This window comes from Trachurus japonicus, chromosome 6 (genome assembly GCF_045865225.1).
Source record: "Trachurus japonicus isolate A0001 chromosome 6, Traja_1.0".
Classification (NCBI taxonomy): domain Eukaryota; kingdom Metazoa; phylum Chordata; class Actinopteri; order Carangiformes; family Carangidae; genus Trachurus; species Trachurus japonicus.
The window spans coordinates 17,928,599-18,050,494 of record NC_140912.1 but is presented as its reverse complement, the minus strand read 5'-3'; the positions used below and the strand labels follow the sequence as shown (position 1 = coordinate 18,050,494).

The following is a 121,896-nucleotide window of genomic DNA, read 5'->3' as shown; positions in this document are numbered from 1 at the left end:
AGTGGTTTAAGTAAAAGTACCTCAACTTTGTGATGATGTAAGCTACGTGTGTAAACGCAGCGGTTACATACCACCACTGACCGACAGTGTTTACGTCCCAAACTGATGCAGTAGTATAATGTGACAGGACAGGAGGGCGACTGGTTGGCTGGTGGTCTGAAGAAGAGACAGTAGTGGCACGGGCCGGGCGGCTGTTCGCTCTAACTAAGCTGACCGCTGGATGGAGAGAGACCCCGTGTTTCAGTCCCGTTTTATTCCCCCCTAATCTGATCTGCTCAGTTGTCACGCAATAGGAATCAACAAAGCACATCTCCGTGCTAGACGCCGAGCCCCCTAAAAACCGTAGGCCTCCAGACGGGCCATCTGGCGCGCTGTAGTAAAAGCGGCAGGCCCCGCCCCCCTGCTTACATTCTCCAATGTGCCATAGCAACCGCGGCCGAGCCCCCTGTTCCCGCGCAATGTTCCCATCCTTATAAGGGCAGCAGAATGCAGACGCACGGACACGTCATACGTCGTTTATGTAAATGGTTTGATTGAAGAAAAAGAAAAAACCCTCCTGCTCTACTCTGAAATGGAGGTGTGGATACGACGCATGCGCAGTGTGTTCACAACTATCCAGTCCCGTCCACAAGCGCAGACATCAACAAGAGAGAGCGGGGTTACTGATGCGGGTTGATTTTCATAATACTAGTCACATCGTAACGACGCGCTAAGGGGAACCTGTACTTTGACTCAGCTGATCCAGCAACTTGCAACAAGGTAAGGGAAGCAGTCGGGTTTAATTGCTTTGTTGCGACGCTTTAAGGGGGTTTAAAGTGTTTGCGGAGCTTCCTGATGTGTTACTGAGCCCAAGCTTCGACTTGTCTCAGAACAATTGCTCTCTTTAGGCCTGCTGCAAAACCGACTGGGTGGCCAGCATGGTGTGTAGGTAACTTTATAAACACTTATAGAAAGTGTAGGGCGTGCAATATAACAGAGCAGATGCGGGTAATAGTGTAAAAATGGCCTTCACGTGCAAAAAAAGACGAGCGAGGCTTAGCTGTTATTATTGGTTGCTTCAGTGCATTTGGCTCTTGGAGGAATTCAACGCGTCTCTCGCTGCTGAAATGGACCTAAAGTCGGTTTTTGTGTGTGAAACTTGCTCTGCTAAAAAGCAGCAGTGTCCCACATTGTGGCTGTAGAGCGCGTGTAGTCTACTACACAGTTACGCCTGCTAAATAAGCCAAGTTGAGTCTCTCACGCCCACCCCGGAGCAGAGATGCTGCTCAGCACGCGGGCGCCGCTGTCAACAAAACAGCAAAACACAAACTATTTATCAGCATTTTATGAAGCATTAGCTGGATAACACGTGTGGTTTAGCGTGAGAAGGTGGTTTAAACACCGACTTTCATGAAGCAGCCGTGTTGAACTTAGTGCACATGTAGTTGAAGGTGGACTGTTGCAGCGAGGCGGCTCTGGAATAACAAAGAGTAAAGATCAAATTACACGATTATCCGACAACAGCTTTCTCTTGAATCTGAATATATGTATTTTTTTCTTTCGAAAATGCGTTTGTCTCGGTTTCTTTCTCGCTGCGTAAAGTTGGTGTTGTGTAGGTTGGGAAAGTCTGGCTCCGTCGAGCAAGAGGACGGTCATCATAAAATGGGTGCGCATGAAGCAGGTCGTGTGGCATGCCATGCTTCCTCGCCGGAGTGGGCGGTGAAATCGGCGACTCGCACTTTTCTCTCGATAAAAACAAGTGCATTTCGCGGCGTCTTTTTTTATTTTAAGAAGCCGAGGGGCCTTTTTGCGCGAGGCCCGACCGCTTTCGAGAAGATTTTTTCAGTTTCCTTTATTTTTTACAGTTTTTTGGGAAAATCGCATCACACCCCCTTCTCCACACTGCCTCCGCCTTTGAAGTGTGTTGCCATGTTGAGTTGCGTCACGTACTGTATTCTGCTGCAGAGATCGTCTGCTGTTGACAGAGCACACACTCCAGACCGAAAATCCTAGACGCACACACCCCCAAACCCATGCACGAGCTGATACAAGGTTGTTTATATATACCACATTTATAAAATTATACATATAAATAAATTAAACATATTTAATTTATAATATAATTGGCCTTTGGGATGCATCTTTTCCAGTAATATTATTGATTATTCTTTTTTTTTTATTGTATCTAATTGTTTGAAAGTGTATTATGTTGTGTAACCTGTCGTTGTCAGGACAGTGATGTTAATGTTTAATCTCTTTCCTGGTTAAACAGAGCTGGAGTCGACCTCTGCATAATTGTAGGGCATTCACTTTATTTGCAGTTGTTTCTGTGCGGACTTACTGCAGGAGTAAAGTTTTTACATTGAAATGCAGATTTTGTCTTAAGTATGTTTCTGTTACGTGATGGGTTTTCAACACAATCTTATACGCTTCCCATGTGTTGCCAGTGCGTCTATTTACCACATTCCCCCCCTATATTTTCAGCCATAAGGCCACTTGTTTAGTTTCCTATTTGTCATCCACGTTTTCTGTAACCGTATCAAAGTATCTGATTTAAGCAGCAGAGTGAGAGGTTTTGGTTTAGCCTGCTCTCTGCCTGCTCTCTGTGGCACCGCACTGACAGTGGACCCCGAGGACTGATGGCAAGAAGGAAAAAAAACCCAGTCTGGGGGGCGCGGCTCGCAGTTTTGCCGCAGTTCAGGTCTACATGTGCTGTGGAGGATACATTTTGCCTAGCAACATAAATCATAATTCCCCTGCATAATCGGCTCGCTTATTATATTCGACTGATTTTTTCACCTCGGACACATATATTTTTTGCAGATCTCTGGCAACATACTTTTCCATTTTGTAGTTTTTAAAAAAATTATTATTATTATTTTTTTTTTTACCAAAACATATAATGTATCATCTGCAGCACGAAGGCGAAGTGCGTGCTTATGTTTATATTTTGAGTTGCCAAAATGAAGCGTGCATCCTGTGAGCGCAGCATGGTGACATGATCTGTCTGACACGCTGTCTGACTGTTGACCTACTTCCCCCCATGTGGGTCAGAGCGGAGAGATGCATTAACAAAAATTGCTCTGCGTGCATGTTTTAGTGCTCTCCGATCGTAACAGTATCACTCGATACATATCTAATAGTTTCTGTTTGAAACGGCGCAATAAAATACGATCTCTGATGTGAAGAGGAGGAAGGCTACGGCTGCCGAGGAGGGAGATGGAGGAGGATGAGGAGGAGGAGGGGGAGTGTAGTACTGCAGTTAAAGCATGATGCTCAGTGATGCGAGTCTGACATGTTAACATTTAAACCTTTTCTTTTTGCTTAGATGTTTGGCTTTCACAAGCCGAAAATGTACAGAAGTTTGGACGGCTGCTGCATCTGCCGTGCCAAGTCGTCCAGCTCTCGTTTCACGGACAGCAAGCGATATGAGAAGGAGTTCAGGAGCTGTTTCGGGTAGGTGGCACACCTGAGCACGTGGCTGCAGCAGAAATCATGTGTATGGTTTTAACATACCGATGGGTCAGGAAACATTTTCCCTCACAAAGTGTAATTGTCTTGCAGATTGAGTGAAACACGATCTGGAGAAATCTGCAATGCCTGTGTGCTCTTGGTGAAACGATGGAAAAAACTACCGGTGGGAACTAAGAAGAACTGGAACCACGTGAGTGAGATATGGTTGAACCTGATTAATTGCTTGAATCATGCAATTTCAGGACCAATGAAAAAAAATTCTCACTGCTTCTTTTCTCCTCTGCTCCAACACAGGTGGTGGACGCCAGGGGAGGTCCCAGCTTAAAGATAACATCCAGGCCCAAAAAAATAAAGTCCATCTCCAAGAAAGCACGGCCAAGTCAGATCAGCAGGCTGCAGAAAGAGCTTAAAAGACACAGTGAGCTTTGCATATTTGTCATTTGTCAGTAATACCAATGTTCACGGTGCTGGCATTTGGTCCACAAAAAGGAGAAGCACACATGTTAACACCTAATGATCCCTTCTGCCCGCCAGATTCAGATGCTCACAGCACCACCTCCAGTGCCTCTCCAGCTCAGTCCCCCAGCTACAGCAACCTGTCAGATGACGGCTCCGACACCGAGCTCAGCCCAGGATCAAGCCGCTCACCTGTCTTCTCCTTCCTGGATCTCACCTACTGGAAGAGGTAAGGTCGGACTAGTCAAGTGATAGATTTGTTATTCAGAAAGCAGAACCGCACATTTGCAGATTTGTTTTTGACTTGACATGTGAGGGGAAAAAAAATGTGTCATGTTTTGTGCAGGCAGAAAGTGTGCTGTGGGATAATCTACAAGGGGCGCTTTGGGGAGGTGCTCATCGACCCGCATTTGTTTAAACCGTGCTGCCGCAACAAACAACGACAGCAGCAGCGGCAGCAAGAGGAGGAGGAGGAGGAGGAGGAGGAGGAAGACGACGAGGAAGAAGTGGAGGTGGTGGAGGGCCAGGCTGGCATGGATGTCGGCGGGCAAAATTCCCAGACGGGCGAGGAAGTGAAGGAGATGACGGCGTGTGAGGAAAATGCCGAGCCTGCTCAGTTATGCGTTACCGTGACAACACCTCCTACTAGGAGCGTGGTGGTAGCGGCGGCGGCGGTGGCGGTGGCGGCAGAGGGAGGGTGGTAAAGTCAAAAACCTCCCTTGCACACATCTCTGAAGAAATCTTGGGGTGCTGTTTTCCTCCCGAGCACTTACAGAAAGTAGTCGCCTCAGATTGCCTTCAATCATAAAGCAGCTGAAAATCCCTTTGGTCTTCTCCAAAATAATGTTGGAGGTTTGTTTATTATGTTTAAACGGTAACTTATGGACTGTTTTGTGTTTCCTCTTTGTCATTTTTTTTTGTATTTAATATTCCAACCATCCTGACGGTGGGCCATCATCATCATCATCATCATCATCATCATCATCTGTGGTGTTTAATGATCTACTTTAGATGAAATGCTGGAGCTCTTAGTTTGCTGGTACATTTTAAAAAGACTTTATTCCAAAACGCAATAGATCCACTTACTCACAGAAAAAGGTGCTACTTGAAATTCATTACTCAACATTTCAAACATAAAGAAGAAACCATTCACAACATGGATATTTTATGAGCATATGTGACAAGATGGATAATATGGTGGGATTGGTTTAGCTTTCTTTGTTCAGAGTAGATGGCTCTTTTTTTTTTAAATGGTGGGTATCTCGTTTTGGAATGAATGACACTTTACATTAACAGAGCACAGACCTGTACAGTAGCCCTTGTGTTTGTGTCTTTTCACATTGACATCCACTCCTATCAAAGATTTTGTGTTCGTAGACTGGATTAGCGTCTCTGTGTGCAAATACGTATGTGGGTCCCATTTAAATAAGGCCTATTCACAGCTTCAACAGCAAATACACCAGCCTTAATTATGTGTTACAGACAGTGCTAGTGTTAATTCTGGATTGGTATTTAGGAACAAAAAGGGACAGTAGCTATATTTATCGTGGCCTCAGCAACACATAGTGCATTTTGCATGAATGGCAAGCCACTCATCCAAAAGACCTAATGATCTGATGCATGAGTCTACTAAAATTGCATGGCCTTATATGAACTGTAAATCTTACTTTTATTTTTTGGATCCATTTCTCTGAAGTTTTAACTTATTTTTATATGTAAAAAAAAAATGAAAAAGGAAAAATATGTCTTTGCATAATAATAACCACACAATACGACAGCAAAACACAATCGGTCTATAGTCATTCAACAATATCAATCTCAATATCAGTAATTTCCCTCATTCCTGGTCAGTATACGGTAAAAAACTTTATACAAGCTGAAATTCTATGCCATTGCCTCTTATATACCACAAATGTGTTGTGATATATAGCCTAATATTACTTTATTTATCAAATGAAAGCCAAAGCACATTGAAATTCACCCAATGTCAAATCAATGCAGGTTTTCTATGGACACTTGTGCTTGTCCGAGGTCATTTGTATGTATGTTTATGGTATTCTAAAAACAAACACTAATATGAAATTTCATACATGTGATGTTGTAGTTGGGAGCGGGGGGTGTGTTATGTACATAAGGGGTTGGGTGAGCTATTTGGCTCTTATAAGGGTTTCATTATTTATTTATTTCATATTTATTTATATCACTGCATCCCCACTTAGAAGTGTAATACTCAGAACTCTTCTCATCTTTAGCTTATGCCTAGCATGGTTTTTTGTACATCAGAAATCGAATGTAATTCTCACACAAGCTTTGTTTAACGTTGTGTTGAATTACCGGTTGTCAATATTTGTGAAATGATGTTAAGTATTTATTTACTCACCAGTTGAGTTGCGTGCAACCTAACTTATTCTGTATCATCATTTTGAATCTGTATCATGTAGAGTGAAAGAAATGATAGTTTGCAACCAAACTGTACTTTTCCCCTGTTTAGCCTGTAGCTTAAAATGTTACAGAACAGTAGGATATCTAACTCTAGACTTGCATGTATTGTTGCTATGCATTTACTTAGCTTACAAGTTAGACAAAGCGGTTTTGTATTTTTTATACATCATGTACTTTTTTTACTTGTCCCTCAATAAAAGTAATTTTGTGAGTTTTTCTGGAAGTATGGAGTTACTAATTTTATTAGTATAAGATGGGTAAGTGGGTAAACATGAACTCAGTGGCAAAGATCCTATTTCTGTTAACCATAAAGTTATATTAGGAATTATTGACTATTTTTCCTAAAATATTAACTTTAATTGCAGTGACATCATATACATCACATCTGATTTAAGGTTTCAAGTAACCAGTGAAAAGTAAAAATACACATTAAATATGTCAGAGAGATTTTCAGTAATGATAGATAATCATTATCTATAGTTATGTTATTTTGAAATATACATTTTGGTAGAAAGGAAAAAAATCTTTGCATTTGCTGTGATATGACATGTGTATTGTAGCATTTGTAGAATAAAAAATAGTTTTACTTTTTGAAATCTGATATTGCTTTACATATTATGTAGCTTTGAAGTGTGTTACACATTGATTTTTGATGTTATAATATAATCCCTATATAATCATCAGCTCTACAAATCAGCTCCTAAAGAACTACTGCATCACGTCTTTTAATGGTGCACATTTGTAATTTACACAGTTTTAAATAAAGAAATGAAGAAAAAAAGAAAAACAAAACCCGCCGGAAACGATGGTCCTATGACCGGAAGTTAAAAAAATAAGGAAGTGCTGTGTTTTTGTTTTATAGCCAGCTGTCAGGTGTAGCTTTAGGCTGCAGATGTAGTTTAAAATCTGTTATTTAATCAGATAGAGGTCGAAAAACAACATCGCGGGACTTGTGGTAGGTAACGTAGATGCTGCAGCTCCGGTTGTTGGTTTAGCCTGTGAGGTAACGGGGTAATTTCGTGAAAAGTTACACACTGCTACAAGCTCTTGTGTCGAAAATATCTCGGAGAAAAATAACTAGCTGGAGTTTAATCTGGAGAAAACTGAATGCGATTGAATATAACCAGCTGTTAATACAGATTTCAGCACTAAATAGCTTTCGCTGTGGTTCAGTGCTCTTATAAATACTGTCTGTATCTTTGTGATGCTGTGATACTTTACTGGTCGCACATTTCTGAATCAAAGTTTGTTTTCCCAGGTTTTTCGTGGTGGTCCTCGTCATGGCGGAGCCCACAGCATCCGGCGTGTTCTGCGGCAGGATGCTGAGCATGGTCAACTCTGAGGATGTCAACGCCATCATCCAGGCTCAGAGACACATGTGAGTACTATGCTCTGATTACCTACATGTGGCTTCCGTGTTTATTGATGCAGCTAAGTATGAAATTGTGTGTTGTGTTGTGCTGTGCTGTGTGGTGAAGGTTAGTTCACTTGAATATATGACTGTGATATTGCCATGTATTACCTTGCTCTTTGCAAACCGATTGATTGTTGTTGCTTTTGCTGACTTATTGTCGAAACAGGCTGGACCGCTTTGAGAAAACTAACGAAATGCTGATCAACTTCAATGGGCTTTCTAACGTGCGGCTGCAGCAAATGAACGAACACTTTATGCTCCACACCCGCACCCTTGTGGAGATGAAGAAAGATCTGGACAGCATCTTCAGGAGGATCAGGTAAACACTGACTACCCCAGCAGTGCAAACATCCAAACACAAATACACAAACTTGATTTTTGATTATTAATTACTTCTCTGGTCTCCTCTGCGTCTCCAGGACGTTAAAAGGGAAGATAGCTAAGCAGTATCCAGATGCTTTCAGCAGTGAGTAAGCTTTTTCTTCCCATTCATTATTTCATACACACAAAAATCAGCTCATTTAAATGTCTTTTCTTTTCTTTTTTTTGACAGATATTCAGTCACCAATTCTGGAGGATGACGACGATGAGTTTGGCCCTGTTCCCCCCAGTGTTGCCACAACAATTGCAACAGCCACTTCGGAGCAGAGCACAGAGTCATGTGACACAAGTCCAGATGTGATCTCACCCACTGTGAGCAGATGCTCAGAAGATCTCTCCCAAGAGCCGCCTGACACGCCCACCTCCGACGTGCCGGTCGCCTCCATGCTACGTGACGAAGGTCCTGATTCTGTACCTGCAGAATAGAGCATAGAGACATTTTCTGAAGGAATTATTTCAGTCGTTTGAAACTGAGCTTCATTCATAAAACTATTTTTGCAGGAGGTCATGTGGCATATTTCAGTTTGTGTTGGCCTCTGCAATATTTGCTGACTTTTCCAGTCATTAACCTGTCTGTTGGAAAATGCATCATAACCTTGATGTTATAGATGGCTATGAACTGACACTGGATACATGTTGGCATGCTTATTGTCCTACACCTGCACCGCACTAAAATAATGCAGATAATACTTGAAGATGTATAGTATATATATATATGCAACTATACATACTATAAATACACCTGTCTTGTTGACAGTCAACCAGTAAACCCTCACTCGTGTTTTACAAGTACATTTCATGTGTTTTGGGGTTTTGAAGGGAGTGAAGAGGTTTCACAATGTCTCATGATTGATGTTACTTGAAAGCCAAAAGTTGGTGTTCTCAATCTGAAAAAAAAAAGCTAATTAGGGTTTGTTAGCAGCTAGTATTGTATTGTGGTACAGATAATTGTTGTACTGTGCATCACTGTTATCACTCTAGTAGAGACAGGTTGTGTGACTGAATGTTTTGACCACTCCTCAATACTGCTACCCATTAAAGATACAGTTTTGATTTAAAGAGGGAGATCCAACATAGACTTGACCTCCTTTGTTATCTTTGGCATATTGTTGCATCTAATTTTTAATCTGTGGATTTGAAAAATCTCACTGAAAGCAGAGAGAGTGTAGTGATGACGTGATGAACCATTGAAGCTGAAGAATGAGATGTTTACATTTGGCAAACTGCAATGCCCAAAATGTAAGCTACTGTTTCCAAAGCCCAAGGTTCATTGTGTAGCAATTCATTGTAACTTTATTTTGGTAATATGAAAATATTCAGAATAGTCTCACCCGCAAATAGTCTAAAAATATTTACTTTGAGGTTGTTTTTAGATTATGCTTATGCTTAGTATTGATATTGCGTAATATGGTATCTGTGGATATGTTAAAAGAATAATACTAATACAGTCATAATTCATCCATGGAGCCATGTGATATTCCAGCAGAGAAATACTGTACTGTACACAAAGCACAAGATTTACAGGTCAGACAGCTCCTTTTGCCCTAAACATTGGGAAGGAGCCACTCCTTATATGTAATTGTATGTTAGGGTTAACATTTCACACAGGGTCCATGGCCCTGCTAGTGGAGCCTGCTTTGCCCAGGTTGTAATCCAGTCTTGACTAACTTCACATATGATAATATGCCTTAACAAGGTATTGAATCACTCTCATTAGGAACACAATAACCCAATAACTGTGTTGAAGTAAATCGTGATTAAGATTACTTGTTCTGAGGATGAGGTGTTCACAAAAAAAAAAAAAGTAAGACGTGGTTAATTCAGGTTAATCAGGTTATTCCGGCCTGGCCCAGGTTATACCGGAAAAGTAAACGCAACGAAGAGAAAACAGATTTCACCATGGTGTTTTTGTTTGTTTTGCTGTCGCTGGTGTTGAAAATATGGTATTAAATGTATTTTATAAGCTCATGGTCACAGTCTCTTGGATTCCCCCCTGTTGTCTCACAATGTTTCAATCTGTTTTAAAACATTTATAGAAATACGTGTACCACCGGCAGAGGGCGCTAAGTCCGAGCCGGGGCAGTTTTTGTCTGCAGACAATGGGGTCAAACCACCAAACACACACTGCTATCTAGCTGCTATCTTTGCCTCCACCACCACCCATAGCCACCACCACAACACTCACCGGAAACATCACCGGGTTTGAGTGTTTCTTTCTGGGGTTTTTCCTGCTTTGAGGAAAGAGAGCCACTACACCGTTGTGTTCCGCCGTTGAAGCCGACGGTTGTGTTTTAAATGCGCTAACTAACGACGTACGTAGGCAGTTGACGTTATAACGGTTAGCCCGGTTGTTAACGTTACAGTAACATGGTCGACGTCAGCGCCGAGCGGACGGACGTATGACGGACTGAGTGACAGCTGCTAAGCAACGTCCGCTGTATGAAGGTGCTGCTGCCGCTGCTGCTGCTGCTCCGGGTCAGGTAACACCGCTCCGACGATGAGGAGGCTCACCAGGAAGAAGGCTCTGACTCTGGTCAAGGAGCTGGACGCCTTCCCCAAAGTCCCCGAGAGCTACGTGGAGTCCACGGCCAGCGGTGGGACAGGTAGGTCACACACACACACCACTACACCACACCACTACACAGCTGTGAAACAACCGCAGCTGTATCGTTCATTCAGCTTTTTTCTTTCTTTCTTTCTTTTAATGGCGATTCTGTCCCCACCAGTGTCTCTGATCGCCTTCACCCTCATGGCCATACTTGCCTTTCTGGAGTTCTTCGTGTACAGAAACACATGGATGATGTATGAGTATGAGGTGGACAAAGACTTCAGCAGGTGAGAAACATTATTATTATTGCACTATTTGCTAGTTTATTAGGGCCAATCAGGTAAAACTAACAGCACTGCAAGAGATCCTCACTTCATGATTATTATAAAATGTCAAGTTTTTGTTTCAATTGTGTAAGAGGTACAGAGGTGTGTCTGTTAAGCTCATGTATATTAAATGAATGAGGTGGGCCAAACACATGTATGACAGACACACCTCTGTACCTCTTACACAATTGAAACAAAAACTTGACATTTTATAATAATCACAATCTTGCAGTGCTGTTTTTATATATTAGTTTTACCTCATGCAATTTGATTCAACAGCACCATGTACAACATCAACTTAAACGATCACACAGCGTAATAAACACCTGTTTAAGTCACTTTGAACAACACTGAGCATTGTGATAAAGTTGGACTTTATTACAGGGGTGTTGGGGTTAGGATTAATGAACTGACCAGTGTCCTGCATCTGCTCTTTCACTTACAGTAAACTCAGGATAAATGTTGACATTACAGTTGCGATGAGATGCCAATGTAAGTACAAAACATTTACATTTCATTTGTATCTTACTTTTATTAAAATAATGTATTAAAATTTGGTAGAGATAGGTATTGTGAAATGTTTTTGATTTGTGTGTGTCCATAAATATAGATTTAGGTGCCGATGTTCTGGATCTGGCAGAGACCATGATTGCATCTGATGGCTTAAAATATGAACCAGTGAGTATGAGCTCCTATGATTTACTGAATAATGAATGAGGAGCTTTACAATTGTGTGACAATTTTATTTTCCACATTTTAGGTCAACTTTGAACTCTCCCCTGAGCAAAGACTATGGCACATGTAAGATTCAAAGTAACTTTTTGGACGTTTAACATGTTGGGTACTCTCTAATAGGATCTAGTGATTTTTAACTATGCTTATGTTATTTACACTCTGAGAGGAGGTGTCTTTTAGTGGCAGATAATACAGTCCGTGATCTCTCTCACTCTCATTGAAAGTAGAACTACATTAAGTTAGTAAATAAGCTGTAGCAGTAATTAAAACAAACATCAGAAGTTATTTGCTACCTATACTAACCAGTAAACCCAGTAGGGCAATATGTTTTTTTTTCTTTCTAATTTGTAAAGATTTTAAACTTTTAATACTGTATTATCTGATCAATAGTTTTTTAGTGAGTCCTTGTTTTCCTAACTTTTCTGTCTCACTGTCAGGACCCTTTTGGTAATTCAGGAGCGCCTGAGAGTGGAGCACTCTCTGCAGGATGTGCTCTTCAAGAGTGCACTAAAAGGAAATCGTCCTGGTCAACAGCAAAGGTACAGGTTCTTAAAGATAAGATGTGTGGAGTTGAGAGATGTTCGAAAAACGGATTACAGTGAAATATTCAACCCTCCATATATTATAATAACAAAATGATCCGGTTCATATTGTGTTTCTCTCTTTCCCGCGCAGTGAGGACGGCGCCACTTCCCTCACTGCCTGCAGGATACATGGACATATGTATGTCAACAAGGTGGCAGGAAATTTCCATATTACTGTTGGAAAGTATGTATACATTTGTTTATGAATATATTATTATTATTATTATTATTGTTATTATTTTACCAATTGTTCTAACTCTTTGGTATTCAAACAGAGACAAACAGACAAAACATGGTTTTATCCCTCCACAGGTCCATCCCTCACCCCAGAGGCCACGCCCACCTAGCTGCTCTAGTCAGCCATGATTGTGAGTGTATTTTCTCTTTAACGTAACGATAGCACATATCTACTTAATGCTCTCATACTTTTACAGATTATGTTTACACTCTGTACAAAGTTTTGGTCGCACTGACACATGAAATGCAGAGGGTAACTGTTTTGTTTCGGTGCTGTGCTGCAGCTTATAACTTCTCTCACCGGATCGACCACCTGTCCTTTGGAGAAGAGATACCTGGGATCATCAACCCACTGGACGGCACAGAGAAAGTCACCCCAGATGGTGCGTCTGTGCTGCCAAACACACATTTGTTACATGCTTTATTTACATGTATTTATATTTGGTTTGCTTTTGTTTCCACTGATTCTCTCCAGCCAATCACATGTTTCAATACTTCGTCACCATTGTGCCAACCAAGCTGAATACCTACAAGATCTCTGCTGACACACATCAGTACTCAGTCACTGAACGGGTAGGTTTTCTTTTTTTTTTTATGTCTGTATAATGTCTGTATATGAAGTGTATTATGTCAGTGTGGTTAATGTGTTTGTATTCCACCTCAGGATCGAGCAATAAACCATGCTGCAGGCAGCCATGGTGTCTCAGGGATCTTTATGAAGTATGATATCAACTCACTAATGGTCAAAGTCACCGAGCAGCACATGCCCCTCTGGCAGTTCCTCGTCAGACTCTGTGGCATCGTTGGAGGAATTTTCTCCACCACAGGTGAGAGAAACTCTTTAAGCTGCTAAAACATCTCATTGAGAACCAGATACACATTTTGTTCACAGACCTCAGTGCAGCTTTATCGTGTCTTACCCCACAATCTTAAGTGCTGACCACTGAAACTGAAGGAAACTTTATATTGCTTTCCTGACTGTAAACTTGATAATCAACTTACAGAGATGTAAAACATGTTAAAGATGAATAATCCATGGCAGTGAACATTTATTTCACCTTTATTTATTTTCTAGTCAAAAGTGATGCTATTGTTGCTAGATAATACAGTGGACATTTAAAAAATAAATAAATAAATTATTTATCTTTATTTAACCAGGAGAAGGCTCATTGAGATTAAAAAAAAAAAATCTCTTTTCTTCTTCTTCAATGCAGCTAGTGTACAGACACCAGTGTATTAAAAACAGATAACTACCAGTTCACATTAACAGCTGCCATGTTTGTGTATTATTGTATGTAGTATAGTGCACAAATAGAAGCCAACACTGAGGATGATGAGAGGTGATGAGTTGAGAACCACTCGGCTTGCGAGGGTCGACATTTAGTCTTGATTAAATTGTGTTAAACAGCTTGGAAGGAGAGAAGGCATGCTTGTGTTTTATTTATGGATTTCTGTCAAATACAGACGTGTTCTTGGACTTGACATCCCCGCCTATAAAAGCCGCAGCCAACACACTTCACAGCTTCAGCCGAGCTAATTTCACCTCGTCTGAGCTGTCACGAACTTCAGCGTCTAAATGTTAGATCTCTGTCTCTCGCTTGCAGGTATGCTCCACAGTATGGTCGGCTTCTTGGTTGATGTAGTTTGCTGTCGTTTCCAAATGGGAGTCTACAGACATCTCAAGGTAAGCAAATCCATGACCGTGAACCTCGCAGACAAGACGAGTAATTACCTTTTAATTAAAACCCATTTGCAAAAAGACAAGAGCAGTTGAACCCTTTTTTGGAGTTGTCATTATTAATCTCTCTGGTCTCTCTTCTCAGGAGGCTCCTCCCAATGTGCAAGAAAACGGCGAAACCTCAGCTCCTACAGAAAATTACCCACAACAATGAGAGACCAGCTGCAGCCGAATGACAGCTCACCGTCTTGGCCTAATCCACTAATCAGCAATGACATGCTGGGAAAATGTTTACAAGTTGTTGTTTTTTTTATCAGAAAATGTGTCCCTGTGTAAATATTTTTTATCTTAAAAAAAAAAAAATCTTTATAGACATAACTGTTCACCCACCTGGACAGTATTGTAATCAATACCTCCAATTTAATTTTCTGTCACTTTCACTGGAAGCCCGCACCAGACAGCATTAAGTATTCACATCCTAACAATTGTACGTCTCATGTCATTAAAGGAACGGTACCTGGTATTAAATCTCCCATCATACTCACTCAGGGGTTTTCATTTATTCTGACCTTTTTTTTTCTGGGTTATATTTTTTGTGTCCACTCCTCATTGACAGATTTGGTTTTTACCCGTGAAGAAAACAGATTCTTCATTCAGTTGGGTGACCTCAGAGAACTCTCCATTTCGGATCTGCACAACCCGAAGCTGAAAAGAGCTCTAATCAGCTACAGTGAAGGAAGAAGCTGTGTGGGTGTGCAGGGCTAATAAAGAGGAATTGTGCAAAAAGACTAAAAGGGTTCTGAAGTTGTTCCATAATAGTGTACCTGTATTGCACTCTGTTTAAATTATGAGGCTGATTTGTTAAATAAATTCCACTTCCGATTTGTTATGAATTGATTATTAGTATTTATGTTCTGGTATAATCCCACCCAGAGCTGCAAATATTACTTTTCATAAACGCTTAACATGCCAATCGGTGTTTAGTCTATAGGACAAATGCTCTTATTTGGTCTGATAAATAGTCTTAATCCTGAAAATATTCAATTTTATATATATGAGACAACAAAGCAGTAAATATTAACATCTTAAAACCTGGAACTGGATAAACAATAACAACCATTAATCGATCGTCAGCACTGCTGGCCATTCATTTTCTCTCAATTGATTAATTGATGAATCATTTCAGCTCTAAACTCATCACTGTGATTATTAGTAAAACAATCTCTAGAAAAGAATATTTTACACCATGTCAAGAGTTTATTTGACAGTATTTCAGAATATCTTTCAGTAAACAAGTTTTTTGTTTTTTAGCAAAATGTAATATATCAGTACTGTCGCATTTCATAAAAATAGTTGTTCACGTCTTTGAAACTACAGTATCAATGATACAGTAAACCATATTTGTAGGAATACAGCTGTACAAGGTGAATAGTACACAATTAACACTACACAGTTATACTTGATCTTAATGGGGATTTATGAACGTGCCATCCTTCACAGGTTCCAATAACGCAGTTTTTTTTTGTTTCTGTATACAAAATCACTCACAGCAGGCAGGGGGACGGCCTGGATGAAGACAGAGGGCTGGATGACGGATTCTTTCACCTACATACAGTAAACACATTTCTACAGCCTAGCGGCATGTTCTCATGCTCCTCACTAACATGTTAAACAGTTTATCAATGTTCAACTTTTCAAGTCAGCTCAGAAGCATCCAGACCACATGTTTTACCCAGAAACCAGTGCAAGTCAAGTCCAGTCCTGATGATGCTGTATGCACAAAGGTCTCACTAGTCCCAGTCTGCAGGTGTCTCGCTAAAAGCAGCTTAACCACGTCAGTCTGCACCAGTTTACAACTTAGCTCTGCCATCGTGCTGCATTCGGTCACATTGTCACAGTCCATCATGATTATTTATCTTAACTCATGTGATGCTCTCGTACTCAGAAGTTCTGGTGGTTTCTTTTAAATGAGAGTGAATATCTTATTGAGAGCAATGGTTGGATCATATCAAACTGGAGAAATGCAGAGGGACAGTGACTTCATCTGTGTTGTCTTGGTTTAATAGCAGCAAGCCTCGACGCTGCCGGCGGCGACAGAACTTTGTGATTGAATTGATGTTTCACAGATCTTCATCTTCAGATAACGGGTTCAAATTCAGAGCATTGTCACTGCCTGTGAATGTGTGGAATAGACGAATAAAGCTGAAATAACACTCATCTGACACAACAGAAACCATGTTCCACTTCGATAATAACCCTGTCTGGATAAACGTTCACAGCTCGACTCTCCCCGATGACTCTCTAAGAGGAGGATGTAATGCTACAGGCTACATTTTATCTCCTCCTCGACACTAGGGGACAATGGCAATCATTGACATTGATAAGCTATACAGCTGAGAGTGCATCAAATAACTGTATATATACTGCTTGGTATTAAGTCTGAAGAAAACAGGCTCCACAACTCAACAGTTTGCTGATATGTGTGCATGGTCACAAACATCTGTTTTGCATTCAGTTCCCAAAACGAATCACAAACGGCAACAGCTCTGCATTAGTTTGAGTAAGGCACTCTGCCCCACCTCATAACCATCGGCCTCCTCTTCCCACCGCACCGATGCCCCTCTCCCACAGTGATGTGGTACACGTAGCACAGTAAAAGGCATAGAAATGGGAAATATAGACTGGACAAAAAAAATTTCCGTTGAGCATCAAATGAATACAGCACAGCTTATAAATCTGCACAATGATTGCATGGTTGACTCGTGATCGCGTCGTCGTGTACATAACTCAGAACAGTATTATTATTCTTACTAAGCCAACTGTTGTCAGTCACTCAAAAAGTTCAATTTTGATGAAAAAACAAAACGATCTTCTTTGTCTCACTTGAGTACCGACCAGGCAGCTCCACAGAGGATGTCCTCTCTATACTCTACCTCTAAAAAGACATGTGAGTCCCTGTTTAATGACATGGTGGTTTACATCCATGCACACGACTGCTGCCTCTCTCAGCAGTGTGGGTTTGGTGACTTGCACAGTCTTTGATATGTAGTCATAGACGAGGCCATGGAAATAGTGATCCTAAAATACTGTCCTGGTGTTTGTTTTTTTCTCTTTTCTTTACAATGTTTCTAACTACAACACGGCCTCAAAAAAAAACACCCACAGGTATGTTTTTTGAGTTTACCAAATGTACATATTTTTCACATCTTTACATTTACAGTATATGATATATTGGTAGGCGTGTGAGATCTTAACATATGTCACGTTAACCAGGCTGTTGCTCGGGTCACTGCCATGTCCTCCAGGAGTTTCAGCGTCACTTCTTCCATCTGACAGATTTCTAGTCTCATTCTTCCCACTGTGCAGAGAAAATGGAGCAAAAGTAAACCTCTCGGATGTACATATGTCTCTCCTGTGAGGAACCTTGTTCCATCTGAGGTCATGTTACACTAACCAATCTGTGCCAGACACGGATGAGCAGTTTAAAAGTACGCATCAAAAGCACAGCTCCACTCAGGATCGGACATCTGGGGTTTCATTAGTGATCAGAACATCAGCTTTCATGACCGAGGGTCCAAAATGCCTCCATCTGGGTTTATTACAGTATGTTACAATAGCTGTGAAAGTTCCTCTGCGTTTTAAGGTGGTGGGTGTAATAATCATCTCATAAGAACAAATGAAACAAAAATATGATTTCAGAAGTAGATGGAGAAGAAAACAGGACAGAAAGAGAGAGAAAGAGCGAGGGAGATTCACTGCTCATCCAACGGCGGACTGAATGAGGAGCCAGAAAGTGTGATCCAGTCAAAACCAGCTAGATCCATTCTACCTGCTTACTGTGGAGGTCCAGGACCTCAGGGTGCCAGGCAGTTTATCAGACCCAGGGACGTTCCAGGGCCCAGGGGAGGCAGCTGCACTCCTCGCAGGAGGGTCTTCCATAGTTTTAGTGGGGCAGCAGAGCCCACCGTGGCCGCTGGCCCTCTCCTCTTCTCTGGCAAACAGACCTCTGGACACCAGCCTCTCCTGGAGGCTGACGTGTCCATCTCCACCGGCCAGAGAGGCTCCGTTTGAATTCACACTCACATATGTGTCCCAGGGCCAGACAGAGCTCACCGCCTGTGTGTGCAGACCCTTTCTCTCGCAGCAGGGGGAGCAAGCCTCCCTCTGCCTCTCTCGTCTTTCAACAGACCTCCCCTGGACAGCTTTAGTAGGCAAAGCCCGAGGCTGTCTGTCGCCTGGTCCACAGTCCACCTCTCCAGACCCCTGAGGGGTTCCCTGCCCCCTGATGATGCACTTCTGCTGGGTGGACCTGCCACCTGTAGCCCCTCTAATGGAGCCGTGGTCTGTCAGCTGTGGAGCTTTGTCTGCCATGCACACTGTGGCCTCTAGAGGGAGCTGATGAGGGGAGTCTGGGGCTGAGGCTGGATGGGATGAGAGCAATGGATTTGCGTGGGGTTCAAGGGTCACTTCCTGCAGGGCAGAGTGGGCTGTAGAAAGGGGATCCCAGGGGCCGCCACAGTCTGTACGGGAGGAACAAAGCGCACTCAGGTGGACTGAGATGAAAAAACAGGCACAACCGGCATGCACATGCACACAGAGAGAGAGAAAGACAGAGAGCAGAGGAAAAGGCAGAGAGAGAGAGAGAGAGAGATGTCCACATCAACACGGCGACACACAAACTTGCATGCAAATTTGTGAGAGCAGCAAACACCCGATTCCACACGTTTCTGGGACGATATTTTATAAGTCTAATCTACACTTCTACAGACAGACAGCTCTGAAAACACCTCATATCTCTGTAGTTGTGAGATGTCGTCCACTTCACAGCCCTCTTCACGACACAATTTCATCTGAAGGGTCACTTCAAACAATATTGCTCCACCACACACCACACACGGCTGCTACTTTCTCATGCATAAACTCATGAGCATGCACACATGACTGCATGCCCAGAGCACACAGATTAATCAGTATGGAGATAAAGACGTGCAGTTTTTCACAAACCGTGTCTTTAGAGTGGCCCATTAGGAAGAAATAGGGGGAGCTTAGTGTGTCACCTTTCATGCACATGGAGAGGTTGGAAGGTACCATTCCTAAGGGAAGGCAAGTAAAAGCCTATACCAATCATTAGACTTAAAGCAGAGGGGTTACAACACAGGGAGGCCAGAGAGCAAGTTGTTATTCTACTGTTTAAAATTGTTTTTCACATAGAGACCTGTTTAGATTCAGATACCAGAGTAAAAGAATAGAGAGGAGTAAAATGCAGAGAGATATTAATGCATGTTAATATGTTCTTGAGTAAAACATACAGCATTTGCAGAAAGAAGCCAGTCTGGTTAAAACACAGTAATGTTGAACCTCACACAGCGAATCTCGAGTATGACAGTGAGAAAGAGATCAGGCAAAGAGACTAATGAGAGAGACAGATTTGGACAATTAGAGACATCAGCGTGTGTGAGGGAAACCCACCATATTCTGGCACCTGTCCCGTGCCTCTCTTTAGCAGCAGCCTCACCCGCCTGCCTCCCGCCTTGATGAGTTCAATGGCACGGGCATGAGTCATGTCACGAGTGCTGTCCCCGTTAATCTCGATGATCTGATCCCCTACCTGGAGGAGGCACACAGAGTGGACACAGTCGATTCCTGTCAAACTGTGTGTGTATATCCATGTAAAGTTGACTTTTGCTGCACAACCACTGTCTCCACTGGAGCAACTGGGGAATAAAGTGCCACTAAGTGCCGTGTTCAAATGCACTTTGAACAGAAGTTACTGTGGGTGAGGTGAGCAGAGGGTCACTCAGTCAATGAATTCATACACTTACTTACTTTCCTCCTCTCCTCCTAACCTGTGAGCTATATCTGCTCATGAAGAAGATGGGATGGATATTAAAAATAAATATCTGAATATCAAAGGAGTAAGTGTCATATAATATGCATAGCAGAGGAACAGAGGCAGAAACTATCATCTTTAAATCCAGTGAACTATAGGACTCATGAACAAGGTCAAACATTTTATTCCTTTTGCGCATCTGACTGGATTAATCACTGACACTGACTGACTAATTCCAATCATCTCCAAAAGGGCATTTTATCTTCATAGTTTTTATCATCTCGTCCGTGGCATCTCACCCTCATCCTTCCATTACGTATGGCGGGGCCATCCTCGGCAAGACGCAGCACAAATAGGTCCATCTTGTACTCTCTGCCTCCGCGGATGCTGAAGCCAAAACCTTTAGCGCTTTTCTCCAGCTCCACGGTGAAGTAATCGAAATCCTGCAGAACAAAAATGCACAGAACTTGCAACAAACCGACAGCAAATATATATACAGATAAATATGTTGACTCAATGCTCCGGGCAGCATCAGCTTAGGCAGACAATCTTTGGTCTGACTGTACCTGTGGTCTGAAGTCAGCAGGGATCCCCAGTGGAAACTGTGCAGCCGCAGGATGCTGTCTGAAGTCCAGCAGGCCAGGCGGGTGTCTGTAGTCCAGCGTCGGTGGCTGTCGATAATCGGTAACCGGTGGGTGGCGGTAGTCTACCGGAGGTTGCCTGTAATCAGTGAATGGAGGATGGCGGAAGTCAGGTTTGACGTCCTGTCTGGCTTTTACCTCTGACCTGTGAGGATCAAGAAACAGAACGAGATCAGAGGGGGAGGTTCGTGCCGTGATGGAGGCTGTGCTGTGTGCAAAGGAGTCCTATAGCAAAATGTAGATGTAACGTTTGAGCGTAACACGGCATGTGAGGGCCGAGAGTGTACGGATCGCCGTGTGTGTGCAGCCAAGGAGGCTCACCAGCAAAAGGATGGAAATATCACTGCGTGTTTTGAAACTTTTATCAAGCTCCCACTTGTAAAATGGGCACAAATCCACAGCTCTGGGAGTGCTTCTCTCAGTGTCTTGATCTGAGTCTCACATGCATGCACACACACACACACACACACACACACACACACACAGCCACACACGCACCCACACTTTTATAATCTTGATACAGGGTCTGATCGCTGAGTTCCTGCATTATAGAAGCGAGACCTTGAGGTAAATTATTCACTGGCACAGTAAGAGCTAAGTGGTGTTATGCAACAAGAAGAAACCAGCCTGAGACTGAGAGTCTGAGCGGGACACAAGTTGTCAGCAGTCACAGGTTTTCTCTCCCAAACTCACTTGGCGTGCAAGGAGAGGACGACACACTCTCGTCTATTCACACAGTTTGATGTGTGTCACCTTTGACTCCCGCTCCTTCCTCCAGTCTCAGAGATTCTGTTTTTAGGGAATCTCACAAAATGTTCCTGCTGAGTCCAAGCAGGAACGTCCCTCTTAGCACGCCTCTTACCTGCCATCGTGGAGGTAGAGCTGAGGAGGGGGCCCGGGGGGCTGGGTCACTGGGCTCTGCTGGCTCCCAGCGGCTGCGGGCTGGGAGGCTGCTGGTGCAGGAGGTCCAGTCACTGTTTGGCTTGTCTGAGCTGGTGTCTGACCGGGCTGGGCAGGCGCTTGGCCGGGCTGAGTGGCCATCTGGCCCGGCTGAGGGGCTGTTTGGCCGGGCTGGATGCCTCCTTGGCTCGGCTGGGCTACAGGGCTGGGCTGGGTCTGGGGGCTGTGTTTCTGGGTCATGGGGCTCTGCTTCTCTGAGCTGGGCCCAGAATGTGAACCTGTGGGGGCAGAAGGTGAGACGAAAGTTCACCTGGGTGAAAAATGTTGAAACTCTAGAGGATTAAAATGAACTGGAAAATTGAAATTTGCTGGGGATGTTGTAAATGTAATGTACTGCATTATCTGCTGAATAGCGCAGCCTTGTTTTAAAACACATACAGGTGCATCTCAATAAATCAGAATATCATGGAAAAGTTTATTCATGTCAGTAATTCAATTCAAAAAGTCAAACTAATACATTATATAGATTAATTACACACAGAATGAAACATTTCATGTCTTTAGTAATGATTATGGCTTACATTTAATGAAGACCTAAAATTAAATATGTCAAAAAATTTGAAGACCAATTTTTAAAAAAAAGCATTCATGGAAATGTTGTCCTTCTGAAAAGTATGTCCATCTGTACTCTTGGTTGAGGCTATTTGACCTGCACTACTGGAAATGGACTTTTCCGTGATATGCTAATTTATTGAGATGCACCTGTATTGAGAAAACTGTGTCATTGTCATAAGACATGGATGTAAAGTGCCACCACAGACAAAACATTGCAGCTGCATCACTCTTCATCACCCTCTGTCCTTATTTTGACTTATTTACTTCAGAATACTGCAGATAATACATTTTGTGCCTATGTTTCCCCCCTAGACAAGTAAAATATATTCATAGAACAAGAGGAAATGATTTTGTGGAGTTGTCTTCATCAAGTACAAAGAGAAAACTTAACAAGAAGCGTGACACTCACCCTCCTCTGGTATGATGTGCAGTGTGACTGTTAGTCCAGCATCTTTAATGAGCTTGACGATGTCTGCATGCGGCATGCTGATGATGGACTGTCCGTTCACAGCCAGGATCCGGTCGCCCACCTTCAGCTTCCCACATCTGTCTGCAGGGCTGCCCTCAATGATACGTCCGATTTTATGAGGCACAGCTGGAAACAGGCAATAACACGGTGGTTGACAACCCCAGTTCTGAAGAGAGATCTCTAAAGGCACTGATAAAGGTCACACTTTAAGTGGAGGAATTGTTTTGCCATATGAGATCTGTGGGACTGTGCAGCCGCTTTAAAATTACAGTTACAAATGCCTTAAGTGGCACTGTCAATGCACAAAGGTACACTGCTACGATGTCTGTTTTTATTTTAAACTTTATTTGCACTTTTTGTGCAAATAAATCCAGAAAAACAGAGGAATGTAACTTCAATGTAAAACATTTCTCAACACCATCAAACCACCATTGTTTTTGGAGTTCAATAGATGTTTCTTTGACTGCATGGCTATTTGTTTGACACATATTATACTTCTGACCTTGTTTTGTCTTTGAAGTGACAGAGCAAAGGGAAGTTGTCTTGCAAAAAGATCTGATCAGATATCTTAATACGTAGTTGATATTAATAATACATTTAAATCACTAGAACTGCCTATTACTAAAAGTTTTGCTACAAATACCACATAGCACCAGAAAATATAACACAAAAACACACAAACAACCACTTGAAGACAGTCATCACATCCTTGAGCATCCTGTGCTCATAAGGATTCAGTTTGAGCTCAGTGACAACCTTCAGGCCTCAGACAGAAGCAACTCACTGATGACAGTGGCGTTCTCTGGTCTGTTCAGGGAGCTGATGATGACGAAGCCGAAGCCTTCGTTCTCCTTGCGGTGAATGACCACATCACTGGTTTGCAGGGCAGTTCCCTCTGCTGGAGACGTGGCAGGGATAGCGACAGCCGGAGGGCCCAAAGCTGAGGCAGCATCGCTGCGTGGAGAGCTGTGTTGTGTCGACACTGAGCCAGGGCTGCGCCCATTCACAGGACACGGTTCACCTGGAGGAAAGGAAGCAAGGAGACAGGATGAGTCAAAGCAGCAGCTCAGCTACTTAAAACACAAGTTGTCCAAGTTGTCTTTTTTAACTTTGATGATATGTGCAACAGTTTTGTCAGTCTAAGTGTGAGGAAACAAATGACAGGAGGACCAAGAAAAACACAAAAACAGAGTGAGTCCTCACCAGGCATTTGCACCCTCCTCCTCACAGTCAAGCTGACTTGACCGTTGCGAGCAGCTGCATGCATCAAGTCTATTACGTATTTGTGCGGTTTCCCAGCAACCACATTTTTATCCACAGAAATGAGCTCATCCCCAGGTCGAAGTCGCCCATCACGCTCAGCAGGAGTGTTCTCTATTATAGCGCCAATAACAATCTGTTCAAAGAAAATCAATATTAGCAGCATAGATGATGGTGAAGAGGATGAGACAGGCGCACGGTGGAATCACACACTGTTGCTTTATCTCGCTTGCAAACTAGTTTTGGGTCATGGTTGCATTTTTTCAGTCTTTATGATTGTTCTTCTGCCACATTCTCACAGTTTGCATGCTGTTGTACACTTGCACAAATTAGCAAGGCATTACTTCAGTATGGGAGGTACTGAGCAGTTAAGTGGGTCAGGACAGCGTGAGAAAGACAAAGTGTGTGTGTGTGTGGAAGGTAAGTTGGTTAGGTGTGTGAACTGTAACTGGATGAGGAGTGTGAAATAAGTTTAGGTGCAGGTCAGACGAGGTTGGTGTGCATGGAGTTAAAAGTGTTTGTGGTCCAGCCCGTCCCATACGAGCCTTGTCACGGGCGTCCGGACTCACAGCCTGCACGGCCTCGTCTCCCCCCAGGATGCGGAAGCCAAACCCGGTCTTCTCTCTCAGCAGGTGCACCTCCACCTCCTCATACTCTGGACCTGACCCACAGACAAAAAAAGGTTGACTCTCATTTCAGATTTTCACATGTTCATGTGTTTAAAGTGACATAATTCTCCGTTTGTTGTGTGACTCTGTACTCACGTCGGCTCTCGTAAATGGCTCTCGACTTCTCATACAAGTCGTAAGGGTCGGGCTTGTTAAGATCGAAGCCTTCATTGGAGTCAGGCACAGATGTGCGGTGCTGCGGCTGGTTTGGGAAGGGAGTGCCAGGTGGCAAGACCGGACCAGACAAGGTGGCCTGGGGGCTGCCATGCGGGTCCCACTGGTCAGTCAGCTACAAGGAAAACACAGGCAACAGATGTTTAATTGAAAGTAGGGACCCTATTTTAAAGCTGTAGGTCTTTGACACATGGACTGTGTCTCCAAGCACACCTGCTATTTCGGGTCATGTAGGTGCAGCAATGCAAAGTGCTCAGGGGCTGGGTGATGTGATGCATGAAGTCACCGTTAGCCTGTCACGTCGCTGGTCTGAAACAGCTGTGTCCATCACAGTGATGCGTGACGACAACAGCTCGACAACGGAAAGAGGTTTTTCTAGGAAGTTGTCTTGATGCTGCAGAGTGACACAACCTGAACACACAGCAGCTCAAATCTGCAGCCAGCGGAAGATGGCGGGTGTTTTTATTTTATAGAAAATAAATAATAAAACATATTGATGGGGCTGTTTATATGACCACATCAACCCGACACTGTTTCAATTTTATTTCCACCCCTTCTCACGTTAAAATGTGACACAGCAGCACCTGCAGTGTGATGCATTTCGTGACAAAAAATATGAAATTTACAAACATTTATTTGTAAGGAAGAAAGTTGAGAATACAGAGTCAAAATGAACCAGTCTGGGGTGTGTGAAGGACTGTTTTTAAGAGCCTGGTATCATTTGCATGAAATTTGATGAAGGTAAACACAATGGACAGCTGTGTGTAATGGCACTGTGCTCTGACAGAAGCTGCCAATTCATCAACACGTGTCCTCCTGCATTCAGATGGTTACAGGGATTTAATGCACTGTAAGAGAACAATTTCATACAGTGCGTGAGAAATGTTGTGATTTAGTAACACAAAGCAAAAAAAAGAAATTTTTTGGCAGAAGTGAAAATGACACAATTTGAGCTTAAAAGAGATTCGTCATTTGCGAATCTTCTGACTAGTATCATGAATGAGTGCTGATTGTAGGAGCAGTAACAGGTGCAGTTAAAGTATAAATCTGAAGAGGTGTTGAGCAGCTGGTGAGGTGAGAGATCCGATGTGATCAAACCAATAAGCAGGACAGGACGGGCCACAGCCAATCACCTCTGAGGCGACGCAGCCTCAGCGACAAACTCCTGCCCAATGTGCTGCTATCTTACCCTCTCTGCTTCAACAAACAAATCTGGTTCCCAGATGCACATTTTCTCTCTCTCTGCCCCTCTCTCTTTCGCTCTGTCACACACGAACACACACCAGCAGAAACACATTTGGTTCAATCATCGTACCTGCTTGGACGCCTTCCACGGAGAGATGTGGCCTGAGGAGGAAAAGAGAGAAAACACAGTTGGCAGAGAGCAGACTCAGACAATCTGTCAGATCTTTATCAAATGGCAAAATACAGACAATTACAACCACAAAACAAAAACAAATCTGACAGAACCTACATGGTGTTTGTATAAATGAGATATTGGATCCGAGTATTAAAATCGTCCTTCCCAATGTGTGAGAGAGGTTCTCCTTCTCAGTTTGCTGATTTCATATTCCTCTGTTTTGACTTTGTTTGTGTAACTCTTCTTAAACGGGTTTGGTTGTTGCGTTTGTTTTCAACATAATTACATCATTAGCTGCGGGCAAAAACAGAGACCCCCCCCAACCCCCCTCCTCCAAACACACACACGCACTCACACACACACACACAAAGCAAGTCACAGCAAGTCATATTTTATCTGCATGTAGGAAGCAGGGAGCACTCTACATCGCAAAAACAATCTCATCAACACAGCTCCCCTGTGACTCCACTGAATCAAAGACACACGCTACATTTATGCTGCAGAGACCCAAATACATACAGTTAGACAAGAGGGGGGGGGGGCATGCAATGGCTGCTTCATGTAAACATTCATACTGAACCTTCACACATGTTGGTTGAAACACATGAAGACGCTCATCGAGCACGAATGACTACTGCAGCATCGCTGATGAGTCCTTCAGCAGATGTAGGTGCTTGTAAAAATATTCCTGAGATATTTAATATTTATTCAGTTTATGAGATTTTCTGAAAAATGTCAGAGAGCACTAGATGGAATATATTTATGGAATTACTCTCCATCTACAGTACATCTGCCTGCTTTTTAGATGTGCGAGATGAAAGACAGGGCACTTGGCAACAACGGAGCAAAATCAGTGAGGGAGGGGAGGAGAGGGGGGCTGTTGAGGAAAACAAAAAAAACAATAGATCCCTTGTGAAGACAAAATGAAAATTGGAAATTCTTTTTGCCTTTAATCTTTTAATATTTCCCTATTTCTCATCCAAGCCCTTCTCTGCTCTCTCATTTAAATACCTGGAGGTCTTCTGCTCTTGTAACTAAATGTCCTCCGTCCCCGCTGTGAGCACGGAGGAACAACAACAAGATACCAGAACAAGATGAGGAACAAATAAAATCCCTCCCGTCCATGATTGCAGGAAGGAGGGGGGTTTGAGAAGAGCTCTCCGTGGTGCTGAAATGATTCAGGACCGTGGCGGCAGCAGCAGCAGGGGGAGGGCTCTGTGGGAGGTTGGGACTAATAAGCACATTCTGCAGGGACTCGGGGGTCTTCAGGGACGCCTTAAAGGAAGTCTAATAACTCATCCTCATGAAACTTCCCTTAATGACCCACTGAAGGAAATGAGCACAAGCTACAATTGTCCACTCACATTAAACAGAGGCGTCACCCTCACAGATGCATTAAGCTTAATTTAAATGCTAATACTGTACACTTCACTGGCATATGTGCCGGATGTGCGACACACACTCGTACGCATGCTGATGAATTACAAATGAATGACTGCTAGAGAGGCTTCATGTGGCTTCTCTCACGAGTCAGTGGTCAGGCAGTCTGGCAGGCCGGCCTCACAGACTAGCCTGCTGCGCTCTGGAAGGCCTTCAGATCGGCCTGATTGGCTCGTGCAGCCTGACACCCCCTTTCCTTCACAGCCATGATCTGCGTCCTCATTGGTGCCGCAAAATGTCTCTAGTCTCTGGTTGGCTCCGCTTCAAACTGGGATGTCGGGACGGAGCTGTGAACACGACCAGAGCTCAGCGGCGCTCTGGCAGAGTGCCCACACTACAGCGGAGCATTCAGACACACACACACATAGACACACACACACACAGAAGTCTAACACCCTGTCTGTATTACACACAGAGCACCAAGGCTCTCAGTCACACATCGGAAATCATGTGTACAACCTGAATTCCACTGTGAGATGTGGGATTTCTGTGCTCTGCAAAACAAATCCCACATCTCTAAACACAAACATGCTTAAACATTCCTGACATTCTGCACATCTGAGTCACAGTAAAGGACCTTGTCCCTTTTTTCACCCCACAGAGAGGAGAGAGAGGCACACAGAGAGCCACAGAGGCTCTCGCTGTGTCAGGATGATCGTCCCCACGGGGCCGTTGTCTTGAGCTGTTTGATAGAAACGGCTGATTTTGAAGGAGATGGTATCTTTGGGGGGAAGGGAGGTCATTTGTCACGTTGAGCTCAACATTTAGAGGGATATCCATTTCAAGCTGTGTGTGCGTGTGTGTGTATCTATGTATGCGTGTGTGCCTATATTTGAAGACAGATTTGTGTTGTGTTGCATTAATGCGTGCAGCGCAATCTCACATTTGTATTGCATTTCAGCAGCCTCTTTAAATGGCACATCTGACAGGGCAACATGACCGTGTTTCTTTGCAAAGGTTAACCACCAGGTGGCAGATGTCGGCTCTGCATGGTCATAAGATGCTTCAGGGCTCAGCACCACAACATTTGATCTCAGCTGCATGCATACTGAAGTGCACACACACACACACACACACACACACACACACACACACACACACACACACACACACACACACACACACACAGTTTTTTCTATTACCACTGAAAACACTTGAGTCATTTGCGCTCATCACTGACTCAATAGACTTTAAGTGACTGAATAAGTTCACCTACATACCTAACATACAGAGCATAATCAATTCACTTTGATCATGCAACCGTTTTCCAATACATCTCCAATATTTGTCGATAATGTAGTATAATCTTGGGTCAATAAGACCACTGTCAGCGAACCAGCCAGCAGCTCCTCCATTCGATATTCTGATGTATCACCAAGAGCTTATGTCTTTGATTGCTTTTCAGGTCTGTGATAATAATTCCTGTCACATTTCAATTAATTAAACCTGAGATGCATATAAGACTGATTACCTCCATCCCTGATTAAACATAACCCGTGAAAAAGAGAGCGTATCTACAATTTTCCCTTCATTGTTCTGTTATCGTCTCAGAAACAATGCAAATCAACTCTTCACTCCTGGCCAATTTCTCTCCAGAAAAAACTACAGACCTGACGACGAAATGAGCGTGAAAATGTGAACCGCGCAGCTGCAGGGTGGCACATCAAACGCAAACGGTGAACTTGTGAACATTGTAATTTTACATGGCCAAAGGATAGGAAGTCTCTGAACTCTCTGAACCTTCATCCAGGTGCTGCTGGATGCTAAATCACTGCAGTGCCGACTGTGTATGTCTGTCAGGTGGTCATGGACTCATTAGTATATTATGTAGCTGCTACATGTAATTATTATTAAGTCTAATTTTGACTCTGTGACCAGAGCACTTCTTACAGAATGAGTGTAAGAGCACATGTCAAACAAATACAGCTTTCACCGTGCAATTTAATTTCCTCGCAGGTGGCCAATCTTGCAGGAAATAGGAGAGGAGGGAAAATGGCCACACTCCATGTTGTTCTGGCAATATTACAAGAACTCTGCACTTCAAACTTCCCCACTGTGAAATTTTCTCTCATTCCTCTTTTGGGGCTACTTTATTACTCCATTTTGATTTATTTTTCTCAGACTGAGGGCATGTGGTCGTCTCCTCCTTTCACTTCAAGAGGGAAGGTAAAACGCCGAACGTGTGCAGAAAACTAAAGGTGGTGAGGTGCAGCTCATTACAATGCAGAGCTTGTTACAGGGGATTTGACATGTGGCAAGTATTGTGGAACAACACTCGCCCTGAATTGTGTGGCTAAACACACAGGCGCCTAACAGTGAAATCTATCAAGAATATTTTTAAATGTTTGCTTAAAATTCATGTGGGTGTAGGAGGAAGCATTGTGCAACTGTGAGACAGATCCAGGAAAACACACAGACTCAGGCAGGGTGGTGGTGGGTAGCCTGTCATTCACGAAAACAAATCGAGATACGGACAATAATTTCCAAATCGTAAAAGAACACATTTAATAATAGGGAGTATTTTGGGTTATAGTCAACTGCTTCTCATTAAAATTGAACATCTATGTGCTAAAAAGTGTGAGAATGCTGTTTCATCATCATTTCAGAGCTGTCAGACAGCACAGGTAGCCAAACGCCATCATGCCAGCCAGCCAGTGCACCTTGTTTGCCAGCTAGATAACACTCTCCACACTCATTTCTGTCAGAAAACAAATTACAGTAAAATAACCGTATTTATTTTGAACACGAGTGGCCCCAGTGAGAATGAAGCTGCTTTCACCTCCCCGGTGGCGTCGGTGCCATCTCAACCCACAGCTGCACTAGACCTAACAGTGAGATTACCGCTGCTTCTCATCCCAACTCTGCGCCGCGTGTTGTTACGTTTGAACAGCTTTTTGAGTTGTTGTGGCTGAAAACACTTTTCTGTGTTAAATCCCCTCCTGCTTCTCTGCTCCGTTTCAGTGGAAAACATCGAAGGCATGTTGGTGATAAGGCTGCATTACTTCTGATGGCATCTGCTTACTTTCTTTTTTGATATGTAGTACTGTAATGAGTCAACCGATTAAATACATGAAACAGCTCATTTCTATTTAATAATGTGTCCTGTGGTTGTCAAATCATCAAATGATCTAATATCACTGAGGAAACATTTAAGTTTGTAATTCTTAAAAAAAAAGTCATAAGTAATTTTTTCTCAGTTGTGGATTTGTGAAATAATCCTGAATTATTACATTTTAATATTTTTATACACTTTTGTTAGGAAAACAATTTGTCATACCAAAATATATATATATATAAATGTGATAATTTACTCAGTTTTATCAGGCAGCATGATTCTTTCATCCTCTTTACCAGTGGTTCCCAACATTTTCCACCTCAGGGTCACTAGAAAATTGAAATTCTTCCAAATCTGACGACACACACAAAGAAATGGACTCTCAGAGCAAGTTTTCATGCTGGAGTTTTTGCCATGGATATAATCATCTGGCGTGGAATCAATATAATATACACTGAGTTACATCTATATAGGTATTTTGATGGCCAACCAGTGGGCCCGGGCCCAGAGGTTGAGAACAACTGCTCGAAAATATTAAATATTCAAAAATAAAATCTCATCTTGAGACTTGAATAAAATCATTTTAAAGTGTTCAGAAATACAACGGGTCTCAAAATGACCATAATCAAAATCTCATTTGCTCTCTCAGCTCTCACTATCAACTCCTACTACTTGACTCATCTCTTGTGAAGTTGCAGCTGGGGCTGAAGATGCAGCAACTCCACAGTTCTGCATTTCAATCAGAAGTCATGTTAGTGAGTCAGCTGGGAACTCGCTGTTGAACTGAACCCTCCTTCGTTTTTTTGGGGCTAAAATTAGGTTAGTCTTTGAAAGATGCCAGAACTGCAACTTGTGATTTGACACTTATTGTGCTGTAAAGCTTTTGGCCACAGCTAATGACATAAATAGATCAAGGGGGAACAGCAGGTGGTTAAGAGTTTGACTATTTTAGGAAAGTAAATCACATTTATAACCATCAAAACTAAAAATGTTGTTACACAGACATTACAAAAATAAAGCATTTTTTATCCATCAATCAAATTTAATATAAATCTGGTTTATTTGGCACTGGTTTAATTAGGTGTCATTTACAAGCTGACACTGTATTAGCAGACGGACGGGAACAAGGAAACAGTTTCTCTCTCTCACCTGCTGCTCTCTGTATGAGCAGTGTTGCCTCCGCTCCCACAGGACACTCTTTAAGCATCTCCACCACGCGTCCATGTCCGGCTGCGGCCACCGGCTGCTGGTTCACCTCCAGGATCAGGTCTCCCTCGATCAGCCCCAGCGCCCCCTGTGAGCCCGGCTCCAGCACCTGCACCATGGCAACATGACAGCATCCATCAGTCAATCTGACCCACTCCAACTCGATTTTAGGACACCTTCCTACTTCACTGACAGAAATCTTCTATTGTCGACCATAGTTAATAAAAATAGAAATTGTTATATGCTATATACTTTATTTTTGTTATGCAGGGCCGTGATTCTTCATTTCACATTTTGAACTATTTCAACACACATAGACTAGAAGACAAGGCACTAACATATTAGTTTTTATATAGATATTATAAAGACAAGGTGCCAAGATATTGCGGAAACCTGTGGTGCAATTATTTTACTCAACAGGCGTTTTTTTTTTTTTGTTGATTGAACATGAAACTAATCCTCATTTAGATGATTTGTAGTGCAGATGTTTTTTGACATAAATACAACACGGATGAGAAAAAGCATCTGTTACACTGCAGCTCATCCTGTCTGTTTATCTATCGGCTCTTTACTGCCTGAATCCTGAATACACAGGCTGGGGTGCAGCTTCATTCATTCATAACCATGGTATTAGATAGCCGAACTGACTTCCTTCTTTTCATGTCAGTCTCTTTCTCCTACATTGCACTGACTTAATTAATTGACCTGCTGTTTTAACTCTGCCTCGAGTTTACTGCTGAGTTTGGCTGAAGACTGAGATTACACTCTTTAAAGAGGAAACCAACTTCCTGAAACATGGACACTACTGTATAATTTAAATATCAAACAGCTCCGAAGCCTTTTGTTCCAGGACTTATCGCTGCCTGAGTGAAGAGATGTGCAGATGATGATCACCTGTTTAACTCGCTGACCAGTGGGACTGTCGGCAATAGTGAACCCAAATCCTTCCGCCCCTTTCACCATCGTCACCGTCAGCAGCTCCGCCCCTTGCGCTGTTGCCCCAGCGACCCCGGCAGTCCCCGAAGAGGCCATGGACACGTTGTCCTCGTGAGGCGTGAGCGCAGAAGCCGAGCCGGGCGTGGTGGGCGGCAGGGACGAGCCGTCCAGATGCGTGTCCCCGGGGTGCGGCGCCCCGGCCCCGGCCAGCGCCTGAGCCGGCAGCTGGGAGCTCAGCGACAGGTACTCGAGGTACGGGTCGTAGCTGCCGCGGCCGTTCACCACCAGGGGGCGGTGCTCCAGGCCGATGGGGGTCAGCGAGGTGCTGGCTGCGCTGTTGGGGTCCTCGGGGTCGAAAGGCAGAGGGTATCCCCGACAAAGCACGAGGGTGACGCTCTGACCGATCGGCACCGACTGGAACAGCTTGACGACGTCGGCGTGCGTGGTGCCGAGCACGCAGATGTCGTTAATGTAGACGATGACGTCACCTGGAGAGGAACGAGACACAACGCACACAACGGCTTCAGCCACAGTCTGACTGTATAGACAATACGATTCAGCAAAAATACAACTTTACTGCCACCGTCTGCTGCACGATGAAGGTCAAAACAGTGCCTCTCTCAGTCGTCATATAGTCTAATTATCGCTGTTCACTGCCACCACAGGTAATCTACAGATGTGAGAACGAGGCAGGGTCAGTGTCTCTGTGAATATAATAATACAATAATAATATAACAATTAGTATGTCTGACACCACCTTTCATCTCCTTTAATTGCTTGTTGCATGTTGTTGGGTTTGCGTGTTGCTTGGGCTTTAATGGGTTTTTATGTTGCTGTTATTTTGGGTTTTCTATCATTGTTCTTTTGTGTTTTTGCTGCTTTTATGTCAAAGCACTTTGTAATCCCTTGTTTTTTTGTTTTTTTTTACATAAAATAAATTAAATTTGGCTTGATGATGCAGCGACAAAGCACTGATGCCTCCTGGTAAAAAAAAAGAAAAAGTGCTGGATTCGATTTGATCTCCACCCACAGTCCAAAGACATGGACACTAGGTTGACTAGATAGCCCTGCATTGCCCAGAGGTGTGAATGTGTGTGTTGTTCATCTCTACGTGTCTGCCCTGTGACTTGACTGAGATTGGCTTCAGCAACAGTGTAGCCATTGGATGAACAGATTATTATAAATACGTCATTTTAAGTCTCAGCTCCGATGATACACTTTCATGACACTTTACAAGTCTAATAACTAGAAATTAACAGGTGTATGTTTCTTCCTGTGTGTGCCGTATTTATCACACCACACCTGGCTGGTGTGCTGATGTTGTCAATTAACTAAATTTTTTGTGTTCACTTAACCTGATTGGTGGTTGACATTTTTCCTGCATATGTTTAACAACAAGGCGAAACAACTTCACCAAATGTGACACTAGATGCTCTGTCATCTCTGCTGTAGTTTGAACGTGTGGAAAGTTATGGATTTAAAGTCACAGCCCCATGACAAATGCATCTGCCTCAAATCCTCTATTTCACACTTATGGAGGCACTCTCTGTTACACATGCAGACACACACACACACACACACACACACACACACACACACACACACACACACACACACACACACACCCTGCATGTCACATACACAATCGTACACAATCCCTAAGAGCAATGCCACACAGCTCAAATAGGCCAGCTAATCCCAGCCAGGGAGCGCCTGTATGTGACTGTGCGAGTGTGAATGTGTGTGCGCATGCATGTGCATGAGCAGTTCTGGCAATGTCACAGAGCAGAGAGGAGCAAGGAGTTAGAGACAGAGAGAGAGAGAGAGAGAGAGATGGGGGAGAAATCAGAACAGAGAGAGAGAGAAAGGCTGACGGACGAGGATAGAGGGATGAAGAGTGAAAAACTAGGGAGGTAGAAAGAGACGAGAGATGAAAATATACTGAGGCTGAAAGCAGGGGAGAAGTGTCAGATGACATGGTTGGATAAGAAAGCATAATAAAGGGTAAGTCAGAGAGACAAAAAGAGAGATGGAGATAAAATAGAAAGAGATGGGTTCCAGATAAAGAAGAAACTGATAGGCAGAAGGAGGGACATTAAGGCAGAAAGAAGCTGGGAGCAGGAAGGAGGATCCCCTGCTCTGAAACCAGCAGTTTAGGCACCAATCACGCAGCGTGGGGCCAGCTGACAGGTTCAGAGCAGAGCACACATACAGTAAAGCCCTGTACACTAATTCCTTCCCTGAACCTCAGGCTACAGCCCACTGTGACTTCTACTAACATCAGCTCTTTGAGATAGAGCCTAAATATTTTGTTCTATCTATGAGAACAGGTAGGAAGGTGATGTGTTTCTCCAGGATGTTTCGCTAATGGAGACATGCTGGTTGTTGCAAGGATTCACTGTGAACCTCCTACATACAGCAGGGTCTCTCTCTAACAGCTAAGTAAGTCATGTGTGACTGTACACTGCACTCCTGCTTCTGTGGATTACAGATCTTTGGTTTTATGAATCAAAGCACAGGTATGAGGTTATTTCATTCGTGTGTGACTGATTTCTAATAACACTCTGACCACTGGTGCCGGTGTAATGATGCAGCACCTGCAGTGCATCTGTAAAAGCAGAGACGTTTCTCCTAAGGAAGTAGGTGTTGCGTGGGCTGGTGTCAGTTATGGCCGATCAAATCTGTTCCTCCCATTAAAAGCAGAGCAGTGTTAGTGCTCTGACAGAGGACTGGGAGAGTGCGGAGAGGAAACTTGAAGTCCTTGTCTGGGACACACAGTGCTACAGGCACAAATATAGGGCAGCCCAAATACGCCACCACCGGCCACTGATGTCCCCTTTTAAGATGAATTGATATTTCTGCAGACACTGAAACCTCCACCGCTGAAAGTTGTTCATTTTTTAAGATGTGCCTCCACCATTCTTGCAGGATTACTGCAATTTGGTTAATACAGTGGCAGCTTGTGCTTCGTTTGAATCCCAGTTCATTTTTCAACCTGCCGTCAGAATTCAGGAAAATATTTATCACCTGTGTCCATCTTTCCGTCCTGGGCAGCCGGTCCATCTGGTATTACACTCTTCACTTGGAGGAACTCGTCCGGCTCATCACCCCCTATGATTGTAAAGCCAAATCCCATGTTGCTCTTTTGCAGGGCTGTGGACAGGAAGTTGCCCTTCAGCTGGGTGGGGTCCCTCGTAAACAATGGCTTCTCTGCAGGGAGACAAGTAACATGATACCATCATATATTTGATATTTAGAAAATGTGTACTTTTGGTTTGTCAAATTATTTGTGTGTGAAATCATGAGTGGATCTATTGTATATAATCAACCTATAAGAAGCTGCAGTTAAAACTCAGACTTCTTTGTGCGCAATCTACCAAGTGAGCTATCGGGGCCCACACTTCAACAGTTTGTAACGAGAGGCAATGCTCACACACAACACAATAGTTTAGTAAGCTGTGCAAAGCATCACCAATTTAAGTACATGCTCAACGGTCCCGTAAAAAACAATGAAAACTGGACATATTCACTTATATTAGGGTTAGACTTGGCACTGCTGCATAGTCTTTAGTGGTATTTATTTAGTATTTATTCACTTGTATCATGCTTTTGTGGTATTTAATCATGTCCTTCTATTTTTCAATTATGTCCTACTTTAAGATCATGTTATTGTGTTTGTTGTGCATCTAGTGTTGTGTTGATGTTGTCTGTTGTCTCTGTGCTGTTTGTCGGCTGTATGTTTTTTTTGACCTGGATCAATAAAGCTTCCCTAACCTAACAGGATGTGAAAAGTGGACATTTCCAGGAAAAAGAGGATGTTTGTTCACCCTACGTTACTTAGTTCCTGATAAGCTGACTCACTGGACATATGTATTTTTTCCCTCAGATGAAGCGGTACATGATGTACTGGTCTAGGATGACCTCGTGCGTGTGTGTGTGTCTGGATTAACCCACGAGGGCCCTGAGGGCGAGCATGTTCTCTGTGCCCCGTACTGCCACGGATCTCCATTCGACCCTATACATTGTGACATTGTGTATCTGCCCCTATGAAATACTCATGAAGCTGCTCATTCTACGACATGAGTTTGAAAAATAATCATAAATGTGTAATGTTCAAAGTGAAGAAAAAATAATGTGTAGAAAATCTCTGCAGCAGATTAACAATCATTTAAAGAAAATCAGTGAGCGCATGAGTTTTCAGGGCTCTGTGCATGTTCTTTCTGCGGTCCTGGCGTTTTCTTATTAGTGCAACTACTGTAGAGTGAGTATGTCAGCATGTTTTTAGCACTACGCTCTATTTTATTCCATATGTACCTCTGTATATAGTGGGCAGTGGGAGAGCGGACAGACCCTGGCTCTGCATCTGCCGTTGCTGCTCCAGGCGTCTCTTGGCTTCCAGGACTGGGTTCTCAAACTGGGTCCTTCGATTGATGTGACTGAAAATACATCGAAGTCATTAAAAATAATGGAAAAGGGGTAATTCAGAGCCCCAAGACAAAAATAGCAACACAACTACGCAGTTCTGTGCTCTAAACTTTACAATAAAATGCACTGAAGAGTCAAAGGTGAAAGTGCTTATTCGGAACAATGTTGCAATGTTGTTCAGTGTATTGAATCATTGTTACATTTAAAGATCCTGCACACATATTTGGTTGACACTGCCATGAATCACGTGTTTACTGCACCTGGTTGGGTGAGAAAAAAAAAAACTTGCATCGTTTCACCAGTACACTGAGTCCTCATGTTATTTCCAGCATTTAGGCACCAGAGCAGAGGGCTCAAGTTAAAAGAGCTGAAAACAATCCTCAATTTTTTAAGTTGACATTGAATTAAATGACTCAGACTTAGAGGAAATTGTTCCTAGCCCTATTTTATCTCAAAATATTGAACTAGCATTTGACACAGGCATTTCTGCTGCATGTAAAATCAGAGTTCGTCTCGGGTTGGACTGAGAAAAAAAACAAACACAAATATACATTAAATACTTGACGAGATGAACAGAATTTATCAGCAGCTTAGCTTTTCTCTGTGGACGAGCATTTCACTGTCAAAGTTTAGTCAAATGAGCAGAAAGATATAAAAAAGAGATGAGAAGTTTTGTCATTTATAATTCATAATAAGATGTTGTAAACCATGGAAATGGATTTCCTGTTCTACTACAGAGCAGCCGAGTTAACCAAGTCAACAGGGAGACTTACTCTACATAGTAGCTGCCGTAGATGGGATCATCTATCTTCTCCCAGCCATAGGGCAGCTCTGAGAGGAAGGGGAAAACAAGAGGAGGGAAATTAAGTCAGTTTACGCTCAGAGCAGAAGAAGGAAAGCAGACACTAAATTGAACCACTGAGGGGAGGCGACATGAATCTCAGGGCTCACAGCTAGACGCTCCCAAAGTGCTCCTTTAATAGACAGACAACACTTCGATCTGCAGCACTGAATAAGCTCATCAATACAAAGCTGGGCAAAGAGAAAAAGAACATTTAAAATTGTCTGACACATCACATCCCGCTGCCCTCTCCTCCTGTCATCCTCGTCCCTTTGACGTGTGCACAAATCTGTCATGGCCAAAACACTTTCAGCCGACTACTTTGTGTTGGTCTCTCTTGTTTCTTCTCCCCACCCACTCCTTTTTTCCTCTATGGCCAGTGTGTCAATTGTCTCACCCTCTCTCTAGTACTCTGCTCCCTCCTCACTTCCTCCATCCCTTTGCTGATAAACTGTACCTCTCCACAGCTAAAGAACTGGGTCAAGGCAATGCAAAAATTCCCCTCCTTTATACCTTTTTCTTTTATTTATACAAACTCTCTTACACACAATGTACAGCCCTGTAATGAGCTCCCTCTGTCGGCATATGCAGAATTCAGGATGTTTTGGTTTTTGGCTTCACTAAGGAACAAGGAAACCAACAAGAGGATCGACACACACAGAGTAACATCTAACATTAATCAGTGTTACTGAAACACTGAAAACAAAATGTGTCTGTAGCACTATGTATGTATATGTGTGTATGGTTCAAAAATTGTCTAGTACCAAATGTTGTCATCTAACACAGGGCCTAATTTTTCATTTTTCTTCATGTTTTCTTATGGTTCGATGAGATTAAATCAGGAGCACGCATCATTTTAGGCATAATTGTTGTTGTGGCGAAACAACTTCATAAGACTTTTTCTGCTTTTGCCAAATGAAAAAATGGTTTTGGACAAAGTATGATGGGAAGAATAATAATAATATTGTGGTAATAAATTGCTACACTCGGGATATTTTTTCTAATCATTCATTTGTCGTAGGAAACATGAATCGTGTCCTTGTCCTCAGATGAAATGAAAGCATGTTACAGTTAGTTGCTGTGCAGTCTGCTCTAACTCTGGATGACGCTAGCATTTCATTTCAATGTAGATGTTGCTTGTCGAAGGTTGAATGTTGAAAAATTTAACTATAATTATTAGGAAATCTCAGTTATTTCCAGGAAGCTTGCAAAGTGGATTTCAAATTACAGATCCGAAAATGTTTCTACTTCTCTAAGCAAAGTGTTGTCTTGGCAAAAGAGCAAATGACCCAGCACAAAAACTGTACCCAGCCCTGTCAAGTGGTTTCAGATTAATTTACTCACCGACTTGCACACACACTAATCTAAAACTTTTTTTTTTTAATTTAACAATTATTCAGTCTGTGTGACGCCAATGCTGTGGCATCATCCCCTCATGCTGTAATGTAATTATGAACAGATTTGTGATCTTGATATTAATAATCTGTATGTACTGTGTGTGTGTGTGTGTGTGTGTGTGTGTGTGTGTGTCCTGGCTGCTGAGCATGCTGACTGTGCAGCCCAAGGTGAAAGGGGTGGATGCTGCAATTATCTTTTCTCTGCTTTACTGTTTCCTCAAAACGCCGGCTCTGCACCGTCATTACCTAAAACGAACCCTCTCATCCCCGAGGTGGAAAAGTCGGACGGATTCACACTTCAAAACCACCTTAAATTCCCTCCCACCTTTTCCACGAGCCACCTTAAATGTCGGCCTAACTCATCCACTAGTCGCTTGCCCTCCCCCTAAAGTGAAAAGGGAGACAGTTTCCATGGAAACCACCAGTGGAAGTGTTTTTTTTTTTTTTTCCTCGCCTGGGCTGAGGGCTCTGTCTTGTCTCTATTTCCTGCCACTGAAATACAGAGAGCGAATCTGTGTGTGTGTGTGTTTTATGCACTGGTATGAGTCTATATTTGCAGTGTGTGTGTATTAGACGTCTCTGTGAGTGAGAGCGTCATCTTCTGTGACAGTAAATCAGACACCTCATCATGTGTCCGTGTATGAAGAGAGCACCGAGGGGCTCGCCTGGGTGTTCGGCTGCTTGTTTGTGGGAATCAGTATTTGTTTCTCTCTTGACATAAAGTCTAATTGTGATTCCTCTGCATTAGATGACTCATCTCCCCTCTCACACAAAGTCTCCCTGACCAACAGGCAGCCCAGAACAGATACAATGAACTCATATGACTCAGAGGGGGAAAAAAACAACAACATACCAACCATAAACTCAAGACGCCGAAAAACTCAGACCAAAAATCAACCTCTAAAACTTCAGATAATATCTGAAGGGATGCAGTTAGCAACTATTTTCATCATCACTTCCTCTGCATATTGTTTCTCAATTAACTGATGAAACGTCTGGTGTAAAATGCTCATCCCAATTTCCCAAACCCCAACTACATTTGGTTTTAATATCACAGACTAATGAAAGCAGGAAATATTCACACATGAGGAGATGGAAACAATGCCAACACAGCAGTTATAATGTTCATAATGTTCAGTTCAATTGTAAATTACCACTTAACACCGGCACCGAGGCGGACGGGAACTCATTTGATTTGATTTCTGTTATTGAGTCTGAAACCTGACGATCGCCAAACCAACATGGAGCAGCAACGGCTAAATGCTAAATGTGATTTATAACGTCAAGACTGAGGTTAATTAAGTACGTAATTGTTGCAGCTTTAATCACAAGACCACCACTCAGTGTTGTTATTTGTGTTTATACCACCACACTACATGAGTCAAGATGCAGGGAGGGACATTAAATAAATAAGAGCTGTCAACGCTGTAACAAAGAGACAGAGGCAACAAGAAAATGAGATTAAAAGAGTGAGAGAAATATAGGCAGAGAAATGGTCCCAGTCCAGACATGACGGAGTGTTTTAACAGTGATGTAACTCAGAGGTAACATTTTAGCACATAACTCCTTCACTCAAAGTCCCAGTCAACTCTCCTCACACACAAACCTCCCTCAATCTCCATTTGTCTCTTTCTTACTCATTTTCACGGAGGGGCTCTCACAGGGCGTCATCGTATGCACATCATTGCCACTTCCTCTATCTTCATCGTTTCTCATATTTCTTGTTTTCACCACCTCTGTCTGGTCGTGTTTCCGACTTCACACTGTCTCTGCTGGTTACAGACAGGGATTCAACGCTGTGACATTGGCCTCAGGGAGGATTTCAGCCTCTAAATGAGCATGTGCTGCATATTTTCATCAACGGCACTAAGACGACTTTGGGATTCAGTGTGGAGGCAAAGACAGAACTGAAACCAACACTTGCCCATTATTTGAAGCTTGTCCGGCTCTTTTCTCTCCTCCTCTAAGCGAGAGAGAGGAGATATGGGTTTGCGTTATGTAACAAAAGACTTGCCTGACAAAAAGACTGCAAGCGAACCAGATCTGTGGTGACAAGCCATTGAACTCTGAGAGTCAGTCTCAGCATATAGATACAACACAATGCACATAGAAGTTGCACATTCGTGCAAACACATGAACACAAACAAGCATCTCCTCCTTATATTCACCAAAAACGCAGCAAGGGAGCAAAGCAAGCCTGAGAGGTTGAGTGAGGGGAAAGGGAATAGTGAATGAGGATGTCAAATGCTAAAGGAAAGTGGAGCAAAAAGACCAGACATGCATGAGATGGAAGCAACGGAAAGGGAATAACAAGAGGGAAGCTGCAAAACCAGCATTGATGAAAGTATGTCTGAGTGTTTGTCTGCTTCCTGCCTAAGGCGCTGAGACTCTGGGAGAAGCTTCAGGCAGATGGGCAGTTAAAAGCAGCACCACCCCTTTCTGCTGTTCCCTCCCTGCATTTATTGTGTTATTCACTCTCTTTGCAAAATGTGACATCTTCACTTCCATGCATTTTTCATCACTCAAAAACTACATGTCCATTAATGTGGAGAAAAAAAAAGGAAAATAGTCTGTAAATAGTAACTTCGTGCACTGAAAGCGTGCAAAGAGTGTAATATCAGCGAGAGTACAGCATGCAACTAGCGGCTACAAGGAGATCATTAAAATAAAACAATAACATGATGAATGAAGTGCAGAGCAGCACCGCGCTGGATTAAACTACTGTATATCCTCCTGACATCCATGTGGCCGCTGAGCTGTTTGTACTGGAAAAGAACATTTTCTGGCAACTAAACCTGTTTTCTGGAAGGCATCAACTCAAAGGTGCTGCGAGAGGATGTGATGTGTCATCCAAGACCTTCACAAACGTTCTGCTAACAGCCTTTGATTCAAAATCCTCTGCCAGTGATCACTCAAGCATTAACTTCCTTTAACCACTGCTTCCCCCCAAAGACAGAAACTGGCAGACCAAAAAAGAGGGAGCCCAGATCAACTTTGCACAGTAGATAAACTGCAGACAAATGAAAATAAAGAGCGAGAAAGACAGACAAGGGAGGAGATGGAGGGAAGGTAAATGGATATATTACCACTTTCAAACATGACTGATTTATTGACTTTTTACTTCTGAGAGAAAATGGCTGCATTAGTCAGGCAAAATGAAAAAAGTACACAGTCTCAACATATTGTACATTTTAATCAATCTGTGCAGTTAAAATGTTGTCAGTAACTTTCCTAGTTATATAGGTCCCTGGGTTGTTAGCTGCCGTGACCTTTCATCTACATATTTTTAATAGATAAAGAGCTGAAGTGAAGTTTCAACTGTTCCAGATGTACAGTAAGATGTCCATGTCATTTCAGATGTACATTCATTTTCTCCAGAGGATAAATCGTGCCACCACGAGACAGTTTTGGTTGTTGTGTCGTGAGATATGCTGCTGACCACCGTTGGATCAATTGCCATGAAATTTGGTGGACGTTCAGTCACCTCCATGAACTGTAACGTCACTTAATTTATTAACTATTAACATTACAAGGTCAAAATTTCTATGTACTGTATGTAATATTTTGGTTTATTATTATTATTTACTGCTTGTATTTGGTGCTAGTAGCATCGTGCTAACAAGAAAAACTATGATGGTTAGTGTGGTGTGCAACGCCTGCTTCACATGTTGCATTGTCACTGTGAGCGTATTAAACAGTTTAGATCAATTGTAAAGTCTCACAGAGCTGCGAGAACGACTGCAGACTCTTAGTCTGGTTTGTGTGCAAAACAAATTTGTCTTTTTCTTTTTTTTTTACTTTGTTAAATTCACAGTAGATTCAAATTCTAATATTGTGCTGAGGTAGACCCAAACAGAGCCAGAAGCAAATGCAAGTTGTTGCACTAACAACACAAAATAAGTGATCACAGAGCCGTGCAGCTGACAGAGACTTGGCTTCTGAACATCGCTGGCGTTGGTGAAAACTGATCTTTGCTCTGCCAAGACGAAGCTAAAGTACGTCGGCCATGTTTGTGAATTGACAACAGTGGTGTGTGTGTGTGTGTGTGTGTGTGTGTGTGTGTGTGTGTGTAGGGAGTGAGAACCAGTTTGTGCAGAGCTGAGCAGTGATATTAGGATTCCTGTCACAGACTGGCCCTTTACTGGGCAGAGGGAGAGAGGGAGAGAGGAAAAAAGAGAGGGAGATTGGAAAGGGAGAGGGACAGAGGCGTGAGGTGAAGGAGTGCAGAGGGGAGAATAGAAGGAGGAGAAAATTGAGGAGTTGGAGAAAAGAGGACAGAAGGTACAGGAGGTATTGATTCAGATCTCACTCTGGAGAATCCCATCACAACCTAATTCGCTGACCGACGGCTGTGACAGGAGCAGAAGTGTAAGATCACCGATTGATACGATCTGATCACACCGCACCACCACAGGAACTCTCTCTCCCTTGCGTGACTGACGTCGGTGTCGAACCTTTGTTGTATTCAACTCTTGTTCTGAAATTTTAGTCTGAAATTTCACTTTCTAGTTTAGATTTTTTCCTTCCTCCACACACCTTCAACAACAACAACCTTATCCTTAAGTCGTTCGCTCCCCACCAACCTGCCAGGTTGCAGTTGCTTCTGTTCTGTTACAGCAATAAATAACGGCCATTATGACGTCACAGTGAAGTTGACCTTCGGCCAGTTTGATACAAAATGTCATCACCTCATCATTTTTTCTTATTAGACATTAGCGTTGAGTCCCTGATATATCACATTCACGAGAGACTGAGGTCACCGTTACCTTTTGGACTTGTATTTTTAACCTTTAAACACCAAAGTCAGAATCATAATTAATCCATCCTTGAGTCCAAATGAACCTTCCTGCCAGATCTGGAGAAACTCCCTATAGGGATGTCACGATTACTTGTTTTCACAATTAATCGTGGTATTAAACGCCACAATTAATCAATTGTAAAGATTGCTAAATACCGTTACTTTCCAAAAAAGATGATGTTGGAACCATATCAGCAGATGTGCGCCAAAATAAGGGAAAATGCACATTGTGACGTAAGTTAACGTAACATTGAATTGGTAGGAATTTAAATGTTAGCGGGTCATTTTTAATTAAAAAACAACAACAAAACAAAACAAAAAACTATTAAAATAAACATAAACATTGATATAGATGACAATTTATGACCTGAATATTTCAAACATTTCCCCTGGGGATTAATAATTGGTTATATTAATAGATACTTGAAATATTTTGTGTAAACAACGAGTAATCTAATTATATTTTGATTATATTTGATTTTACACATTCATAGTGTTGTGAAATTAATTAATGCATAATAATCGTGATAATCGTAGTACCGTGATTATTTCTCTGACAATAATCATACCAGGAAAATTTATAACCGTGACATCCCTATCTCAAAGTGTAACAGACATATTGCAGTCACAACAATGGGATGGACAGAGAGACCTGAGACCATGATGCCTCCACCCTCGGCTGATGACGCACCATATTTACTCTTCAACAAATCCCGTGAAAAGACAAAGCAAACAAAGAATCGGTCCCACTCTAAGTGTTTGTGTTGCCAAATCTGGATACGGCCGATTCCTCTGTGCCACAGACCACTTTGTTCTTAAAAACTATTAAAACAACACAACGACTCTCAATCCAACATACATCTCCCTGCTGCTGTAAATAGTCACGATAAACAACAATTTGGGAACCTGTTAGAGAGCCAGGGGATGAATCTGAAAGGCCAGGAGATGATGAACAGGTGGAGAGGAGAAAAGGTTAGAAGAGGATTAGAACAATTTCTGCTTCACCAAACAACATATTTATCAGACTAGAGTACTAGTCTTTGTTTCTTTTCCTTGGATAGATTTTCTCTTCAGGCCCATAAAATAATTCAAGTAAAATAAATATAAGAGAGGAGAATCCTTCTTTGTTTTTTCAGCTCATATTAACTCATTAACAGGAAAAAAGTAATGAGGTGTCATATGTAGGCACTGTAGGGGTCAGATGTTGAAATGTCTGGGCTCCACTGCACTGAAGCACCAATCATGTATTAAACTGCACTTTTTGCTGTGTTTGCTAAAAACTACAGTCATCTTTTATGAAATAATTTAGCCCTTTTTTTAAGTGAGTGTATACCTGCGACTCATTTTCATAAGGTAAGTTTTCCATCCTCAGTAGAATAAAGTCAAAACTCACTGACGCACATGTAGTTGGCCTTTCTGCTGGATTTGTACCAGAACTGTCTTTGAACACAACAATCAAGGTTTTATTCTGCTGAAGTCTGGAGAACAGGTTAAGAGTCAGAGCTTTATAATAAGGTGTAACCACTAACTTCTTGACACACAGCACTTTTGATTTTAATGAAAGCGAATACTGAATGACCCTGATTGCATTCCCTTCTGCATATGTATCAAGGCCATTCAATGCTAATGAACACTTCCCAACAACAAACCTGGAATGGCCAAATTTACTTGTCAAGTCTATTCTCTTTGTATTTCCCTGTGACGAACAGAAGCAGACCGACAAACAAAGGCTCTTTTTCTCAAGCAGGAAGAACACGCTGGAACGGTGAGCCAAGGAACTGACAACACAGGTGCACAAATACTGGGAAATGAAGAGACGACACATTGTCATGAATGCCGCAACATGAGCTTGACTCTGGTTAACACATACCAGAGTTAACAAAAGAAGAAAACAGGTAAACAAGAGGTCTTTCAGACTCACCGTCTTCCCTGCATTCTTCTGGAGGTTTGGCTTTCTTTGCAAGTCTAGGATCCAGCCATGATGTAGTTTTGGTGTTGTGACTAAAGGGGAAGAAAAAAGAGACGTTTAGACGAAGGCATTAGGGAGAGAAAGGGCCACAGAGAAGTTAGACAGAGACTGACTGTGTGGGTAAGAGAAAGAGATGAGGGCAAAGTAACATTAATGACCTCAACATAAAAGTGTGTGTGTGTGTGCAGGGGCAAAGCGAAACAAGGGGATTTATAAGGTAAACTAAATGGCCATTAATTCACTAATTAGCCCTCAGCGACTAATTAGTAAAGGTTAGAGGAGAGGGCAAAAGTTTGCAGCATGTCTGTTTGTGTATGTATATACATCCTGTGTGTCTGATTAGCAGCATTAAGTTACATCAATTATTCAGCACAGAGACCAAGTTTACTCAGCCAGCTACAGATACAACATGTATTTTAAAGAAGCTGCACTTTGGGAGGTTTATTATTTTAGACATAATGTGTTTCACCATTTCACAAATCAAGTCTTAACACATACAGACAAAAGGAAACATTATGCTTTTGGGGATATATTCATAGATTCATACAGCATTTATTTTCTCTTACTCTATGAAGTAGACCTCCCCCTTCTCGGTGTAGGCCATCTCCCAGTTGTCGGGCAGAGGACCGAGCTCTTCCTCATCTGCATCTGGGACTTTGGCGGGGGATTTACAGGGAGATTTTGGGACCTCCTCTCCTTCAGCAGGGGGCTCAGTGGAGGCTGGGGCCTGGCTGGATACTTCAACAGCAACCTCCCCAGAGGCGTCTGTGCTCTTGTCCTCATGTTCACTGGACTCTGTGGAGTGCACACACACACACACACGCGCGCGCGCACGCACAAACACACAGTTATTCTCAAATTCACGCCACACACACATGCAGACCTTGATGCACACGACACACGCCATGCATGATGAGTCATAGCCAAGCCACTGCAGAGCTATGAACCCCCAGGAGAGAGTGAGAGAAAGGGAAAGAGGAGAGGGAGAGAGAGAGAGATGGGGTCTGAGGACAATGAGCATGAGGAGAAAACAACATGGAGAAACAGTGAAAGACAGTGACTTTAGGGTTCAGAGAGTGAGTCAGAAACACAAGGAGAGGGTTTTTGAGTGAGGAGAAGAGCTGGTGGCATCTAAGTCACCGGATGATGAGCGTGCGGTTGAAGAGGGTGAATAACAAAAAATGTCAGTCTTTGCCTGCAACAACAAAATTTACAGGAAAAGTAACATGGTAGAAAGTCCGTGCATTTCAGTATCCATATCTTTACACAGTCTTAGTTATTGATTAAACTTTTTTTTTAATTAGTTTGTTCACAAATCTTCTTTAAGTTTTTCCCAGGTGAAGTAAGGAAGTTATTTTATTCAGGCACTGTTTAAAACCAGGGATCTTATTCCCTGTGACCATCCAAAAACTCTCATTTTTGATGTTAATCTGTCAAGAGCCTGTCAAGATTTGTTGGTATCAAATTACCTTCTAGTTTTGCTGTAATATCTGATATAAAAAATGTTTTGATACAGTCAAAAGTAGAAAGGAGTCAGTAAATACTGCACAACAGATGACAGTAAGAGAGGAAAGGGGAAAATGTGCCATGCCACAACAACAAGACAGAGAGATGGGGGAAGGAGAGGGAAGAAGAGAGGGCAGAAAGGACAGGACCGCAGAGACGAGGAAGAAGCTAGAGAGCTCAGAAGGAAGAGGATGGTAGAGGAGAGGAGGAGAGGAGGAGAGAGGGGAGAGTTGGGGTATTAATAGAAACAGGGACAAAGGCCAGTGGCAGGAAAGCAAAGACAGCAGGAGAGATGGAGAAAAGAGAGGACAGAAAGATGGCAGCTGAAGCCAAAATGAGACTCCGGACAGTGATAATGGTGGAGACATGAAGGTGCCCCGGTGCATTCTGTTACATAAGGTTATCGACGACCTCTGCAGTTCACGCCGATGCAGGCGGAGTCTGTTAATGTCTGTAATGACCGGTCAGGGTACAGTTTGTTGTCTGATTTGTAGCCGTCTGTGCTGCACTGAACTATATAAACCGCAGACATGAAACTGACTAAAGGAGGAAATAGACCCTTGATTTATCCTGAAGGGACAATAAAGGGGAAAGCTGGAAATTGCTATGACAACTGACTTTTTTTCTGGTTTTATTCAATCATACCAGCGAGACGGCAATAAATAACTCATGGGGCACTCGAGGCCTTCAAACCAGATTCTCTCCTCACTTTAATATGATGCTATACCATGTCTTCATGGTCATGGCACTTGTGAAACAGAGTTGGAATTTAATCCCAGTCAGGAGGAGATGGAGGATTTGGTGTAAATAAATCGTCCTTTTCCTCTCTCATCCGACTGACAGTACCTGGTGTGATGGCCACCCCATTGCCGTTGACAACCGGACTCTCTTCTTCCTCCTCCTCGGGCGGCTCGAGGCTGGCACGCTGCTCCATGTTGCTGACTGATTGGTTCCTCTTCCTCTTGCCCTGGGCGCTGGGCCGGGCTCCAGGCAACAGGGCCTCACTCACATTCAGAGGAGGGGCTGCAGGGGACGGCTCCGCTGGAGGTTTCGGTGTGCCGTAGAAGTTATCTGAGGGCAGAGAGGCGGAGGGCAGCGTTCGTGTTAGAGGCCACACGTAGCAGGACTATCTCAGGTGATGTAACACACCGTCTGTCCACCACTCATGGGGAAACCGAGGCTTTGAACAGATGATTTCCCTTTAAAATATATGACTCATCTGTCTGGACAGAGTGCAGCAGAGGCATCTTTACCTCTCTTTCACTGGGAACTAATCATCCCCAATAAATCAGAGTAATTTTGTGCATTTGCAAACTGGCTGATGTTTCAGGTCTGTAACCCTATAAATATGAACTGGCATCCACAGGATAAAGACTTTCAATTTTTATGTGCGATTTTTATTTTAAAATCAATCAGATGCTAATGCTATAAATTAGAAAATAAAGAAAGACATATCCTGTTTCCATACTGACAGCTCCTTCATTCCCCATCCACACACAAAACAACAAGAATCTTTCTCATAAAAGAAACAAAACAGAACAGAGGGCGAGCAACACAGCCAAACCCCGACATGGAAGTGAATACGTTGTGTTTCTATCTCATCCCACTGCATACAACTGTGTTTCTGCCCTATCGTATACTATATGGCGTTCTTTTATAAGCAGCAACCTTCCCTTCAAAGGAGAAACTCCAGGTGTCTTCTAGTTAATTTAGTGTTTGCTCGCTCCTGCTGTCTGGACCCAATCCTTCAATGACAACAGATAACACCGTACAGTTTTCTACAATATGACATTTTAGACAAGACACAAATTGCAAAACCTGTGACATCTGCAATACAACAGTGACTCTTGATCCAGTATTACCTCATTTTGCAGCAAACTCTCACCTCCCCTTCATATATTTACATTCCAGCAGACGACACAGTCTTTAAAGTCTACAGAATATAAACCTGCATCCAGGCTTTCTATTCCGCAGGTTTCAGTGTTTTGTCATCATGTGTTTAGGGCAAACACTGAATATCAACTGCAATTGCACTGTAGTTCCCCCTGTTGTTGTCGACATTCATATAGTTTGTGCTCTCAAACAATGTTACTCTGTGTGAATTAGATTTTTTTTTTTTTTTTTTCAAATCACTGTGTGGAATAAAAACAAATTAGCAACAAGTGTTTCTGGCATCAATGGACAAACATTCCTTAATCACTTTGAGCATATTGTTATTTAAGTGGTCTGAGTCCAAATGAGACATCTGCACCTCCTCTTGGCTTCGCTCTGTTCTCAGCCTCGAACAAATGTAACTCTTGACGGGAAACTTTGGACAATAACGGATCTTTTCAGAGAGTTAGTGTGTTCCTGTTGGCTTTTCTACAAATACAGACGTGTGTGCGTGTCCTTTCACATGGTTGTGTGTCAGTATCAATTAAGTGTTTCCGACATAGCTGTACTTCTCCGGGACACATAACAGGCTGCCAACTTCATTCACCTAATATCTAAATGTGTTGTAGTGGTTATTTGTGTACGTAGATTTACCATAAACACATTCATGTTGAGTGTTACTGACCACAGCCAAGGCTCACAGATGTGTTGCTGCTTGTGTTGTGTGTGCATGAATGAATGAGTTTCCTTAAAGGCCTTTCGTTTCATTCAAAAAGCCAAAACTTTGTTTCTGCCAAAATTTAATCAGTTCATCCATGGGTCCTGGTCTATGCCAAATATGATGAAGTTCTGTCAAGGCGTTACAGTATGAGTCCACACGTTGAGTCATCATGTCCACGAGAATGGGACAGATGGATGGACAGACTGACGATCCAGAAACAATATGCCTTCAGCTCTGAGTCCTAAGATCCTAAAGTACTGAAATGGACGTATTTTAGAACATAATGATCGCTGCGCAGTCAGGATACCACAACAGTGTCTGAGCAACAATCGCCAGTATTATTCATGTGTTATCTATAGTATTTTTTCTATTATTAATTTATTTTGTTCAAAGGTGTCATATTTGGGTACATTTACACTACATGTCTACAAAACAGGTGCTATAATATCATCACAGTGAGAGCAACACAAGGCTTTTCTTACAGAATCCCTTCAATATTACACTTCAGCAAAGGAGAATGTGATAGTGTTTTCTCAAAAAAAAAAGAAAAAAGAATGTACTGTAGACAATTTCTCCATCTCGAGTTTCCAAATGACTGTACAGAGCCACTTGGTTTGTACAAGCTCAACCTTAGCCGCACCGTTCCTCCCATTGTTGGTGCAAGCAGCTCTGTTTGGAGGCACAAATAGACATCGCAACACACTCCAATCAAAGAAGAGGTCAAAAAGTAGCTTTGAGTGTCTATCGTTCCTCACCTACAGTAAAGGAACTGCTGGTAAGGAAGGTGCAGGACCATGAAGAAAAAAAGGGCAGCACATAGTATATGCATATATTTGACTGAGCACATTCCTTTCCTTGTGTCGTTTTCTTTTCATCCACAAAACAGCTCTACTTTTATTTGAAATTTGACTGTAAGGGAAATATATTGTGTGATTAAATATTGAATGTGAGTGAGAAGCAAAGATGTCTTAGTTTATATATAAAGTGGAGAGAAATGGGGTTTCACAGAGACGAAACAGAGAGAGGACAGGGGCAACGGGAGGAGAACAACAAACCGAGCAAAAGAGAAGGGACGGAGGCAGCAAGAAAAGGACAAAAGGAGGCTCAGCAGCAGAGACCACTTTACTTTTATCTGTGGAGTGTGGACAGATATAAGAGGAGTGTATACAGTCATCTCCTCCTCAAAAAGGTGCACTTACACTATAGATTTTTTGAACAGAAACATAAATGTGTCCACCCTAGCACATGTAAACAAAGAGTATGAAACTGCATAGACAGCAGGGACCAATGTGAGAAAGCTTAAGGACGACCTGGAGAGATCATCAACAACATGAAAGCATACTGAGATAGATTTAAGCCCTGGTTCCTCCTGAAACATCACTGAACACTTCTGGTTTTTGCCCAAAACCGTTTTTTGGCTTAATGCATAGTTCAATATCCACCCTCAGCTGTGACTCATCACATATGTAAGCTATTTCATGCACCGAGCCTTGTGCGCACTTGAGCACACACACTACAATTACCTTGAAGAGTTTCCTGATGATACTTGATGTCTGATTTCAGCCTCCATCACTGCCGTCTACCTCTTTTTTTCTATTTTTTGGGTTCTTGCCTCCTCCTGTCTATCATTCCCTCTTCTCTTCTCCACTCTCTTATTTTAATGTGCATTACAAAATTCAGTCACCCAGAAAGAGACAGATCCCTCGCGGGCATTAGCAAAGTCTGTGAAAAAGGGAAACATGCACTGTAAATACACAAAGACACACAAGGGGAGGAAAGCACACACTGGCAAACATGTGACCACATCCCCAAGACACACACATGAATTAAAAACACACAAGCACACACACACACACACATGCGCGCGCTCACAAAATTGCAACTGGGCAAATGAACCAGCAAATCCCCAATCTGTAGATATATCCCTGACACTGTAGCAAAGCAGATGCACAGACTTGACATGACTTGGATATGGCAATCATCCAGCTCACACAAACACACACCGACGCAGTCAACCAGCCGTTCAGAAACCACCAGAGGAAACTGTGATACATGAGTTGGTCCAAACACTCATTTTGTTTACTTAAGCTGCGTGTGTGTGTAACGCACCTCAACTCACCTGATCCACCGGGCTACGACGTCTCCACTGTAGCACAAGATGGCAGATTAAATCTAAACATAGTTAAACAGCCCAACTGAAACATATGTTCCCATTTCTGTTCCCCCGAGCACCTGGACTTGTCTCGTAGATGCAGAGCGTTTGCTGCACAACACAACACAACACAACACAACACAACACAACACAACACACAGCACCGCTCACCTTCATAGGTTCCACTCTCTAACAGGGCGCCACTTTGCTCCAGTTCCATAAAACGCTCCACGCTCACAAAGTTGTAGTCCACCCCAGGCACCTCCCCCTCCTTAGGCTGCCTGGTGGTACCTGCAGAAAGAGAGAGAGGAAGAGAGGAAGAGAGAGAGAGAGAGAGGGAAGTGAAAGGGAGGGAAGGGAGAGGTCATCAGAGCCAAATAGGGCACTTGAGAAGAAAGGGCAGGAAGGCAGAGAAAGAGCCTTGAAAAAAAAAAGGCTGGACAGAAAAAGACGGCAGATTTGAGGGTACAAAGTGTATGAGAGGAAATGGGAGGGGAGAGGAAATGGAACAGAGGAGGCTGAGTGAAGAGACATCTTGTGATAGCCAAATCCATTCACACAATTGTGTGTGAATGACAGACACAGAGATACAACTAGGAGAGGAGATGGCACGCTCAAACGGCGGAGCGCCATTGTTCAGTCCCCTACTCCAAGCCAATCCGGCTGCTGTATTAGGAACGAGCGATTCAATATGACACTTTTACCATGAAGCGTAACTCGAACCTCCTCCTCACACACACACACACACACACACACACACACACACACAATACTGGGCTGGCTGGATTATTGTCGAAACAGCAGGAATGAGAGAGGCACCACATTAGCATGCAGCAATTACAGCCTTCCTACATCAACGCTCTAGAGATCTCCATCAGTGCTGCAGCGTCAAGGCTCGCCTCTGTGATGGCAGCGATGGGAGTGTCGGGTTTAATGAGGTGCCGTGTTTGTGTCTCTGCCAAGTGGACTTTCAGCTGAAGCTCAGTCAAGTTTACTGGTGTTGTCGATCCCTCCACTCCACTGAGGAAGACCACTCTGTCGATTGATCTGGAAAAGCCAGATCGGACCGAAGCGCAATGGTCCAAGTGTCTGAAAAGGGGATGAGCAGCTCTGACGAGGGCGTGAAGAGTAAAAAGGAAACGTGTACGTACTCAGGTATGAATGGAGGGCGTGAAAAAATACTTACTAGTATCATAATTGGAGTGTGAGCTGTGGGAAATTAAAACAGCAGGTGGTGGATGTGCTGTAGACACACGTACTGCTTGCACACGCACGTGAACAAGAGCGCACACACTGACTGACAATGTGTGTGTGTGTGTGTGTGTGTGTGTGTGTGTGTGTGTGGGTTGTTAGTCATCTTATGGAGCGCTGGAACCTCGAACTCTCCCCAGAGTGTGATATCTTAATCATTAGATCTCTATTGATCATCTGTCGCCACTTTGCTCCTGTAGTGCATCTACTGAACATTTGCTACTGTATTTACTTCCCTAGTGGGAGCGGAGACGGGAGCTTAGCAACACATAATGAGCGGAGATGCGATTGCAGACCATCAGGCATCTATAGTCTCTATCGCTACGGCTCGTCCAACGCCGCCCGCCATAGTGTGTGTACATAGGGGTTGTTTGTTTGTACTCATCTCGGCCTGTGCGTCTACGTGTGTTCTCCACTGTGTGTGATGACTGTAAATGATGGTAAAGTGCCCACTGTGCCAACAGTAATCCCATCTCCAAGCTGATCACAGCTCAGTGGGACAGCGCAAATCCACAACACCACAGGTATAAGTGAGTGACTGAGTGTGTTTGTGTCACATTCACATTGTTTGATGAACTCTGACTTTGATCAAACCAGTGTCTGTCATGCGTCCAGCTTTGCACTGCTGATATGAGGTACAGATGTCAACATGTCAATAATCAAAGATGTCATATTGTATATATTTCTCATGACCCGTTGTTTGGCATATCTGACACTCACATGTGTGTTTGTGTGTGAATAGAGGTTTGAAGCTGAGATACAGACTTTGTTTTTCACTTTAATCCATCTTTTCTTACCATTCACTGGGAGCAAACATCACTGAATTACCACAGCTACCATGCTATGTCTACAAACTGAACCAGATCAATTGAAAACTAGACTGCTGCCTAAAAAACTACTGCGAAAGACAACACTTCAACACTTCGTGCAGTGCCGCAATGAATACAGTCAGTGGGTATTGGTGCTGTACTGCCACCTCCCAACCCCCCACCCAATTTCATTAGTATGGATTTACCTCCGGGTCATTTTTGATGCTGCACTTTAGTTGCTTATACAGTATATAGGGTTGCATTATATCATGAGGTAAAACAAATATCATCCCCACCCCCATGAGTTGACTCATTCTCCCTCTGACTCAGGCTGTACAACAATTAAACATAGCATAAGCATATTAGCCAAAATAATTCAGGCACGAAGGATGCACCTCCTGCTGCTCAGGAGCTCTGAATCAAATCAATAACAAAAGATGACACTAGGTGACGTCATGAAATAACATGGGATCATGGGAGTTGTTGTTTTCATCATTACAAAAAGCTTCTCGCGCTTTAGTTTTAATTGGAAATCAAACAGACACAGTCATTATGACCATTAAAAACACAGAGTTTCACGTTTAAACTCAGCGTTGTGCAGAGGTGGTGCGGTGGACAGTACGAGACGTCAGGACAGGGTTTCGACATAAAAATGTTGAAGTATTGATTGTGAGGACGACAGCACACCGACCGTTCCTGGCGGTGCAGCTGGTAACTGTGGTACAGTGGCAGAGGATACTCTCCATGGTGCTCTTGTGCAAGTTAGCCAGGAGCTGAGAGGGAGGGAGAGGAGCTGTAGGAGGTGTTAAAGGACTCGGGAACGTGATGTAGTTGACACCATCCACCTCCCCATTTATGTGGAGAGTGGGGTGTGTGGTCCGAAAGCCCACAACCATCTCATTGGTTTTTCTGGTATTTTGGACTAAAGGCAAGGCAAGGAAATTTTATTTGTATAGCCCGTTTTTACAAACAGTTTGTCTCAAAGGGCTTTACATGGCATCACAACAACAACCTCTGCCCTTAGACCCTCACTAAACTGCTGTGCCAGATGTTGGACCTCATCTCTGTAGTGGGGTCTCCTGCTTGATGGATTTGATCCCATTATTGACATTTGCAAAAGCATCTTACAAGTGACAAGTGGCCTGTATCATTTTGAAGCTTCTGTATGCAGAGGGGTGGGTGGGAGAGCAGTCATGGGATGAAGGGGGCGATGCCCTCGGAGCGTTTATGCATTTATGGATCATGATGACAAAAGAATCTTCTTGTCAGATGTGATTGGACGCTCGAGATGAGACCTGGCTGCATGAAGTACAACTGAGAGACGACGTCCTCCTCTTTGCTTGGTCAGGAAATTAAACAGAAACTAACTCAGTTCTCTCATACTGTTCTCATCCTTCACAAACTTGTTGCGAACAATTGTCCCGGATCATTGCTCCTGTTACTAGCTGTCAGAATGGATGTATATACTTTACATTTATTTTTATTTTATTTTTTGCAATGTCTACATTTTGCTGTTGGACTTGTGCAAATCCGTGATGCTTTTTATGCGTACATGTATTTTCTTTGTTATTATTGTTGTCTCTGGCCCTGGTCGTTATTACAAATGAGAACTGGTTCTCAACTGACTTACCTGGGTAAATAAAGGTTAGATAAATAATTGGTTGGTGTCCAGATCATGAGTAATGACGGCCTTGAGATAGTAGTAACTGAGCAGTTGTCATTGGGACCTTTAGGTGTCTTTTTGGTAACAGAGTTGGGGACAACAGCCTCGTGTAGCGAGAGGTTAAAGATACCATTGGTTGGCACTGATCTGGGGTACGAATCCTTTAGCACAACATAACACACACACCTCTCAACATGCTACTGGGCTGTTGTTTTTAAAATGCCCTTCAACCTCCTCGTTGTACCTGTGCTTAGCCTCTCTCTAATGCCCTTCTGCAGTTCTTTATAGACACTGTTGTAGCCCGGCCAACATGTCCAACATGCTGAAGGCAGCAGTTTGTTCCCTTACCAAGGACTGCATATTTCTGTCCAACCACAGTCCCTGGTTTGGGAACACATTGATCGCTTCGGTGGTTAATACTGTCCTCATGCAGAAGTCTATGGAGGCTAAGACAGATGAGGTGTGTTCTTCTAGGTCAGCCCCCAGTGTGAACACTTTCAGTCTGTGTTTTCAAAGCAGCCCTGTAGAAGTGAGGCGATTCCTCACTCCAGACTATGTAAAGAAGACGCCGATATATAAAGAAGCTTCTCACATGAGTTAAGTGAGACCCACACTATATGCAAAAATAAAATATATTATCTATAAAAAAAAAACATCCTGAAGTGGACCATCTATTGTGTGTGTGCAGTGTTACTAATACTGCAGCAGCTCAGTCAGGCCGGCCGGGCCGGTCGCCTTCCACTGGGTACAGCTATTGATCTGTTAGATCAGAGTGAAATTATTCTGCTGCCCACACCAGAGTAGGCAGAGCCAGCTGGAATACTGATGACCCGCTGATGGCCTTCTCCCACAGCTTCCTTCACTGGACACACCGATCGAGCCGAGAGAGAGAGGGAGAGAGAGAGGGAGAGAGAGCCTTGTAGGATCTGAGCTGGGAATATTGATCAACTATCTGGCCTTGAGATAGGCAGATAGTGCCGACTGTTTGTTTTTTTTAACTTCCTTTTCACACGTCTCTACTCAGAGCGGTTCAGCAGCACATTACCTGTTTTCCCTCCTCTCCTCTTCCTCCTCCTCCGTGCCCCTTAGCAATTCCCACTAAATAACTGTGAAGTAGACCTTTTTATTAAAACAAACACTGTCCCCAACAAAATCCATACCCTGTTTCCTCTGCCCTTTTGCTGCCTTTCTCTGTCTTTGTCTATATTTAATCACAACCAACTTCCTTTTTCTTATCCTCGAAAAACTCCCAGGTAGAAGCTAAAACTGATAAAAATTCAATCCATAATTGATGCAGCCTTGTGGATGAGGTATGAAATGTCTTTCAGCTCAGTTCAGTTCAGATTTTCTGTACACAGGCCACACAAACTCCTGAGCAGAGCAGAGCTTTAATAAATGAGCTGAACAAAGCAGGACAATCTGCACAGGTGCTCAAATTAAAAAATAGCAGCAGACTGTACAGAGGGGAGGCAGCGAGCGACGCTTCCCCTGAGCCAAAAGCACTGCCGCTGCCGACTATTGATTGGATGTCGTGCTCTTACTAATAAAGGATAAAGTTGGCCGTGAGCCAAAAATGGTCTTTGCATTGCAATCAGCCAGTGTAGCCAAACCTTTGAGAGGTGACACTGTGAGAGTCGGGGTATGAGCGCCGCCATAGAGATTTGTGGCTTAAATGACTTAAATCAATAATAGCACAGAAAAGATTCGGAGCTGCCACTTTAGGGGGTGAAGACATCCTCTGCCTCAAACCATGACGACCGAGCACCACAGAATATTTTCACATTAGTGGGAGTGTGAGAGAGAGAGAGAAAGAGAGAGAGAGAGAGAGATTACGTAGAAAACATAACAAGGAAAGTCCATTTGGAGCTAAAGCTAAAATAGCTGATATACTGAAATAACTCTGCTGGGTGTCAGACGATAAGAGGACAAAGACCTTTGCTAAATAATAGAGCGGCAGAAGAGTGGCAAGCAGCGAAAAACAGCGAAAGACAGTGAGAGGAGAAGGAGAATGATTGGTTAACCTATACTGTGCATCCACAGCAGCCTGTGAGCCCATGAGTTTGATACTGTGCACGACACGTGTATGCATACGCATGTTTGTATAATTAGACAGGAAGTCACCGAGAGGCAGAAGCAGAGCGGGGAGACTGGGAGCTAAAAATAGACTATCGATGGACTGATTATTATAATAAAGAGTGGGGGAAGGTGGTCACTTGATACCGTCTGATCTTCAGCTTGCGTAGGAAGGAGGTAGCTACTCAAGGTGGGAGGGAGTTTCATATTACCATTCAATCTATAGCCAACAATCAATAGATATATTATAACATCCACCAGAGGTTTAAGACTCATTGTTAAAAAAAAAATAAAAAAGGCTCCAACAGTGTTTGTAGTTGTAATACATGCAACAACTGTACAGTAATTGGCTTCAGCAACAAACCCAGATGAGAGAAACTGGATCCACATGGTCCCAACTGAGCCTGCAGCTCTGTGTCCTTCTGTGCACATTCACGCATCGTGTTTGCATCACAAACCCCTCTTGAATTCAGCATCATCATCCATCAGAGCCATCAGGTTGCTCTGGGAGTTGGAGTGAATTTGTTCGCGATAACACCAAATCTAACAGGAACTAAAAATATTCTCTAAAAAGGTGAGCAGGCGTGATGCTCCTTCACAATAATCCCCAGGTGGATTATTGTGAAAGAGCGTGAAAGAGAGGATTCAAGCTCGCAGGTACAGATTTGTTAGCACACTTATCCTCTGAGCTTAATGTAAGTCAAACCTAATGTAATAATGCTGCAGGAAGTGGAAAGAGACACATTTCTTCTCTGAATGTATATGCATGTCATGCACCTGAGCACAAGTGAAGATCCCATGGGTAATAAGTTAACTATTTCTGATATTTCATGAAAAAGTCTTAAAATGAAGCATTCAAATGTTGTTGTTTTTTCAATATAATTGTACAGCCATAAAAAATAAAAAAAACATCCAATTTTGCTGCTACCTGAGTGGGAATTTAATAGGAAAACTGGATTTCAAGACACAAACTTGCAACTGTACCAAACAAAAAGTACCAAGACGCTGTCCTCAAAATCCTGAACTTGTTTACCCAGAATCCTTTTCATCACAGTGCAAAGCAAAACACCACCACAGCATGAGAGCAGAGGACTGTCTGTGTTTGTTTTCTCACACTAACACACACACACACACAGCTTTCCTCATTTACTACATCTATCTGTCTACTCATCTATCTACCTGTCGGGCTTCTTGTGTTTTCAAATTGCACTACACCATAATAATCCTCTCTCTGTCTTTTCTCCTCTCCCTCGTCCTCTCATTATTCTCCTCTTTTCTTTTGTCTCTCATTCGAGCTCCGTCTCGCACTTTGGTCTCTCACGTCTCATTCACGCTCACTGCCCCCCCCCCCCTCCCTCAGTCTTCCTGGTTTGGCAGATGTGAAATGTGACAGCAGGTCTAAAGAGGAAGGTCTATAGACAACACACACACACACACGCATCCCTATTTACACTACAAAGCCCAGGCTACAGATGCAGCAACGCAACATGGCAACACTCTGACAGGAGCGTCTGCTACCACGACAACACGTCAGCGCCTGGCAACACAGTCTTGCCATGGTAACAAGCTGCAACATCTACATTAGCTTTACAAAAATAATATTTATGTCTGATGTGGCACTCTGCCGTTCGGCATGATGCGTTTTACTTGTTTCGGTCTCCGAGGTCTTCGGCTCAAGCCCCTTTTTGCTCCGCTCTGCTGAGCTGCAGGTCCGCACTCCTCGCCGCCTCACACCTCATCAATCAATTACTGTCGCAGCCTGGCCACTGAGAGCTCACACCTGGTTTCTCAGAGTAATGCAGCTGGCGTTTCAGCGGGTAGGTTTGAAACCAATGGAGGCTGCAGGCTGGAGGAACGGAGGGACTTAGCTGTCCGGTGTAAATCCCTCTCCTCCCGGGGCCGGAGGAAACTCGGCCTTCACGGGTTCGATCTGACTTCAGATGGTGGAGGCCCCCTCCCTCCTGTGGACAAAAGAACTCACTTACCCACATTTCTTCACTCTTCACACCTGAGGGTGACCTTCCTCTTCCCCAGGAACCTGACTGACCAGTGACCAGTGCTGTGGTCAAGACCACCGAACCCCAGACCGAGTCAAGACCGACAAAACCAATGAGCGACCGGTTTCAAGACCATTACTGTATTCAGTACCAGTACTCATAATAATCGTGTGGCTTGGTATTTACATTATTTCTCAGCTAAAAAGAAAAGTTACACAGCACAGAACCTGCTCAAGTCTTTCCCACTTCTGACTCTGGTGCAACCAAGTTTTTCAGATGGTTACAAAAGCAGATACTTTTGTAGAAAAATGTCAAGTATCTTAAAGTTATTATATTGATAAACCAAAGTGAGCGAGTGACAGAGAGAGACATTTGTGGTCAAAAGAAAAGATCTCACTGCAGCTGAAGACTTGAGAAAAAATCCGGCACCGAGACCGAGACAAGACCGGGTAAAAAAGTGTTCGATTCTGAAACAAGACCAAGACCTTGAAAATGTGGTCTCAAGACTGGTCTCAACTCAAGTACCACAACACTAATGTGACCGTGACCATAAGGCCATGATCACACAGTGAGCCTCAGAGATCCAGATGTTTAATTTCAGTGTGAACGGCAGAAACCATGTGGTATCTCATCCTTTCACATCAGATTTGGGCCATTTTCACATCTGGTTCTAAATCGAATCGTCATAATTGTGCTCAGGTTGAACTCACACAGAAACAAACGTCACAATCCCACCAGTCCTGGCTCCAACTCTGAATCCACACACACACACACACCTGTGCACAGAAGAAACAGTCCTTTCTCCACAAAAAGCCACATTAACACTAACGTTCTCCTTCTCTTTATTCTTCTCTGCTTCCACGTCCACACAGCACTGCTCACAGCAGAGCTCCTGCTCAGGATTAACTAAGAGTGAACAGGTTTATTCACGCTCCAGTGGCGACAGCACAATTTCAGCCAGGTGGTTTTCCAAGCAACAGGAACCACAATGAAGTTACTGTGGACTGAGAATAACTTCAGCTCATTTTAAAGTGATTATATAATATTAATATTTTTATATCTGAATTTTTTCACAGCTAATAACTGAACTTACCAATGCCCAGACAATTGTGACGATTGGGCGGCTCCCCTTGTAAAACAAAGTGGAAGAGAGAAACCTTGCAGCAGCGAGGTCCTGGGTAACGCAGGTCAAGTCAAGTGGTAACTCTAAATTGCCTGTGAATGGGAAAGTGAATGGTTATGTGGCTACAAGTCGGACCTGTGATCGACTGGCAACCCACTTAACGGATGCAGCCCCCACCTTCAAGGATCAGCTAGTATAACTAATGGATGTACAGATGGATGGATGATGTAAGGCACACTGTCGCCCACTGCACTCACAGGAAGACAGTTTCAAAGCTCTTAAGGCTTAACGGGGCTCAGCGGAAGATCAGGTACAACAATCAGCATCCGGTTATCTAGTTCTGGGCTATATTAGTGTAATTTATGTTTGATTGATAAAGTTAACCTCCACCATTTGATAAGCTTATAGCACTTATATTATCTTATTGATCTTATCTTATTGATATTATCTTAGCTTGTTAGGGTTAGGGCTTGGCTTAAGCCTTAGAGTTAGGGTAAGGGTTAGCTTAGCTTGTCTTATCTTATCTTATCTTGATATTATCTTATCTTATCTTGATATTATCTCATTTATATTATCTTATTGACTTATATTAGCATACTAGAAACACGGGGGAGACAGCTGGTCTGGCTCTGTCCAAAGGAAACAAAATCTGCAAAAAGTTTTCTTACTCATGTTTTGTGGATTCCTAACTTTATGAGAAAAAAAGTTTGTATTGAATGTAATGTTGTAAAAGATGGTGTGGTATCAGCACTATAACTTTTACCATGGTGGCAGCCATGGGCGTGGTAGTGGGGGGAAAAGTGGACCTGACTACCCAGGGCCCGAGTAGAGAGAGGGGCCCATGAAAATCCTGATTTTTTTTTTTTTGTGATGTTTTTATTTCGAATGAATTGGGCCCTCCAATTAATTGGTGTCATAATTTATTTCAAATATATTGATAACATCAAATGAATTTAATGTCACAGTTCTCCCAACATATTAGACATTCTGGGGCCCCCCTCTTGGAGATGCAAAATGGTTTAGTCCGCCCAACAGCGACCGGCAACAAGTGTAAGGTCAGACAGTGCGCCCAGATCAGAGACCTGTGTGCAGGACATCATGCTGCCCAAAAAACATAAATCGGGCTATCAGAAAAAGAAAGAGAGGAAACAAAAAGAAAGACGGCAGAACGAGGGGAGGCAGCTGCTGACTGCTTTCTTTCCCAAAGGTGAACCAAGTTAGCTTGTCATGCAAAGTCCAATTAAAGTTAACATAGTCCACTCCAGACAGCTGCTGCTTATATTTGTATGCTCACGTGAAGTCTTTAGCTTAGCTAGCTGCCAACCAGGCTGCTTGCGGCTGTAAGTATAAAGAATTACAGGCCAGCTAACGTTAGTTGTCAATATTAACCAGTTTCAGAAACAGAGAGTGGCGCAGCCGCAGCAGCTGGAGCAGCAGAAGCAGCAGTGGTCAGTCCTGGCAGCTCTTCTGAAGATGAGATTAGAGATGAGCAAAGACAAGGTGAGATCGTTGTTCAAGTATTCAAAGGCGAGCTCCCCCCTCCGACCCCCCTTACGTTGGTATATTGGTTCGCGAGGTGGAGAGAGAGAAAGAGAGAGAGAGTGGTGCTGACTGGTAGAATTGCTGTCTAAATATGAGTTGTTTACCTGAAGTTTAAAGTAAGTTAGCCTTTTGGTTCAGTGTGTGTGCTATAGCATTTTGTCTACGAACACAGCAGAGCTGAAAGTGAAACTCCGTGCTGAGATTTAATGAATGATCCATCTAGCAATATTGCTGCTGCATATCAACATGTAAATAACATACCAATATCACTGTAGGCTCAAGTGCACACTAGTAATATATTAATTGAGCAATAACGCAATTTATTATTTTTGTCTGGTAAAAAGCCTTAGCATTGCGGTGCAGTGCTGTGCTTAAAAAGCTATTGTCAATGTTCAATAAATTCATGATGTTACCAAAGCCAATGAATAATCATGTTAAATAACTGTGATCTCACTATCAATCAAAAATGATTGTGATTCTGATTTTTGCCACAGATAGATAGATAGAGAGAGAAAGAGATAGGTCTGGGTGGTGAGAACATAGAAAAACAATTAGCTATTCTTCTCAATCTGGCTGAAAAATGGCTTAAAACATTTTTTTTGCCTCTGCAACTTATTGAGCATGATGAATACTGTGTGTGATAGCAAATAATTATTGATTTGATTCTGAGTGTACAGTTGTCTCTTGTTCTCCTGTTCAAGAATGAATGTTTTACATCAAAATTTGCACGAGTGTCATGGATCAAAATGTTAGTACACAAACCAGATGTAGCCTAATGTTTTAGGTATTTGAGCACAAGTAGGCCAAATGCATCAATTCAGAACCACTCATCAATATAATCTGATCTGATTGTAGTTGATTGTAGTAGATTGTATAAATACACCCCCACCCCCCCCCCCCCCCCCCCTTTTTTTTTTTTCTCTCACGCGCCTCGCGGGCATGGATAGGGGCCCACTGACATTGAGAGTGTACAGGGCCCAGAATTTGGTGCTACACCCCTGGTGGCAGCGGTATCAAACGTATTGAGAATGGACATTTTGCATATAAAAGTAAAAAAAATAACGTGTTCATGCTCAGCTATGTGAGTAAAAATTTAATGAGGGAAGGCAATGATGGTCAAATAAAACTTCTTGATGGGAATGAAAGCTGGTTAACTACAGAGGTAATACCAGTTGTTGAAAAAAAAATGAAAAAAAGAAGCCACATCTTGTTCTTGTATGGATTTTCACCCATTAAGTATCGGCCTGTCACGTCCACTAGCGGTAGCAAAGATATCTGTGTTGCTCAGTGATCAGCGTTTGGCGAAGCTGGTGCCTGGGTGACATTGAGAAATTACCCCTGTACCGAGGTGTTTACTGTGGTGATGGAAATCAGCCCTGATAGGCTGAAAAGCACCTTTATTAGTCTGCAGCGCTGACTGACACAGGACGACAGTGTGGGTCATGATGATGCACACACACACACACACACACACACTGAGCTGGTATGTGGTGTGTGTTGTGCTGTGTGTGTATGTGTGAGATGTTAAGGCTGACCAGAGTAAACAGTGGAGCTCTCTGAGGTGTCAGTGCTCACTGACCATCACAGGATGAACTGTTCAGCGAGCACCTGGCTCATCACCGCACATTACCCCGATCTTAGAAGTAGCACAGACAGAGACATGAGGGGGTGAGGAAGGTGAGGAGGAGGAGGAGGAGGAAGAGGAGGAGGGTGAGTTGATGCAGAGGCAAAACTAGAGACAGATGCATAAATACAGAGGGGGCTTCAGAAGAACCTGGTTTTGTGATTTAACTGCAGAGTGAGAGGATCACACTGAGGAGAGGGGAGAAAAAGAGACAAGATGACACCTGTCCGCAGCTTAACACGGAAAGCACTTAGCAAACACAACCAATTCATTAATCACGTTCAATATTTGCTATTTTCATTTCATAAAATTCATATCATTCCCTCACAGTTTCTTTCATCTGTGGAACAACATTAATCCAGCGTGCCAATCAAACTGCAGGGAGCACAGAACCACATCAAAGCATGTCAGCCAGCCCTTTAACAAGAGCAAGCCAGCAGGCAAATCACCCCTTTAAGGAGAGAGTCCCTGGGGGATGATGTATTTCTCTCTCACATATATCGAGGCAAGCACACAACCTCACTCCCATTATTCATTTATCAGCTGAGCCTATTAAATCACGACACAAACAGAATAATCAATGCAACTGTATTAAAAAAAACACACTGGTTCATGTACATTAATACAGAGTTTGTGTGCATACACGCCGATATACAGTATATTCAATCCTCCACTGAAACACACACACACCAGAGATTAAATTAATCTTCCTCACCTCATCCAACTTCACCATTATCATCATAGCAAATATCCTCAAATAACTCATCACTCCTCTTCCTTGCTCTTTGCCTCATCATGAAAAGTCACAGTGGCAAATTACAGTTAAAGCTCCCTCGTATCCATGTCAGCAGCCGTGGAGATGATTCAGCGGGCATCATCTAGAAACTGAATTCAAGCATTGATAACTAAAACAAACATGTTCCAACTATGAAAACATCCCAAAAAAAAAAACTGAACCTATATTCTTGGTTCAATTTCAGAACAAATTTCTGGATGCAACAATCACATATTTTTCTCTTCAAAAATATCAAACACAGATGGAAGTGGGAGATTTTGGTAGCTCGCTGCTGACGATCATTCATCACAGAGGAAGAGACTGAATGTCCCTTTGTATGTCTACACTGTCACAAAGAAGCCCAATGTGACCAAAAGGATATCTCATATAAATAATGTTTAAAAAAAACAAATTTATTATAAACTTAATACAAAAAAACTTAAAACGTAATAAAATGACCATATCTCACTACGTAGGTGTGCCGGGAATGTATGCAGAGTTATGAGCAGTGCAAACTTAAACACAACGCCAGGAAGATAAACCAACCTCACAAGCAGCTCCTTTTAACTATTGAGAGAAACTCACACAATCCATGACGGAAAAAAAAACGTAAATACTGAATTTTGAATTTCCTCTTTCAGATCTCCTCACACACAACTGCACTCTAGTCTATCATGAATTATTTCATTCAGTTCCTGAACAACAAATACACTTACTACACAAATGTTTTGAAATTGTTCAATTCATTTTAATTAGTTGAGTCAATAAGTTGAGTGACCAGCAGCCGCGCCATCTGTACTCTTCCTGCAAGGCTAATATTCAAATTTGTACATACTAAAATCTGATAAATTTATATTTCATTTGTTAATATTTTTTTAATTCCGGTGAACAACACTTTGGTAAGTTACCATGTTTGATCGATGAAGACATTTAAAATGCCGGTCCTTTTCAGACACTGATAACAGTCTGACCACTCACAGCAACTTCCAAATGAAAGAATTTCCAGGTGTAAGGGGGTCTTTCATTTTCTTAACTATAAATTAAAAAGGAGATCACTTTGTTGAAGATGGACCCAGCAGGAAATTGAGTTTTTAATATACATCTGGCAGGAAAAGTGAATATCTGCTGGAAAAAGATGACGTGCATGATGCTGATTAAACTTGAGGTAAATCAAAGTACATATGAATATATTTAGTGTGAATGTATTTTTTTCATAATTTATAATTGCTAAATGTACCGCAGGATTTTCTACCATTACATACACAGCGTGTGCTTCCTTATTTATGTTGCTTGTCAAGGCCTCTCATGTTGAAATATTTAACTTTTCCACTTTTGTGTGTTTGTTCCGATGTGTTTTTGATGAGTTTAACTCTACAAATATTTCACACCAGTGATTCTCAAATTCCTTCAAAAGCCAAAAAAGTTCACATATACCCTCAACCAACAATTTTTTCAATTATTAACACTTGACAGGAGAGGCAACCGACCCCTATATAAATATAAACAAAAATACATTGGATTGTAATGAAATAAAAGGTCAGCACAATTGCATCAAAAAACTCACATTTGTCCATTTTCCTTACATAAACCTATTCATTCACACCGTATTTTTCCCCGAGTCATCCACTGCAGCGGCTAGAAGCCCTTCTCAGTTTGAGACCCACTAACATTTTTTTAAAGCAGGTGCTTTTTGATCATTTGGAGCATGAAATGAGCTGTTGTGTTGAGCTGCATGTGGTATGAGGCATTTTGTCCAGAAACTTGGCGCAGAAAAACGCTTGTTAGCAGATGCATATAAATTCTGCATCGAGGACTCTACATTAAAATCTCTGGCATGCGTCGGGGGTTAAGAGGTGTCATCACATCGTCTCCGTAGCCATCTCCATTACTGCTGTCATTATCAGCAGCGTCCATCACTCAACCCTATACCAGCAGCAGCAGCAGCAGCAGCAGCAGCAGCAGCAGCAGCAGCAGCAGCAGCAGCCTGAACATCTTGGCCTCGGCCCCTCGACAGCTTCTCTACCTCCTCCTCCTGTGCCGGCTCCAGAAGAGCAGGATTCCCTGTTGGAGGCCACCGAGCTTCGGGGGCAGCAGCGCAGACAGAGCAGAGGATGTGAAGTGACAGAAGCTGCATGTATTTATAGGCTATCTGAGCGGAGAAACGTGCTGCTCACTGTTGAAGCTATTTATAGAGCCTTTTACTGATGCCTCTGAGTAGAGTGGAGGAGAGGAGATGGTTCTCTGGGGAATGACTTACGAGGCTCCCTTATATCTTCTTCTCCCCCCCTCTACCCCAATTCAGTGCACGTTCGCCCTTGGACTCCCTACCATGTCTTTGCTCAGCTCATCTCTCCATCCTTTCTCCCTCCTCTTCCATTGACTCTCGCCTTCTCAATTTCCATCCTCTGTCGTCCACCCTCTTCTTCCCTCCACATCATCTCCCTGATGATCTCCTCTTTACCACCTCTCCTCCCGCCTTCCCTCCTTTTTTCCTTCTTCTTGAAGAGGCTCTTTGCTCATGTCCACATCCACCATCTCCCTCCCTCCCTGCCCCCCTTTCTCCCTCCCTTTAGCACCTCTTTATACAGTATATTCCCCTGATTTTCCAACACATTTATCTTGGTTCCATTCACACCAAAAAGAGTAAATCTGAAGCTCTTCTCTAGATTTCTCAAACAGCAGATGCTCTGGCAGAAGCAAAGATTCATTTTCTGAGGTGGTCAAGTCAAGTGATCCCTATTAATGAAGTGAAATGTCGGTGTAAATCTTTAATCTAAAAGCCTTAAGAAGTTTGTGTTTCAAACAGCGACAGACTCAACCTGAAAACTGTGACGGCTATCCCAATATTCCCTCTACAAATTCCCTGTCTTCTGGTTTTCTTCTGCTTGACACTTTTTGCAGCTATTGATTCATTCTTGCACAATCTGCTTTATCTCTTTTTTTTTTTTTCATCAGTCTGCAGCAGCGAGCATCGGCCCCTCTAGTGAAAATGTGTGTATGTGAGTTAGTATTCTTAAAGTGGCAGTCTTGCTAGTTTTGTGTCGCGGCATGTGTGCTTGTCGAAGTGTGAATTAAAACCACAAATAAGTCAACATGCAAATACAAACACAGTGGCAAAACACAAAGACACACATGGCAGACCGCCTGGAGACGACAATACAACATGTGAATAAAGTTATTAATATCAGATGGCAAATTATCACATTGAATTCATTATTTTTTGAGGGGAGAGCAGCCAATCCTTCAGCTGAATGATGTAACAGGATGCAGGAGTTGATGTCAGCATGTAAGCCTTCTAGCTGTATGAACACACACTCACACACACATACACGTACACACACACTCTCACACACCTCCTCCCACGTTCCTTGGTGTGTGACAGCATGTAGTGATGCAGAGTGGCGTCTGCTTGTCAAGCTGACAGACTCGCACTGACAGCATGGTCAGACTGCTGCAGACACGAGAGAAAAACACTGATTTTATAACGCTCCAAACCACAACAACAAACAGCCTGCCGGGCATGAGCAGCGCGGCGCTCAGGACCATCATCCCTGCTTTTTTAGCCGTCTGATGCTGTGTCACTCTCATGGTGGATTGTGGAGCGGCGCCCGACTCTGTGTCTCTCAAACTGCCAGGAAGCCGAGCTCGAATGTATATGAAACACCCTCGTGAGCAGTACAGATGACCTGCTGACCACAGACAAATTAAATCAGGTCGGTGAGATTAAGGCGAATTCGGGAAAACGCTGTAATATCACATGGGGTGTTTGAATGAAATTTAAATATCAAGCACATGATTGAAAGCCGCTGTGCAGGAGGTCCGCAAGTTGGAACTTCTATAATCTTCATTACACTGCATCAGCTTTGTTAAGTGATAGGCTGTTAATTATGGGGATGTCATTACCACTCACACATCACTGAGAATAACTGTCTTTCTGTTCTCATAAAAGGGCTGGAAGGCAGCTGTAATTGAAAAGTGGTGACAAAACTATTGTTAATGCTGCCAATCGGGGCTTGTGTCGTCCTTCTTGGCCCTCCTCAACGGGGCTGAAGTGAAGTGTGTGAGGACCTGCAGTGTTGATCCTCAGCCAGCCTCCATCACCTGGGCCATCGCCCTGTCACAATCGCACAGCCAACAGGCTGAGAAAGGTAGAAACCAGGAGAGGCAGAGGGGAAAATGAAGAGAGGGGTGGGCTGTCTGGAGTTAAATTAAAGGAGAGGGGAAAAGAGTGAGGTGGTGACCAAACAAAATCAACGAGGCAGAGCGGGAGGGAGAGACAGAGGGAACGTGAAGTGGAGCAAAGAGTGAAGGCAAAAGGATAAAGTCAACAGGAGAGCAGGAGAAGGGAGGAGAGGAACTAGACGGAGAGAGAGAGAGAGAGAGAGAGAAGCTCAGGAACTGTGCAGCTGTGGGAGCGTATTAAACAATCACTTCTGTGTCATCAGCTCGACACACAGGCAGAGGACATCCGGTATAGTAGAAGTGCTCAGCCAGTAGCGAAAAACCAACTATCCCTGACGTCAAGTTTCAGCTCGCTCGCGGTTCTGTCTGTTCGCAAACAGCCACGAGTCTGATTAAACACAAACCACCTTTTACCCGCTGAACACCCAGACACAGCACGACCGAGGTTATTAACAGGATGCTGAAACATGTCAGATGAGTACAAAGCGCTTCAACAAACATCAAATCAAAGTGCACTGATCCACACGCTCGCATGAAAAGGAATAACGTGCAGTCTGCAGAGTCGAGCGTCAGAGTGGCTTCGGTCTCCAGAGAAGCCGATTCACAAGCTGCTCTGGTGTATTGACGGCAGACGGTGCTGTGCTGCCGGGGCCGGCATCCCCTCAATGTCAATCACGGCAATGACATCGTCCGCCAACAGGCAACAGACACACACACTGATAACGCAATTTAAGCAACAGACACGTCTATATATCCACACGTCTCGGAGGATTTGTGCGTCCAGTCAGTGTGTCGTTTTCCTCACACGTAGATAAATAAAACATTTTCCGCACATATCCAACAGAGTAATGTCTTATTATCTCCGTGCATATGTGTGTGTGTGTGTGTGTTGTGCATCTCGAGCGTGTGCTGAAGGGGGTAGGGCGTCACGGCAACGCAAGCCTCGAGACAAGAGGGGTGGTTGCCGTGGAAACCTCAGGCTGAGAGCTCGGCAGCCGGACGATTGAAGGAAGGGAGAGAAGGAGCGGTAGACGGTGAGAGACGGAGGAGAGAAAGAGCATGTGTGTGATGAAAAAATACGAGGGCAACGTCCCGAGGGCAGGGAAGGAAAACTAAAACAGAGAGAGAGAAGAGAAGGATATAAAGCTGTAGGAGAGGAGGGGGAGGAGGAGGAAAGTGATATCTAAGAAAGAGAGGGAAGACGATGAAAATGACAATTACAGACACACGGAGAGATGGAGGAGAGTGAAAGAGCGGCATGAAGGAACGATGGAGGACAAAAGGACAGAGGGAGGGGGGACTCACAGGGAACGGTGCGGAGGTAGAGGTTGTCTCTGATGATCTGCTGGTGGTCGTGGTCCACAGAGCCCTTGGAGAAGCGCAGGTTGAGGTAGTGCCGCAAATCCTTGTCAACCACTCCCCCTAAAACAACAAACAAACACAGGAAGGAGGAGGGAGGTTACAGCTGGTCTTTTATTTTGGAGGGGTGGTCTTCTGTTTGAAGACTCACAGACAGATGATTGGGGCGATGGAAACAACCAGAAGGATTTTTATCTCCCTTTATTGAGCTGCAGCCTTCACACAACAATACAACAACACACGCTGTGCAGCCAGACATTACTCTGAACTTTTACATTCTGCTAGAGGAGGTACCAAAGTTTTTAAAGATACCAAATACCAAATATCTAGAACATTTTTCATATATTCATATAATATTAATAACAAATATATTTCACAGTGCACATTGCCTTTAACAACAAAGTCAAACAAGCTGATACAGAAAATATCTCAGCGATCAGATGGTGAAGTGCAACAACCTGAAATTTGCTTTCTGGGGTTGAAAGCTCACACTGATTCTAACACGGAAATGAAACAGCAATGACACACACACACACACACACACACACATATCATGGTAATTGTGTAAGCCAGTGATTCCCTTGGGGCCAAATGTGTGGTGTCAGCAGGTTGCGTGACAAAGGCCCAGAGAAGACACAAGCTCACACCATCACCTTGTCTCTCTCTCTCTCTTTCCTTCTCTTGATTATCTGCTGTACGAAGCCGCCTTCCTTCTCATTAAGTCACTCAACTGAAACACTGTCAAATAAATGACAAGCACAAGAGAAGGCAGAAGACTAAGAGCAGGCCAACACATCTGTGCTGCACACACACACACACACACACACAGTATGATAATGTCCATGAATAGTTTCTCCTCCCTTCATCCCAAACCAAAGAAGCCCAGGAGGACGAGAGGAGGAGAACTTATTCTCCACACAACATTCAGTATGCAAGACGATCTCATCCAGCAGCAGGAAGGATGAGGTTACATGCCTTTGCATTTACAAATGACAAACATGTCTCCTCGCTCATGCATACTCTAGTGACCTCATGCCAAACCGACTTGACAGCGTTCGGCCTATACCGGTCGAGATCAACGCAGCGCCTACCCGTCATGGAGAACATACATGCATGCATGCATACGCCGCCGCCGTCAGAGCAGATCCTTCCCATGGGTGCAGAATCAGATACATGCATGTGTGTGTTGCTGACACAGGTGACTCGGTGCTGCAATAATGAATCCTGGTAGAATAACATCTTATGTAAACTGACACCATTTTAGTGAGGCTGTGAAGCACTGTGAATTGCTTCACAAACAGCAAGAGGAGAGGAGAGGAGAGGAGAGGAGAGGAGAGGAGAGGAGAGGAGAGGAGAGGAGAGGAGAGGAGACGGCAAGAAAACAAAGAAAGACAGGATGAAATCTTATAATTCGGATTGTCGCAGTTTTCAGATGGGTAAACATCACATCTCTCAGTTGTGTAGCAGACATGGGCACAGACACCAATACACACATATTTATACATGCACACCAACACACAAAGACGCGTCCAGACAGAGATGGAGAGAGAGAGACAGACACACACACACACACACACACACACAGTGAAGAAGAAAACGGCTGTGCAAAATATCCAGGCACCTCATTAGCAGCTGGCCCAGATGTTGCTAAAGGCAGTCCTCCTCTCTCCACAGGTATACATCCACAGACAGCCTGTCCTCTCAGGCGTCCTCTAGCCTCGCAAACCAACCACTGCACATCTTCTGCCGCCTCGGTTGAAACCTCACCGCCGCCGTCCCCCCCCCACCCCCCTCTCTCTGCCTCTGCTTCTTCTCAGCCGCGGCTCCGACGCTCACACAGCAGCAGCAGCAGCAGCAGCAGCAGCAGCAGCAGCACACGGCGGCCGCAGCCAATTTTAATCCCAGGAAAAGACGACGAGGGCGAGGGGGAAGAGAGAGATGGGTGAGAGGCGTGTAGAGATGGAGAAAGATGACGGTTGACGTTGGAGGAAAAAGAGAGGAGAAGGAGATGTGCCAGTGGGAAGCCGGGCTACAAACAACCTGCCCACGGATTGGTCAGACAGCTCTCGCAGTCCTGCAGCAGCCCCTATCTGCTGCTGCCGCTACTGCACTGGAGCGTTTGTGTGTGTCTGCCTCTGCCCCTGTGTGTGTGTGTGTGTGCATGAGACTAAGGGAGGGATGCATAGACAGAGCACAGGAAATAAATGTTTATGTGTGTGAGATAATCTTAGATCGGTGTCTATCTATCCGAGTGTGTACATGTGTGTGTGCGTTCACCCAGATGCTCCCTGACATTCCTGAAACACTCGACATCTCAGCCACCAGATGCTCTCCCTGTTTGACCTTGTGTAAACGTCACCAACTAGAGTGAAATACTGTGAAACGCAGCGGCAGCAGATGTCACACTGAGGTTACACACACACACTCGTACGCACATGGAGGGCTGATGAGCTCACAGCTGCAGACGCCAGCGAAGACGCCTTCAGCGCCGTCTTGGACAAGGTTTGGTCTAAACAAACACCAACACATGATATGAGAACTTAGCTCAGGGTGGAACTGAGTGTGATGGAGGAGGATATTCAAATATATATATATCTAATATATATATATAATCTTGTATTCTGTAGCTATTAAGGATCTTAGTCATTGACTGTCTCAAGGTAAGATGTTAAAGAAAGAAGCCAGGTGATCATTGGTAGCAGCTCAGGCGGCCCTGAGAGATCGACACACTGCAAATTAAGATACAGACACAAAGATGTTGTAAATTCAGAAAATATCTTCATCCATTTGACAACACACGACGTAGGTGTTTCTGAGGACAGAAAAAAAGAGTGTGCTCTTGTTCAAGTTATGAAGACGACTACCTCTTAGTGGTGTGATAAGGTGAGGTCAATATCACATGACTATGATGACTAAATACTGATAGCTAGCCTCAGTCTTTCTCCATCTTTTCTCTGTGTCCCTTCTCTGTTTTGCAGTGCATGAATCGTCAAATTGATTAAGTTTGATTCTGCATATGTTTTCTTTAGTTGAAGCGTGTGTGTGTGTGATCTCAGGCGCATCATACGCACCCACTCCCTCCGTGATATCTGTGTCCATCATCCTGCAGTGAAACAGTCTGAATGTGAGGCTGCCTTACTCCAGGTTTGATCTGGGTTTGATCGCCCGGTCTGTTTGCTTTGGACGGGAGGCGGTGATTCAGCTCATCCTGAATGATTGACATTGAAGGGATCCTAACAAGGAGAAGCCGAGTGCCATGACAGCATCAGTGTCTTTTGTTATTGTTTTGATTGACAGGCCCTGGTGTCAGAAGTTAAATACGCTTCAAACTGCGCATTTTAAGTATATTTTAAGAAGTGTTGTTGGTGTAACAAACTGAACAGATTTAGCACCCACTAAAAAGATTACGATGTTAACACAACGGTCACCTTGTTTTTGTGACGGCTGCTTCTTCAACAAAGCTGAAAAAGTCTGTGAGATTCTGCAGAAGACAGTTTTATAGATTTCCCCAAAAATTGTAGCACATCAAGGGGAGAAAAGATGACAGCAGCGATCAATCACAAACTCATCAAGGCAAACGGCAATCAGTTCGGCTTCTGCTCAGAGAAGCGGCACATTAGTCCATGCAGGTCACACAATCTCCTGCTGATCAACTGACCATCAACTGATCAGAAAAAGAACAAGACCCACAAAAACCCACCGACTGTGCAGCGATACAGCAGCAAGGTGGCCCATTTAAGCTGCCGACGGCGCCACATCCCTCCCTACAGCACACACACTGCTGCCACTGCTCCCTCTCCCTCTCTCTCCCTCGACCAGCAGCCTCCAGCTTATTAATCAGCGCACGGCGACGCTACAGTGGCTCTCTATGGACTCTGGTCTGTTGCATTTATATGTTGAATAGCTCAATATCTTGTAGTGTGCGGCTGCTGCTCTGTTACTGCTGGGTGAGTTAACCGTGCACCCGCTGACTGTTTAGCATGCGGCTTGAATCCAAACATGGAGAGGAGCTGCCCAGTCTGTGCAACAACAACACAAACAACAACAACTCAACTATGTGAGCATTTGGGCACTGGGTGGTTTCTGCTGCGTGACCAGAGCGAGCATCAGGCCACATCTGGTTAGTAAATATAACCTGGTACAGCTTTTTTTTTTCTTTTTCATTTCCAGAAGGAACCGCACAGAGAAATCAGTTTTAAAAAGAGGATAGTGGCACAGATAACATAATCTAATGCCTCTGTTGCTTAGCAACGCAAAAGAAGCAGGTTTGTTTACACAGCTGTTGATTTACCTAACAACACACCATCGCTACACCAGTGAGAAACACTGCTTCTTTGTTTCTTAGTAAACCATTTCACCATGAATCCACTCTTACTGAATTGAGTGTATTCACATGGGAGGAAATCAACAATAATGTTAATTTCACACACAAGTGCCGATACATTAAAGGTGTACAGAAAAGAAAAATTAATTTGATTCCACTATGGGTCATAAAATTAGTGTAATCACTCATCTATCAGACGATGTAGCCCAAACTTTGTGCAAAATTCTATATTCGAGTAAATCCGGGATGAAAGTGTGGTATTTTTTTTCCGCATTGGATAATGCAGGCACACGAATTATGCGTCACGATTCATCAGCCACTGATATTGGATCCGTCATCCGTCAATCAAACGTCTGAGACACACACACACACACTGAACTCGGTCTCGCCCCAAACATTGAAAATCCCGCCCGCTCGATAACAACCAATCAAATTTGTTTTCCTTACTCGGGTAAACTCGTGCGGCAACTCGTGGAAACTCGTAGAAGGAGGCGCCACAAACAGGACAAACGGCCATTTCTGAACACCTTTAAAATCAGTTTATTTGTTGGGGCATGTTATATTAGACAATGTGGAGAGACGTGAAGTGTGGAAATGCACGAGAGGTCGCAGGACAGACTTGAAAGGTGACACTGCTGTTTATATGATGTGATATGTTACAGTCCCTTTTGTCACCACAATGACCCTGAATAAGCAGATTTTTGAGCCTGGTGTTGATGATGGGCATTTTTGTCCTACACTGCAATGTGCAGCAATGAGGCAAAAGAGATTCATACACAAAGCTTTCCTGACGAAAGCAACTCTGCCATGCACAACACAGCAAAAACAAGAATCAGACAGAAATTCATGTACGACAAAATAGTGGAGTTTGTTAATTTTTTGGCGACAAACACTGAAACGACACTAGGTTAAAACCTTCCTACGTGGCAAAACTGCTTTAAAATCCTGACATACAAACCATGATGCTGCCAGTGTTTTCAGTTGCTTCAAATATACTTAACAATCTAACTCTTTTATTGTTTTACACTGCAGCTGCGTGAATTAGGAAGTGTCAACTACAGGACGCCCAGTGAGCAGGCTTAAGTACGTGGGAATAAAGTAACTCAACAGCTGGAAAAATGTAGTGCCAAATGAAAGTGCCATTTGGGCAGGAAGAATGCACCAAGCTGGTAACACAGCAGAGTCAGACTGTAAACCTGTTTGCACCAGAAACCCACATGGCATCTGACTAACCAGTGGTCCATCAGGGACTTTCCAGATACAGATTACAGTTAAAGAGTGCATTATTAAGATACTGGACATTTTATGGCTGGGACATCTTAGGTGTCGTTTGCAACTTTGGATACAATTATTTATCTAGCCTAATTATATGTTAACTATAATCAAGTATTCATTTAAATTCCTCAGCAGGACCAAAACCAGCATCTTTTCTTGAATTGAGTTTTATTGGTACCAGAACAACCAAACTCGACGCCCATGGGCTTGTTCTGGTACTCGTAACACTTCAGTTAGAGCCGCTGGTTGATTTCAATTATGGCTGTAAACAACAAGTAGATCTGTCATGAACTCCATCTCTGTGACTGCTGCTGTTGTTTTTAGACTCTCTGAGCAGCCAAGCCACCAGTATGTCTACACCCACTGAGCATTTGGATTTTCTCCTCCTAATTACCAAGGGGAATTTTAGGATTAACTTTTCTCTTTATGCATTTTTCAGATAATTTAGGTTTTGTAAATATAAAAGGTAAATACAGCTGGCACTGTATCTGTTACATAGCAAAAAACATATTCACATTTTCCTTTAATTTGGTCCTTATTTTCATTTTTATAACATTTTTGTCTTCTTTTTATGTATGTACTGTTATGTTGATGTGCAGTTTTAAGAGGTTGTATGTGGATATTTAAAGTCGTATTGCCAAATTTGTGATGAATACAAATCATTACTGCTTAATTTGCCTTCACTCTCTGATCAAAATGACTCTTACATCCTTAAATACAAACGATAAAAACAAGTCAAAACCTAGTATGTGCCCCTCCACTTCCCTGCAGTTCCTGAGTAGCTGGAAGTAGCATGGTCCACAGTGGCATACTCCACTTATCTTAATCTTTATCGATAAAAAAAAAACCCTAACTTCAATTTTAAAATCCACTAATCTTGCTAATGACCTCTTAGGGTGAGGATCAAATACTTTCCTTTTTGCATGTCTTTTTGCTCGCCCTTTAATCACCTTTAGTCTTTTGGTAGTGTTGGGCCAGTGTTGTTCCTTTCCTTGTTTAAACAATGAGCAGCTTTGTGGGATGTTGATAACCATCTTTGTAAAGACATTTATATGGGTAAACCCAGCGCACAAGAACATTAAAGCTGCAGCATAGCAGGTCTGATAATGATACAAGTTTTCTCCAGGAGGCAGCTAACTGAATTGTTCATCTTGCCCTCAACGCCCTCAGCAGGTCAAGATCGCACTCCAACACCTGTCACTTTTCTTGATAAGCCGTCTTCCTCGAAACAGCATCAAGCCTGAGGCCGAGCTAACCAGCATGCAAACTACACACTCATAGGAAAAAAAGAGGGGGCAGATATTATTCAATCAAATCAGCAGTGCAGGGTTCACCAGAGCATAATCTGCTCTGCTCTTCATACTAATCTCATCTCATATTAGTTCTCTCGCCCTTTGCTCGTTACTTTTATTCCATTTGCTCTAGGTAGGCATCATATTTAATTGTAACATTTAGACATACACAACTGTACTTTACCAGACCCTTGTATTTGACTGCATCTTTAGCTTGGGTCTCAATCTGCTACTTGAATCTTATCAGCAGTGTTTGGCTTGATCTACTATTTTTATATACGTAATCTTGCTTATTATTTAAATTTCATATTGATCAATATGTATAATTGTGGCTGGTTGCAAGACATTTTCCTTTCGTAAAGTCTTAAAACTCTCTCTTCAGGCTTCTGCAACAGCTTTTCTAGGTTTTCTTTTGTGTTTTTCCACAGACCTTGCACTGAATAAATACTGTAATGTCGACCCATTGATATCACAAAACAGTAATAAAGGTAGCACTGCTGACAAGGTAACAAAGCTGTTGTTGTGGTGCTCTCGTAGATGTTTGTTCATTTGCATTAAATTCATGACAACTGGATTTACACGCGTTCCTTTTCGTTGATTCCAAAGCAGATGTGTGCTGTTAATCTTGAATGCTGGGGTGTCTCGAGATCATTATCTTTAAAATAGTCTTCCCATGCTCAGTTAAGTTTTGCAGTCTCTTTTCTGCTTCTTTGAATTTCTTATATGCAGTCCAGCAAAGTCAGATGAGCGCAGGTGGATTTCAATTAATCTTGTTTACTTTACTTCACGACTCCATCGTCCAGGTGTTAGTGGTCTCTAATTAGTCTAATTAGTGTTTCAGAAACCATTTATTAAACCATGACAAACTATTCTAAATTCAGGCCTACTCTCCACCTTATATAAACCCCTTCTGGGAAACCGCCCCTATACGCTTAGTTTGACTCAGAACATATTCCTAGATACAGCTCTTTTCTAAAAAGGCGGGGGTGAGCACACTGCATTGTTTGTATGTGCACCGACATGAAACTTGAGGGAGGAGCAGATACATGGAGAAACCAACAGGGGCCGTTTTGTTTGATTTAGCGAAGGTTTAATCACGTCTGACATGCCCACTCTCCCAGGAGACCCTCCCTTCGTACCACATCACTTGTCTAAATCCATCTCTTTTCAAATTTTAACCACTCTACTCTGAACTACAAACATCCTTGCAGTAACACTTTAGTAACAGATGCCAGCATGCAAATTGTGCCTGCATGCACACACAAACCTCATAATCACAAGAGCAGAAGAGAAACAGCAAGACATAAACGTGGTCCAACACCGTGTCAAAGTGGAGTAGACGCTCAGTACTTTAATGTCAAAACCACTTGATATACAACTGCTATGCACGCGATCCGTCACACATTTACGCTCCCTCTTTCACCCTGATGAACAAAGCACAGATACACCTGACATTCACCACAAAAAAACACATTACTGATCGAACCCCAGCACCCAGACACACAGACGTTACCACGCTGAGCCAACTGAGCGGCCATCTGGCCGGTTAAAGGCTGAGATCTGAGCTGATGGTCGGGGGCGTCTGAGGAGAGCTGAGGTGAAGTGGTGCTGTTGCCCGAGCGGTTGTCATGGAGAACAAAACTCGAAGAGAGACTTGGTGATCAATAGTTCGCCCGCACTCCCACAAGAGGCCACACAGGCTACAGAGGAATACAAAACTGCACGGTGGGAGTCAACATACATACAGCTGCACCTCGGGAACACACAAGTAAAAAGTAGAATAAAACTGTGTGAGAAAATGCCTCTGTATAAGTGTGGCAGCAATTACTTCCGAGCGTTGGGGGTCAGGACACCACTTAGTGTTCAGGTATATGGACAAAGCAGAAGCAGAGTCCTGGACTGGTCTAGTTTTATCTGGTGGTTAAGATGTGTGTGGTTGTAAAACAACAGGAAACAAGCTGACTAACATCAAGCATTAGCAGAGAGGTGAGCCTAGATATAGGTATAATAATACCATGAATGTCTGAGGGCTCTGTGATAAGCTAACAAGTAGCACTTAAATATTGAATGAGCACTTACGCTCCATAACATATGACTTGCAGTCACGGTACAGTCACTACTAAACAATGATTCAGTGTGACCACATTGCACAAAAAATGTAGCTAGCAGAATACAGAAACACACTCTCACGAACTGGCTGCTATCGCGTCATGAATGAAACAAAGATTTACTCAGAAAAATAACCATGTATAGCTTATCGTCCAACGAGCAGCAGCCAAGCGCTCTTGAAGTTGAGTCGTGCCGTTCTTCAGAGCAGCAACAAGGTGCTTGTTACTTATGCAACACTGTATGATGATTCAGTATATCCTGCTCCCACAGGAAGCTGCTCATCACCTGAGCCTTCAAAGGGACGCAGAAGAACAAGAGGTCTACTGTACACCATCAATGGAGCCGAAGCTGAAGAACAAGAGGTCTACACCGTCGATGGAGCTGAAGCTGAAGAACAAGAGGTCTACACCGTCGATGGAGCTGAAGCTGAAGAACAAGAGGTCTACACCGTCAAAGGAGCCGAAGCTGAAGAACAAGAGGTCTACACCGTCAAAGGAGCCGAAGCTTAAGAACAAGAGGTCTACACCGTCAAAGGAGCCGAAGCTGAAGAACAAGAGGTCTACATCGTCAAAGGAGCCGAAGCTGAAGAACAAGAGGTCTACACCGTCGATGGAGCCGAAGCTGAAGAACAAGAGGTCTACACCGTCAAAGGAGCCGAAGCTGAAGAACAAGAGGTCTACACCGTCAAAGGAGCCGAAGCTTAAGAACAAGAGGTCTACACCGTCAAAGGAGCCGAAGCTGAAGAACAAGAGGTCTACATCGTCAAAGGAGCCGAAGCTGAAGAACAAGAGGTCTACACCGTCGATGGAGCCGAAGCTGAAGAACAAGAGGTCTACACCGTCGATGGAGCCGAAGCTGAAGAACAAGAGGTCTACATCGTCGAAAGAGCTGAAGCTGAAGAACAAGAGGTCTACACCGTCGATGGAGCCGAAGCTGAAGAACAAGAGGTCGAAGCTGAAGAACAAGAGGTCTACACCGTCGATGGAGCCGAAGCTGAAGAACAAGAGGTCTACACCGTCGATGGAGCCGAAGCTGAAGAACAAGAGGTCTACACCGTCGAAGGAGTTGAAGCTGAAGAACAAGAGGTCTACACCGTCGAAAGAGCTGAAGCTGAAGAACAAGAGGTCTACACCGTCGATGGAGCCGAAGCTGAAGAACAAGAGGTCGAAGCTGAAGAACAAGAGGTCTACACCGTCGATGGAGCCGAAGCTGAAGAACAAGAGGTTTACACCGTCGAAGGAGCCGAAGCTGAAGAACAAGAGGTCTACACCGTCGATGGAGCCGAAGCTGAAGAACAAGAGGTCGAAGCTGAAGAACAAGAGGTCTACACCGTCGATGGAGCCGAAGCTGAAGAACAAGAGGTCTACACCGTCGATGGAGCCGAAGCTGAAGAACAAGAGGTTTACACCGTCGAAGGAGCCGAAGCTGAAGAACAAGAGGTCTACACCGTCGATGGAGCCGAAGCTGAAGAACAAGAGGTTTACACCGTCGAAGGAGCCGAAGCTGAAGAACAAGAGGTCTACACCGTCGATGGAGCCGAAGCTGAAGAACAAGAGGTTTACACCGTCGATGGAGCCGAAGCTGAAGGACAAGAGGTCTACACCGTCGATGGAGCCGAAGCTGAAGAACAAGAGGTCTACACCGTCGATGGAGCCGAAGCTGAAGAACAAGAGGTCTACACCGTCGAAGGAGTCGAAGCTGAAGAACAAGAGGTTTACACCGTCCAAGGAGCCGAAGCTGAAGAACAAGAGGTTTACACCGTCCAAGGAGCCGAAGCTGAAGGACAAGAGGTCTACACCGTCGATGGAGCCGAAGCTGAAGAACATGAGGTTTACACCGTCGAAGGAGCCGAAGCTGAAGAACAAGAGGTCTACACCGTCGATGGAGCCGAAGCTGAAGAACAAGAGGTTTACACCGTCGAAGGAGTCGAAGCTGAAGAACAAGAGGTCTACACCGTCGATGGAGCCGAAGCTGAAGAACAAGAGGTCTATACCGTCGATGGAGCCGAAGCTGAAGAACAAGAGGTCTACACCGTCGATGGAGCCGAAGCTGAAGAACAAGAGGTTGAAGCTGAAGAACAAGAGGTTTACACCGTCGATGGAGCCGAAGCTAAAGAACAAGAGGTTTACACCGTCGAAGGAGCCGAAGCTGAAGAACAAGAGGTCTACACCGTCGATGGAGCCGAAGCTGAAGAACAAGAGGTCTACACCGTCGATGGAGCTAAAGCATCATTTTCAGTAGCTTCCACATCACAGCCTGGCTATTCACTTTCAGATCCACAGGGCTTTTATTGTGAAGGAACGCAACCTTGTTCCCCTCTATGAACTTAGCCAAAGCCCTGCAGCAGAGTTATCATCAACAAGGCCTGCCACTGCACAGCCATTGCTGCACAATGGGTCCTGCCATGGCCCACATTTCAACCTAGCCTGTTGGGGGGCATCCTTAGATTTAGGGATTACCCACTGTGATGTTATTGGTGTGAAAGGGATGCTCCAACTGTTCAATCTGCTCAAAGAAAACAAACCATTCTTCTGTTTATATCGTGTCCAGAGGGACATGGAGCCGGGGGGGAAGGTGCTCATCTGTCAGCACAACACTCTTTCTGTATCGACTCTTACTCACAGAGCCCCTCTCACAAAAAGCAAGCTAAGAAATTGGTGAACAGACTCCAGTCCCTCCTCATGGATGAAGGATTTGAGCTGAGGCAATGGGCCAGCAATTCACTGACAGTCACTGGCCACCTGTCAAGAGAGTCTCAGTTGGATTCGTCTGGACCCGGTTCATCCAGGAGACAGCAGACCCACAGGAGCACAACCGTAGACTCGTACGGCGGTGCAGGTCTGTGACACTATGATGCATCATCTCCGTGTCTAGAAAAGAGAATAGGACAACCAAGGGCCACACTTTGCAGATAGATTGGCATCTGCCCAGTTTGAGGCTCTTTTGACCTGTCTCATATGAGACTGTAATGGTTTGGTTTGGTCCTATGTTTGTTGTACAATTGTATTTGTAAGCATTGTATCATTCTGGCTCTCCACCGCCACATACCAGCTAATATGGATGTCAGTTCCTTTCCGATATTATGAGTATGCTTCATTCTCCATAGGGGAAGGTTGTTTTTTTTCCCCTATTGATCTATCAAGACGATCTATCAAGTCAGTCAGGAGGAATCAAGAAACAGTATGAGGCATCCCATGACCTGGGGCGTACCATCCCAGACCAACTCATAAATATCACTTCACAAATAGCTACTGAATGACTGCAAAACATAAAAGCCACTAAGCCACTATTTTACAAACATCAACAGAAAACAGTGACCCAATTGCACAGAGGTAGCTAGGAGAATAAAGCAAAACATCATACAAAATGACAAGCTAGTTTGTTTTTGTTTTTCATGTGGCCTGAGGGAAAATATAGCCTAGGCTTTGACTTACGTTGAATGGACATTTTTTTTCACAGTCAATGTCAGACACAGGTATCTCTAATTAGGCCTACTGCAGTGCATTATTTACTGGAAGAGTCATTAATTTTAATGTTTTGATGTTTCACCTGTGGTTTTCCTGCTATTAAAAGTCAAAATGTCTGCTGTACAAGCTAGCATAATAATAAACACGCAGGTGAGGTGGGGTTGTGTCGCGCGGGCTAATTTAACGATCTTAAAGCAGACACAAGATGGTCTACAAACACATAAATTAATTAAACCTACCTTGTTAAGTCTTTCCAGTGGAAACTCGCACCACAATCTAACAAACAGCGTTAAATACTGTTTATCTCCGTAAAAACCATGGTAAAAACCCGAGTTCCCCTCTAAATTGCCCTTTGACACCGTCCATTTCCTGTTTAAACGTCTGACTTTCAAAATAAGGGAACCAGTAAAACCAAAATAAAAGCTTAGCCTACTGTAAAAACGCAAACTTACGTAGCAATTAATTAGGCAACTATATGCAGGACATTTTACACACATCGCAAATTGTGTTGTATTTCCTTAATTACAAATGGGGAAGGATTCAGAATCTAAACTACTAAACTGTCACTGGATTTTTTCCAACTATTTCACTCTATTTTATGCCAATGTGGTAGGCCTAGAGTAACCCTTGGTAGGATGTGCACCTTAAATACAAAAAATCCACTAATTTCTGTTTTTCTAAAGATCCTTTTTTAACTTCACTCTGTTTCTTCTCGCTCTGTCCCATGTGACATGTATATTTTTGTTTGCCAATTTCTTTACCTCTTCATCAACCTCTCCAGTGGTCCAGTTAAGGCTACTATTATCAACCCTCTGGTCTACTTTTTCTTGTTTTACAGTCCCAATTAGGCACAGGTAGGGGAGTTTAAACTGGCCTCCAAAGCTGTGTCCGTGTGCTAGACAGACATGATGGTGTGTGTGTGTGTGTGTGTGTGTGTGTGTGTGTGTGTGTGTGTGTGTGTGTGTGTGTGTGTGTGTGTGTATTAAACTGTAAATGTGCTGATAGTCTACATGTGAAGGCCATTTAGCTGTGGATGAAGTATCTGTTTCCAGTGCTCCTAATGGCATTATTACAGCAGGTGGCAGGACCCATTATTAATAGTAAATGACAGCGAGTCAGAGACTCTCTCCTAAAGGTCTCAATATTGATCCCCCTCTATCCTCAGACTGGTCTTAATGATGATGTTCCTCCTTGTCTTTCTCTACAGCGCCGTAATCAAGGCCAGACACACATTTACAACCTCTGAGTCACTATAAAGAGAAACAAGCCCACACTACAAATGAGACTTCAAGATTAAAGCGCAGAGGTGATAGGAATTGCCAGCCTTAGTATTACACGCACTGTCGTCCCCCTCCTCCCACAGTGTGCAAATGAATTCCTCGTCTCCCCCTCAAATCTACGCTGATGAGATAAACACTGATGGACACGGGGAGGTGTGTGCTTGTGTGTGTGTGGTGGCTCCTGTTTTAAATGTGGCTGTATGGAGATGTTTGTCACTGCTGATTGCACTCTCCAGTTCAAGCAGAGCCCCTTAGACTCTATCAAGAACAACAAGCAGGATGCAACTTAATGAGAATTAAAGAAACAGACTCACTACGAGATATGAGGAGGGAAAAAAAAGGATGGAGGCAGGGTGCAAAGGTATTTATGGGTTCAAACACTTCATCCGCTCTTCAGTGGGAAATTGAGAAATGATAATTGGGGAGAAAACAGAGGGAGACAGAGATATGAAGGAGCCTTGGAGGGAAAAGAGAGTAATAAGGAACTCATTGGTTTAGGGGGCGCAGCGGTCGATAACCTCTGGGGTTAAAACCAGCAGGGGCGTGTTACCGGTCAATACAAAAAAAATTAATAACTCTGACTGTTGCAGCCATCTGAGCATCGTCACGAGTCTCCCCTCCAATGCTTCATTTGGCTGCTATGGTCTGATAGTCTAATAAAGCCTGTCTGTAGTGATTAAGGGCCCCTTCATGCTGCTAAATCCAAAGCGAAATGAATTGAATTCAGCTCAACTGCACTGCCCTGTCCGCTCCTTTCTGTTCCCCATTACAACATGTTAGGTTGAACGAGATGAGCAGGGATATAATATAAAACACACCAGGCACAAGACAGTGCAAAGTGGCCATAACTCACATCCTAACAAGTCAGGTGGAAAACTTCTTATGAGCTGCTCACAAATTGGACTTTTCTTCTCATCAGCACACACGCTGACTGTCCTTTTATCACCATCGTAGCATACGACCATCATCATACATCCCTCCAATAGTATTTCCATTATTGCCAGAATGTAATTTTCTTGAATGATATAACTACCTAATCATATTAATTCTCAAACAGCACAGTGTGTGTACAACATTAGAGATCCTCCTCTCCACAACATACAGCGACAACTGTCAGATAAGAGAAGGTTTAAATTTCCACCTTGACATAATAGCCTGGGCTGTTATGTAAACACCATCAAGTTCAAACTGAGCAGGACCATAAACCTCCAGCGGCTGTGTCAGTGCCTACAGGCACGCTGCTCCAGGCCTTCTTCTTATAGTGTCGGATTAGACAGCTACTGTCCTCTACTGGTAGGAAGCATCCACTGCAGCGATGAACTGATCCTTAATGCAAATGAAGCACTTAAACACATCAGCTGAGATTTCTGCCAGTAAGACAGGAAGCTGCCTGCTGCTGCTGCTGCTGCTGCAGTGAATATGATTAGCTCAGAGAGCAATAAGCTTTATAGTTAGACAATCTAGCAATTAAATCCCACTTCTTACATGAAGAGATGCATTACCACTAAAGCACTTATATGAGGTACAATGATGGGGTACATTCAAGTGCTATCTATTTTTGATATTGATATGAAAGCAAAGGGAGAAGAAGATATAAGATGAATGATCTTTAAAAAACTGAGGTATAAGGAATTGAACTAAACATTGTGACAATGACCCTCATGCTTTGTACATTTCACTAGATATAATACTGTGTATGAGCTGGCTCCAGTCCAAGAACTGCAGCTCAGAAATGATGGCGAGCCTGTTTAGAAAGCCAGAAAAGCACAGGACATAGTTGGTAGCCATCCACCAGTTTCAGTGCTGCAGCTGGAGCAGCTCCTGACGCCAGCTTTTGTAATCCTTTTCATTCAGATCTGAAGCCCACGGCGAAGCTATCAGATTAGCGCTGCTGGCTAATCTACACTATGTCAATGAATGAAAACCATCCGCTGCCTTCTGCCATGCCTGACTGAATAAGATATGATTCTGGGGAAGTGGGAGGAAGGATTCTTGCTTCAGCACCGACCTGTCACACTCGGAAAGTTAGTAACACATAGTGCATATCATTTTGAGGGCAGGTCTCATTGCTTATACTGCGTGTGTGTGTGTGTGCGCTCCAGCAGATGAGACACACACAGACATTAAAGGCCACACCTACAGAGAGCGAATAACTTTCACTACAGGTTGATGCAGAGGTCGTGATGGGCCAGATGTCACTTCTGCCTGGACGTGAGGGATGGTTGTCTCTGCCTCTCTGAACCCTGACTAAACAAGGCCTGTTGTAGCACGCCTTGTGCGTTTCTTTTACAAAGCACATGAAATTTAAATAAGTCTCTTTGAGCAACCTCGAACTAAGGATGATTCGAGAACAAAACACATTTTCAGTCTTAGATGTACAGTGATACAGTGCGCTTTTGACTTGCCTACTGTAAGGTCTGAACTGATGCGGTGCAGAAACTGATAGATTTATAGAAATTGTATGGATAAATAACGTCGAAAAGTCAAAATAGACTTCACACAAAGCTACAAGGCAGTTGACAAAAACAAACAAACAAATTATTTAAAATGATTTAATTTACCGTATACAACAATGTTTCTTACTGATAACAATTATGTATTGTGATTGTATTCATTCTCCATTCCCTTTTTAGGACACATACATACATACAAACAAACACACTCCATCTTAACACTCACACGCATCATGAATAATCATAAGAATATGTGTTTTGTCCAAGCCAGATAAAGTGCTTTTTGTGTCTCTATTCAAAAACACTACCTTGCACAGCGCACGGCACACGGTCACTGCTCGGTCAGCCTCCACTAACAGCTCAGAAACACGACTCATTCTCTCTGACTTTTACAAAAATGACAACTGTGTGGTTGAGGTCAAAATCTCCTGTTCAATCAGCTCCTGCTCACAGGAAGGACATAGAAACAAATCAAACATCACTATTAGTAAAAAAAAATAACTGAGGCGTGACTGAAGCGCAGGGATGTTTAAGCAATAACGCTTTTAACAAACCTCCCACAAAACCATGTCTCCACAATCACAAACACCACTTCTAAATATATTTCAGGAACACGTGCAGCAGCACAGTCACAGATTGACCCATGCAGTGTGTCTATGGTGAGGAGAATTACATTGACCTAATTCACTTAACTGGACCTGTTAGATATTTGGTCATTGGCTGGCTGAGCTTCAGTTTGATCCTCTGAGCCGAGCTCCAGCAGCTTCTAGCCTCAATGAAATCATCCTCCGCCTCTGACAGAACTCATCTCTTGGTGAGTTATTAATACCAACAGAGCAGACAGGATGTTATGCACTGAATCTTCAAGCTTCTCATTAACAAAGCGACAAGAGCGCTGAAGAAGGTCGTCTTCTCTGCCTCTGCTCCATCTGTCCCTCCATACTGTACCCACATTAGCGGGGCTGGCAGGACCCGGGCAGCCGAGTCAGAAAAGCTGACACCTTCAAACAGTTCTCAAAAGTCTGGTTCCCGGGGACGGTAAAAAAAAAAGCTAATTGTACACAATTACTTCATGGTGGAACATAGCTATGGTTTCATTTCTGAAGATGTCAGCAGTTTTAAATTGGGCCTAATGTGAACAGTGATTATTCAGTCATAACTCAGAATGGATGACAAAAAGTGTGTTTATGTCCTTTAAAGTTATCTGCAAACACTAGTGCACCCACCAGTTAGTTTACCGTAGTTTAAAACCAAGGGCCCTGTTAAAGGCAGGTTAAAGGTTACGTTAGTCAAGATGCTACTTTATTAGATTTTAAAAGATGGACAGTCCTGTATTTATTTAACTTTGTTTGCAACAGTTTACTTTCCGTCTATTAGTCTTCATCTTCAATTCTTCTGTGTCACTGTTAAAACTCTATTTTCCATATTTCTTTAATAAATACAAATATTAAAGCATGCAACTGGCCACTGTGTTGCTTAACCAAATGTTTTTTCTATTGTAGACATCTGTATGTAGCCTAATATTTAAATGACATGCAGATTTATTGTCAGCCTGTTAAGATTACATCACACACTGTAAGTGCTGACTAAGTACATATTTACATATTTTAATGTTTCCAGTCCACTGGATTTCAGCTGGAAGCAGAGATCTCAAACAGTTTTTCAGGTTTTAGCATTAGCATTAGCTTATCCTTGTTCGATACACCTGATAAATTCTACTACTTACTTGTGGTCATTTTAGCAAGTAATATTGTTGGATACAAACTGATTCTGATTATTTCCATGTGAAACGCAGTTTTAAAAAAATTGCTTAAGATTTTGAGCCTCTCATTCATAACTTGTATAATTGTACAAAAATGGAAAACCTGAAAGGTGCAGCAACAGTTACTTGGCTAATGACACATTTTGCAGAACAGATTAAAGTAATAAAACTGAGTTACAGTTTAAGGGAGAACTTCAGACAAAGTGATGACAGTCCACTGCTGCGTTCCTATGAACAGTCTTATTAGTAATAGTGGGATCCCTGACCTGCCTGGTCTGGTCTGGCCTATATAAGCTGTGGCCGAGAGCTGCTGCACAGTGTGACGGACGCTGGTTTTTGCTCCACTTAGATGTTAAAGGGCATGTTAACATTTTGAAGTCATGTTGTTTTTGCTCAGAAAGCACTGCATATTGTTGTCATAAAGCTGAGTGGATGAAACGTCCTGGGGTCTTCCTCCTCCACACTCGTCTGAGAGGAAAAAACACGATTTGGAGAGTAGAAAATTACATTTCAAAGCGGCAATATCAGCAAGCTGTGACACGTTTGTGGCTTTAAGTCTGCATTTCTTATCCAGAGCTAAGTACCTCCAGGTAGCATTTGTGATATTTTGTTTATTGTTATGTGAATTAGAGCAACATCTGTTGTGGATTGAGCTGCCTGGGATGATAGCTCTAATATAATCTGAACAAAAGAACAAGAAAATATCTGAAATTAATGTGATTCATATCAGTGTATTTAGTGCATAGCTAATTATAACAAAGGATGAGCCCAATAAAGGCAATTAGGAGGAGAGCTTGGTTATTTAGAGGGGGATACATATTCGATCATTTTATCAAATTTACCAACAACTGTGATAAACTGGAAAACCTAACTGATAAGCAGTGTTTGGATGAATGACAGAAACAATATGTAGGCTATATTTGAGTCTGTAGCATTCTGCTCAATTACAGAGAAAGGAAAAACAAAGAAGGGTGTATCACTATGACGAGTTGGCACATCATAATTATAAACAAGCACTTTGTTAATCTATTTATTTTTATTTTTAAAATGAAGACTCTGTCACAGATCATTGGGAGAAAAAAACACATTTTCTCATTTCCCTGCAGTGTGTTTTCCTCACACCTTCACCATACTCCTTTTCTTTAAACTCCACCTCTCTTTCTCTTCACACACAGACACAAACAGACACACACATTCACACTTCTTTCCTCTCCATACTGTTATAGCACCTCTAGACTTTTATAAATCTGCTTCGCTGAGCCGAGCAGCCGTTTGCACCTCACTCCTGCTCACTGATGCAGATGAGGAGATGAACAGTGACGTTACCAACATAGAAAATCCATGACTATATGTGTATGGTTTTTTGTTTTTTTTTCCAACTACAAATGCATTTAGAGTTATATCATTCAAAATCAAAACAATCCTTCTCCATAAAGTCTGTATCCGAGAGAAATTATTGATGACACTAGCTGTGGAGCAGGCATATTTCATAGCAGACATTTTGACTGACACTAACGCAACCTGGTCAGACTTGACACCTACTTCAATATGCAAAATATCTGGGGCCCTGAACTGAAGCAGCTAAATGGAGTTCAGCCATCACTTCATACATCTGTATATCTCCTAGTGTCACATCATGTCAAAGTGGCTTCAATAAAAAACGATTAAACTAAACTAGCTCCAGAAAATATGTAAAAGCTTTCATTGTGCAGGTTGCACTGCACAACCAGCACTGGTCCCAACAACAACCCTACAGCTGCAATACAAACATATACAATTTCATCTCTCTTAACTACACTCATCAAATTTGATAAATTTAATCTTATCTCATAAGCCACGCAAATGATGAAATGGTTTCATTTTGTTTTAAATCTCTGTTGACGTTTGGTGTGTTACGTTGTTAACCTGCCATTAGTGGAGATTCATTTATAGCACGTTCATTTACATGTCAGAGAAGTGAGACACTTGAGGACACACTGACTGATTAGGCCTAATTGATTTCAAAGCTTGCTATATAGCCACAGATGTAGGGGGGGTACACGTGATACACAACTCACACCTGCATGATGTGACGTGATGGAAAACTTGCACACACACCAGACTTGTAAAAGCGCAACACCATCTGGGTGGATGGTTCTCTCTTGCACAGATCTGGGTTGTGAATGCAGCAACAGCACAAAAAAAAGAAAGAAAAGAAAAAGGTTACAGTACGAGGTGCAAACAATCTCATATTTAAAGGCAGTGTCCTGGTCTATCTGTTTGAGTATGTGCACACAGGCCTGTTTGCAGTGTGTGTGTGCGTGTGTGTGTCAGGGCACTGATCAGGGTAGATGAATAGATGAAACAGGTCAGGGCAGAGTCGGGCTGTGACCTCGCTCTGGAGGTTCATTAGGCCTCGCTGTCACTGCTCTACTTCCTCAGGGACAGAGGAGGAAGAAGAGGGGGGGGGGGGGGGTTTCTACAATCTACCTGACTGAACATAACTTGTTAAAATGTGTAAGTGTGTGTGCAACGTTCGCATGGGCAGTCAGACATGATTGTGCAGCCAGACAGGACATCCATCTCCGGTTCGGCCGCATGTGGCCTCCGAGCCGAGCAACTGGCCTGCTAGATGATTCCTCAGCGGGCCAGGAGTGTGTCAGCAGCTGTCTGCAAGCACAGCCCATAAATACACGCCATTCTCCACCGAATGGAAGTCAAATAGTAATGTGACAGCCAAGAGAGAGCGAGCAAGACAGAGAGGAAGAGAATAAAGAAAAAGCATACAGTGAGGGTTGACAACAAGCTACAGGCCCCAAACAGCAGCGTGCTCAAGGACGAAGCCGGAGAGAGCAACGTGATGTGATGTGGGCAGTTCAATAAACAGACACACTCATGTTTAAATGGATAAGAGAGAGAGGGAGGGAGGGAGGGAGGGGGGAAAATAGACCTGTCTGAGATACATTCACATTAGCATTAACCCCTCACACAAATAATCAATCACATTGACACGAGCCATGGAAACACAGAGAGATTGAAAGCGAGCACTCAGAGTCAGCAGAGAGGGAGGATGGACGTGTGAGGACAAATCCTCTGTGAGCAAACTCTGCAATGTCCAAAAATAAGATTTCCGCTTTGATTTCTTGCTTTACTCATGTCCCAGAAACAAGCCACTGTAATGCTCATTTCATGGCTGAGAACGCAGCCCTTTCAGCCACTTATTGGGGACTTAAACTGAGCCTCAGAGTGGTGTGATGATAACTATCTCCTCCGCTTCTCCTTCAATCCGATGTTCTGGTTTCACAGAGACCCTGTCTGCTTTTTACGCTGGTTGACAGAAGCAGGTCACTCAGTCAACAGCGTTGGCCATAAATCCACTGCTATGGTCACAAACATTTCAACGAGCCTGCAGCTTCAGAGAGGCCTGTGCAGTCATTATCCAGCAACAGTGACTGCTCTAGCTGACAATAACAAAACACTTCAAGGCTTATCAAAGCGTGACTGGGAGAGACTAGCACAATTATTCTCCACTTCTGAACTCAGGAACATTTCATAAACAAAAAAAAAGAAACAAAGAAAGTGAGAGTGTGTGTATGAATATGTATGTGTGTGTGTGACAGAGATGGAGAGAGACGTTTGGGAAGTGTGTGTTCATGCAAACTATGTTGATTACACACAGCTGATCAATACGGAAGCAGGATGGACAGTAATGAGGCTACATGAGTTTAATTCCTCACCCGTGCGTAAAGATACAGTAGCAACAGTAGGCGAATAAAAGGGGGAAGGCTCTGGTCTGGCTGTGTGTGTGTTTCTGTGTGGAGCTGCTGGTCTGTCTGTCGCTCACACTGTGTACGGCAAAGCAAAGAGAAAAACATCTGATCCACGGCGCAGGCCCGTTTTTGGTGAAGCGAGCCCCTGCGCTCGACCAAAATAAGGAGAAAACCGCAGGCTGTGGCATGATGCCTAAACGGACACACCCCCTCCAGGCGGTGGCATCGAACCAGCGACAATGTGATAAACAAACGGCGGCTCCTGCTCTCGGATATAATCATTACAGTCAGTGATCCTGGTGGACTGAACCCATCATTACGGCTCGTAATTACATTTCAGCAGCAAAAAACACAGGCCCGAGCGTCGGTTTGAGCTTTGTTGTCCACCTAAACGCACGTCTTCTCCCCGTAGTGCAGACTGACAGATGACTGCACAAATGACATCTTAATCAAACCAGCCACACACACACACAAACATCACACACAGGCACACACACACACACACACAGAGACATACACATACACATACACTCCTCCCGCCTCCCCTGCTCTCACCTTGCTTGACACATTTGAAGCGGACCGGGTCTTTGCAGTGTTTAATCACGGCCAGCACGTCTCTGGTGGTGAGCCCGGCCACTGGCATGTCGTTGACCTCCAGCAGCAGCTCATCCTGGGCCAGCTTGCCGCTCTGGATCAGTCCCTTCACCTGCTTCACTTCGCCGAAGTAGGGGAACTGGCCGTGCTCCGCGCCGCCCCTCAGCTCGAAGCCCAGCTCCCCGTCCTTCCCGCGGGTGATCACCGCTTCGTGGACTTTGTTGGTCCAGTGGTTTTTCTTCTTGAGGCTCTTAGACATCGTTAGGGCGAGTTAATCTCCACGGGCTAGCCCATACAAAAAGCCTCTACTACCGTCTCATCATCCCTGCCTTTTGTGGTGCGAACCGGCCGGCTGCAGCTTCACAGCGCCCGTGGCTCCATCTTCACCGGTGCACGCCACGCGCAGTGTCCGCTCGGCGAGCCGCGCAGTCGGGCAGAGGGGCTGCAGTACAGCTCGGAGGCGGATGAAATAATTATTACTCTGTCAGACACACAGACGCGAGAGACAGATACTGGTGGATGACCCGGATGTGAAGCCTGAAGGAGGGGAGAGATGAATGGTTCTGGTTCGGCGTTAAAGGATGGAGAGGAGGGGAAGTAACACAGGAGGCGCTTTACTCCCACTACACTGCCAGGGGCGCTTCCTCGGGCTGATCACACACAGGACATGACATAGGAGGAACCTCAGCTTACTCTACATTATATATGAACCCCCTAACCTACATATCTGCTACCTACAACCACGGCTTGGCGAGAGAGAGAGAGAGAGAGAGGGGGGTAGCTTTATGACCGACTTTCCCACCGTATGGCTCTAAAATTATTGTAGAGAGCCGTAGTAAGTTTTTATTTGTTCATGGACAACTTATGCACATGATAAAGTGAAAAGCAAAGCAACACCTGCATCAATCAGTAGGCTACGACCTAGTATGGAGGAGCCATGTTGCAAAGGAGTCATCTATTATAAAATTAAAAATGTATAATTTGTATTTTTTGCACATGGCTCCTTTTAAGAATCTACACACTGAAAACACACGATTCACAATCCACAGAGTAATCATATCACCAAATTAGATCTTAATTACTGGATAGTTCTGCAAAATCTATAATGTCCAGATAAAACACAATATCAGTTTCTATAGTATCAGTATGGCTAATGTTTTGAAAAGATCCTGGTCATGTAAAATAAACTACAGCTTATTTTACATTATTAAAATAAAACACTTGGTAAACTTGGAGACATTGTATATGAAGTCATTTCAGCATTTTGTCAGTTTAGCCATAAAAACATGGACTGTTTTTTTTTTTTTAAACTGCTGTATTACTGTTTAACTGTTGTACTAGTGTTATGTTGATGTACCACTGATTTACAGTTGTACTACTGTTGTAAGGGAAGATGCAACATTAAACATCTCCCCTGCTCTGTAAAATCCACCCTCTTAAATTGGTCACCGTTACATCATTGCCATGATGACACAAATTCAAGTCCAACGGAGAATGACAAATCTTTTTGTCGCCATTATTTTTTCATGGCTGCATGGCTTTCTGAAGTGGGTGAAGTAAAGTTTCATTCAATATTTAGCACAAAAGTCAAGAGCCACTCTTCTGAACCCACTAAGAACGACAGTCCCTCTTACTGCCATTCTCAGTCTCTATGCGTGCGTGTGTATTTTAAGACATGCAACATGCTTTTGTAATGTGAGTATCCTCCCATGAAAACAACATTTCTGTACACAATCCCCCCTGGGTGTTTGCAACCAGTAAATAATCCATGAAGAGCAGTGGATTCACTTTGATTGTCACTTTACTTACTTCCCTGTGTTTGCATTTAGGTCAAAGTGAACGCTCTGGTTACAGCTGAGGCTTTTGACACTAATACTAAGCAGATGATGATGCAGACCAGATGATTATTTAAGACCAACCACCACAGTGGAGGAAAAAGTAGTGGTATAATCCAGAAAACTGGCTGGATTAGGAGATTATATACTCAGAGGGGAAATGAATCCCTGCTTTGCCTTATCTGTGCCTCTGCTGGTGTATATTTGAACTGCAGCTCTGAACGGCCTGTAGCACTGAAACACAGTTCAGGGGTGAGGAAGCACATTACATATAGAGGGAGCTCAGAGTCTGCAGGTTTCACAGCAGCAGCAGCTCATTTAAAGTCACTGGTGTATTAAACTGTGATGCTGCCTTCAGATAGAACAATAATCTGGCACCGTGTATCTTTTTTGTTACGTAAGTGGTATTTTTTTTGTGTACATGACAAATCATACACCAACAATTTGTCTTGCGCTCATCTATCTATATCTGGATCAGAGTATTTCACTATTTTGGACCTTCGTTTGTGAACAGAAGTGCGCTTGAAGAACAAAAAAAGAGAAGTCATCAGCTGTCGGAAGCTGTGTGGTGGAGCATCTAAATTTGGAGTCACTTCAAGCAACTCATTGCCACGTCAGGATATTCTCGTGACAGGACACCAAAGTACATCAGGAGCTCTCGGTGGAGTCTGGGTGGCCAATCACACGTTGTTGTGCGTGAGCTCTCAACAGCATTGTAATGAAGTCCTTTGGTCCGTGTGTCATTGTGCCTCCTAAACAGGGACGTGCTTTATCTCTGTTTTTCTCTATACGTGAGCACTGCATCATGTTAGAGCAGCCGCTGCAGCTCCGTCTAAATCTTCTACTTTCTGTCAGAATACCAATGATCTAAACACAACATCTGTAGGTGTGATTATGCACAGAAGGAACACATACAGAGGCCACCTGTAAATATGTTTGGTTAGTGCGTTTGGGTTCATTAGCTGGGCGGAAGAAGGAAGACAATGATATTATTTTATATCATCATTATAGACAGAAAGTAATGAGTATCCTAAAGCAGACTGCCAACAACAGAGAGCGAAAATACAATAACACGAAGCAGCCTGCACACTCAATAGAACCTGTATGGATTTAGCTCACTGCCTCTCTTCTGTCTGCATTTGCTGTTAGGGAAGAAATGCACACTAAGTTGTTTTTATTGCTCTGCAAAGACAGAGGGGGGAGTGGGGGTCACCTTCACACGGATGCTTCTCAACAGGATGAACAGTCTCCTCCCGTCTTTATCATCTTTATTCTTATCCATTGGCCGTGCTGGAGCTTATAGAGAGAAACCAGACGGCAGGCAACACATTCATTATCATCTACGGCCTTTTGACGGTAACAACATTTAAACTTTAAAATGATTGGACAAACCATGGTGGCGGCATCGGTGAGAAATCCAGGAGTGTGCGGGACTAGAGAAGTGGTTAAAAATCAGTTTCTAACACACACACACACGCACACTCAAATGCAACACACACACACACAGAATAAGTTAATTAGACTGAACGGCTTAGGGGAATTGGCAACTAAATCACGTTGGCTTTTTCTCAGAGCTGACGATGAGATTTAATTATGCAGTGAAATTTGTGTTGGAAAAGTACCTGTAGAAAGTCCAAACCAAACCAAAAAACCGATATCATCACTGGAGACTAATCAACCCATCAGCTGATGTTAGTTTATCAGTGTTTGGATGACTGTAGAAATACAAGAATACAGTAACAATATGCAGCACAGATATAACTCAAGTTTTACCTTCTTTAACCATGAAGCTGAACCAATCAAAATGTTATACATAAAGTACAAGGTGACAACAATCAATATTTCTGAAATAACAAACAAATGGATAATGAAAAGGTGGTTTTACTTGCAGAGATTCATATCCAGTTTCAACTCATTGTTCAACTCTGTAATTTCCTGATTCCCCCTTGAACCGCACTGTTGTCATTCTTCAGTAGTAAAACTGTACAGGTTTCATATGGGAAAATTTAAGGGTTTCACATGTACTCACATAGGTTTCACTTGGGAGTTCACATATTATACCATGAAAATGTTCCAAAACCACCCATATGCCAGCACTTGTTTCAAGAAACCACGTGTTGTGTGCGCAAAGAAGCCATTTGTTTCCTTCAGGAGCTGGTGGGGACCAAAACCAGAGCTAAAAGAGAGTAAATACAGAAGTTACAGTCACAGAAATCCAAATCCAAATTAATATCAATGCTACGCCATATTCACACCATATCCACTTGGTTAACATGTTGGAAAATACATTTATTACACCACTCATGACAAGCTTAACACTGATCATGTGTGATGTTATGCGTGTATACATATACTATATATGGAGATGGAGAGAGAGAGGGACACAGATGCATAGATTTGTATTTAATATTGTTGATGAATATTTGTTTTGTATGTTGTGCTGTTCTGAATATGAATTGCAATGTTGTGGTGCATATATATATATATATATATTTTCCCTTTATTTGTTCGAGAGGGACAGTGTACATTAATGAACATTTTAAAAAGATAAAATGTAAATGCACCCAATTATAGCCAATAGGCTAATTTCCGTTGGCAGTCCCCCTGCCGGATGGAGCATGGCAATGAGACCTATAATAAAGGTAGTATTATATGCAAGTATTGTGTAAAATGCTTTGGCAAAAACAAATCTCTGTTCATGTCAATAAAGCAAATTGAATTGAGAGGGACTGGAAATCAGGGGCTGATATCAATCTCCTTATTGGCAAGACAGAAAATAATATTTCCCAAAATGTTGAAGTATTATGAAAATCATATTTATTGTATTTAAAGATAATCATAAAACTTTAATAACATGAGCACTGGCCTACATGGATTCATGATTATCAGATGGAAGAAGGAAAAAAACCTCACATCACAAATTCTATCTCTTTCAGTCTCCTCAGATGTTAACTCTTTCAAGTACTGGTCATTACACACAGTTTTCAAAGAGTTCCTCAGATGTGATATGTGGTTTAGATTTAATTCTTTTTGCTCCGACTCTGTGGCCAGCTGCAGTCTGCTTCATTAGCACCATCATCCTCTTCTCTCTCACTCTTTTCCTGAACTACATCATCATCATCATCATCATCATCGTCGTACCTTCATTTTGAAGAAGTTTCATATCCACGCTGTTTGATCTCCCTTGCAGGGCTTTGGGGATTAGCTAAATGAGTCTGCAGTTAGCTTTTAAAAAATCACACAATGCCTCCCAAAAATAGTGTCCTCTCAGCTAACGCCTTATCATTGTGCTTGAGCAGTGATGGCTTAGTGGAGTCTCTGCAAGACAGGAGTCAGCCTTGGCACTGCTCTGACCCATTTGTGGGATGTTCACTGCCATCATATTGGTGTTTATCAAATCTATTAAAAAAAGAAAAATGGGGGAGGGGAAGGGACAGTGTGACAGTTGTTCTGATAATCCTATCACTATCTCCCAACTAATTAATTTAACGGTTGATCTGCTCATGAATACTGGAGAGGACTGTGGGCCACAGTGTTCGCTTTAAATCGCCACAGCTTGGTAGAAAATAACTTTCTCTCATTCTAGTTCAGGATTAATTAGCCCTAATCTTGGGGCGTTTCCAATGGAGATTTTATAAAAAAAGGGCCAATACGTCTTTGTCAGGAACAATCTATGTTAATTATATTAAAACTGGTGATTAGATTTTCTTCAGTTGTCTCCTTTATGACCATCAAGCAGTCATCAGTCTTGGTCATTAGTTGCTCAGTGTGTCCACTAGATGGAGGTATTTGCTGTTGAACAGCACAGGAAGCAGATATCTCTGTCCCTGCTCCCCTTCTCTCAGATTAAGACACATTTAAAGCAGAACTTTGCAAGTCGGCCGGAAATAGCTCGCTCCTTCGTTGGTTTCTCTTTTTTTCCCTCTCCGGAGCTCCCCCACAGTTCTGGTAGGCACATGTCACTGTCGTAAAAAAAAAAAAACTCGCCGCCACCACCTCCTCCACCCCCCCTACACGTGCTTGTGTTTACTGCTGTTTGCTAAGCCCTGCTAACACAGAGCTAACGCTAACACGGAGCTAATGCTAACACGGAGCTAACGCTAACACGGAGCTAACGCCAACACCGAGCTAACGCTATGCTAACACGGAGCTAACGCTAATACAGCCACACACAGGCACAAAGACACAGACATACACACACAGGAATAAAGGTTCCAAAACGCGAAGGTGTGTGTGTGTGTCATGATGTATTACATTATCTTATAAAGACCCATGGTGTGTGTATCTGTGTTAGCATTAGCTCCCCGTTAGCCACAAGCTGAACTTCATCAGTAAACATTTCATGTTTCCATGGTTTCCTCCGACTTTCCGAACTCAAACCAATCACGATTCGTGACATGCATGACGTCATATGCGTTCTTATCTCGTACTGCCGTAAGGCAGTTTCTCGCGATACTTCTATCCATTGACGAGATTTGTAACACCGAGACGGACGACTGATCTTGCAAGTGCGGTTTTCAGCCAGTGGGGGGGGTGAGCGCATTGGCCTAGACCCCATTCACTTCATAACAGGTCACTCAACCATCACAGTGACTCTGAGCCACAATAATTACAGCCCAAATCCTGCATAGTTCTGCTTTAATGAGCAAGGTTTGAATAATAATGGTCCAAGATACACCAGGTGAGGCAATGTGATGTAGAAATTTGAAAATTGTAGGACACATACAGGAAACCATCTTGCATCCAGCGGTTAAAAACCTGAAGTAAAAGCATGTTTATAGATTTGGCACAGTAATAGGAGTAACCTCTTTTCAAAACTGTAAGTTGTTTATTGAATGTTGTATAAAGAATTTGACAAATGATTCATTACAACAAAGTATGGTGGATTCTCCTGCTCATATTTACTAAAAAACAACAAAAAAAAAAAAACATTTACAAAGGTGCCACAGTCGGCTTGGGTCATAAGATGCAAATATTTATTGGTCTCTCAAATCCACGGCGGTCTGTGCTGCTTGGAAATAAAAAGCTGAGACAACGCCCTGGAGTCAAGCTGCTTTCTGTGGTTCTGAGTCAAAACTGTTTGGTGTCTCTGAACCTGAGAAGACAAATATCAGTTCATCTAAACATCAAAAGCATCGACGCATGTGGTGTGTCTATTTTAAACAGTGCAGTTAAACCTTTTTACTTAAACTGCTCCATTGATTTTATGGAGGAAAATCACATACTAAGGGCATCAATACAGTTGCCTCAAGTGATTTCAGAAAGTGAGTACAACTACCATTTAATCTATTTTCTCCGTTCTTTTTTTTCACATTATGTTTTAGTGAAAATGTCTAGTTTTTTGTTTTTTTCTGGTCTGAATACGCCATTCAAATGTCTGGTTTTGACAGTCAAATGTTTTCCTCTTGGGGAAAAATAAACAACTCAATATTCACACAAACACAGGAGAAAATGAGTTCCATAAGTCGCCACGGTCTCACCATAGCAACTCTTTTATTAGCAAAATCATGGATATTAGTCCACTAATGTCCCCATCCAATGGAAACAGAGGGTTGGGGGGTCTAGGGGGGGATATGTAACTTGAAACCATTACAGATCATAATCTATAACAGGGCACTTGTACCCAGCCACCTGTCTGTCTGTCCGTCTGTCTGTCTATGCACTGAACACAGATCTACATTATGGTCCTACGGTCTGCTACAAGGCCGCCATTGGCATCCTCTTTTCAAAGCTTCTCTTTGCTTCGTGGTTCAATCAGGAATGTTTCAGCTTGTAGCGGCGCACCGACAACGTGCGCTCGTTAATAAGAGTTAATAGAGTAGCTTCTTTTTGGTCGCTTAGAAAAATAAAACTTTGAAAGAGGATGACAAATAGAGGAATAAAGTCCCTTTGTTTTTTTTTTATATTGTGCACACACTGACACACAACCACTCACTATCACACAGGCGTTTGGCCTCATCCACTCGCAGCACACATGCAAACCGCACATCCGGAAAGGTTTACACACACACACACACACACGTACGTGCGCCTCTCACAGTATGTCAGAGTCAGAGTGAATTGGTCGACTGAGTTACTTGGTCTTGCTTGATTTGTACAAGGAGGCAAAGATGATGTGACGATGAAATAGTCTGAAAAATAATAATATGGACTACAGGGGGCTTGGGAGTGAGTTGAATGGTAACAACTACATAAACCTAACATTTAAGTCAACAAAAAGAAAACACTGCAACTAAGGCATGCAAGGCACAAGCACCTACAAATAAAGACAAAAAGTGTTCATTCATGGACAAAAAAAAAAAAAAAAAAAAAAGCAAAGGCCCCCTTTTATATAAAAATTAAAAATAATGATAATAAGGTCAAACAAGCACATTTTAAAAACTGTGAAAAATCACTGGGCATAGACAGTTGTACAAATATTTTACACAAAACATTTTTTCTACACACCGTCTTTAAAACTTTTAGAGATGAACATAAGTTAATAAGAGGTTAAAAGTGACATTCTCAGCAGGGTCCGTGAAGATCCCTCCAGTCAGACTCCCCTCGAATAAAGTCACTCGGTACAGTCGGCCGCCCGGCTGCCTGAACACACGACGACAACAACAACAACGACAAGAACACATCAGGATTAGAGAAGGAAGATGTGACTGACCACACTTAATCCAGCTCGTTCCTGCAGCGGCAGATGTTTATTTACCTTTAGAAAAGGCCGCAGTCCTTCAGGTTGTTCTTGATGATGACATCGGTGACGGCATCGAACACAAACTGCACGTTCTTGGTGTCGGTGGCACAGGTGAAGTGGGTGTAGATCTCCTTGGTGTCCTTTCTCTTGTTCAGGTCTTCAAACTGACACTGGATGTAGGCCGCTGCCTCCTCGTAAGTGTTGGAGCCTGGACAGGACAAAGACGACGACGACACAATGAGGAAGAAAATTGGCACAACGCACACACACATTCAGAAAACAGCTCGTTACTTTGCCTGCAAAACAAGACAATAAACAAATCTGTTCTCTATAAACTCGACACAATGCCAGTTTTCGTTTTGAGACGGCACCACAGACAGCGTTCATTTGATTCTGTTTTATCACTAAGGTTATTTTTTTATGGAGGTGTCGTACTGGACTGTACAAGTTTACAATCTTATATAAGCTTGGAAAAGTGGGTGCAAAAAGTTATTGGTGAACCTGACAAGGACACATTGTTTAAACATGAAGCGGCCCACACAGTTCATGAGCAGAGCAGAGAGGACAATGAAGAAAGATGTTTGTGTTGAAGCTGTGGAGACTGCCACACCTTTGAGTGGCCACAAGAGGCAGACAGAGTGTTAGCAACAAAATAATGAACAAATGTGAGTCCTGGATCTGCAGAACAGCATTAAATACTAACAAAACAAAAAAAGAGACATTTCTAAGGTTTAAGTTTATACAAATAAACTCTTCACTGTCACCTCCTGCAACATTTTAGATATACTTCAGTGGATTTAAGGCGTGTATGTAGCATATAAAGTGCAGTATTTCTACTTTCTACTTTCTACTTTTGTGAACTGCATACAGAGTGGGTCTGTGTATCTTTGTCTCACCTGCATATTCTGGGAAACAGATTGTGAGAGGGCTCTTTTTGATCTTCTCCTCAAACAGGTCTTTCTTGTTGAGGAAGAGGATGATGGAGGTGTCCGTGAACCACTTGTTGTTGCAGATTGAGTCAAACAGCTTCATGCTCTCGTGCATTCGATTCTGAGAAAGTGGAGACACACACACACACAATAGTCACCGACAGGAGCATGAACCGACTTCAAAAAACAAAAGAAAAGAAAAGGGAGACAAAGAATCTCAGCGTTCATTGAAGGTCAGAGAGGTTCGTACCATCTCCTCGTCCTCAGCCAGCACCAGGTCGTAGTCGCTCAGGGCCACACAGAAGATGATGGCGGTGACTCCCTCGAAACAGTGGATCCACTTCTTCCTCTCTGATCTCTGTCCGCCTACGTCAAACATTCTGCAGCAAGATCACAGAAACATGCTGTTGTTAACTAAGTGTAACACACAAGTTTCCACATTATTACTTTTATTACTTTTAAATATGCATGTCAGTCATTGATACCCATTCTCTATATTTCCCTGCAGCCACACTGTCACCTCAGGCTAACGGTGGTTAATATGACCCTCAGACGGTTCCCTAAACCACCACTGAAGGGTGGATCATTTCATAACAATATTCCCACTTGTGGAGATGATTGGCCTTGGACATTTATTAGAGATTATTTAAAAAACAAGCATGTATAAATGATCCCTTCTTCTTTTTTCAATTTCCCCCTAATGTTATTTTATCTTTGTTATTTATCAGAATCAGAATACTTTATTGACTTGAACAAATTCTGTAATAAGAAGTATTAAGTGCACTTGTTGTTTTTGCTTGTTTGTTGCCTGTCGTCTTTGCCTGTCTATTGTCGGGACTGTTTGTTATAGTTATTTGTAATGCAGAGAATATGATTGTTTTATATGTTAACTGAAAATTACAAATAAAGTGTTTTTAAAAAATAAATAAAAAAAGAATACTTTATTGATCCCCAAGGGGAAATTTCTTTTTGTTGCAACGACATCTCCAGCTCAAAGTGTACAAATTATTTTATATTTTTCTTCTGCTTGTGTGCTTCACATTAACTATGTGGTATTCTTTCTGTAATAATTATGTGAGTGTCAATTTCGTTTGATATATCCGTTTGGAAAATAAAAATAAATGTCAATTATGAAAAACAAAACAAAAAGAATATTCCCACTCTATGATCTGGATGTGATTCAGGAAGGGCGAACCAGCGGTTACGCGACATGTAAATGTCCATACTGGGTATCAAACAACACCAGTGACACCACATTAACCAGAAGTTTGAATCAGTGAACAGCAGAGATTCGTCTGCAGCGGCTGGACTCACTTGAAGTGCAGGTCCTTGAAGGTGAAGTGAGTTTCCACGATACCAGTGGTTTTGACTCTGGTCCTCAACACATCCTGTTGGGTGGGTACGTACGCCCCGTGGGATATCCTGTCCAAGTCGTTCAGGTAGCTTCAGGAGGAGAGACAGAGGGACAAAGATTGACACGACATTCAAATAAAAGGGCGCATTTGCAGATAAAAACTGAAGAGTACCTAGGCCTGGGACGATAATACATTTTGCTGGACGATATATTGTCCCACAAATTATTGACGATAAACGATATTATTGACACATTTTTATGAGAACAAATTAACCACTAATATAATAATAATATTTCATAATAATGCAAGTAGTCCCTTTTAAATAAGATTAAAATTTTATTTCTCATGAGTATCTTTTTTAACCATTGTAATTGGAATGACTTTGGAATGAATGAGAACTTATATAGCTACTATACTAAATAAATAAAATAAACAAAAAATAATAAACAGTGCAGCTGTTCTGTCCAATAACGTTACACAGCTGAAGCTCCACTTTTCATTCAAACAAACTAATGTGACTTCCACAGATGTAAGATTTCATCAATGAGACCAGCATTTATCTCCTAAAAAGTATTAAACCAGCCGGCGGTAAACCTCTAAAAACCTGCTGATAAGTTTTCTTAGTCGTTTTCTCCCCCAATGACGGAGGTTGACCGGCCAGTGAGCTGCTGCAGACGGCTGCAGACTGTGGGAAGCCCCGCTCCTCCTGCTTGCTGCTACCACATTAGCTCCAAAAACGTCGAGGAAATCTCCTAACAGGCGATATGTGGATAAACTGACCACAGACTGGGGATCTAAACTGTGACTTTCTCACATGAAAAAATATTAAAACTTTAAAAAGTGACGTGTTAACAGCGCGGCAGCAAGAATTACAGTAAAATAGCTTTTAGCTGCTTAGCTTTACAGCTAGCGCTGCCGGTTGCTGCAAAATGCATTCTGGGAAACAAAGATCCTGGATGACTGAAAAGAGGGTTCACTCCTTTCATTCTGCAAAACAAACGGCCCAGGTGCTGAGACCGATGCACAGAGTGAAGTCTCTTGTCATCCAGCCTGGTTGGAGGCCAGAGACCAGGAAAACAAATACTGTAAGTGCGCATGCACATGGCGATTTATCGAGGCCGGAAAAACTATCGAGTTCATTTTCATTTATCGTGCGATTAATTGATTTATTGATTATCGTCCCAGGCCTAAGAGTACCAGTTGCTCACATTAATATCTCACATTAGTTCCTGTGCATGTGTGTGTGTGTGTGTGTGTGTGTGTGTGTGCTACTCACTACGCTGCGGAGTCGTTCAGCTGGTACTCTCGGGAGCGGCTGAAGCAGGCCTGAACTCCTCCGTCTTTCCACAGCCGCTGGATGACCCCGGCCAGCTCTCCCGTCATGAAGCCTTCTTCTGCTGAGCCGGCGAGGACGAACAGCTGCCGTGCATCATCCTGAACACACAGAGCCTCTCAAATTTAAACCAGAGGCCACAACTCTTTCAGTTTATGTCAGTTTTTAAGTCAGTAAGAAAAGTAAATGTGTTTTTTAGTTACCAATTATTCATTTTATGTTGTTGAACCTCTGATGATAAAATATTGACAGTGCATGAGGCCGTAACAATTTATGTAAAATCGCAAAATTACCCAAGTGCAATATCCAAATCGCAAGAGCTGCAATTTTTGGGATAAAAAAATAGCAGCAGGATTTTTTTAATTGAATATTGGTAATGCATAGTGCACTGCGCTCATTGCCAAAAGCAGTGTTTATTGTTTCACGGCAAAATGACATTACAGTTTGTGTGAGTGTAATCCTTAATGACTACATTTGGGCCTCATCACGGACAGTCATGTCTCATTAAAATCACACTAAAAGAATTTTGTCACTTACAAACAGCCCTGTCTGAGAGCAAATTAAGACATGGATTAAAGATGACAAATAACTGTGTCTGTTCTGGCTGTTTTAGCCATGCCACTTTGTATAAAATTGGATTTCAAAAGCTGCACAGTGTCTTACGCAGGTCAGTGGCCAAAAATTGATATCTGTAAGAGCAGAAAATCAGCATGGAAAAGCTTTGGCTGAAAAATTGGTCACGATGACAGAGCCAGGGCAGTCACGCTGTGGCAGTGACTAAGCCTCCTGTTATTCTGGGAAAAAGCAGAATTGAAAAACGAAACAGGAATCTGTATAGAAATAAGAGGAAATCAAATACTCAGCAGTCTGCGCTGTGTTCATTTGCAGTGAATGATAATACAGAGCCAATGTGACCCCAAACAAGACTGAAAACATCTACTTCCATTGGAAAATAGCTGAAGGCTGCTGAAAAGTGTCACAATATGACATAATACAGCAGTTGTAATATTTATGACATCATTGTATCATATTTACGTTCTGCCTGGTGTCAGTCAGTTCGAGTCTTTCATCTGGTCGCTTCTCTCCTACTCTTTACACTCACATACAGTTTTTTCAATGCAGCTTAATTCACAATAAACCTGCTCTCATTAAAAATATTTTTTCTGTTTATGTTGTCAACCAGAAAAAGTTTGAAGTAGCGACTGAAACACGGCCCGTTACGTGGACGTGTTAATCAGCAGCCACTTCTGAGTAATTTCAAAGCTGGAAAAACTCTGATTTTATTCCCACAATCGCTGTAATAGAAACTGTTCGCACTAAATCATTTTGAAAGTGCAACAGCCGATGAAAAAAAAGTCCATCACTCGGTCGACTGGTGTAATGAACTCAACTCTACCATTCATGGACATTTGGGGAGTTATCACTGGACCACAGCCAGACCGGCCAAAAACAATTACTGTTGCCCATAGCTGAAAAACTCGTTCTGTTGACAAACTGCTCCTGTACAACGACCCAGTTCTCCACTAGGTTGATTGTATTTGTTCTCTTTGGGACTTTAACATATAAGATTCATAGTTTTATATGATCTAAAACTGAAGTTATAGAATCTAATAATACCTCAGTCCATAATATTATTTTAATACCCACCTACGTCACCTTATAGAAAAACAACTTTATCTGTATTCACATGAACTGGTGTATTACAGAGAAGTTATCTGCCTTGATCCAGTTTTATCTATCTATCTATCTATCTATCTATCTATCTATCTATCTATCTATCTATCTATCTATCTATCTATCTATCTATCTATCTATCTGGCAAGAACAACTAGGTATGGATAAACTTTGATTAAATGAATGTGGCAGATACAGACAGACACGTACTAGTAAGAGTCCTGGTCAGTAGCACAGCTGGGTTAGTGAATGAAATGACAAGCTCACACTTACTTCTCACGTCAGTAAACTTGAGCTTGAATAAAGTGCTCTGAGTGCGATACTGAACCTGTACCGACTCTACAGTACGTGACCTGGTGCAGAGGAGGCAGAGACGATCAAACTGCCCAGTGGGACAGTTGTTGCTGCTCTTACAGCACTGAGCTTTACATTAACGCAGAAATATAACCTGTGATATTACAAGAAAAGCATAATTGCCCCCCACCCCAGCCCACCCCCATCACTCACCGCTCTGGCTGCATCAGCAAAGTCAATCTTGAGGCGTCCCATAGCTCTGATAATGGCGATAATGGACTGGATGGTGTTGCTGTAGACCACGGCCTTGTACTGCTTACACTCCTCCTCTGAATAACCCGCCTCGTGGATGATCCTGGCACACACAGAAGCAGCACATTAGCAGCAGCCTCCAAAAAGCACTGTTAATGTTCATGAAGTAGATCATTATGAACAGCGGGAGGTAATTGGGCTGAGAGCGGTGGATTGTGGTGGTGGAAACCAGTGAGCAGTGCAGTTTTTTACAGAATAGGACACAAAATTTGGTTGTAGCTCTATTAAGTTTTCTCACAACCTTTGCGAGTAAAAGTGCAGGTATAGTATCTTTGATCACACCACCTGTTCAGCAAGCTTGAAAAATGTTCAACTTCTCCCATCATTGTGTTTGGTTTCACATTAGCGCAGCACATCATTCATAATAATCTAATAATGATGTGTTATTATTATGTGACTACATTCATCATTGGCCCCTCTCAAAAACATTAAACTGCTGCAGAGGGAAATGACACACTGTGACCTTTGTGTTGCAGGGATGCCCCCGAGTGATGCACTGTGATCGTTACCTAACATGTTGACTAAAAACATTTAACTAGTAGATCAAAACAGATGCCTCCAAGTCGGTGATAAACCTAAAACGAAAAGTCGTCTCTGGTTTCTGTGCTGCGTGCTCCCACCTAGTTCAGTGTCAACAACGATCGGTATCGGCTGAATCTCATATTTACATGATCAGTATCTGTGGCAAAAGAAACATGATCCCTTGTAGCATTAAACCTTCAATTTATGACGCAAGGTGACATATTATTAACAATAAGTGTCCAGATGTAAATTTACAGCTCACTCTACAGCAAAATACAATATTTATTATAAAAGAGATAAACGAATGAGTGACTAAAGGACTGATCTTCCATCAGTGAATAAGTGTAAGATATTGTTACACCTTATGATTACTGATACTTTTATCAGGTGATTGGAGATACAGATAATAAAGTGAGTCATTATTAGCTTTCTCTGTAGTGTGAGCGTGGGTCAGAGGAAGAAACGCTGCTTCATCAGTTCGGTGAATCTCTGAACAAACAGCCACTTTGTGCCCGATGTGTTGCTTATCTACTTACTTCATCTGTTTAACAATCGTACTTTTCCCAGACTCTCCAGCACCTGAAACACAACAAAAGAGAAAAACATATTAATAACAGCCGATACAGTGACATGATGCTCATTTCTGATCGAAGCATAAATCACAAACATGGGTACAGAATAAACAGCATCCACCACATTGTTGACTAGTGTGACACAAACGCACTTCATAGACAGATGGATGTTTCTGCTGTGTGAATGATTTCATCTCTCGTGCCAGTTGTCTAGGCTTATCAAGTCATTTATTTAGGTGCCGTGTGACCAAACATATAAAAACCTGTCAGACATAGATATGTAAATCCGTGTGAAACTGCGCTTTCATTTTCACCTAAATGTCCCGTTTTATTGCTCTGCCTCCAATTCAGTGACAGGTGACAAACCCAAGTTGAAAGAAAACCTTTAAGTGGGTGTCTTTGCCACACACAAACACACACAGATGTTTTTGCAGATGGTCTTTCCTGTCCTGGACAATGGTTATTTATAAAACACTGGTAACGTTTTCCACACTGATTTTGCTGTTTGCAAATTTTGTGAAAATGATTTCCTTATACACCCAATGACTCACAAAACCACACCAATCAGTAATTCAAGTAATTTAGATGCTAAATTGTAAAATTTTAATTAATGAGGATATTTCATTGTTTTCCTTAAACTGCAGCATATCAGATAGCAGACTAGTAAGTCAATGCTGTGAAGACGTGTCTAAGGACGGGATTGCCCAGGTCACAGTGCAATTGGATTAATCAACTGGATCCTCTCGTCAATGAGATTATACAGAGCTTAAACATCCCTTGGTTGAAAACTCAGGCTGCATCAGGCCGACTGGACGGACTCAGGCCTGTCAGATGCATCTCGTATGGACCATTTGATTTATGTGCCATCAAAATACAACACTATATGTGAGGCAGCACGGAGACACTGCAGCCTTGAAAATGTAAAACGTATACAATGTTGTTATTTCGACAAATGTATGAACACAGGACATAGATGTGTTTGGTGCTCAGCGTCTCATGAAGTTCTCCTGCTGCTCCCTCTGAGATTCAGGGCTGTTTTCAGCTGAGTACACAACATTTTAATTACCACACCTCTGCAGGGACCCAAACGTCCCTGGTGAGGTGAACTCTTCATCAATTAATTGTCCTGTATGATAAACAGCCACCCACACACACACACACACACACAGACACACAACGCTAATATTTCCACATACATCACAACACACTTAAATTTAATTCCCAAACACACACACTTGCGCCTCACTTAGTAGCTGGAATTAAAAGGCCTTAATGGCTGGCAAGTGTGGCAAAAAAGTGGAAAAAGTAAAAAAGCTCAAGTTTGTCAATGAGCTACGACATCTGAGGGTTAAACACATTCCTCGAGATGCAGATACCTTCCTAGGAAACTATAAACACGATCTCAGTCTCTGTTGTCTGCCGCTTTCTCTGTCACTGTACCGTGAAGAGTCCGCTACACAAAACAAAGATCGATCTTTGTGATTTGTATTTGTGCAGCACACAGTGAGTCCTCCCACTCAAAACACTCGTCTCAAGAGCATGTCATTTGTAGATTACTGCATTAACACAAACACCCCCAGTGGGAACAGCCAAACTGAAACACGCTAGTGCCTTCCTCCTCGCACAGAAAGAAACACACACAGAATAAAATGTGGATGTACTACAACACACCCATATGGTAGTTGTTGGATATATGGTGATGATGAATCCACAAACCAACCCCACATGTCTGCAGGTGCTTGTGGAAATCGTGATCGAAGAAGAAGAAGGAGGAAAAAAAAAAAACACAACCATGAAAATTCAAATTAGTTCTATCTCAGATGACGCACTCGCACACATACAAGACCTGACTGCTACTGATGCGGCTGGGCATTGTACTGAGTCTGTGTGACTGTGGTGAAGTCACATGTCTGAAAATAAACGGTGCCACTGACATGATACAGACGTGGTGCTGGTGCCGGAGACGGGATTAAACTAAAAAAGATGCACAGCAGCAGCAGCAGCATCAGCATCACCGCCGCATCCTCAGTCTGAAAAACGGCCACAGGATGACGCAGGCAGACGTCCAGTTAGCAGCCACTATCTGTCCATGTTGTGTGTGTGTGTGTGTGTGTAGTTGCCACAGATTATTGCTGCTAGCCAGGCTGAATGGGTTGCTATGCAACGTCCAGGCCCTGCTTTCCTGACTTCACCAGCAAACAGTGGTTTTATCATCATCATCCGCTCCCAGTTAACATGGAGCACAGGGAGGAGGAGGAGGAGGGCCGGCTGCTTTTCTGTGAAACAATTAATACATTCTGGTAATAAATCTATCTGGGAGATGTGCCACTGATATAGGCTAATACACCAAAATCCAGTCTAAATTATTATTATTTTATCTCCACACAGTGTTGACACAATGTTTTCCTTTATCAGTGTATGATCACACAGAAATATAACACCACAGTGCACGAAGAGGTGATAATTAAAACGTTTTGTGTACAACTAACTGAAACATTGCAGATCAAACACATTTTTGATTTGAAATCTTTCTTCCAGGTCTGAAGTTAGCGGAAAGGTTTCAGACAGGTTGAGCAGCATAACTGGGATTGTTTCTTAACCACCTCTCGGTTAACGGCATTAAGAGATATACTACCGACACACAACAACAACTCACACCCTGCGGAACTAACATTTAGTCAAAATCTGGTTAAAAACACACCATTTTGGTCTCGTTGTCGTAACGATGTGGGTGAATCGGCCTGAAACTACTCCGGTTCATGTTTTGTATTTTCTGTGATGATGAAAGGCTGTGAAAACAGGAAGATGGCTGCCTACTTTACCCAAACTTAAAAATAAGAATAAAACGCAGATTTTCACACCAATATTACTAATACGAAACATTTCAGACATGTTAATAGGTAAAATCTCACACACTTTATTATTTTTTGAGGCTGACTGCTGTAGCTAACTAATCCGAGCTAGCATCGGGGTTGCTAACCGCCGAGCTAACAACGAGCTAATCGCTTAGCTTCTGAATTAGCGCAGTGATTTAGCGGCCGCTCGCTCGCTCTGCGGGATTAAAACTAATCTCGCTGTGGCCACTTTATTGTCTGAGCTGATTTTAATTAGCAGAAAAGAAGAGGACACAACTCCAGCAGCTACAACTTTTCAGCTAACTACTACGCCTCTTCCTCCACCACCACTAACACCACCAACACTTCACGTATCATTCATACTCTGTCGCCGCTTGTGACCGTGAAGTTATTTCACAGGAAAAACTTTGACTTGGCTACACAGCACAGACATGTTTTATAATGAACACAGAGGGTTGGGTTTTTTTTTTTTATAGGCAGGAAGCTGATTTCTTTCTTTATTTCTTTTCTTTTCCCCCACAACAAACAGACCAACACCCTCCCTCCCTGTCTGTCTATCCCCGGACCCTGCTCGGTTCCCTCACCCAGCAGCAGCAGCTTGACCTCCCGGGCCGCCTTCTCTCCGTCGTCCCTCAGGTTCCTGTCGATCATCTTGCTCCTCTCCTGCGCCGCCTTGTCGTCCGTGCTCAGAGTACATCCCATCTTCTTTCTCTTTCTTCTTTTCTTCTTATGCCCTTCTTCTTCTTCTTCTTCTTCTTCTTAACCTCCCCTCCGAATAAATAAATGTAAAAAAAAAAAAAACCAAAACAGGAAGACTACAACGCAACTTTGACTAGGGAGTGCAGCAACATGCAAAAGGCTACCGAGCTAGCATCCAGCAGCGGAGAGGAGGAGGAGGAGGAGGAGGAGGAGGCAGTCGGTCGGTCGGTCTCTCCAGCACTTGCGGTTCAAACCAAACACGCCCTTGCCCCGCACACACACGCACACGCACGCACACAGACACACACACTCCGAAACCTCAGAGCCGAGGCGTGTCAGATATTAGTTAACTTTAAAAAGAAACTAGCGAAACAAACGCGGTAGCTACGCTGTCGGCTCTCGTCTTCCTGTCCGATTCACTCACACACACAGAGAGAGGAAAAAGACAGCAAGCAGTAGAGTAGGCCAGGGAGGAGCAGACTCACTCACACACACACATATATAAGACTCAAAATATTTGCTGCTTCCTGTTCTCCTTCTTCTCTCACGCCCTTAACTGCGCATGCGCCAGAGAGCAACAAGCTTCTTTCAAAAAAAAAAAGTTTAATCCGCGTGCCGCTGGAGTTGTATTTGTGAAATGAAGTAAATACAAGTCATGCAAATGATCAACTTTTATCCAAATATTATTTGCAGTGTTTAATTTTGTTTCATTTAACCTATGAAACAGCTGAAAAAAATTAAGGTGTGGCGTGTTTGGTTTCCTCATAGGCTGCCATTAAACACAACAAATGTAGCCTAGTAATTGATTCGTTCAGGTTAGGTCAAAAACTTGTCATTAGGAGGAGTAATCTGCTGTTTCCTCTGATGACATTTCCAGAGATGATACATTGTTTGATTAAACAAAAGTCATGGATATACACGCTCAATAAGCAGGTCAGGAGTTCCTCTGAATAATTGACCTAATGTCTGCCAATAAGAGTAAGCTATAAAGGATCTCTAAGTGGTTCCAGTCTGAAATTTACACCAACCAAAAACGTCATTTAAAAATTGCAGTAGATAGGAGCTATGATCTGAAAGACCGGGAATATTCTCTTCACATTTACAGAGCACAAATTTGTAGTAGAAGGCCTAGTAAAGACACTGTTTACCCGCAACTTTATCTCAACTGTGTAAATGAACATCCAGATATCTCGGATGTTCAGTAGTTTGCTGTGCACAGATGAAGTTTGCTACAATCTTTTGTAGAAAAAACCTTCAATCAACACCCTGAAAGCCATTATGCATTTGGCTGGAAGTAAAGCTTGGCATGCACACTGGAGACACTGCATAGATAGAGCAAAGGAAATAATGGAATTTAATAAATACCAGCAAATTCTGTATTTTTGAAGTTTAAACTAAGAGAGGCTGTATCCAAAAGCAGGACCATGGTCCAAAGCAAACCTCAAAATCCACAGTGAACTCCTCACAGAAGCAGCTTCAGTGTCACCCGACCTGAACATTATACCAACTGTGTGTAGCTTAAACATTTTGTGTGTGTAAATTCACACAGTCTAAAAGATACGAACCTGCAGGGGCCATGTAATCTATACTATCTGTAGGGGGTGTCATATGTATTGTTTGTTTTCTCAAAAATTAACAGAATATGTTATCTGTCAATTTTATATAATGATTAAGCTTGACAAGAAAAACGTTTTAGAGATAGGCTACATCATCAAAAAAGGTTGACTAGTGAACGTTCGGTTTTTGAACCTATAGGGGACATCACTTTGACCCTCCCTACCTTTAGGCTTCCATAGGTTACTGTCATTTATAGACCAGTCCCTGCCTTCATGTCAAATATTTACAGGTAGATATTTACATTTACACACCGTTTTCCTGGCACATGATGCCAACTGCCATGATGCATTAAGCTGTGTAGACATTCAGGAGACAGTTAAGGCAAATCAGCTGCAATTAGATTGTTGGGCAATTGTTTTGTGAGAGAAAGCAAGTGGGAGAGAGAGAAAGAGGGATCAGCATAATGCATACTTCATCCGTGCTGTCACTGATGATTTGCATTGCAAGTCTGTCATGAGCTGCCAATATAACATGTTTGCATGAGCAGCTCACAGAGACTGCTCAAACGGCAACACTTTTACTACTGAAATGTTTCGTCTTTGGGAATTTAATATCTACAAAACAGAATAAATGAATATAAATAATGTATAATCATTGTATGATATATATTTTGGATGCAGGTGAAAGAGAACATACTTACTGGTTTCTTTCTGCTCCTCCTTTAAAATTCACTGAACATTTCTTTAATTCTTCAAACTGTCAAGTTCAAGTACAAAATGTTAAGTAGGCTATATAGTCTCTTTAGGATCAGGGGGTAAGAAGAGACCAAATGTTAGACAAACATAAAGGATAAGGAAAGAGAATGGACGTATTCCACTCTTTGTAATGACTATTTTGTTTCATAAAATATAGGGGTAAGTACTTGTAAAGATAATCCAAGTGCTTCACAACCAACACAAAATTTACAGACAACGAAAAGAGCAGTGAATTGATGAATGCGAGTCAGAATGAACTTTTTAAGACTATATTTAAATAACACTTCAAACTTCAATAGCTGATGACGAAAGCCTGCTGTCCTTTAGTGTTGAGCATCTCTGCCAGGTGATAGAAAGATAAAGCGAGCCTCACAAATGAGGGTCACACCCTGTGGTCAATGTCTCTCCATTACCACATCCAGGGATTCAAATGACCGACGGATGTTTGTGTGATTCAACCTGAAGAGGTCGATCAAATCTGCACGGCTGAAACGAAAAGAACATGAAAATGTTGTTTCCAAATTATGTGAAATGAGCGGAACAAAAATTAATAAGCATGATTTTATACTTATTGTAAGAGTCATATCATTACTTCAAAAATGACAGTATGATGTGGTGTAAATGCGGTGAGGAAATACATCTAAATGGGTCTCTTTTCATGTGACAGACATAATGACAGGAATAAGTTTGGTCTCAAGTGAAACATTATGTCCTTAATGGTATTATGCATAAATGACACGGGAAAGGGTTGCACTGTGGTCACAATTCATCTCCTCACTTTGCATACAATTTCCATCGCAGACGGACCCTGCAAGATGCAAACTAGCATCATATTTTTCTCTCTAAGTGAACATGGAAAGATTTTAATGTGCATGCACAACACATGAGAAGAAGAGGCCATTAGGTGAAGAGTTCAACGCCCTTTTCTAAAAACCAACAAAGCAAATTGATGCCGTATGATGGACGTATTAGCTTTTTTTTTTTTCCTGACTCGGATGGTGGGGATGTGGGTGGGAGGTAATATTGTCGCCATGACATAGCCATTACAGCATTACACAGTAACCCCAGCAACATGAAATGGTCTGACTCTTTCAACTAACAGAGCCTCAAGAGTGTGAGCTGCACGGTGACATGACTGAGCAGCGCGTCAGCACTCTGCGTTCATTATGCTCCACCGAGATCATGGCCTCCAAGTGGGGCCTATTAGTGTGTGTGTGTGTGTGTGTGTGTGTGTGTGTGTGTGTGGGCTTCTATTATTCAGTCTTTAATTCAACACAGTGAACAATCAACATCAAGTATCAGTCCCTACATTCAAAAGATCAATGGATGATTAAGAAGCCCCCTCTTCTCTTCTCTTCTCTTCTCTTCTCTTCTCTTCTCTTCTCTTCTCTTCTCTTCTCTTCTCTTCTCTTCTCTTCTCTTCTCTTCTCTCACCCTGACCACTGAGACATGCCCGGCCAATGCATCGGTCAAACAGACCACAAGACACATCTGACCTTTGTGTAGTCCAAGTGCAAAAAGCCAAGGCCAGGCATTGTTGGCGATGGTCACACAACTGCAACATCATCATGGGTTAAACATCCTTAATCTCAATCTAAGAAAAAATCATTACAGAGAGAGACTCACTGAGTGATGGTTCTTCTTCCACCGGTGCTCACAGCTCAGTGGACTGTCGGGCCACAGTCGACTGAGCTACTCTGATTTTTTTTTTTCAAAGCTGCCCGGGAACAGCAGGAAAGTGATGGAGCTCTAAGAAAAGTCTGTTACGTGTTGGAGCGTGTGCATTTGGGGATATTTCAGTAGTCCTTGAGCCAGCAGCATGGGTTCAAGTCTGATCAATATTTCTTTGCTATTATGTCATTCTCTTTCTCTCTGTTTCTCCAAATTTCCTCTCTCTCTCTCTTTCTCTCTCTCACACACACACATACTGTACACTATGACTGGGTCAAATAAGTCATTCTGTCTCTTTCTACTCCCCATTAGTCTTTGTTTTCCAGTTATGTGTCACTATTTACATTATTTTTGAGTTATTTTTGAGGCCAAAAACTGCCCTGGTTGAGAGTCATCTGCAGGTCTGAGAGAGAAACAAGGCTGTGAGGAACCTTTAGACCTCCAGATGGCAGCAAAGTCATGAAACAAACAACCAGGACGACACAGGAAGCTGATGCTGACGGGCGACGCTGACACCTTCCATCTGTGTTTTTACGTGTTGGTGTGAGGAGGTCATGTAGGTGACCTCTATTTAACCTGAGTCACAGACTAATGATTTCCACAGTGTTTCCAACAGATCAAAGCAAGGACTGTCAGTGAATCCCCAGATAAGGGTTGGGGTTAATTGTGTTTCCATCTGTCTCTTGCGAGTCCCTTAACTACAGTAAATGGAAGAGGACTGTTGCTCCAGAGCCTCTTTAATCATCAGCATCAAGCAAAGGTTATGAATGAAATGTGACCTTCTCTATTGGTATTGCCTACTTGAATGATCTTTGTTGCTGAGTATTGTCACCCTGGCAATGATATAACTTAAGAGTTTTATCACTGGTTAATCTACAAAGAAAATCTATTAATCTATAGCACAGTTTGCTACCTGCTACTTCTATACTGGAGTCACAGGGCCAAGCATGCATTGTACCAGTGTTTGAAAATACTCAAATACTCATGTGACTATCTGGAGGATGGAAAATGTTATATTTTATATACAATTTAGAAACAAGTGAAGTGTATTTTGCAAATATCAAAGGTTATTTAACTTGTTACTTGAATCTAGTGGGTTAATGTACTGTATGGGGAACATAAACCTATTTATGATTAATGTAGGAGTAACATCAGTGCCAGTAGTTGACTGGAGTCCAGGTGGCCCAAATCCTGGTCACCATAATGCATTACAGCTTGTCATTAATGAATCATCAGAAGAGATTATAAAGTCACGATTTGCTCTGGGCTCTGAGGAGAGTTATGTCCAAGTGTCGTCAACATTAGCCTATTAGCACATGATGTAGTGAACAGTTACTCTCAGAGAAAAAAACAAATCTAGAGATAACAAAAAAAGACTAAACTTGTTGTGTGATGGTGAGGTTTTCCCTCTTCATCTGTTAGGATTTTTATGATCTCAGCCGTTTTATTAATAACTGAATGCACCAGTAAATTTCAGAAAATGAGAGGCTGCTATTGTGTGTAGCCCTTCTCCCATTCAAACAGCTGCTCTGGGCTCTAGTTAGATGACCTCATTTCTCTGCTGCCTTGGGGCTTTTCTTCATAAAGTGAAGAGGAGAGAGCTTCATTGTTAGCTGTTTTTTTTTTTTCTACGAAACTCCTCATGCACATCAAGTGGCAAAAGTCTGAAAAGAGGGTGATCCTTGAACTGTGGAGACACTAAGAAATGTGTTTTCATATGGTGTGACGTGTGAGGCAGTTATGGTTACAGTTATGATGAAACGTGTGCAAATATTAAGGAGAAGACTGATGAGAGAGGTGAGTTATACATGTGTGAAAGTGCAGGGTGTCTTGTAGTGGTGGTGGGCTTTTATCACTCACAGTGCGGGCCAATATTATACATCACATATGCCCTGCAGCAGTGCATCCTTTATGGTCTCTTTCTGTCCTCCTTTCAACTCTGAACACTTTCATGAATGCACAACACACACGACAAATCTGTGTCAGACTTTTGATCGTTGTTCAGCTTGTGTGCCACTCCAGTGAAAGAACATATATCACGTCACACAAGAAAAGCATGAACCCTTTGATGGAAGTCAGACCTTTAAACAGCCCATTCACATATGTTGTTGCTAATTCATAGTCCTTTGGCCAAGACCCAAAATTTCACATATCGGTATCACCTGGGAGGGCAAATTCTAGTTGTGACTTTTTTATTCCTATACACCCCTAGATTAAGTTTTGATATGATAGACCTTGCTGACTGGCAGCTTTATAGTATTTATCACCTCTTAAAGTAGGCAGTAATAGACTGTTGCTGTTCAAAAATGAAAAAAGTGCCTGCCCTGGAAATCATCTTTGTTTCATCATATCCTCTTCTTTGGGTGTGAACTAATGGCCAGCCACAGAGACTTGTAATAGACCCTTGAGTAGTGTTTCAAGTAATCTATCTAATATAGGTGTAAATAAGCTTCAATTAGCTGATTGTAGCTGATTTAGCTGAAGTTTCTTTTTTTTTTTGGGGGGGGGGGGCAGACAGACAGACAGACAGACAGACAGACAGACAGACAGACAGACAGACAGATAGATAGATAGATAGATAGATAGATAGATAGATAGATAGATAGATAGATAGATAGATAGATAGATAGATAGATAGATAGATAGATACACTGTAGATAGATAGATAGATAGATAGATAGATAGATAGATAGATAGATAGATAGATAGATAGATAGATACACTGTAGATAGATAGATAGATAGATAGATAGATAGATAGATAGATAGATAGATAGATAGATAGATAGATAGATAGATAGATAGATAGATAGATAGATAGATAGATAGATAGATAGATAGATAGATAGATACACTGTAGATAGATAGATAGATAGATAGATAGATAGATAGATAGATAGATAGATAGATAGATAGATAGATAGATAGATAGATAGATAGATAGATAGATAGATAGATAGATAGATAGATAGATAGATACCTTTATTGACAATGAAAAAACTATGCTGGTTGGGTGGTGGTGGTAACACCGGCTCACAGAACAACCATGTGGTGTGCACATTAAAACACTGGATCCAGATATCAGTTCACTCCTTTATATTGGTAACTGAACAATGATGAACGCAGATCTACAAAATGTGAACAAAAGGTGGTGGATGTGAAACCCCTGTCAATTAAGTATTTTTTTCTCAGGACTTGAGGCAGCGGATAATCTAAGGTTCTTCCTTTAAGTTTCTTGGTCTGTTGCCTCACCGTACGAAGCTCAAGTTGCTCAGGCTCTCCCTCCAAGCCCAGATATCCTGCTGAACCAGGTAACAACATTGTGCACTCCGATCCATCATCTAAGATGGCATAGGTATCAAAGGTTTTGTCCGTGTTAGAGAGTCACACTTTAATAACTTTGGGCCTTTCTCGAAATCTGGTGTTTGTCTCCTGCGCTCTCTGTTTTCACACTCACACCTTGCTTGCCCTCGAATTGATCTGCCTAGACTGGACAAAAACAGATGCGCAGACACCATGAAAATGAAACACTATAATTCCTGTGAGAACTGGCCTGGGTATTATTGACACTGACGCACATGTCAATAACCTCTGTAGCCTGTCAATCACAGGCTACAGAGTTTCAGCAAAACATGTGGGCATGGGAATTAATATTATTATTGATGACGTATGACACGCATTGCCAGGAAAGATCCAATCTGTCTGTTTAGACTGCAGACGTATTGGCAGATATCTGATTGTATCTGATTTATTTCGGCTGTCTTTACACTGCACGGTTCAAGTGGCTCAATTCCGATTTTTTCCTCTCAAGTGGCTCAGATCGGATCTGTAACATAAAAGTGTAAACGGGACAAATACGCATGGAATCAGAAATTGTCAGATCAGATTCAGGCCCCGTTATATGTGGAAATTAATCAGATAGGCCTACCTCTGTAGCCTGTGATTGACACGTGGGGCTGACCGGGAATACCTTGGCCAGTTGTCACAGGAATTATAGTGTTTCATTTTCATGGTGTCAGAGCGTCTGTTTTTGTCCAGTCTATTGATCAATACACGGGCAAGTGAGGGAGTGTGAAAAGAGAGAGCGCGTGAGACAAACACCAGATTTCGTTTTCCTGCCGGCAAAAACTGAATCGAGCCCATTAGAAATCAAGACAGGAAAATCAAACAATGTACACAAATGTTTGTTTTATTTCCAGCAGGTTGTTTCACACAAACAAAGCAGGTGTAAAGGCAGATATCAGATATGGGTCACTTCTGATAGAAAATGTAAATAGACAGTCAAAAAAATCGGATTAAGGCAACAAATTGGAATTGGGCATCAAGGCCTGTACTGTAAAGACAGCCTTCCACATATAACGGGGGCCTGAATCTGATCTGACAATATCCGATTCCATGTGTATTTGCCCCGTTTACACGTTCAGGTCCATTTTCCAGCATGAGTGTTTGCTCCGACTCGAAGGACCATGAAAAAACTATTATGTGTGATGTCCAAAAAGAGTGTTAAATGACTTTAAATGTGTTATTTGGCCGTCTGTGTTCGTTTTGGAATTAATGACAATCTGTCTATAGGGGAAAATAACAAAATGCGAAAAAAAAATATAAAAAGCTGCTCCTATGAAAAGGCTATCATATTTAAATTTTCTTATATTGACCCTAAAAACAATTTAGTATAGGTAAGGTTTTGCCCACTCAAGTGATACTGGTATCTGGTCTGGCCCAAGGACTATCAGTGTCTGTGCGTGAATGAAGTCCTTACATGATGTTACCATGCAAAGCAAATGCCAGCATGGATTAGACACCACTGTACAGATCTCAACTGAATTATACATCCAGTGTTGGGCTTTAAAACTGAACAAGCCATTGTCAACAGGAAGCATTGTGAAAACGGTGCCTCTATTTTTTTTTACTTTTCATTTGGAATCACGGGAAGTGTGAAATTTGCAACAGTATGATACTCACGTATTCTTATTATTTCTTACAAGTACAAACTGACCACTACCTCTTTCTGCTGCTACTGTCGACACTTTTATGTGCTGGGAAAAATTTCCAACTTCTCATTTGGTTGCAGAGCTCACTGGGTTACAGAGCGACTCTTTACGCTTGTATTACTCAATCAGATTGACATTTGATTTCAGTGATAGTAGAAAGAGAAGTTGGTGATGGTTTTTGCAGGGGGTCGTGTTTCCCCATTTCCAGTCTTTCAGCTGAACTAACTGGCTGATGACTTCATGCACTATTTACTGTACTGACTTGACAGAAGAAAGAAAAAATAGTGTTTTATCCAAAATAAAATTCAAATTGTTTTTTTTTTTTTTTTTTTTTTTTTTAGCAGTCATAGCCTTATTAGTGGTGCCTAATTCATATAGTAATGTCTGTGTTGTCCTATACCATCAGGGGGAGTAATGCTGCTAAATATAATTACTGTAGTTACTGTCACTAATACATGTCAGAGAGTCCCAGAAATTCAAGGAGCTTCTAGGAGACAGGAAACCAAACACACACACATCATGGAGGCAGAGTCAAAAAACCTCATATTGATTTGTGATCATGACAAATTGTGAACCAGCAGGGGTGATGCTCATGACTCACGGACACACCCAACCATACAGTTTTCTACATGACCATCACCATACTGAAAAATGAAAGACAGTGAAATA

At 42.7% G+C, this 121,896-nt stretch overlaps 5 protein-coding genes across 13 annotated transcripts; 3 read left to right on the top strand and 2 right to left on the bottom strand.

Annotated features, from left to right (window-relative positions):
• The first annotated feature begins 568 nt into the window (after positions 1-568).
• On the top strand, positions 569-6,574 carry LOC146985991 (SIN3-HDAC complex-associated factor-like). 2 transcript variants are annotated; one of them, XM_085779523.1, is made up of 6 exons: positions 569-759; positions 3,308-3,435; positions 3,544-3,643; positions 3,748-3,871; positions 3,988-4,138; positions 4,256-6,574. In XM_085779523.1, exons 2-6 carry the CDS (start codon positions 3,308-3,310, stop codon positions 4,611-4,613), a joined length of 861 nt encoding a protein of 286 aa, XP_085635649.1. In that variant the 5' UTR covers positions 569-759; the 3' UTR covers positions 4,614-6,574. The 2 variants fall into 2 exon arrangements, with proteins under 2 accessions (XP_085635649.1, XP_085635648.1); XM_085779522.1 differs by having other exon boundaries at positions 601-731; positions 3,283-3,435.
• Positions 6,575-7,166: 592 nt separating this feature from the next.
• On the top strand, positions 7,167-9,211 carry kxd1 (KxDL motif containing 1). The gene is made up of 5 exons (XM_085779524.1): positions 7,167-7,306; positions 7,610-7,729; positions 7,932-8,084; positions 8,185-8,231; positions 8,319-9,211. The coding sequence occupies exons 2-5, from the start codon at positions 7,632-7,634 to the stop codon at positions 8,570-8,572; spliced, it is 552 nt and encodes a 183-aa protein (XP_085635650.1). The 5' UTR covers positions 7,167-7,306; positions 7,610-7,631; the 3' UTR covers positions 8,573-9,211.
• Positions 9,212-10,231: 1,020 nt separating this feature from the next.
• Positions 10,232-15,042, top strand: LOC146985989 (endoplasmic reticulum-Golgi intermediate compartment protein 2-like). The gene is made up of 13 exons (XM_085779546.1): positions 10,232-10,749; positions 10,873-10,981; positions 11,466-11,512; positions 11,631-11,698; positions 11,781-11,821; positions 12,193-12,294; positions 12,431-12,523; positions 12,652-12,707; positions 12,861-12,959; positions 13,052-13,149; positions 13,241-13,403; positions 14,181-14,260; positions 14,400-15,042. Exons 1-13 carry the CDS (start codon positions 10,644-10,646, stop codon positions 14,466-14,468), a joined length of 1,131 nt encoding a protein of 376 aa, XP_085635672.1. The 5' UTR covers positions 10,232-10,643; the 3' UTR covers positions 14,469-15,042.
• A 449-nt stretch (positions 15,043-15,491) lies between these two features.
• magi2b (membrane associated guanylate kinase, WW and PDZ domain containing 2b) lies at positions 15,492-93,844 on the bottom strand. Of its 8 annotated transcripts, none has more exons than XM_085779544.1 (23): positions 93,154-93,844; positions 70,834-70,950; positions 52,661-52,780; positions 48,591-48,815; positions 46,805-47,033; positions 46,191-46,270; positions 38,007-38,064; positions 37,123-37,244; positions 35,836-36,018; positions 32,767-33,296; positions 31,816-31,981; positions 26,127-26,158; positions 24,734-24,926; positions 24,515-24,630; positions 23,913-24,105; positions 23,494-23,730; positions 22,650-22,835; positions 21,588-21,903; positions 20,651-20,870; positions 20,384-20,527; positions 19,724-19,862; positions 19,259-19,347; positions 15,492-18,774 (listed from the first exon to the last, which is right to left on the bottom strand). In XM_085779544.1, exons 1-23 carry the CDS (start codon positions 93,449-93,451, stop codon positions 18,718-18,720), a joined length of 4,050 nt encoding a protein of 1,349 aa, XP_085635670.1. In that variant the 5' UTR covers positions 93,452-93,844; the 3' UTR covers positions 15,492-18,717. The 8 variants fall into 8 exon arrangements, with proteins under 8 accessions (XP_085635670.1, XP_085635671.1, XP_085635665.1 ...); XM_085779545.1 differs by having other exon boundaries at positions 24,539-24,630; XM_085779537.1 differs by having other exon boundaries at positions 17,838-18,774; positions 19,312-19,347; positions 93,154-93,731.
• Positions 93,845-100,479: 6,635 nt separating this feature from the next.
• LOC146985987 (guanine nucleotide-binding protein G(i) subunit alpha-1) lies at positions 100,480-112,369 on the bottom strand. Its single transcript, XM_085779521.1, has 9 exons — positions 112,140-112,369; positions 108,665-108,707; positions 107,508-107,649; positions 105,270-105,427; positions 103,953-104,081; positions 102,889-103,018; positions 102,606-102,759; positions 101,725-101,917; positions 100,480-101,609 (listed from the first exon to the last, which is right to left on the bottom strand). The coding sequence occupies exons 1-8, from the start codon at positions 112,255-112,257 to the stop codon at positions 101,727-101,729; spliced, it is 1,065 nt and encodes a 354-aa protein (XP_085635647.1). The 5' UTR covers positions 112,258-112,369; the 3' UTR covers positions 100,480-101,609; positions 101,725-101,726.
• Between the last annotated feature and the right edge of the window lie 9,527 nt (positions 112,370-121,896).

Excerpts from the sequence above, each read along its gene's own strand:
- LOC146985991 (XM_085779523.1), top strand. The coding sequence starts at position 3,308 with ATGTTTGGCTTTCACAAGCCGAAAATGTACAGAAGTTTGGACGGCTGC. Across the intron at positions 3,436-3,543 it reads GAGTTCAGGAGCTGTTTCGG|ATTGAGTGAAACACGATCTG; the intron begins GTAGGTGGCACA and ends ATTGTCTTGCAG. Across the intron at positions 3,644-3,747 it reads CTAAGAAGAACTGGAACCAC|GTGGTGGACGCCAGGGGAGG; the intron begins GTGAGTGAGATA and ends GCTCCAACACAG.
- kxd1 (XM_085779524.1), top strand. The coding sequence starts at position 7,632 with ATGGCGGAGCCCACAGCATCCGGCGTGTTCTGCGGCAGGATGCTGAGC. Across the intron at positions 8,085-8,184 it reads AGCATCTTCAGGAGGATCAG|GACGTTAAAAGGGAAGATAG; the intron begins GTAAACACTGAC and ends CTGCGTCTCCAG. Across the intron at positions 8,232-8,318 it reads GTATCCAGATGCTTTCAGCA|ATATTCAGTCACCAATTCTG; the intron begins GTGAGTAAGCTT and ends TTTTTTTGACAG.
- LOC146985989 (XM_085779546.1), top strand. The coding sequence starts at position 10,644 with ATGAGGAGGCTCACCAGGAAGAAGGCTCTGACTCTGGTCAAGGAGCTG. Across the intron at positions 10,982-11,465 it reads GTGGACAAAGACTTCAGCAG|TAAACTCAGGATAAATGTTG; the intron begins GTGAGAAACATT and ends TTTCACTTACAG. Across the intron at positions 11,513-11,630 it reads AGTTGCGATGAGATGCCAAT|ATTTAGGTGCCGATGTTCTG; the intron begins GTAAGTACAAAA and ends CCATAAATATAG.
- magi2b (XM_085779537.1), bottom strand. The coding sequence starts at position 93,451 with ATGTCTAAGAGCCTCAAGAAGAAAAACCACTGGACCAACAAAGTCCAC. Across the intron at positions 36,019-37,122 it reads ACTGCCCACTATATACAGAG|AGAAGCCATTGTTTACGAGG; the intron begins GTACATATGGAA and ends GTCTCCCTGCAG. Across the intron at positions 24,106-24,514 it reads GTCCGGACGCCCGTGACAAG|ATTGTTATTGGCGCTATAAT; the intron begins GCTCGTATGGGA and ends TTCTTTGAACAG.
- LOC146985987 (XM_085779521.1), bottom strand. The coding sequence starts at position 112,257 with ATGGGATGTACTCTGAGCACGGACGACAAGGCGGCGCAGGAGAGGAGC. Across the intron at positions 108,708-112,139 it reads GGTCAAGCTGCTGCTGCTGG|GTGCTGGAGAGTCTGGGAAA; the intron begins GTGAGGGAACCG and ends GTTGTGTTTCAG. Across the intron at positions 103,019-103,952 it reads TTCAAGGACCTGCACTTCAA|AATGTTTGACGTAGGCGGAC; the intron begins GTGAGTCCAGCC and ends ATCTTGCTGCAG.